The 144,179-nt window shown below is 38.3% G+C and overlaps 1 long non-coding RNA gene across 1 annotated transcript; it reads right to left on the bottom strand.

The window, feature by feature from the left end:
- Window positions 1–39,527: 39,527 nt before the first annotated feature.
- On the bottom strand, window positions 39,528–143,481 carry LOC141277844 (uncharacterized). Its single transcript, XR_012329704.1, has 3 exons — window positions 143,373–143,481; window positions 131,155–131,262; window positions 39,528–39,587 (listed from the first exon to the last, which is right to left on the bottom strand). It is a non-coding gene; the product is annotated as an uncharacterized lncRNA (long non-coding RNA).
- Between the last annotated feature and the right edge of the window lie 698 nt (window positions 143,482–144,179).

Below are 144,179 nucleotides of genomic sequence, written 5' to 3'. Positions count from 1 at the left end.
CAGAGACCTGGCAATGTTGCTGATACTTGTCAGGCACTCAATCACATTAATCTGATCCTTAATCATAATAAAAATAAACATTTATGTATGTGTACTTTTTATGTAAGGCATGGGGCATAGCCTTTAAGATAAGTTATCTCATTTAATTCTCATGCCAATCCTATGAGGTTATTATCATCCCATTTCAAATAGGTGGAATTTGAGACATGGAGACGGGCAGTAATCTGCCAAGTGACAGAGCCAGGATCTGAACTGAGCATGTCTTTCTACAGAGCCTGTTCTCTTAATTGCTACCCTCTATAGTTGTAATGCTGCCTTCATCGTAGATTAGAAACCTAACATTTTAAAAATAGTCCTTTTTGTTCTCATGTACAAAGCTAACACTACCTAACCCCAGTCATTTACCAACTAAAAACCATCACAGCTACTAAGTACACACGCATCGCGTTGACGGCCATTTTTAAATGACTTGAGGATCCAATTAATAGTCATAACAACAAACATCTCAGGTGGGGGTCAAATCTTACATTTTCTTTGAAGAGCACACTCTGAGCTCCAGCTATGCACTATTTAAATTCTGTGTTGTTGGTGGCATTTCGTTCTATTTCTTGAAATGCAAAGCATAACCTATTCCACCCACTCAGAATCTCAGCAAACTTTAAGAGATAAGTCCCTTTGCAAAGATGCCTTAGAGGAATTTTCTCCTCCAGGCTTATCAGAGAGAACAATGTGTATTTGGCTCTGGATCAGGTGGTCATATTAGAAAATGAATTAAAATGCAGGCTGGGGGCTCCCCTGGTGGCACAGTGGTTGAGAGTCCGCCTGCCGATGCAGGGGACGCGGGTTCGTGACCCGGTCCGGGAGGATCCCACATGCCGCGGAGCGGCTGGGCCCCGTGAGCCATGGCTGCTGAGCCTGCGCGTCCGGAGCCTGTGCTCCGCAACAGGAGAGGCCACAACAGTGACAGGCCCGCGTACCGCAAAAAAATAAAATAAAATGCAGGCTGACAAACAAGACCAAATGCAAAGTTACCATTCTGTTCTGCTCCTGACAGCACTGTGGAAGTGGGATTTCTCTGTATTCGTGCCATCGGGGCCTTACATGGTATGGTCTAATTGGGGGTCAACATGTGGTTGAACTGGAGGCTGTAAGCTGTGTTCCGAAATTAAAACTGACCAGACTTGCATGTTGTTTCCCACCTGCATAGTCCCTGTAGTACACAGGCTAAATTTTCCACATGAAAATTCCTGCACCTTCCCAGCACCCCGTCTCTGGTCACACTTCCTCTGCAGCTCCTAATTTAGTAAGAAACCGAGCAGTCACATTCATCTAAGAATCCCTGTGCGGGGGGGGGGGGGGGCTGATGAAACGCCTCCCCTATGTGAATAAATTGGGTGTGCCCAGAGTAAGAAAATCTGCTGTGTATTCTTAAAAGGAATGCGATCAGAGCGTGTGTGATTTACGAACTATCCAGTATTTTTATCGCGACATGAAAATAAATGGATTTGGTCCCCACTGCAACTCAGGTCTTTCTCCCAGGGCTGGAGGGGTCGCCTGTTTGGCCCTGTGGCATGCCCTTGTGAGAGCGGTGAGAAAGCAGCTGCTTACATTACCTGGGAGGACTCTTTCAAAAGCCTCTTTTGCTCTAAAGAGCTTTGCTGCTTAATTTAGTTTTTCCTGAAAATGTTATATGTCGCCCGTTGGTGCTGCCTCTTGCCGCCTCATCGTTCACTGCTGGGTTGTACGACGTTTCCACGCTTGGGAAAGGTGCTGTACAAATTGCACACGGGATATCTCCTTGTGTGGGAGTCAGGGCCAGGCCAGGAAGATCTCACAGCATTAGCAACTGGCGCTCCTCCAGCCTGGGAGGTAGGGATAGGAGTTGGGAGTGGTACTGTCCTCATGCCATGCACAAATAACTGAAATGATTAGCCTGAATCCACCTAGGAAGGAAAGGCGTGCACAGAGAGAAGTCGAACAGAAATCATATGTGCGCTTTCCACCTTGCACCACAGCAGTTTTACTCCTTTGTTAAAGTGGCAAAATGGCTTTATGTTGTTCATGACAGGAAGGAGATTTTCCTTGCTTCCCCCTTTCTGATCCCATGGTTAATATATGCTTCCACGGTGGTTTTTTAACTTGCCCCTCTGAAACACCACTGGGGGAAAAGGAAAAATGAAGTTTGTCCCCTCTGGGCAAGGCCAAAATGTAGCAATGGAGACAGAGAAGTTAACTGTCTGCCTGGTGTTTGCAAGTAGTAAATGCTGCCATGCACCTTCAAAGAACGTGTTCAGCTTTGAACTGTCCAGTGGTCTGAATGTGAGGAAATTGTTAAAGTTTTCATAATGAAACAGAAATCCTGTTAACAGTTTTCAGAATCCTGCAGCAGCCAATCCAGACATTTTAGACATATTCACTGCTTAACCCAAGACACGCAATTTACATTTCTGTAGTAGCCTCACGTCAGATGCTCCATAAGACTCAATCTGGAGATGATCTATGGCACAGTGGACTATTTCTGAGCTTTCTCTATTCTTAAACCCAAAGGCTCCGTACAATTGCTCTAGGGCTGGCTCTTTCACTTAATTAATATTTATTAATCACTTACCAGCAATAAAACTCTATGCTGGGTGCTTAGGGGAAGATGAACAGTATCTGATTCTACTTTCAATCAGTTTATAAACTCATAGAGGTTTTAAGCCTCCCAAACTGGCTACAATATCGATAGAAAAAGGTCTGAATTACAGACCATGGAAGACTGGGGTCATTTTTAATGGCAGTGACTAGAGGAAGATTCTTATAGGAGGTGCCTTTGAGTCAAGTCTTAATAAAAGGGTAGAAGTTTTTGAAGGGCAGAGATGAGGAAAAGAATTATAGGTGGATGGAAAAAAAAAAAGAAAACACGGCATCTAGGCTAGAATGTAGGCTATACGATCAGGAGTAGGGGAAGGGGGATACCAATGCTGGCTTGTATTTCATTTGATTGTTAATAGGAATAGAGGATGCTGGAGGCTGTTGCTCAGGAGACTGCCATAAGCAAAGCAATGTTTTTAGGAAGGTACATTTGGAACTAGAAGCAGGGGGACCAGTAAAAATAATAAGGGCTCAAATGAGAGTGGGAGTATTGGAGAAGAGAAAGAGGAGACGAACACGAGAAGCATGGAAGGCTTGCTGGACTCTGTGCCAGGACACAGCCCACAGAGCCCTGAGCTGGAGTGGTTGGCCATGCCTAACAGAAAGCAGAAGGAGGATGAACCAAAAGAGGAAGGCAGAGAAAGGGCAGAAAGAGAGGATTCACATAAGTATTGAGTACGTTAAGGGACTAAAAGAAGGGAGTTGGTTTGTTTTTTTTTTCCAAATAGGAGATTGAGGTCAATAATATCAAATGCTGTAAGGTCAATGATAAGAATGATAAATAACTATTGGAATTCAAAATCGGGAAGTCACTGCCAAGAGAAGAATTTCAGATTACAAACATTAAGCGGCGAGAGATGGCAGAGGAGTCTACTCACAGCTCTGTCTTTAAAATATTTTGGCCTGTAACTTGGAGAAGATGTGAGGAAAATAAGCATTAATATGTGGATAATGGCAGTGGAAAGGGGCACAATCTTTCTGGGGAGCATTTTGGCAGTAAGAACTTTGGCAGTAAGAACTTGAAATGAGAATCCCCTTTGATTACAAAAGCAATTACATTTTATTTGAATTTATTTTAAGGAAACATATATTGTTGATTTAAAAAATGATCTACAGGAATGCTTATTACAAGTCTTTATATAATGGTGAAAAATTTGAAGTAACCTAAATGAATTCCAATACGTCTGCCATAGAACATAGAACTATACAGCCCTATGAAGATGTTGTTAAAAAAAAACAACTTATGACACAGAAAAGAGTTTATAATTTTTGTCAGTTATTAAGTGAGTTAAACAGGTTATAAAACCTGTTATATAAAGTTATAATCAAGGTCTTATTTCATTTTTGAATGTAATTCTACATACCGCAAACATACCATATATATAAAAATGTATATACATTTACGTGTAATACACATACACACACCCGTATACAAATATATATATATATATATATATATATATATATGATATAGCCAGATATTTTTGTGTGCCTCATCAAACCCACTTTATACACATCTCTACCTTATTTTCTGCCTACTACTCTGATATATTTGGATAGCCTTGGTAGGCTCCCTTGTGCTACGGTAGGGTTAGGACAATGGGAGACTAAGGCAGGAGACTGGAGGTGGGAGGGAAAGGAGTGAAGGTTTGCATATGTAATTCACCAACTCCATCTCAGTGTTGTTACCTTGGTCTCTTTGCATTCCTCGAAGTACTCAGCTCCTATCCATGTTGGGTTCTTCTCTCCAAGGTTCTCTGCTCCTGAGTTCTAGTATTACTGTTTTCCCTCACTCCTTCAGGCTCAGGGCTGATAAAAGATAGGTAATAGACATGATGCACTATCCCTTATGGTTCCCCTACATCCTGTCCACACTTTAAAATTATCTCTTTATTGAACTCTTTGATTTAGTCCAACTTGAGTTTGCCTAATTTGAGTGGGACCCTGAATGATCTGTGACATCAATCTTTATACAAACTATTTCTTCTACTTGGAAAATTCCAGGTTTGCCTGGACAAGTTTAATTCATTTAGTCTGGTTTGTGCTGTTAGAAGTCTATATGATGTTAGGGGCCTTCTTTAAGAAAAATAATACAAATTTATAAATATAAACCTAGGTATAAAAGTAATAGTTATTTAGAATGAGAAAATAAATGATAACATCCTATACATTTTAAAAACTACATTACAAAGTTTCCTAAATCGGAAAAAATAGGATAATATTTTTACTAATCAGCCTTCTGACACAGCTCTGTAATATGATTTTTCCAACATTTGTTGCCCACATATTCTTTGTTTCTTTATATGACAACAATTTTGTAATCTTGCTTTCAGTAGAGAAAATACAAAGATAAGTTGATCTTTCCGCCAGTATGGATGACAAATATTGTGATAGTTTAGAAAAGTTCATTAAGCTTCACAACATGCTAAGATCATGCCATTTTTTAAGAATGCTAAATTTGGGAAAACCTCTCTCTAATATCATTCGTATACATATACGTGTGTGTGTGCGCGTGCACGTACGTGTGTGTTTTCTAAGATTTTAAGGCATTATTGAGGGCATTCCTGGCAGGAGAGAACTTTCATTTTGACCCCTCATCAATGAGATCAAATCCTCTTTTATTTATAATTTTATATATCAAATGACTGGAAGGACTCTCCACAGGTTAAGTTCTGGTTCTGCACATTTTAAATCTCTTCCTCCATCCACATTCTTATAGTGTCAGATGCTGTAGGAAATATTCATATAAAGATATGAACTCTGACCGTGCACCTCTGTGTTCCAACACTGACTGAGTTGAAACAGTGTATCAGAGGAGTATCCTGAAAGGTGCAGTCTACCTCCAGATGGCTAGCAATAACTTATCTATACATGGAATGACTGCAAACCACAGCAGTGCATCCCACTAACCCAAACTGTTTCCAAGTCTCCCAATCATATTCTATAAAACCCTGTGGCTTCTCCAAGGCCACCTGAGCCAAGAGGAAGTATGTTGGAGAGGATGTTGGGGTAAAGAAAGAAAGAAAAATGATCTTAAATATCAATGGTTGAAATATATTGTACAAAACACAAGACCATAAGAACACAGTGGAAGGGACCCACGCAAGTGCAAGGCCCTGGAGTGTAAATCCACTTTGGGTTTATTCAAATCACCTCAGCTTAGAAGCTCTCCTGTGTCTCCTGTCCCCCAGACCTAACAGCATTAGTCCCCCATCTCTTCTTCTGTATTCTCATAGATTCTTGAAGATTCTTCTTTATAAATACTTTCTTATTATGGTACAATTTATGGTTTAAAAACCATTTGTCTGTAAGCTCTTGATTTTGTCTCAGTTAATAAAGATGTAGAACCTGGCAACTGATGAAACTTACACCTTTGTGTAGATGTTCAAAAAATGTTTTCTCTTGAATTAATAAACTAATTAAAAATATGTGATGAGATAAATAATAGTCAAAAAAAAACCCCACAAAGCAGATACAAGAATCTGAAGCATGGTTATAGAATGGAAGGAGTCAACTAAAAGAGGATAAAACAAATCTTAAAGAAACAGAGCAATGACGCAGTGGAGAAGAGAAAATTGGGTAAGCTCCCAAAAGATGCCTTGATCCATCTCTTAAAGAGAAGGTGGGTAAATCATAGCTGAAACGAGGGGATATAACTGAGATTTAAAGTGCAAGAGACCAACCAGTTTGAAAAAACACTGATAGAAGTATATGATGAAATCAAAGAGGAGTAAACAATAGATGGTGACAGAGGACCCAAAGTTGTGTTATAACTAGCTCAGAATCTGTAATTTTTAAAATAATTCTGCCCTCTTCAAAAATCCATTTCAACAATCCAGCCACTCTTGTTAGAGAGAGATTATAAAAATGTTTCAATGGAGAATTCATCCTCCTGAGCCATTACCAGTAGAACCAAAGTTCTCCATCAAATGTCTTGTCTTATGTGGACCAAACAAAATATATCTGCAGACTCAGTCCTGCCCACAGGCAACCAGCATGTAACCTTTATTTCAGTGCCACTCAACATCTATAAAAATTATGAAAAAGGACTGTTCCCTCCCCAACACCTCAAATGAACTGCATTACAAACCCACAGGTGGAGCCACGGAAAGCTGGGGAATTGTGTTATTGTGAGAAGTTTATTAAACATGTTAATTTGTTTATGTCAGAGTGATATATTCATTATTCTAAAACTAACATGATTAGCCCTCAGTAATGGTGACATGTGTCAATAGAGGGGAAGCCAAATTAAGATTTGATGGGTTAAAAGAAAAACAATTAAGAATGTAGTCAATTGATCTGATTTGCACAGGGCCTCTGACCAATAAAGATGGAAAGCAAAGGGTTTTCAAGATAAGGCACGTTCCCATTTCACCACTTTGTAGCCTGCCACTAATATAGAGGTCTATCACACTGGATTCTCTCTCCAATTACAAATCCCTTGACTGATAGACACCACCATTCTGCTAGCGGAATGCATCATGCCTCAGCCTGCAGGGAAAAGAGATTTGATTTCATTGTTACACTTATTAGAGAACTAACTCCATTTAACAGCATTATGAACAGAAACTAAGTGCTAAGTGTGTATAGATGACTCCACTAGGCCTTATAAAACAGTCATAGACTAAGAGCTTCAAACAAATTCTTCAAAACAAGTGTGTAATCCAGGATTCAAAACAGATATGGAGTTTCATTGTTAGTGATAAATTTGGTTCTTAAACCTTGTTTCCCCAGAGTCACAAGAAGATGCTTAAGGAGACTAGAAGGGGAGATTTTACATAAGATGTGCCATGAAATGCTTCTTTTTCATAGGGTATTAAATCTCATGCCCAACTAATATGGACTCCTCTCATCTTTTCATGAAGGTGGGAAAACAATGGAATTGCCCACTATGAGGTGGGGACTCTTATTGAGATTCAGTCTAACTATGCTAAAAAACTTAGGATGAAGATATTCCTAAATTCTCAAGGGAAACTGGTTCTTTGTCTAAGTGACCTTTTCTCGACATGTCTCTCTTAGTGTTTAACCTAAACCTCCTACTGTTTCAGTTTAATCCCATTTATCCTGGTTCACTCCCCAGTGGCCACACTGACTAAAGGTAATGCTACCTCTGGGAGTGAAGCTGCAGTCCTCGATAGGAAGGTTTATCAAGGTTGCTAGTGAAGGACTGAAGAAAAGAAAATGCCTCGGGTGGTCACAAATGGTTCAAAATCCAATGACACATTCAGTATTTATGATAAATGATCTAAACAAATAAAAACTCTAAATGTTTCAGTGCATGTGAATAGGGGAATGAGGGAATAGAAGTGAGAGACTATTTACTATATATCAGAACACTTTACAATGATTCTCTGAAAATTTCCTATAATTGCTTCTTTTTTTTTTTTTTTTTTTTTTTTTTGCGGTATGCGGGCCTCTCACTGTTGTGTCCTCTCCCATTGCGGAGCACAGGCTCCAGACGCGCAGGCTCAGTGGCCATGGCTCACGGGCCCAGCCGCTCCGCGGCATGTGGGATCTTCCCGGACCGGGGCACGAACCCGTGTCCCCTGCATCGGCAGGCGGACTCTCAACCACTGCGCCACCAGGGAAGCCCCTATAATTGCTTCTTAAATTTTATTTATTTATATTTGGCTGTGTTGGGTCTTTGTTGCTGCACTCGGGCTTTCTCTAGTTACAGCGAGCGGGGGTCTGTTCTTTGTTGCGGTGCACGGTCTTCTCATTGTGGTGCCTTCTCTTGTTGTGGAGCACAGGCTCTAGGCCCGTGGGCTTTAGTAGTTATGGCTCACAGACTCAGTAGTTGTGGCTCGTGAGCTCTAGAGCGCAGGCTCAGTAGTTGCGGCGCACGGGCTTAGTTGCTCCGCAGCACGTGGGATCTTCCTGGACCAGGGCTCGAATCCATGTCCCCTGCATTGGCAGGCGGATTCTTAACCACTGCGCCACCAGGGAAGTTTAATAATTGCTTCTTAAATTGATAGTTTTTAAGTTCATGGAAAGGACCTTTGAGATGTAAGAGCTTATGAGTTCACAGAGAATAATTTAAGCATGATGAATTAATTTCTTTATGCATAGAGTTGCTAGACCAATGGACTAGAGAGATTAAGGATTATTCCCAGGTCTCTGGGCTCCCTACTACTTGGTGGATAATTGTGGGCTGGTGAAGACTGAAGGAAGAAGAGGTTAGGAGGAAAGAGAATAAATTAAATTTGAGATATCATGAGATAGCCACGTAGAGCTATTAGGTAGGCAATCGGATACCAAAATGTGGAGATCTGGAGACAACGAGCTTGGGCTGGAGAAATATATTTGGAAAAAGATGGATGGACATGCAGGAGGAAAAAGTAAATGGAGAGGTAGGAGGAAAACTTGGATCAGGTGGTATCTTAGCAGTCAGAAGAGAAATGTTTCAAGAAGGTGATGGTAGTGACTATACTGAGTGCTGCCAAAGAGTTGAGTAAGATGAGGAAACAAATGTTTCCATTAGGTTTGATGATGTGCTATTATTCTACTGACATGCCATGGAAAAATACCTTAACCGTAATTTTTCTTTTTCTTATTTGTAACTTCAGTTTCTCAGCTGTTACAGGCAATGACTACGGATGTAGTTTTGTTAAAATGAATACTTGGCTCTTTTCTGTTGCAAAATATCCCCTGCTGGCCAGAGGAAAATTCACACCTTTGTTATTTGGGGACTCTCTAAGGATGCTGACATTATCTATATTTCTTTATGACTCTTTGTAATACTTCCCTTCTGCCTCTCCCTGACACCCTAATCCCAGGCAACCACTCATCTATTTTCTGTCAGTATAGATTAATTTGCATCTTCTAGGATTTTATATAAATGATTACTTATAGCGTGGACTTTTTTCTCTCAATTTTTTTCACTCAGCATAATTATTTTGAGGTTCATTCAGAGCATTCTGTGCACTATAGTTTATTTTTATATATTGCTGAATAGTATTCCATTTCATGGATATGCCAAATTTTACTTATTCATTCACCAGCTGATGGATGTTTGAATTGTTTCCAGTTTGGGGTCATCACAAATAAAGCCACTCTGAATATTCATGTGCAATGTGCAGTCTTTGTATGAAGATATGCTTTCATTTCTCTTGGGCAATACTGTGAGTGCATGTTTAATTTTTTTTAAGAAACATCAAAACTCTTTTTCAAAGTGGTTTCTACAATCTTCCATTCAGTTGAGTGTATGAGAATTCCAGTTCCTCCACATCCGCACCAAGACTTGATATAATCAGTACCTTAATTTTAACTATTTTAATAGTTTTGTTGAGGTATCTCATTATGGTTTTAATCTGTGTTTCCCTAGTGACTACTGATGGTGAGCATCTTTTTCTGTGTTTACTTGCTATCGGTGTATCTTTGCAGAAGTGTCAGTTCTTTTGTCCACTTTTTGTTGGGATGTTTCTTTTATTATTATTAGATTTTGTATTCTGAATACAATTTCTTTTAATCAGATATTTAATTTACAGACATTTTCCAGTCTGTGCCTTCATTTTTTAAACGGTGTCTTTTTTTTTTTTTTTTTTTTTGCGGTACGCTGGCCTCTCACCGCTGTGGCCTCTCCAGTTGCAGAGCACAGGCTCCGGACGCGCAGGCTCAGCGGCCATGGCTCACGGGCCCAGCCGCTACGCAGCATGCGGGATCCTCCTGGACCGGGGCACGAACCCGCGCCCCCTGCATCGGCAGGCAGACTCCCAACCACTGCACCACCAGGGAAGCCCTAAATGGTGTCTTTTAAATATTTTCATTTCCTAACAATGTCTTTCAAAGAATAAGAATTGTTAATTTTGATGAAGTCCTATTTATAGATGTTTTGTTTCATGGATATTTTTTGTCTAACCAATGAAATTAGCCTAACTCAAGGTCACAAAAATTTTCTGCCATGTGTTCTTCTAGAGGTTTTACAGTTTTAGGTTTTACATTTAGGTATATGAGCCATTTGGAATAATTTTTGTTTCTAGTTTAAGGTATGGATTGATGCTCATTTGTTTTGCTTATGAGTATTTAGTTCCAGCACAGTTTGTTAAAAGATTATCCCTACTCCATTGAATTTGCCTTTAGTGTTGTCTGTATCTATCTATGTATCTATCTATATCTATCTATCTATCTAATCTATTATCTATCATCTATCTATCTATCTATCTATCTATCTATCTATCTATGTCTATACTGGACCTTTTATTCTGTTCCTTTGGTCTATTTGCCTATATTTAAGCCAATTCTACACTGTCTGGATGATTAGCTTTTTATTAAGTTTTGAATTCAGGTATTGTTAGCCTTTCGATTTTGTTTTTTATTCTAAGTCGTTTGGGCTAATCAACGTCTTTTGCATTTCCATAGGACTTTATAGAATCAGTTCATCACTTTCCTCAAAAAAAGAAACCTGTTGGGATTTTGATTGTGATGCTGTTGAATCTATAGATCAATTTAAGGAGAACTGACATCTCAACAATATTGAGCCTTCCAACCCTAAAGGCGGTTATCTTTACATGTAAGTTCATTTTAATTTCACTAAGTAATGTTTTATAGTTTTTAGTTTAGAGGTTTTTACATGTCTTTTGTCAAATTTATCCTTAAGTTTCTAATATTTTTGGATGTTATTATAAATGGTATTTTTAATTATAATTTCCTTTTGTTTGTTGTTAGCATATAGAAAATACAACTGGTATCCTTGATCTTATATCCTGCAACCTTGCCAAGATCACTTATTAGTTCTAGTGTCTTTTTAGATAGTCTGTACGTTTTCTACAAAGATGACAATGTTGTCTGTGAACAGAGTTTCACTTCTTCCTTTTCAATTAGATGCCTACTATGTCTTTTTCTTGCTTTCTTGCATCAGCTGATCTTGTACTCCTACTCCTTCATTTATTCATTCAACAAATTTTTTTGCTTGCCTATTATATATCAGCCATGGTTATAAGTGAGATGAATTCAGTGTGAATGAGACAACGAGGGTGGGTACATGTTGTCATGGAGTTTACAACAATCATTCAGTTGTTTATAAAAACAGATGTATTTAAACATGAGTGCTAATATTGGTAAGGAATAGCTAATGAAAATAGGAATATTTAGCCTAAAAAATAACAGACAAAGGGAAAATAATTATGCTGTCAAATATTCAAGGGATTATTCAGCAGGAAGAGATTTTTTTTTCCTGTATAATTCCAGAGGACTTAACTAGGATTAGTGGTGGAAAGTTGAGGAGAGAAATATAAGGATTTGTTGCCACAAAAAAAATTTGATATTGAAACAAACTGCCTCATAATAATCTTGCTATGAAAAGTTTATCAAGAGGCTGAATAATCTTTCATTAGGTGTACTATAAAGAGGCATCATACTCAGGTAGAAGACATAGTTAAAGGATTACCAGAGGGGTTACCAATTTGGATGATCTGAAATTCTTTATCTACAAAGATGAATGGGACAAGGTCTTTGCTTGTATTCTGCTTACAATCTCCTCAGAAAGAAAAATAGATTTATGATACAGATAAATAATGCAATTCTAATTATAGTTCAAGATACCAAATGAAGATACTTATACAAAGTGGGACACAATTAATGGCTATATAAATGGGACAAATCATATATTCAACAAGAATTGTTCAGACATTTTTTGTCAATCAAATTAACATATATAAATGTAATTTTATTATTTTTTCCACACATTCCAGCTTCTCTTCAAAATTCCTATCTGCCTTGTCTTGAGTGCCCCTTCCTCTCCTTTATATAGTTTCCAATTCCTAATTCCTCCTTCAGTGCTGGTCTTAAATCCCAAGAACATCCTTCTGAAGATCCCCTCAAAATTCTAGTCTTCTGTGGTCATTCCCTTTCCTCATTGATTGTTTACACTTCAGTTAGATCATCAAGAAAGATAGTAAGTCTTACATCTCTAAGTATGTCTGATCCCTAGAATAATATTCACAACATGCACTCAATAAATGGGAGCTAATATTATTATAACGACAATAATGCATAAAAGAGAGCAGGGAGAAAAGACTGTCATGATAACTTCAGGTGGCACAGTTAGAAAATGTTCTTTAGAGGAGGTGGAATTTTACCTCCTACTTCTCTCCTGATTCACTGATACATTTAGTCACTTAATAAATATTCACTGATGACTTCTAAGTCACATCCTGTCAAAGACTGAGGATACAAAAGAGAACAAGGCAGACATGGCTCCCCGACTCAGGAACTTACGTTCTTATTATAGAAATAAGTAAAAAGACAAATACACAGATAAATAAAGGATTTACAAATGATTAAGGAAACAAACTAGAGACTAATTTTATGTAGCATGGTTAGGAACAGATTTTCTGAGGCACTGACAGGCTGGAACATGATAAAACGGACATGCAGACAGTGTTAGGAGCAGGGCAATTGGGGTACATTAGGCAGAGGAAAGAGCTTCTGCAAAACTCGTCATGTGAGAAAGACCTTAGCTTTTACCAGGAATGAACAGAAGGTCATGTGCCTACAGCCTGGTGGGGAAAGGGGAGATGTGGATGAGATGATCTCGGAGAGGTAGATGGGCCCGGGTCATGTGAGACTTTGAAGGCTATGGGGAGGAGTTCAGATTTCCTTTTAAGCATAAGGGAAGATGTTACAGGACTTTAAGCAGGAAAGTGACATGACCTGGTAGTTTACATTTTTTGAGAACATTGGTTGTTCTGTGGGAAATGGATTGACAAGAGTATGGAGTTAGAAGGCAGTTAGCAGTAACCCAGAGAAGAAATGATACTTTCTTGAACACGGTTGAGGTAGCAGAATTGGAGAGAAGTCAATAATCTTCCATTTTGCAACCTGATGTGGCCGATTTAAGCAGCCCTTTGAGCTTTAAGAATATCAGAATTCTGCTCTTCTAGACTCACATCCAGGCTGGAAGGAATGCTTTTTTTGCCTAGGAAATACATTGTTCTCTGTTTGGTTGCTGTTTTATTTATGGTGGCTTGGAAGAGGGCTGCTGATGAATGAGGTTTATGGATGCCTCAGGTCTCCATCAGCCAAGCACTGACGACACCTCAGATGACCCTCCCCAGTACAGCTATCTGCTGCACTGGCAGCAATGCGACCTGCTCCTCTGCAATGTCGAGGAGCTCTGTTACAGCAGGGGTCCACAACCCCCGGGCCACAGACCGCTACCGGTCTGTGGCCTGTTAGGAACGGGGCTGCACAGCAGGAGGTGAGTGGCAGGTGAGCAAGGGAAGCTTCATCTGTATTTACAGCTGCTTCCCCATCGCCTGCATTACTGCCTGAGCTCCGCCTCCTATCAGATCAGCAGCAGCATTAGATTCTCACAGGAGCGCGAACCCTACTGTGAACCGCGCATGCGAGGGATCTAGGTTGCGCGCTCCTTATGAGAATCTAATGCCTGATGGTCTGAGGTGGAGCTGAGGCAGTGATGCTAGCTCTGGGGAGCGGCTGCAAATATAGATTATCATTAGCAGAGAGGTTTGACTGCACAGAGACCATAAGACATCAGTTGCTTGCAGACTCATATCAAAACCCTATCAGTGAGTGGCAAGTGACAATTAAGTTGCATCTGGTGGCAGACTTTAGAGTAGCAAGTGAGTTGATGTACTTCAATTGTACATCTGCATCTGGTGGCAGGCTTTAAGTCAGAATCCGACACTTATTTTCGTCTGCGCGTGGCCCACCCATTATTTTGTTTACCATTTCCGTCTGTGCCTCTTTCCTGCACTGCACACTTGTCTCAGTCACAGTTTTGGTAAGCCTACAAGCTAACCCTAGCCAAAATGAGTAAAAAACAAACGTGGCTGGAGAGCTTCTTTGAAAATGGAGAAAGACCCAATGATGAGACAGCAGAAGACTCTAAGACTGCCAACAAGAAGAAAGCTACAATTAAAAGAAAATACCAAGAGTCCTACTTAAATTACGGATTCATTGCAACAGGTGATTCACATTCTCCAAGCCCACTTTGTATATGTGGTGACCAGCTATCCAGTGAAGCCATGAAACCTTCCAAACTGCTTTGCCACACGGAGACCAAGCACCCTGCATTAAAATACAAGCCTTTGGAGTTTTTCAAAAGAAAAAAATGTGAACGCAAAGAAGAGAAGCAATTATTGAAGGCTACCACTTCATCAAATGTGTCTGCACTGAGAGCATCATGCTTATGGCTAACCGCATTGCTAAAGCTAAGAAGCCCTTTACTATTGGTGAAGAGTTGATCCTGCCTGCTGCTACGGACATCTGTTGTGAACCTTTAGTAGAGGCTGCAGTTCAAAAGGTGGCATGTGTTCCTCTTTCGGCTGCACCATAACTAGATGAACTGATGAAATAGCAGAGGGTATTGAGGCACGATTGTTAGAAAGGATTACTGAGTCACCATGGTACGCAATCCAGGTTGACGAGTCTACCAATGTTGACAACAAGGCACCAATGCTTGTTTTTGTGCAATATATTTTTCAGGAGGATGTGCAGGAGGATATGTTATGTGCACTTTTGTTGCCAACCAACATCACAGCTGCAGAACTATTCGAGTCTTTGAATGATTACATATCAGGAAAACTGAATCGGTCATTTTGTGTCGGTATATGCACAGATGGAGCGGCTGCCATGATTGGACGGCTTTCTGGTCTCACTACTTGGGTCAAAGAGGTCGCTTCTGAATGTGAGTCTATGCACTGTGTCACCCATAGAGAAATGCTGGCTAGCTGAAAAATGTCACCTGAACTTAACAACGTTTTGCAGGATGTGATTAAAATTATCAAACACATTAAAGTACATGCCCTTAACTCATGTCTGTTCACGCAGCTCTGTGAGGGGATGGACACAGAACATACACGTCTTCTGTTGTACACAGAAGTGAGATGGCTTTCTAAAGGTAGGTCACTGGCCAGAGTTTTTGAGTTACGAGAGCCGCTCCAGAGATTTCTTTTAGAAAAACAGTCACCACTGGCAGCACATTTCAGCGACACAGAATGGGTCACAAAACTTGCTTACTTATGTGACATATTCAACCCGCTCAACGAACTCAATCTGTCACTTCAGGGGAGGACGACAGCTGTGTTCAAGTCAGCAGATAAAGTGGCTGCATTCAAAGCCAAACTGGAATTATGGGGGCGACGAGTGAACACTGGGATTTTTGACACGTTTTAAACATTAGCAGAGATTTTGAAAGAGACTGAGGCAGGGCCTTCTTTCTCCCAGCTGGTGCGTGATCGCCTGTCTCAGCTTTCAAAGGAGTTTGAGCATTATTTCCCAACCACACAAGACCCCTGAAACGGGAAGGAATGGATCCATGACCCATTTGTGAATAAGCCAGGTGAATCGACTTTGTGCTAGAAGAGGATCAACTGCTTGAGATCGCAAATGACGGGGCCCTTAAAAGTATGTTTGAGACAACTTCAAATCTCCATACGTTCTGGATTGAAGTCAAGGTGGAATATCCTGAGATTGCCGCAAAAGCAGTGAAAAGCCTGCTTCCGTTTCCAGCATCCTATCTTTGTGAAGCAGGGTTTTCTGCAGGGACAGCAGCCAAAACAAGATTATGGAGTAGATTGAACATAAGCAACACACTTCAGGTGTCACTGTCTCCCATCACCCCCAGATGGGACCACCTAGTTGCAGGAAAACAAGCTCAGGGCTCCCAGTGATTCTGCATTATGGTGAGTTGTATAATTATTTCATTATATATTACAATGTAATAATAATAGAAATAAGATGTACAATAAATGAAATGCACTTGAATCATCCCGAAACCATACCCCCGTCCCCCGGTCCATGGAAAAATTGTCTTCTATGAAACCCATCCCTGGTACCGAAAACATTGGGGACCACTGTGCTACAGGATCTAGTTTGGCATAATGCTTACTTAAGAAAAACCCTTTGGATCCCTTCGTTATCAAAGGCAAGAAATCTGGTCAAGACGGTGACTCACCATGTATAGCTGGAGGGCAAGCTGAATACCTAGGCACACCCAGATGGATACATTTCATAGTTTGGGGAACACTGCCCCCTCCCCTGACACGATATTGTCATTTCAGCAGTAACAATTCTAAAAGGACAGGAAGGCCATATGTCTTGGCATGAGGCTGCCCCTACAGCTGGGAAATACCTTGGCCTACTGATAAAGGGTGTTCCTTCATGTCCAATTCCACCCTTCCGCTTTCTTGAAGCCCATCCTTTCATTGCCTTCAAGCCCAATCTTAGTCCAAAGTGTTCATCAGCTGCCTTGGAACCACAAGCAGCAGGGCTGGGCCAGAAACCTTCTGTTAAACCCAACTAACTGTGTGCAGATGTTTTTAGAATAAGAGGCTCATTGTTTCAGTAGCATCTTGTGGCAGAGGTTTGTTGACCCTATCCTTACTACCACCTGCTGTACCCGGTATAGCATAGGAGAGAAACTGCCTACTAAGCTTTTAACACAATGACTATAGCCACATGGGTTCAGAGAATAGAACCCTTGCCCTCTTGTTTTTCTCTAAAATGATGGGCATATTTCTGTTTAGTCAATTGCTTCAAAAATTGGGCCTCCAAGAGGTATATAACATAGCTCACGTCCAAAAGGAAGGCAAGTGGAGACTGCCGTTTCACAAAACCCAATTCATTCAATTCAAAGACTGTCCCCTGTGGACATGAGAGGTAGCTGCCAGGGTCTTTCAGGAAAGGTTTCTTCATTCTTAAAGTTGTAAGAAAGAGGTGGACCCACATCTATGCCTCTGGACATCCTGCCTGAACATGGTGATTGGGATGCTTATAGCAGCTTCGGTGCTGAGAAGAAAGTTGAAGCTCATTAGAAAGGCACACGGACTAGGGTTCTGGGTGTCTTCAAGGATATCTAGGAGCTACTGGACTCCTTTTCTGGCGGCGGGGTTGGAGCTACTCCTTTTATGTGAGATAATCTTATAGTTAAATCCAGTTGTTACCTTGGCTTCAGGTTTTCTACCTGCTTGAGTGGGTGAGAGAAGATTCCCTGGGTGTTCTGGAAGGGCTTTGGGCTCCTGGGAGTCAACTAAAAGAGTAACCTCGAAGTTTTAAAACGTAGAGGGACCAAGGCCCTGAGGGATGCTCCCAGTGAAACTAACGTGTCCCCATGGCAGATGGTACCTCATTCCTCGGCTGATTTGCAGGAGGCCTCGACCCTTCTCAGGTGAGTTCCGGGGCTGCTGCTCTCTGATGGTTCTCGAAGTACCTTCTGACCTTGGAGTGTGTCCTGTCACAGGCACTCTCTCTTTCTTGGTGTTTTATGTTTTCTCCTTGCACAAATTCTACCTGTTAATGGGAGAAAGATGCAAACATTTTAAAGAATTACTTGCAATCCTAGCATTCAGACAATGTTTAATATTATCGTGGCATATATACTCTATATGTGTACGTGTTGCTGATTCATATTTACCCCTTCAAAAATTTGATCATCATACTGTATATAAAGTTTTATATCCTCTTATTTGAGCTCATAACTATATTATAAGCATCTCTACCTATTACTAAATACATTTTGAAAGCTTAAAAAAATGCCCTTTGGTCTGCCAATGCCTCCAGGGTATTCTGGTACTCGTGAAGGCATTTGGGAATGAGGCAGATAATGTCCTATCTTAATTAATTAAAAAAAATTATTTCTCAGGACCATTTCTAGATTTAATCTAGAAAAGTGGACTGATGATTCTGGAGGCCTAGTTGCTAGGCCACATTCTCTCTACTTAAGAATAGGACATTTTTGTAGCCAAAGTGATGACAGTCCATAGGTACTGAACACATAACTCTGTGACGATACACATCGTGTAGTATTTGAGAGCAAAGCCACAGGCTTTCTGGATTCCCCCTTGCTTTGCTGATTGCCTTCGAGATGAACTTAAGCATGCTAGTTAGCATCTCTAATTCCCCTTTTCCTCCTTTGTAAAATGAAAATAAAAATAAAATCTATTTCATAAGGTTGCTGTAAGAACTAGCATAATTCTGAATACAGAGCACTGAAATGTTAGCTATGTTTATTATTATCATCAAAGTCTTAGGAACATTACCATGAGTTGATACTTGCCTTCTTTAATCTAACTATCCTCCAAAAAAAGTAGGAATTAAGGAAGGATTAAACAGGCAGTTTTTTCCCCTGTGCCTCACTCAATTGACTCTCCTCTAGGATGTCTACGTGCCTCAGATTCTTACCATGTATAAATCCTCACTATTCCCAGAGCAAAACAGACCTTTCCATAAGTGATTTCATAATCACTTGTCTACTCGTGATTTCTTCTGCTAGAATGCTCACCCCCTCCTTCACCCACCTGCCAAATGCTTGCTCATCCTTTAATATCTCCTCCTCTATGGAGCCCTTTCCCACATCCCCAAAGAGTTGTTGTTCACTCTTTACACTCCCACAACACCATTTTTAAACCAATATCTTTAACATAGCACTTACCATGGTATATTTGTAACTGATCTGTTTACATGATGATTCTTCCACTGGAGCGTTATTTTTTTGAGGGGGGAGGGGGGCGCGGATCCGGGAACATGTCTTTGTCGTCTCCAAAGAGTGCAATAAACGCTTAATGTGTGAAAAAAAAAATGAAACAAAACTATAAGCTATACATTTCCCCAGGGGAAAAAAACACATGAACTCTCAGCGGTCTGAAGGGCAGATCAGCTCCCCTGCTTTGTTCTCCATGTGTTCAGAACTAGAAAAAGCCCCCAATGGAGTCAGAAGGAAGGGTTCTATTCACACACACCTAATTACAGTCCTCACTCGATTCTCTCTCATAAATGACAACCATCAGATAGATGCCAAGTCGTGGCAGAATGACATCTGGCTCTTTGGCAGACACCCCTGGTAACAGCGTTAATGACTTCGGAGATGGCTCTGGATGTGTAATGCTGTTAAGTTTGTTGTGTGGATTACATTACCCTCTTCAACATCTTTTTACATTGTCCTCTAACTCACTTCTGATTCCGATTCTGTGAAACCTGGACACATTTATCCAAATTTGCCCAATGCCCTTCATGGCCTTGACATGTCAGTCCCTTAATATATTTTCATCAGCTCCTGTACATTTTTCACAGAGAGTTGTGAGTATACTTCACAGCCAGTTTGTGTTCTCATAGGCAACTCAAAGGGGAAGGTTTTTGTCATCTGGGAAAAAGTTCTTTAGTACTTGACCAAATTACATTTTGTAAGATGACCACATCTGGGGACTCCTTTTGAAATCACGCTATATAAAGAAAAAAAATGCCTCAGTGACTACATATGCTTTGAATTTGAAACCAATATGCAATGCTTCATTAGCTCCCAGGATGAACTATAAAAAGGCAGGGGTTGCAACCGTAACAGTCTTGCCTCTGACTGAGAAAAATATATACATTTTAATTTTTTCCTAGGCATTAAAAACAAAGCCTATATCTGAAATTTCATCCAGTTTTCAGAAATGATGCATTTAATTTCAGTCCTGAGTTCTTATACTTTTTCCTTTTTTTTTTTTTTTCACTCTTTACCATGTAGAAATAGGAGGCCAAACTAGGAGAACAGAATTGTATGAGAAACAAAATCCCCCAAAAGTTTCTCTTCCATACCAGTTGATTATTGTGATTTTGGAAGAGGTCAAAATTAATCAAATTGGATATATATGAAAATGTATAAAATATTAAGAGAAATGTTAGAATCCAAATGGTAAATCACTATAGCAAGTCCTTATAATGGAAATCAACCCTTGGAACCAATAGACTGAAGCGTTAGCTTCATTCTATGGGTATTTTAACTATTTTTAAAAATTTTGCTTATAAAATAACTGCAATCCTCACAACTGAAAAAAGATTATATTATCTAGTGTTTTGACTTATTGGGGAAACACTTATGTGTAGAACTAATACATTTATCATGCTTAATTGGAAATTAATGAGACAGTATTTATATTGCCTATGTTTTTACTTTATTTTTCATTTAGGCATGCCATCTTAAAATGTATTACACCTATTTAAAATGCTGATGGAAATCAAAGATATAGGATTATGAAATGTCAAATGTAAAATTAAAAAGAGAAGGATAAGTTTTACAATTCTATACAGTGGTTCTCAATGATACCATGGTATCCTCTAATTCTTCAAAATTCTGGAGTGATTTGTAGGAAATAGAAATGTCCATGGTTCAAATCCTGTGACTTCCAAATATCACATATTTTGTTTGTCTTCATGGAAGAGACAAAACAATAGACACTGGAACATAATGTTCTGGAAGTAGCAAAATGGTTTTTGTTTATTAACTAGTTTGATGAGGAATAAATAATGGGATCTTCCCCAAACTTGTCAGTCTTTGGCCCAAGTTTCCTGTGCCTAGGTCAACAAAACTTCAATTTCCATAAATATATTGATGCCTCCAGAAACGTGTGAACAAATGCTTTATCTCTATATTGTGTACATAAATATACGTCCTGAGATGTAAATTGATCAAACTGTAGAAACAAATCATTTAAGATTTGTGCAGTGATTAATAACAGAAGCCAGTAATCAAATCTCCCTGCCACCAACACATCTGTTACAGAGAGTTTCTAGTTTGCCCTATTATGCAAATGTACAATAAAACAAATACTTTACTTAATTTAGCAGCTGGTTCAAAAACATTACTTTAGGTGATTTCTTTATGTTTTGTGTGCTTTTGCTATTGATAGTGGTTAATGTGAACTAATTCAATTGTTTATGAGATGAGGGCTTCTACATGAAAAGTAGCCGCTGGGGAAAGCCAGCCTTTAGAAAGTCATTTTGACCCTTGTCTCTGAGAACCAAACACTGCAGCAAACACAGGATAAGTCATGATTCTCAAGGCCTCCACTCAAATAGCATGGGATTCTCGAAGGGTTTAAATGGAAACTCCCTTGATTTCCCTGTTCTTGTGGATGGAGGAAAATCCTATGACCAGTGCTAAAACTTGCTGGATTTGGGATTTAATTTTTTTTTAAGCTGAAGTTGTTTTTATATTAAACGTTAAAAAATCTGGACACAAAAAAGAAATTTAACAGGTGCACCATACTGCATATTCTGATGTTTTCCTGGTGAAAGGTAGGAGGATCTCATGGAATCAGTTGGAACTAGTTCAATATCTGGTATATTAAAAAGTAGGAAATGTGTCTCTCATGAGCTCGAAAATTATATGAAAACCCACAAGCAGGTGGGCTGGACTCTTAAGAAATGCTCAGAGGGGCACCTTTTGTGTAGAGTAGGCAGTGACCAAACTTGTATTTGTGACACCAGTCGAGGGAGGAGATGAGAAAAGGGAACAATGATATCAGGCACAGTCACCCACAGAGTCTTCGGTAGCTGGACAGCAGGCAAGAAAAGAAGAGCCTTGATTTTTCAGCAGTGGAGCTAAGTGAGATGGTAGCTGGAGAACAAGGAGTAATATGTTACTGTAGAGTTCTAAGTTGTTTGGAGACCACCACCATACTTAGGACAGGGGATAGTCTGTCCTAAAGCCATATCTATGCCCAGTTCATATTCAGGGTCTCTCAGTTAATATGCAGGCTCTCAAATCCCTTCCACTATGGGCCCACAGGAAAACTTCAAAAGGACCTTTGAATTAGTTGTTTTTAAATCCATCTTCACCAATGGGCAAAAACTACAGCTAAAAGGTGAGGAATGACATACATGCTTACATGCTTAATAATATAATACCTAGAATAATCCAAGTAACCAGCGTTTATCGAACACTTGCATTAGCACACCCTTGTGAAACAACCTTACAAACAATATCTCTTTTGAGCTTCATATTTTACCAATGTGGGTAGTGGGGCTCAAAGTGACTTGCCCAAGGTCACAGGACATTGGGACTGAAATGAAGCACTGATTCCAAAGCCCGTGTTCACAATTATGTTACCTTGTTTCTTAAACCAAAGTTAAATTTCAGTAGGAGACCTGAGGAAAAAGACAAATTGTGGAGCGTGTCCTCAGCACCACAGAAGTAAGAGGGAGAAACACCATTTTTTTCAGTAAATACTCAATTGCATGTTCTGCAAAGTGAGACAGTACTGCGCTGAGAATTCAAACATTAACATTTAAAAAGAAAATACAGGGCTTCCCTGGTGGTGCAGTGGTTAGGAGTCCGCCTGCCAATGCAGGGGACGCGGGTTCATGCCCCGGTCCAGGAGGATCCCACATGCTGCGGAGCAGCTGGGCCCGTGAGCCATGGCCACTGAGCCTGCGCGTCCAGAGCCTGTGCTCCGCAATGGGAGAGGCCACGACAGTGAGAGGCCCGCGTACCGCAAAAAAGAAAATACAGATTTAAGACACTTGACTGAGGGCAGGCCTTTGGAAATGTGGATTACCCAGCAGACAGACTGTATTATTCAGGATTCTCCAGAAAAACAGAACCAGTAGGATGTATATATATATATAAAAAGAGGTTTATTATAAAGGAATCAGCTCACGTGATTATGGAGGCTGGCAAGTCCAACTGCAGTGTGGGCCTACAGGCTGGAGACATAGGAGCTGCAGATGCAGATGAAATCTGAAGGCAGTCTGATGGAGAATTCCTTCCTGAACAGGGAGGACAATCTTTTTTGTTCTATTCAGGCCTTCAGTGATTGGATAAGGCTCACCTACATTATGGAGGGTAGTCTGCTGTACTCACAGTTTCCCAATTAAATGTTCATGTTCATTTCCTCCAAAAATGCTCAGCAAGTTGACACATAAAATTAACCATCACACAGACCAAGTTTATACCTAAGACACCAGCAAAATTAGGTAATTTAATAGAAAAAAAATTTTTTTTGAAATAATCTCATATGTGTCATTTCAGAAAAAACAATCACCATGGACAAAAATAGGACTCTGGCTATCTTACCCTTAATTTTACAGTTTAGCATTTTTAACATTTTGATTAGATGCAGGGTGGAGAGGGACAAAAAAATCTCCATAATTACCGTAATATTTTAGTGCTTGGGACCTCTAAAGGCCCTGCCTCTGGCCATCACTAGAAATTTCAAACCATCATTATGTGAATTTTTTTCTGTCCAATGCTTTAGAAGTTATAATGAAAGTGAATTGAATTCATTTGGCAAATATTAGGCCTGCCAACAATATTCTTACTTTCTGTAGAGATTGTGAGGTCAACATAGCATAATGGGCCAGGGCAAGGCACTGAAGTCAGAAAGGCTCATTTCCGAACTCTTTTCAACACTTTCTATCAGTGTGATTTTTGGCAAGTTTCATAACTCTCTAAGCCGCAATTTCCATATCTATAAACTAAAGATAACTGAGCCTCTTTCCTACTGCTATCATGAGGATTAAAGGAGTTAAAGCATTTGGAACTCTGGGCACAGTGTCTGACGTATGATAACTCAATAAACATTATTCTTGTGATGGCCATAGGGAAGAAGAAAAGGAGCTAGGGTAAAAAGCATAGTTGTCGGACCAAATCCATCCATACTCTGTACGTGTTGCACAATGAATATTCCCGGTGAGGAGGCCACTGAAGAACCATCATAGACCCTGTGTTCTCTGTTTTTGGAGACCATATTCTACATCATATCAAGCATATTAAAATATAATCAAATCCCACATTAAAGAAAAATTCAGAAGGTAAACAGTTTTGATAGTTTTTTTTAAAATAATTTTGCTTTTAAAACTACTTGGCCCCATAGTAATTTGTTATTTATTGAATTGGAATTTTAGGAATTCCTTAAAAGTAAAAAAAAAAATCTAAACTTTTTCTTAGGAAGTAAAATTTTTATGGAATTTAAATTTAATGTTTAATGAGGTTGCCAATATTTTGTATAGTAGTTTAATAAACATTTAAAAATTTGACTGCAGTTTAAAAAAAATTATTTTGGAGACAGTAAAGTTTGTATACAGGTTGCAAATATTCTTGAAAATTCTTGAAAGTTCACAGATCCCAGATATTCTTCCTATACTACATAATGGTTAAACTGTCTTGCATAAGTTTTAAGTTCTGCAGAAAAGTAGAAAGAGAGAAAGCAAAAAAGGGAAAGAGGGAAAGGGGACGGGGGGAGTCAGAAAGTCATGCTTTCATTACTAGTTAAAAAGGTCTTTATAATTTCTTTTTTTTTTTTTTTGCGGTATGTGGGCCTCTCACTGTTGTGGCCTCTCCCGTTGCGGAGCACAGGCTCCGGACGCGCAGGCTCAACGGCAATGGCTCACGGGCCCAGCCGGTCCACGACATGTGGGATCTTCCCAGACCGGGGCACAAACCCGCGTCCCCTACACCGGCAGGTGGACTCTCAACCACTGCGCCATCAGGGAAGCCCAATTTCTTATTTTTAATCATATTTCAAACATACAGAAAAGTATAAAAAATACTAAAATACATTCCACTGCTTATTGCATCTCCCATTTTACTTCTAAGTTAATTTTCTTTCTTCCAGAAATATATTAACTAATTTTAGTATGGCCTCATGGTTGAAGGCTAGGTTAACGAAATATAAATTTCTAGTCTCAAAGGTAATTTTACTTAGCAATTTGAGGATATCATTCCATGGTCATCTGACCTCTGTTATTGCAGTTTAACAATTTGTTGTCAGTCAAATGGCTTTTTGACTATGATTTGCCTATTAGCTTCTCAGGTTTACTCTGTCTTTGATATTCTGTATTTGGTTTATAGTGTGCCTAGGTGTGGTATATAAATAAATATATGTATGTGTGTGTATATATATATATATATATGTATGTGTGTGTGTATATATATATATATATATATATATATATTTGCTTGTTTGTTGTTTTCAAAATTTATTACCTGCCTGTTTATATTTTATTTCTGGAATCCTATTAGTGGAACGTTGGACAACCTTATTTTATCTGTTTATTAAGCTCCTTTGCATGTTTTCTGTGTTTTTACTTCTCTTGCTTCTTTCTGGTAATTTCCTCAGATTTATTTTACACAGCACAAACATCTCCACATATCCTGATTTTTTTTTCTTGTCCACGCTTTCAAGTTCTTAGACTTATGCATACGTTGTAGTGCCAACACTTCGCTTTGTATGGGTCCAGAGCCTCATGTTCTCTCTCTGATGGGGAACTAAAACCCAATCTATTATGTTACTTGGACAATAACCCACTCTAGTCAACCTAAGTGTAAGTTTACCTTCTCTGTTTAAAGTTCTTTGTTTTTAGCATCTGAAGATTTCCTTTTCTTTTTTGCTAATTCAACTGACATTTACACTTTTTTAAAAAATAGATTTTATTTATTTATTTATTTATTGGCTGTGTTGGGTCTTCATTGCTGCATGCAGGCTTTCTCTAGTTGCGGCGAGTGGGGGCTACTCTTCGTTGCGGTGCACAGGCTCTAGGTGTGCAGGCTTCAGCAGTTGTGGCTCATGGGCTCTAGAGCACAGGCTCAGTAGTTGTAGCACACGGGCTTAGTTGCTCTGCAGCATGTGGGATTTTCCTGGATCAGGGCTCGAACCCATGTCCCCTGCATTGGCAGGCGGATTCTTAACCACTGAGCCACCAGGGAAGCCCTACACTTTTTTTGATCTATCAAAATTAGCAGTATTAAATGTTTTCTGCTGGAGGATATTTACTTATTTTAGCCAGTGTTATTGGCTAAATTATGTACCCCCGAAATTCATGTGTGGATGCCTTAGCCCCCAATATGATGGCATTTGGAGATGGGGCCTTTGAGAGGCAAATAAGTCATGAGGATGGTACCCTCAAGATGGGATTAGTGCTCTTATAAGAAGAGACACCACAGAGCTTGCTCTCTGTCTCTCCTTGCCATGTGAGAACACAGTGAGAACGCAGCTGTCTGCAAGCCAGAAAGAAAGTTCTTACCAGAACCAGAACATGCTGGCAACATGATCTGGACTTTTAGCCTCCAGAACTGTGAGAGAATACATTTCTTTTACTTAAGCCAACCAGTCTATCATATTTTGGCAGCCTGAGCAGATTATCAGCCATCTTTCTGAAATACTGAGTCTCTAATGCCTTATTTGTTCAATTAATATTGACGAGTTTTAAGGGAAAAAAAGCCTTGCTGCGTTTACCTTTAATATATCAACCGAGGCTCCCTAAGATGAATCTGTAGAATAGTTTGACTTTCCCTGGATTCAAATAAACCACAGTATCTGAGCAAGTAACGGACAATAATTTTAGAAACCTACTAATTCATGTGGAGTGAATAGTTCAACTCATGTTCATTCCAAATGGACCACAAGGTAAAGAATCACATTTGGAAGAATAGCCAAGAACAGAATGATTTTACTTTGTTGGGCTGAAAACACAGAAGCAAAGATAGCTTCTGAACAGCTTCTAGATGAATCCAGAAGGCAATCTATGGAAGTCTAATAAAGTGAAAACTTCCATCAAGATTGCAAATAAAATATCTTGAGGGAGTCTGTATAATTAATAAAAAAATCATTACTGTGGTAGATATAAATTATTACTAAGTGCCCTCCAGCTAATTGGAAGGACCTTTGGCTTTTATGTGGCTATAGTGAGAAATGAGAAATTTACTATAGTAAGATATGTAGCATCTATTGCAATCTTAAAACAAAGAAATCTGTTGGTTGGCAGCAGTATAACCCTGAAGCATCCTGATGAACTGTAAATAATCCAGGCTCTACTGTGTGTGCAGAAAAAAAAAAAGAAACTTAGCTGATAATTCATATAGGATTGTATTCCTGCCATGTGACCAAAAGGCTTTAAAAGCACCTTTCTCTTGTGTTTCAGAGACTGGTATTAATAAAATCACTCGGCAATTTGGCAGTCATAAATTGAGACCTCTTGTCATTGTCTGGGTCACAGATGTCTCCCTCCTTTCCTTTTTAAACACTGATGTGTCAACAAAGTAAACACTGACTCCATAAATAAGCAGAGAGTCAGAGAACTAGGTTCTAGTCACTCCCATAATGGGAGGTAGGCAGAGGAATTTCCCAGGGGATGTGAGAGGGGAAGGAGGGGGCGCTAGGATTGCTGTCAAGCAGATGATGGAATGAATACCCTATTTAAGTATGCCATACATCGTCATGTAAAAGAAGCAGTGGGTCACCAGAAACTACAGGAATGGCATACTGGGTTGATCCTATAATTAAGGGAGAAGACATAAGTCAGAAGCCTATCGGACCGAATGAGTTTCTCTACCATACACTATAATTATTACTTTTATGATTCTCACTTCAATAGGCACTTTACACTGATGATATGGAATGCCTTCTCCTTTCAGTATCAAAACTTAAAGAGTAAAGTATATGACAGATTGGAGAGTCAGCTAAAGCTCCCGCTCTTGCAAAGACAGACTGTGGCCATTACTCTATCTTGGCAAAGTTAGAAAAGCAGGGATTTCCACAGGGCAGCATCAAAATTGGCTGATTCTAAGAGAATCCATCACTTTAAAGACATCACCAGATGAATTTCTGCCAGTCCTTTCCCAAACTAGGCAGTTAGCAATCAAGGAAGAAAAACGTTAAAACTCCCACCATCACTATCACGACACACACACCAACACACACACCAACACACACACACACACACACACACACACACACACACACACACACACACACACACACACACACACACACACACACACACACACACTCCCCCAGTGCAAGCACTGGCATATTGTTTTTCTCTCCTAAAATCTTGTTCTTCATAACATCTCCGGATATGTATGTGGAAGACATGGTTGGATGTCTTCCCAAGAACCTCTCATAGCATTTTTTCTGGCTTACAGTGTCCTAATTTTGTTTGGAACAGAGTTTGCCCAACCCTAGGTAATAAAACATGATTGGCTAAAGCCATTCATGACAGTCCCTTCTGTTACTTTAAAAACTCCTAGGAGTAGTCATTAAAAAGTTCTGTCCAATGAAATCTTAAAGTCTGCTAGGGAAGTTTCTAGGGAAATGTTAACTTTCTGGATAAAAGAGAACACACTACTGGCGTCACTTTTCCTACCTGCCTTTTTCTAGAACACAGTAGGGCAGCTGGTGCTGCTGCTGTCATTTGTGATCATAAAAGGTGAAAGAAGTTGAGGAGACACGGACCCTTACATCACTGGGCTGCTGACCAACACCGGCATTGGCTAACCTCTGGTCTTTAGATTATATAGGAAAAATAAACTGCTCTTTGTTGAAATGTTTCTGTTACTTTCAGTCAAAACCATTTCTAACTGATACGAAATATATGGCACTACCATTTAACAAGCTCATTACCTAGTTACGATTAATAAGCAGGCAGTATTTTATTTTCATAATAACACCAAGGTTAAGGTAGCTATTCACTTCAAATCCCAGGTTTATGTACAGGGAAGCTGTCACGGTGAAAATTATTGACTCACCTTGGGCTTTCCAGTTAGTATGTGGCAGAGCCAGAGTTGAAGCTGTCCTTGATGTCATTCTTACTTTGTTCATTCATTCATTCAGCTAACAAACTTCTGAGGATGTATATAAGGCAAAAATACCTGTGCACCAGGAATATGAATATTAATAATTAGACAGTTTGTGCTCTCAAGGACCTCAACTCTATGAGGTCTGAACTCTAGTGAGTTCATAGTCTTTGAACTCTTAGTTCAGTGGTATTTAATTGCATCCATCTACTGTCTTGATGATAGCTACAGTCATGTGAGCAAGGCTTTCTTTTTTTTTAATCCAAATTCAGGTGATTTCTAGGGCATTTGTCTAATCTGAAGATATATCTTTCATCTGTTACTAGGTCATGGATGGAAATTTCCAGCAGAATTTCAAAGTCAGAATTTTCTAAACAGTTTACCCTTCCTTCTACTAATTTTTCTCTCTAATGCTTCATCTGGATGACAGTTGCAGTGAGAGTGTGAGGCAGTCACATGTCTGGAGCTGGGAAACCAAATGCATAGTGACACATCACAGGGTACAGCTCAAGAGAAGGACTGAACATGTAGGTAGAGGAATTTAGGCCAAGAAGATGCTGCAAACTATGGAAAGATGCTGGGCTCAAATAATAACTTAAACAAAGGTAAAAATATTGTACCATGGAGAATGATAAGAATATGCTAATAAAAGTACCCATACTATGAAGAAGAGACTCAGAAAATAAATCATGCCAAGAGCCAAAGGACTGATAATGGCAAAGAGATATTTCCAGTCAATCAGTTGGGGAAAAGAGAAAAGACTAACACACACGTAAAAAAGTAAATAATATTCGAATGGCATAGGAGGCAATCCCAAGAGATAAGATACAAAAAGCTGTTTCAAAACTGCAAAGGTGTGGTGTATGGTAGAAAGAGTCTAGGACTGGAATCAGAGACCTTGACTCCAGTTGCAACTCTATGACCCATATGACCGAAAGGTCATGGTAACCTCTGCTTTTCAGGGAAGAGCTAATTTAGGAAGACAAAATAAGAAAATATGGAAGACCTTTGGAACTGTTAAATATTAGACACACATTATATGCTATCATTTCCATGATGTCGGAGCAGTGGGAGAATATTTTATGGGGAAAAAGGGAGAAAGAATGAAAAATTAGAAAGGATTTACATAGTCCAGGATATAAGAGTGATGTTTCCTAACAGGGAGATAATACAAGCAAAAGTGAAGGACACAGGCAGAAATCTTGGGCACTAATTATAACTCTGCCACTTCCTAGTTCACTGAAACTCCATTTCTTCATCCACAAAATAGGAAAGACCAAATATCCCTTCAGTGACTTCAGTGAGGATGAAATTAAATCACAAACATTCAATTGTTTCACAAAACCCTGTTCTCCTGGCTGCAAGAATACTGGACTGGCTGGAGCAGAGGGACGAGCTGGAGGTTAAATGAGGTATGGGATGGTATAAAACCAGGTGACTATTTCCAGGCAAAGAAATGCCAGTATTGTCTGCCATAAAGTGATATCAATATGGGAGCCTGAGCTGCCCAGCACCACCAGTGCTATTTTGCCACCATCCAATGGAACACAACCAGTAAAAGCAGAAAAAGAATCCCCTAACTACCAAGGTGAGATACACAGTTCAACGCCTTAAATTATGCAAACTACTAGCATCTATCAAAGGAGAGACAAACACAGATGTGGAACTTTCCCCACTCCCAATCACAGCTGTGCAATGGGATCTACCACCCCAGGTGCAGACAAAAAGAAGGTGCACTGTTTGCAAAGAATTTTAAAATTTATTTACTATAAATTTATTACTATAAAACCTACCAAAAAACTGTCCACTTTTCATTACCACCGTGCACCAGCAATTCTAAACAATGTCGAATAATGAAATATTCCACTGAAAAAAATTTCTTGTTGATCTAATTTCTAAACAGTCACTGAGGTTACAGTTGAGTTCTAATAATATATATGTGACCTCCAAATTAGCACATTTTATTATTTATTCCTTAATCAACACTATATTCTACATAAAATGTACTTTAGAGAACTCCCAGTCATATACTAGCCCCTGATACATGTGGACCCACCTACACAAGTTGAGTTCAAAAGTAGTTCGAAATGGTTTGACATCCTTCAAGTTTGTCTTCAAATGCCACGGTTCCACATATTCCTGGGTTTAAATAGGAGATGAACAATGATTGTACATGATTGTAAAATGAAGAAAGAAAACATGAATTAGTTCTGTTATTCTAGGTGACTACTTGAAGTTTGTACGTGTGTTTAAAATTTGCAAGAGTGAAACAAGTGAACTGCATATTGCTGGCAAGTGCAAATTTTAGATTATACATGAAATAATATAACAAATTTGAATAACTTAAAGTTGAAATATATTCTTTTTAAGTTGTTACTGTTTTGCTTTAAAAATAAGAGATGAATCAAGATATTAATGATTATCACTGATTATTACATGATCATTACTGAAAATAATTTAATTGGTCCATTCGGAGGGTTAAATACTCTAGGTATGCTAGAGGGAGAGATTCAAAAGTTCCCTAAGCACTGTTTTTTGAAAGAGGGTTAGTGCTTTGTGTGTGCTATTAACAGACCACACTATTGAACACTCTGCAGATTTTAATTCACAGCCAATTCTACAGCAGGACATGCCCTAAGAGTTGAAACACGTTCTCTGATACATTGTACCATATCTTCCTTCCAGCCCCTTAAAACAAAATCTATGGCTTTGGAAAGTTCTTCAATAGTGTTATTTACACTATGGACAGAAAACAGTGCAATATTGAGAGATTGCTTTTGAGAGGTGATACAGAACTTATTCATTTTGTTTGGAAGCTATAATTGTGAGGTTTCACCTAGAAACATGGGTCCAGCTATGCTTTCTGAGGCCTGAATCTAACTGTTCTCATGTACTCGTGTGGATACGAACTGTCTGGGATGTTCCCAGCTGGACAGACACCTGGAAATGCAGGACTCCGGAAGGCCATCCCCAAGGCTTCCAATTTAGAAGATTTGGAGTAGAGCCTAGAATTTGTTTTTTAAATAATCAGCAATCCCATTTAAGTTATTCTTGGACTAAACTTTAATAAATATTAAGAAATTATAGATCTCAGAACAGTGGAGCCCCTTTTGTAATTTTTTTCCTATTGACTATTAAGACTTTGATTTCACCAAGTCAGCACTTTTGTTTAAAGGATAAACAAACTTGTAAAAAGGAAATAAGTACATAAACAAATATTACGCCCCCCCCCCAATAATAAGAGGACAAAACAAGCATGGTAGACAAGAAGATGAATTGCTGTTGAGAGAGATATTTCAGGGGAAAGCACCTGTAATAGTGAAATGGTCTGAGAGTAAAATGCCTGGCCAGATTCAAAGGGAAGAGAAGACATCTTATTTGGAGTTTGCTGTGGTCTGAGTGTCTGTGTACCCCCAAAAGCTGAGCCTTCATGAATGAGGTTAGCGCCCTTATAAAAGAGATGCCATAGGGCTTCCTAGCCCCTTCTGCTACGTGAGGACACAGTAAAAAAGCCTCTATCTGTGAACCAGGAAGTGGGCTCTCACCAGACAGAGTCTGCCAACACCTTGATCTTAGACTTCCCAGCCTCCAGAACTGTGAGAAATAAATTTCTGTTGTTTCTAAGCTACGCAGTCTCCGGTGTTTTGGTATAGAAGGCTGAAGGGCATAAGACAGAGTTTAATAAATATAATGAAATTTTGGCCTTGAATTCCACTTCAAAGAGATTTTAGAAAGGCAAAAATTACATAATTTAAGAAGCTATAAACAAGACATTTAATTTTTTTCTTAAAATCTGCTTACATTTTACTTTTAGTAGTAATGATTTTTATATTCGATTGAGAGTTTAATTCAGAAGTATCTCTGTAGCATCCATTAGGTGCCAGACATGGAGACAGAAATGTCATCACTCTGAAGGAGCTTTTAGTCTAGCTGAAGAAATGGACGCATCAAGGTGTAGAGACCTGGCCGGCACCTTGCTATGCAGACACCAAGCCACCCAGAAAATCCTCACTTGCCTTTTGCTAGTTCAGGCCTCTCTGTGGTTTAGTGTGACATGGAGGGGCCACGTGTGGCATCAGCGTGCACGTGTGCGATCACACATGCTGGTAAGGTAGACTGGCATACGTTTCCCAAGGGGTACATCTCTCAAATCAAATAACATTGTCACTTGGACTGTGCCCCTTGAAGGAAGCAGTCACACGCCAGACTGAATATAGAGAGGCATGTGACAGAAGAAGGATGAGTGTGGAGAGGAAGTTTACTTCTTGTATAGATGTAAGTCCCAATAAACCCTTAGAGTTGCTTCTCAATACTCCCTACCTGGGACTGGGGGAACGTAACTGCCAGCCTCAACCACTGGATAGATTTGTGGGCAGTTTCTACTAGATATCCTTTTCCTTCCTGTCACTTCTCATCATTTTGCCACAGCAGCCGGACGATGCTGTTACTGCCACGGGCCTCTCCCCAGCTCTAGTCAGGCACAAGGGAAGCAGGGAGACCATCTTGTTCTGATAATAAACACGAGCCTCAGGGGTGATGTACATGGCACATTGTGTTCTTCAGACTTGTTTCAAATGAAAAAAGTAATGTCTGTGTGTGTTGGGTGGTGCTTTTCAGACACTTCATTTCTGAAAACATAGAGATAATAACAAGTGACAAAAAGAGAGTTTCCCCCAAAGCAAATATTCCTCTCCCTGCCCCCTTTAAGGAAATAGAGCTAGTTCTCCCCAGAGGGAAGAGAGGCTTTCCTGCTCAACCCTCACTGAGCCCTCGGGAGAGTGTCCCTCCTGGTAATTTCACACAGCCTGAGTCCGGTTCCCGCTCTGTGTGTTTTTCCTGGGAGCTAATGTTTTCCTCCCTTCCAGGCTTCTGCCTCTTCCCGTTTGTTCCTTCCAACTCCAGAAAATCAGATTTGCTGGGAACACCAGGGTTTACACAGAGAGCTGACCTGGGGGGAATCGAAGGCCTTTGTGATCTCACCAGAACCGTCCTCTATCGATTGAGCCCCGGGTCACCCTGTGTTACTGCATTTGCTGTCTCTCAGATAGAAATTTCATACCAATTCTGCAGTGGCCATCCCTAGGAGTAACCAAATATGACAGAATTTCAATACCAAATTAAAGAATCCACTACTCCCAAACTCTGGTTTCTTCAGCGATTCTGAAATTGGTATTTCACTTTTACAAATTACGTTAAGACAAAACATTTAAGTTTGAAAGATACAAACATCCCCAAAGGGCATAGAGACGAAACGCCCCTTCTTTGTGCCTTCCTGCCTTGGCCCCCTGCCCCCTCTTCAGACACAGAGGTGTGTAGCAGAGAGCTAGAAATTGCCCATAATCACGCTCTGCCTTTCTGCTGTACGTCCAATATGTGCTGTCATTATTTCAGTGTTTGAAGCTCTCATGGCAGCATTGCCAGGGAAGATAATGGGGCCTATTATTTTCAATGAGCTCCATCAGAGGTTTCAATGGGCCTGCTATCACTTGAACAAAGACACATTGGTAAGCAACACTGCTTTCTTGTCATCAAAATGGCTGTGAGTTTGTGTGAAGCTAAAGAACACCCTTTTTCCTTTTCAGCCCTGTTGGATTTGAAAGGGCCAAGAAAGGCAGTTCAGAAAGAAACAAGCCTGACTCCTCGCAGAGTGCCCTTTGCCCTGGCCAGATGTATATATGTGCTGCTTTCATTTTACAGAATCGATAAGTTCAGCAAAGTGAAACCTGCTTTACCATGATTTCCTATTTATAGCCAGAAATATGTTCCCATGGAAAATATCTTCCAATAAAATTAGAAACAAAAACAAAACAAAAGCAAAAAATAACCTGCCAACATGGAAGTCGTTTAGAGGGTGGTTGAGTTTAAGGCGAATTACGAGATCCTGGCTCAGCTTTGAAATCTCTTTTCCATCCTGTTCCTGACTCTTCTTCCCTAAACTTGAGAAGTTCTCCTTTGTCTTTACATCCACTGCAACTCGAGCTCAGTCCCAAAGCTCCTTTTGTCTGCATATTTACAGAACCTTAGTAGTTACCCTTTATGAGGCCATAATAACAAGATTACTAGTCTAACCCTTCCTAACAGGTGGGTGATTTTAGGATTGGTAAAATGTATTTTCTGAGGTTGATAAATATGAGAGTCTATAAGACAAGTTCACTTGTAATAAGAGTTCTAACAGTTTGCTGAAGCATTTCAATTTTTGAATATTTATTACGTGCATGCTCCTATTCGTTTAATCCTCATAACAACCCATGAGAAACAGTGCTTTTGTTATCCTCATCTGCACATGAGGACATCCTTGAGGCCTAGAGAGATCAAATCACTTGTTGAAATTGACTTGGTGAGCAAGTGCCTGAACAGGAATCGAATCCCTGCAACTTCAGTCCAGGGTCCACGAACCGTGGGAGGCCTCTATGCATAATTGAGCTGCTGTAGAGTTATTTGAAATACTAATCAATTTTTTTTCTTCTAGCTTATAGTCTTCAGCCCTCTCAACCTGCCCCTTCTTTCCCCTAAATACCTCTATTCAAGCCGTTAGTAGGTTCCTGGTGCGTGTCCTCAAGTTTACCAGAGTAGGAAGCAGAAATAGCTTGCCCGTCTGCCTTTAGTGTTTTCAAATGTTTAAATTCTATTAGATGCATTATTTTAGATGCCTCTGTGTCAAAGGCATAAAAATGGAGGTAATGCATTTGAGAGGGAAAAGGATAGAAAATAAGGATTTTTAGAAACATGGCGAATCTGTAGGATTCGTACAGGAATGAGAGATGGCTCGGCCAAGTTACTTCCAGCAGGGCAATCTGCGATGTGTTCAAAAGCTCTGTAGACACTATATCATAATTTGCAGAACATCCAGCCTTCACTCCAGTGAGGCCCGTCCAAAGCCTGAAGCCAAGTTTTCAACTGGGCTGCCTTCCCATCTGTTGCAGGGGAGCCCTGGCGTTCCTGGGACGCCCCCAGTGCACTCAGTAAAGTCCCAAAGGATGTGGTGCCCTTCTCTGCTTGCAGATCTAGTTTGGTCCTGTTCAGTGTATCACTGTAATTTCATCCTGCGATATTCCAGAACACCTGTCATCCCAAGAGAAGGAGGAATGATGGAGGAAAGGGAGTGGTAATGAATTGAAATAGTTTAAGTTTCTCTGAGCTGGGAGAGTGATTGGATACAGCCTTATTATGCCAGCTTCATCTTCTGCTATGTTTGAAAAAAGTAAATTAGACTTTGGATATAGGCAGGAAAGAATGCTATACAGCTAGCCTGACCATTTCAGTTGTCAGTTTAGTAAGTATAGGTTACTGCAAGGTGAATTGACTTATAATAGTATTGTCAGTGAAGAATGTTTGGAAATGTTTAAAATGACCACAGTAGGGTAGTGAAAGATCAATGTTTTCACAATGCTATTTGACCTCTGGTTTATGTGTGGGGTGCTGGAAGGCATACATAGGAAAAGGTATTTTATTGATCTATGTGTCAAATATGCACAGTTAAATGTGGCTAAGGTTAGATATTTATTTATTATCTCATTGCAAAAAAGGCTTGAGATGACAATGTCTGAAACAGTCTAGCAAAGATAACTTCCATGATGCATAAATACGCCCATAATTACTTACCAACATTAATTTGGCTTTATCCCTATTGTATTCTAGTCACCTCTGCCCCAGAGAATTCTCATCTGTTTCTAAGTGATCAACAGTGCCTACATTTTTAAGGATTTATTTTTAGGATGAAACACAGTCCCCAGCTTCCTATCACATGCAACAGTCATACATCTAGTAACTATTTTTACAAGAAAATATGTAAATGGATATAGATGCTCAAATACTTAAAATAACTTCACAGGTTGGAAGTCACTGATTTGTCCATATAGTCTATGCTATAATTGATGGTTTAAGCATTTTTAAAAACTACTGGATTCTAAATCTTTTAAGTAAAGATCATGCTTTCTTAACCTTGTATAAGCACAAGGTAAATACAGTGTCTGGAATATAGTAGGTGCTTAATAGATGTTTCTTGATGAATGATCAAATATTTTCATTCCAATGAGTGTAAGCTAAAGAACATAGAATATGAAAGGAGTGGGGGAAGGTTGGCTGCATGTCTGCGGTAGTGATGGGAGAGAATGACACTTTCTTAGTTAACAAACTTTTATACTGTGCTTACTATATAGCTTTTTATAAGACTGGAAGAATTCTAATTATCTCATAAATATGATTAAACCTTATAATGACCCCCATGAATTATTGCTATTATTTTTATTGTTGTCTTCCCTACTTTACAGATGAGTAAACTAAGGCACATCTAAGAAGATGATATGCTGAAGGCCACGTGATGAGTTTATCAACAAAAATCTTCAGTTTTTTTCACATGAACTATCATTATACCTTATTGTATTTATACAGATGATTTAGGTTTATGGGAAATGATGGGTGAACTTGTTGATGATCTATAAATCAAATGAAGTCTAAATGTACTTTTTTAAGACAGACTGCTCATTTCCCCCCCATATTCCTCTGCTGTACAACAGCTGGGGGATGGGGTATTTCAGTTAGGTGTCTTGGACTCCAGATTTAAGATAAATACTTTGAACCACGGCTTACTCTATAGAATTCCACACAAACAGCTTACCAAACAGCTTAACAGATATGGTTATTCATAAATCATTCTCACTTATATAGCAACATAGGCTCTTTTAAAAGGTAACTGTCTAGGGGTTTTCCCAGACAATTCAGCCTGTCAAATGATCAGATTATGTGGCCAAATGGAAACCTTGCAAATCAAATGCTAAAAGGTGGCATAACAACTATTAAGGCAAAAAAGATCTGGGGGTATTAGTTGACCACAAATTCAAAAGATTATGACAAGACTAAAAAAAAAAAGACAATGCCATTTTATAATAATTTACTAGATGTACATTGTCTGGTTTGCAAGGGATGATGAGTCTACATTTGAAGTATGGGTTTCAATTTAGGCTCTCATTTCAAAGGAGGAAAATGACAGATTTAGATCACTCACAAAAAAGGATGCTAGGGAAGACAAAGCAGCTCTAAACTGAAACAATTAAAGGGCTGGGAAATGTTTGCTTTGACAACGGAAGATCTAGAAAACTCACAACAGACCACAGTTGTCTTAGAAGAGTTAAAAGAGACTCTGTAGTAAGGCATAAATATTTTCACTTTAGGGTCCTGCCTTTCTGTCTCTGAAATACACCTTCATCTATTTCCACTGCCTCTGACCTAAAATGCCTCCTTATTGCGAAAATTTTCTAATTAGTGTCCCTGCATCTCATCTCATATTTCTCCCACATAAACCCTTCACAACATACCAGAATTATCTTTCCAAAACACAAATCTTTCTGTGACATTTCCTGGCTTCAAAACCTCCCTGTGGCACTGCGGTGCACACAGCGTAAGCGTGAACTTGTCAGCCTTACAAGGTTTCCGACTATAATTCACATTCATATCCTGCCATTCCTTTCCTATCCCAACCTCACAAGCATCTCCCTTTCCTTAAACCTAAGTTCTGGTTTCTTAGGACTACTCATGTGAAAGGACTTTGTACTTCTAAACCTGTTTTCCTCTACACACACTGTTCTTTCTCTCCATCTGGAATTCTCCACCCCCATATCCCAACCCCCAGCTAATGAACTTCTATTCATCCTTTAGAACCTGCAAAAATATGTCACTTCTTCTACGAAGCTTACCCCATTCCCCACAGTCAGGATTCAGGGCCTTCTCCTCAGCACACCCCTAGTACTTTGTACATAATTACCAGATTATTGTTAGAAATTCATGTGCAAATCTTCAACTTCTTGGTGTCTTCATGACCTGAAGTCCTGAACAAGGCCTGAGTCAAGGCAGACTCAATTATTTTTTGTTGAGTCAATGAATGAGGATAATACGTTGAGGGGCAACACATGGGAGCAGATATTGTTTCAATACGATGATAACATTGATGATGACATTAGTGATATTAGCTACCATTTCTAAGCATCTAGAAGGTGCCAAGCAATGTCTTAGGAAGTCTGTACGTACCATCGCGATCCATCTTGATGCACAAAACCCTAGGCAGTAGGTTACTTACAAATAAAGAATGTGAAAGTCAGAGGGGTAAAGTGGCTTGCCCAAGGTCAAACAACAAATAAACAGTGGAACTGGGATTTGAAAACAAGTCTCTGACTCTAAAATCCATGCCCGAGGCCATACATCAAACTGTCTCCTCTAAACCTCTAAAAAAATCAGAGGTGTCTAATTGAGTCCCTGGCTTCCTCTGAAAGTTTGTTTCTAACCATTGCCAAGTGAGAGTTTCTTTCTCAGAAATATTTTAGAATGCTAACCTCACTGTTTGGAAGATTGGATTGTACATAGATACAGCATCAAGGCAGGTGTGGCTTGGAGGGGTGCTAGTCAGCTCCCCCCTCCTCAAATAATTCCCATCAGCTCTCCTCTAGATACCCTGAACACTTACATTAATATGTACATACTTACATCTAAATTAAACCAGAGTACTTGTAAATGAACATCGTCTCCAGACTTCTGCTCTAGCTGCATTTGTCCTTTCGCCAGACTGATGGCCCAAGCCCCTCCCGTAGAGAAATTTGGGAGTTGCTGCTGATTGTACAGGCTCTAAGGATGCCTTCACGTCCAGTTCTGGCTGAAAAATCAAATTCTATAGAAAAAGCACAGAGATATAAAACACTAACGTTTAGAGCTTCTGCCTGATGTTGATTATATACATTTGATTTCACTCTCCTCTCACCCTCCACAGATAACATTCTGTCTGAATCTACCATGGACGTATTCAAGTTATTAGGACTGTAGGCTCTCGTTTACATTCTTGACTATTTGAAAACCTAAGAAACATTCTGAAGTTGTTTACTGAAAAACTGCTTACCATTTGCTTATCTCCCTACCATGGGATATATGCAAGGAGAAGTTTAACTCATTTATCTTCTCCCTCTGATTGCATCTTACCATCTGTGGTGCATCCAGGAGGACCAGAGAGGCCTGCATCTGTAATGACTGTACTTTAATATTCTGGATGCTCTATAGATACCAAAAGATTTGAGAGGAAACTGAAGCCTAGGGAGATATATGGGTAAATTCAGCTCGGTTACCTTCCTTTAGGTGACTTTACTGAAGTAGAACATCCTAAAGTTTGCAGGTTTATACGTGATATCTTTTAAAATAGCTCTAGACGTATGGCTGGCTCTGTTCAAAAAATGGAACGTCAAAGGTGACTCAGCCCAGCTGAAGCAAGGAAAGTTTAATTCAGAACATAATTTGCTTTCCTTTATTTGCACACCGCAGTTCTGGGGAATAAAAGCCATTATGGAATCAAAGGACAATTTGCTTTTTTGCTGTGGTGGTTGTTCTGCACTGAATCTTTAAAGGCTTTTTTAAAAGAACATAAAGAGATGAATGATACTAGATTCAGTGCAGCTTAAAACTAAGTACCTTGAGCTCTTTTCCATGATAAACAGAAACCAATCTTGGCTCTCTGCCCCCAAGCACAGTTCTGTGTGTACTCAGTGAGACAGATCTTTTCCTTGCCTGGGGGGAAGGGAGTCCAGGCAGGCGCGGGTAGTGATTCTCAGAGAAATGGGAATTTTAAAAGATATTTAATTATAAATGTTTCCCTCTCCCCACAAAGTGAAGTCTCTCATTGCCTCTTCGGTCTCTCTGTTTCCAAACACTGAAGGGAAATTTTGAGCCTGTCAGAGAAGCCTCTGGGCCTTTCTATGCATCTTGTGGGGTAGGGGAAATATTGGGGTGGAGAGATCAGGAGAAACTACACTTCTACCAAAAAATAATAATAAAAGAGAAGATCTGATAGAGTGAGGGAGACCATGGAGATTCCAAGAGCCAAATAAAATGTGCTCTATAAGAGTTTTTGTAGGATGTGGATTATAAAATGTGGACACCGAGATTGTGGGGGCAGCGACAGAGTATGAGGATTTGATATGAATTATGCATTAAATCTCTTGGACCTTCTTGAAGAAATATCAGTAAAAGGTGGGATTGCTTTTAATTACTTTTTGATGGCTGAGCTATTTCTCTGAATGTGACACTGCACAAAGAATAGACAATGTCAGGCCCCAGCTTATAATAGGAATTAAAGAAGAAACTAAATCTAAATCCAGGAGGGCAAAAGTGAGTTCTGTCTCTATAGCCCTTCTTGAATCAGGGCTGCTGCATGTGGTCTTAGGTCCTCCGTGAAGCCTTGGCCATGGAGTCCCCAGGAAGAACATTGACCTGGAGCATGGTAAGAACCTTCACAAAATTATCTGTGCAAACATTTACCTCTGCAGTATAGGGCAGGACTTCACTGCTGGCCACTGGATAGCAGGATTGTGACTACCATTACGAGACTACCTGCTATAGTTAAGGACAAAGGACAAGGACAATTAATGATGTGCTGAGGATCTACCAAGGGCTCAGCACTGGAGTGAAACTAAGAATAGTGTAAAGCACAGGTACAACCACCCAAGAGGCTTACCATCGGGCTAGGGAATTATGATCACATACAGAGCACAACTGGAGACTAAACAGAACTGGAAGAGTCGAGAAAGCTACATTCAGTGGCAGCTCAGTAGAGGTTTCTCATCCACTCCAGATCCAGGTATGAAGTGTGTCCTGGCACAGAGGCTGCAATCCCTTGGGGGGGTTCACCCATTGCCATGGGTTGGCATGATGGTCACATCAGAATGGGAGACTGACTTTTCAACCATTGGTCAGGGCGCCACATTTTCATTCTGCCCAGGACACCAAAAATTATGTAGTTGATCCTGAAGATGAGTAATGCTTATATCATAGACATGGAAGAAGGGAATGGATTGCAGGCAGGGAGAATGGGACTGGAATGGTGGAGATGCCTCTTCCTTCTATATTTATGAAGACTCATAAGTGCTTTCTCAGCTCCAGACAGGAGACAGCCCCCCCAAAAAATGTTTTCCACATAATTACACCCTTTATTGAGTCCAGAACCCACTTATGATTCTATTCACCCTTGCATTATTCTACTATAAAGGCTAGAAAGTTAAAATAGCTTCCCACTCTACCTTGCTGCCAGAGGCAGGCTTGTGACACAGTTCTGGCCAATGAGATATCATCATATTTTCCTCCTCAAATCAAAAGGCAAAACCTCATCAGGCTTAGCTCTCCCCCTTCTGCTGGCCAGGAATGCCAATATAAAGTGAAAATTCCATTCTTCAATCCTGAGATAGGTAATATAAGGGTTAATAAATGCACAATAAGGATGGAGGAGCTGAGGATGGAAAGAGCTTTAGCTCCTAATGGCATCACTGAACCGTCATGGCAGTCCTGAATTTCCCACCTTTAACCTCCTGCTTCATGAGAAAAAAAAAAAAAAACCTGTTTAAGCCATGGTAGTAGAATTATCTATTATTTACTGTTAAATGGATTAATAACTAATATACCTTTCAATTCAACAGGAATGCCATTTTTCATTCCCTTGCTCATGTCACTGACCTCTTTCCATAGGGGCAAAATATAGCTTATGTTTCCTTCTGAAACCCACAGTGTCTTCCTAAATATGGAGCAAAACCTCCATTTTTCAGAGGTGATGCATTAATACCCGAAGTCTCATATTGATTGCCAGATGCTTCCAAAGGTATGTCCCATTGCCTCTAAAATTATAAAACCGTATTTAGCTCCAAATTAGTACTAGACCCTTTCAAAGTCAAGCTTGTATGCTAAGTAAATAGTAAAATAATTACTACATATTTTTGTATTTTCACATTAAAGTGGTGATAAACCATGGGTAGAATGTTTCAATTTATGACTGAATCTATGTGATTTTAAAACAGCTGGTTGACAGATAAAAAAATACTCAAACTACTTCTTTGAGTCAATGTAAGCAAAAATCAAGTTAATTATTTTCTAAAGTTTTTCCCCATTCTAGCATTTTGACCATACCAAATATACTGGCAATATGCCAAAATTATTCTTTTAATTTGTATTCTACTTATTTCAGATGTTTTTGAAACATATTATTGTTTTATGAGATATTATAAGATATTATAATATTTGTTTATAGATTAACAAATCTGTCTGATCTGTCTCAGTTAGGAGGCATTTAGCTGCCAGAACAAGATACCCAAATTACAGTGTTTTGAACCACTGCTTAAGTGCATGCATTGTTTACTTACTAAGAATTTTGTAGGCTGGCAATTTCAGGGTTGTTTTGGCAGTTCAACAATGTGGTAAAGGACACTGGCTTTTTCCACTGCTCTAATTTTTCATTCTCCATGTGTTTTTTCTTATCCTCATGTTTGTCACCTCATGGTCACATAATGGCTACCATAACTCCAGGCATGTCATCTTCACCCAGTAGCATCCAAGATGGAAGATAAGGAGAGGAGGGCTAAAAAAGACATTCTCACTATAACACCCTCTTTGATTAGGGAGGAAATTAATTCCCTCAGCAAACTTCCTCTTTAGGAAATCATCCCAGAACAAACTCTGTAAGGGCTAAGAGAAGAAAAGTAGTGCCATTATTGGCCTAGACCAATCATGACACATTCCTTTGGGTGAGGCCCATTGCTATATGGATTCTGGTAACAAAGGAAACATTCTCAAGGGCAAGTAGCCAGTGACAAAGCTACAGAACCAGCTATGAACCCTCATCTCCTGACCACTGGAAAGTCATTCATTATCCTCCACCATACTCTTATATCCTCACTAGAAGTTAAATATCAACAATAAATTACCAGATAAGCCTATAATCTTGTTTTTTTAATAACAGACATAGCATTCACCTTAGCCATGGCAACTCTAAAAGATTTTGGATGATTATGAGATGCAAAACCATATAAAAAAACTGTATTTTCTCTCATTCATTCATTCATTCAATAAAATTTTACTAACTAGCTACTATGTGCCAAACTCTGTACTAGGTAGTTAATATTCATCAGGGAAAAAACAAACAAACACGACAGACAAAGAGCCCTGCCCTTATGGACATATATACACTACCAAACGTAAGGTAGATAGCTAGTGGGAAGCAGCCGCATAGCACAGGGATATCAGCTCGGTGCTTTGTGACCGCCTGGAGGGGTGGGATAGGGAGGGTGGGAAGGAGGGAGACGCAAGAGGGAAGAGATATGGGGACATATGTATATGTATAACTGATTCACTTTGTTATAAAGCAGAAACTAACACACCATTGTAAAGCAATTATACTCCAATAATTAAAAAAAAAAAGTTTAGATCAAAAAAAAAAAAAGAGCCCTGCCCTTGAGTTACTAGGGGGAGGAACATGCAATAAATCATAAACATTAACTAGTATTAAGCCCCTTTCTGTGGAGGATTTTACTTCCTACATTGCTGACCTCAGGTTTGGCCATATTACTTGTTTTAGCTAATGAAATGCCAGAAGCTTCTGCTGTCTCTCTTTTCTCTCTACCAGGAGAAAGGCAATTCAGCATGGAATATTCAGAATGGAGAAGACACTGAAGCACGGCCTCTATCAATCCATGCAAATAAAAGTTGGAATTGTAAGTCACCGCGGTCTTTTGTTACCATAGTGTATGATAGAAGTATGGTACGCTAAGTTGACCAGTACTGTAATTAATACAGTATACAGACCCTGATAAGTACTGTGGGAAAAAGGGAAAATGTAGAACAGAGTGCAGAGGGTCAATAGTAAGATAGGGGTGTGTTCGGATAGCAGTGTTAAATAGGATAGTCAGGTAAACTCTACCGAGGAGATGAGATTTGAATTTGCATTCTGGAATAAAGTGACTGAATTTTGCCAAGAGGATATCTGGAGGAGCACCAGCTAGAGGAAAGACCCTCAGGTGAGAAGATGCTAAGAATATTTGGGGACCTCCATGGCTGGAGCAAGTAAAAAAGGCAGGGAATATCAGGAGATGAGTTCAGAGGGGTAGTGGGGCCAGATGGAGTGGGGTTTAGGAGATTGAATAAGGATTTTGGCTATTACTCTGAGCTAACTAGGGAGCCATTGCAGGGTTTCTAATAGAGGAAGGAAGGGTGCTAACTTAAAGTTTAAAAATATCAGTTGGCTGCTGTATTGAACATACACTGCTGCGGGACAAAGGTAGAGCATGGAGACCAGTTAAGAGGCTATTTGAGGAATCCAGGTTAGATATGATGGTTACTTGAAGCAGAGAGGTAGCCAACGAAGCTGTAGATATGTTAAGGTTCTCAATAAATTTTGATTCTCAATAAATTTTGAAGGTAGAAAAAACAGGATGTAGTAATGGACTGGGTGTTGGGTGAAGAGAAGAGAAGACTCCTTTGACAAAATGAAGTGTGCTCCCTTACAAACTCTCAGGCTTTCTAGTGGATAGACCATTCAGCACTGTCATTCCTGCTGACCATTCGGTGTACTCACCAGTTGTGCCTGCTGGGCCTGTGAGATACACAATCCCACCAGATCATCAGTCATCAGTGTTGATGGTCACAATGGCTTGTGAAATATAAAGGGAAATCAGAAATGGACTACTCCTATCTAGAAAAGATTCTGAGCATTCTTGCTACTGTGGTTTTATCACATATTATTATACGTCATGTAGTGTATGGCATAAATCTGAAACAGTTTATTATCTTATAACAATTTCATAATAGTTTTCAACAAAGTTTTTTGGTTTGGCTAAACTATAAAAAACAGTAAATTCATGTTTAATGATAACAAAAAGTACTGAGTTTTCATGTCTCAAGAAAGTTGTTGATAAATATGCAAACTTTACGAACTCTCCTTGATATTTACCATCTTCCATTGTGGTATTAATGATACCATAGGTCACATGAAAAGCAAAACACAAAAACCTAATGATGAAGCATCAGTGAGGTTTTTTTTAAGAAGACGGTCCCCCCAAATTATTTTATAGTTGCACCTGCCAAATGTAGGTTAATAGATTACTAAATGAAGAAGGACTTTTCATTTGGATCAATGCTCATTGTTTTAAATTACTTTTGCTCATCTTCCATTTCAAGTTTTCTTGTGATCCAATAGTTGAAGAGCTTTGTGAATAATTAAGTGATTCTGGTGCTATATGAGTTCCATCAGATTCTTCAAATAGAAAATCAGTTAATTTTCTAATGGTTTGATTACTTTATTCATCTAGTTCAAATTAAAGCTTTTAAAATTTCACTCCTTTGTCGGTGAAATTTCAAATATTATTTCAAATGACACTTGGTTAGGTGCAACAATAAAGGTAAAATTGCTTGTTTTGTAGTGAAAATTTGAATGCAAATTTTGGGGAATACAGTATCATAATTATAATAAAAAGAACAATGTTCTTACTAATTAAGATCTTTGTGTAGTAGAAATATATTGGAATTGATTGTGGAACATAAATAACTCAGAATTAAGTCCAAATTTGTGGTGATATATTACAAATGAAAATGGAAGTTGTCAAAATTTACAAATAGTATATACGCACACACACACACACACACACACAACCACACAACATATATACACACACACAGGAAAATAAAGCTACAAAGCTGATGTTTCATTAAAAATAAAAAACAACAAATAAACTTTAGCAAGACAGTGTTGAGTTACTATTGTGCTCTACATGGCAATGAAATTTTTCAGAGTGAGTTTTCTAAATGTTGATTGACTTTCATTCAAATCAGTTGGAAATCTTTACTTGAAGTATTCAGCAATGAGAAAACCTAAAACAAAACAAAACTCAAGCTACTAAAGACTGTAATAAATTATAGCTAATTATTAAAACTAAAGTCTGAAAACAGAAAGACTTCCAAATTTATTTCTATAAAAACAGAGATAACAGAAAAATATAAGTGATAACAGGTCAAATGATGTACATGATTTCATTCTGAAATTTAACAACTGCACTTTGCAATATCCCAAGTGTGGAAAAGTCCTTTTCATAGATCTCCTATTTTTAATTGGATATACGTATATTCTGACCAATGGAATAAAGTTGCAAAGTCCGATGGTTTTGCAGCATCTAAATTTGATGAAACAGTCACAGGAATCATATGTAGAGAAAATTATTTGACAAAATTTTTAAAGTAAAAATACTTATTAAAGAAAGGTTCTCTTGATGGAGGCAAAAAGGAAGAACTTGTGGCATATTTGAAATGAACTATGTATGTACTTTAATTAAAAAAATTAGAATTGAGGTGTCCTCCTTTTAGCAGAATTTTCTCTGAGCTTCCTAGATACCTCAGCACTAATAGTATTTTTCTCATTTAAAAATATTATAGTGTACAGAGAAGAATCCATTGAATGTATCAGCAATTCAAAAATTACTATTTTGTATTTTTTAAAATATAAGAATGTATGTAAATTTTATTTTAGAAAAATATTATTTTTGAAAGTAGTTTTGAATGTTTTCTAGATCCATAATAAGATCAAATTGTTGAAAAAGACCTAGTTCAAAAATTACATAATTTCAATTATTTTTCAATTTTGTTTTCTCTCCCAAATGTATTCCAGTTTGGATGATAGATTTTTAAAGCCACTCTAGACAAAGGCAACATGAAGGATTTTGCCAGAGCAGCTAGAGGGATGGATTTGCCATTAATTGGGATGGTGAAGGAGGTGGGTAAAGCAGTTTTCCAGAGTAGAAAAGATGAGGGGTTCAATTTTGGACATGTTCATTTTAGACATCCACGTAGATGTTAGGTTGACAGTCAGATATATGTCTAATCCTGATAAAGATGTGTGGGCAGAAGATAAAATTTTGAGAGTCATTAGCATATAAATTATTATGTTTCCCTGTGAATAGACACAGATTCATCCTGTCCCAGTTTGCCTGTACCTTTGTAATATGACTTTGTTCTCCTTCCATCAAGGAGTGAAATCTATTTTCCCATCTTTTATTTGTGCATAGATTTTGTGACTTGCTTTGACTGACAGATTGTGGCAGAAGGGATAATATGACTTCAGAGGTTAAGTCTATATGGGTCTTTGAGCTTTCCCTTTCATTCTCTTAGAACACTGCCGTGAAACTGCCATGTAAGGAAGCCCATCTGACCTGTGGGACGATATGAGGCAATAAGGAGGAGAACCAAGGCACCCCAGCTGAACATCCCAGAACCAACTGCCAAACCTACATACAAGGTAATCATGGACCTTTCAGCCTACTTTCCAGCTGAACACAGCTACATGAGTGAGCCAAGTGTCACCAGGAGAATAACCATTCAGTCAACCCACAGAACCATGAAAGATAATAAATTGTTGTTTTTTACAGCACCAACTTTGGGAGTGATTGGTTACAGAGCAGTAGGTAACTGACAGAATATTTAAACAACCTGATTCATTAAAATTATCAAAAGAATGATGGATAAGAAAGGGATAAGGATCAAGAACTAAGTCCTGGGAACTCTAATATTAATTACTATAGCCAGTATCTATATTGTACTAACACATATTAATATTACATGCATATTATATTGAAATTTGGCTATATCATTGGAAAAATATATTTGCAGTTAAAGATAGGTATGGAAATGATTCTCTAGAATTCCAAAAAATGATAAGCAATGTGATGATTTACAGTGACAATGTAACCCTGTGTTTGTATCTGTTGCAAACCCTAATGTGTTTGCAAGTGGGAAAACATGGCAGGTTTATTGTTGAAATTAGTATGTATATCTCAAATATCACAATGACTGATGCCACAGTATGTAAACTAAAGCTCTATAGTAGGCAACCAAGGATATATTGACAAAAGAGGAGATGTGGCTCATGCCATAATGAAATTTGCAATCTAGTGGTGGATAAAGACAATTAAATGAGCAATTACAATGTGAAGGGAAGTACAACTTGCTATGTGACAACATACACAGACCACCTCAGCCTCAGACCTGGGGAAGACGAAGGTCAGAAACATTTTCTGAATAAAATAAGGTCTCAAGTGTGACTTGGAGAATATACGAATGCTAACCAATCAAAGTCACAAGATGTGAAATCTCAAAGGTTAGAGAAGGAAAGAGATCCCTATATGTTCTAAGACTTAAGATGTGGTGCATAGTGTCGGGGGAGGGGGAAAGGTTGGGCATGGGAACACTGAGGAAGGTGTGACTAGAGGTGGAAATCAAAAGGCAGCCTTCTGCATTTTATTAATGATGCTACAAATTAAGACTTCATCCTAGATTTAGAGTTACAGACTCAGTGTATTGGTAGGGACAAAAGCTAGAATACAGTAGATGCAGGAATGAGTGGGAAGAAAAGAATAACCACATAAATGGTCAACACTTGCAAAGTCTGTATCTATGAAAGAAGGACGATAAAGTAGGTGGTGGCTAGAGAATAATGTGATATCAAGAAGAGGTTTTTTAAACTTAGGCGAGCATGTTTGGTACTGATGGAAAAGGAAGCCAAAAATGATGGTAGAGTTGAAGATACGGAGAAAGAATCCTCCCTGATTCGTAGAGTGAGAATGCTGAAAGGTGAGAAAGAAGGCGATCAAGAGCACAGGTGGAGAAATTAGCATTAGACAGTTAATTCATACACTGAAAGGACAGAGTCGAGGAGAGGGTAAGTGTGGGTGCAAATAAGCTGCTTTGGTTGCATAAATTTGAGAAACTTGTTAGTAGGCTTCTATTTTCTCCTTGAAGTAGGAGGCTAGGACATATGCTGAGGGGTGAGAAGCAAACTGGCAGGAACAGAGGTTTAAGGAGAATGGAGAAGGTTGGAAATAGCTGTTGCAAAGAAATAGGGGTGAGGACTAATTAGGAAATCAGTGGCAGCCCAGCTGAATTTGGATATCATGAATTTAGAGTAGCATCAATCTGCTGAGTTTATCCCCATTAGTGCTCAGCAATAGGGGTATAAACTCAAAGAAGATAGGTAGTTAAATTCAGTCAGATTAGCTTTTCACAGGTTGTTGTTCTGGAAGGACAATGGAGCCATATGACACACATATTTCAATTATAAGGCAGGTTAGGATAAATGTTATTACATGAATGATATAAACAATCATGTCTGTAAGTATAGGGAGAAGAGGCAAGTCAGTACTGGCTACATTTGTTAAAGAGAACTGTGAGCATTTCCTAAGATAGAGGGGAAACGTCAGGGTATTCAAGGGGAGGGAAATTCATAGGTGATGGCTTGGGTGTAAAGAGAACACAGTGCTCTCAGAGACAAAAGAGTTGCAGAAATGGTAGGTCCTTAGTGAGAAGTGTTGTGAACTGTATTAGACAGGTAGGTATGTCTAAGTCTGGAAAGTGTGTGTGTGTGTGTGTAAATTTGGAGCCATTAGGAACCTTGAAACAAAGTAATGATGCATTATGGGCAGGAGTGGTGAATGAAGAACACACACGCATGCACATGCACATAAACTCATATGCCTTTATCAACATCACTACTGAAGTAGACCCTGATACTTTAATTTGGTTAACAATAAATGGATACCTAGGAGTATGATAAAAAGTATGATATTCATGTAGCTTATAATATTTTAATTATAAAGGTAATTAAAAAAAATATTTATCTATTTATTTGGTTGTGCCGGGCCTTAGTTGCGGCAGGTGGGCTCCTTAGTTGTGGCACATGGGCTCCTTAGTTGTGGCATGCAAACTCTTAATTGTGGCATGCATGTGGGATCCAGTTCCCTGACCAGGGATCGGACCCGGGCTCCCTGCATTGGGAGCGTGGAGTCCTATCCACTGTACCACCAGGGAAGTCCCTATAAAGGTATTTTTGAAAATTCAATATATTGTTCAGATTCTATAAAAACCCTATTTCTTTCATTCTTTCAACAAACGTTAAGTACCAAGTACTGTTCTAGATGCTAAGATTACAACATGGAACAAAACAGAACGAGGAAAAAGCCCTGTTCTCAGTGAGTTCATTTTTTATTGGGAAAGTCAGACAATAAAAACTAATTAGATAAAATATATGGTATGCAATGGTGTGGTTGGTAAGTTCTTCAGAAAAATAAATAAATAAAGATTGAAGGGAAATGGGAAGTTCTAGGGCTTGGGGGATGTTCTACAATTTTAAATTGAGTGGTCAGCAAAAGCCTCACTGTGGAGCTGACATTTGAAAGAAGCTGAAAGGTGTATGAAAAAAGCCATGAAGCAATCTGAGGTGATTGTAAGGACATTGGCTTTTATTCTGAGTGAAAGGGCAGGTCATTAGTGGGTTTTGAGCAGAGGAGGGAACATGATCTGACCTAAGTTTTAAAAGAATCACTTTAGCAGCTGTACAGAGCATAGAGTAGGAGGGCCAGAGTAGAACTGGTGACATAAGTAATTAAGACTATTACAGACATTGAAGAGAGCACTGATGATGCCATATACCCTCAGTAGTGCCCCACTGTTGTGGTGGCAACCTGTTGGAATATGGACATATTCTGAAGGTAAGGCCAACAAGATTTGCTGAGGGAATGGATATAAGGTATGTAGCAAAGAGTGAAATCGAATATAACTCCCAAAATTTTACCTGAGCCAAGGGATGGATTTACCATTTACTAAGATGCGGAAGACTGTAGATTGGAGATGAAGATCAGAAGTTTAGTTTTGGGCCCATAAAATCTGAGAAGCTTATTAGACATCCAAGTGGTGGTATTTAAAGAACAGCCGGATATATAAACCTGGAGTTAAAGCACAAGTCCAGGGTGGAAATACAATTTTGGAAGTGTCTGTCTTACAGATGAGTATAGATAGATCACAAAAAACCCTGAGGACTGGGCTCCAGAGCCCTGAAAAGTTTCGTGGGAGACTGAAGAATATGTTGGTGAGGTAAGAAGTTCCAAAGAAGACAGTGGCATTTTAAAGCCATGTTACAAAAGTCTTTCAAAGAAAAAGGAATGATCAACTCTGTCAAATGCTACTGAGAGGTGATATTAGATGGGGTCCAAGAGTTAACCATTGGATTTAGCAACATGGGGGTTAACTGGTAAATATGACCAGAGCATATCAGGTGGAGAGGAAGACTTATTGGTATGGATTCAACAGAAGATAAAGGAAGAATAATGGGAGACAACCCATGTAGATACTTCTTTTGAGGAGTCTTGCTATATAGGATAAAACTGAAGCATTAGCTTGAGGGGGACTTAAGATTAGGAGATATTTTTAAATTACAGATAAATTTCAGCACTTTTGAATGCTGATGGAAAGTGATCTGGTAAAGGGAGAAAAAGTGATGACTCAAAAGGCAAGTATGGAGTTGCTGTTGTGACGTCTTTCAGTAAGGAAGAGGGAATGGGACCTAGTGGACAAGGGTAGGAGTTGCACTCAGACAAAAGCATGGATACTTCATCCATAATACGAGGCAAGCAGGAAGAGCATAGAGATAAAGATGTGGGTATGTGATAAAGGTGGTAGTAGGAAATTGTGGAAATTTCTCCTTGATTGTCTCAATTTTTTCAGTGAAATAAGAAGTGATTTATAAATTTTAAAATCATAGTGGTAGATTGAATATAATCATATATCTGGAAAGTACCAAGGTTCCATTTGAAGTTAGTCATCATGAATTAAAAAAAGTTAGATCAACTAATAAATCATGTATATTTTTGTACACATTACCTTGTATTAATTTAAGAATAGAAATGTCTGGGATTTAGGTTCAAGAAAGGTTGGGGTTGTTTCAGGTGAATGTGATGAAGCCAGAGGTGCCAAAGGGAGTTGAAGGTGCCTGCTGGAAAGTGAAGACATTTGCCTTAGGTCTTAAGAGAGATAGGGAAAAAACAAGGTAGGTGAGGGACAACAAAAAGGTTGTAGGATTATTGAACTGTAGGTCCTGGTGGGACAGGAAAATTTTATTATTGGATTTAGAGTTACTGAGCTTTTCCTGAACTATCAACAAGTTAGCCAATCAGTCAAAGACTGTAATTTTTGAATTCAAGTGTATAAAAGTGAATTGTATTGATCTAATCACAAGAGAATCTTAAGTTGAGTCAACTTCTAGTCATCCAGAATTCCTTCCTCCTACAAACAGGAATATGGAAAGAATGCCCCAATTTTGTTATGAACTGGAAAATACTACCTCCTAAATATAGGTAATATCACATAAATTGAAGAGGGCATGGTTTGCCACAAATATTCTCAAAGTTCAGCAATTTCTGTTTCTTAAATATTTGTAAATACTATCTATTAAACACAAATTACTGTTTTCATCTTTTGTTTAATTTGATCCCTTATCAACACTTCTAACTTTCCACCCTTTATAGATAGTACACATATGCATTTTATATGTTTTCAGAATGCAGGAACCCCATCTATCCTTGACAAGATAAGAGCAAAAGTTAAACATAAACTTTTGGATGATTACATCATAATGAGGGAGCCTAGGAAATGTACAAGGGTGATACTTTTTATTCTATACTCACAATGGTACAAACGTATGTCCTCCTGGAACTGACATACAGAATCAAGCAATTCTGAGGCACAGTAGTCTTTTCTTTGGGATGAACATATGGTAAAAATTCTGTGAAAAAAATACAGGAATTGCAAGGCTGTTTTCCAGCAATTTTGCAGAAAAATAGATATGAAAACAAGAGACATTCTCTTTGGTACTGAACATTGGCTTTCTCTTGCTATGATTGGCATACCAAGATAAAACATTTCTACCATTCCCTCTGTATCATTTAACACCTACTTGAGGACCCATGAATAAAAATAAGAAATAAATATAAATGCTGAATCCATAATTGATTGTGAGACCCCTATCCTGGTGATAAAGCCTCTAGTGTTTATATATATTGTCACGGATTCTCAAATCGAAGACAGCAGAGGATGCCAAGTTGAAGAGCTAAAGGATGGAATTATGCTATTATAACTTCTCATCTATCAAACTAAAGCACCTGGTACTTGTAGAAGTCCCTAGAAGTGAAGCTGTTAGAGGTAGTTTCTCACACCTCATTTTCCTATTCATATTTCTATTTCACCCTGTTTTTATGCAGACATACTCACGTTCTCAGTCATAAATCTTGGGCATAACTTCAGAAGGGATTATGTCCAAAAGGTAACATTTTTCACAAAAGTTGCAAATAAGCTGAATTCAGATATAGGGTAAGCTTCATATATAGGGTAAGCTGTAGGCACACATGTCAGCAGGCATAGTTTATTTTCAGTGACCACTCCCCAAAGAAACTTTGTACTTTAAATGACTAAAATATTCAGACATAATATATGTAACAGTTTTCAGCAATTGGAAAATAGGCAGGCAGTATGTGATCCCTGAAGGAAGGGAAATAAGTGAGGTGCATTCTATCATTGTTTCAGCTTATTGCATAAAAGCAGGTTTTAGGTCACAGATTGGGGGTAGGAAAAAGGGACCTGGTCTTACTGGGTAGAAGGGATAGAGTTCAGAGTTCAAGGAGGCCAAGCAGCTGGAATTCACAAAGCAGAATACCAGAGAGAAGAGAGCTATGTAGAGAGAGAGACCAAACTCTAGAGATCTGTAGAGGATTCCCTTGTACCCTCAGCTGAATATTCATCAACACATCCACAGGAGGAAACTAGTAAGGCTGGAGAAAAAACTACCAAAAAGGAGCAGGTCGAGCAAATCGCAGAGACCCCAGAGAACTGGAAACAGTTTGATTTTCAAACAGTAGTGTGGAAAGACCTCTCAATATACAGAGAATTGAACAGAGTCCTCAAAATGGTAATGTCTCAGTAAAAGCCCAAATTAGTCTTATTACTAAGTCTTAAATTACTAAGGGCTCTCTGGATCTGCCTAACAAAGACCGAAAGCAAACCTTGAAAGGATCAAATTGTTTCCAAACAACTTAACAACATCCTAGCACAAAGCCCCAACAGATTTAAAAGAATAAAAGAAACCCATCATTCCAAAAACCAAAATTCATAATATCTGACATCTAATCAAAATAAGGAGCAAACCAATCAATAGTGACAGACCTAGAAATGACATGAATAATTTAATCCGTAGGGAAGTATATGACAGTACATTTAGAAATATACTTCATATGTTCAAGAGAGTAGAGGAAAATGAACAGGGCAAAGAGAGATATCGCACACACATACATATATACTATACTATAGATACATACATGCATATAGAGATATACAAATCACACTTCTTGAGATGAAAATACACTAAATGAGATTGACAGAAGATTAAACACCACAGAAGAACCAAATGATGATCTTGAAGACATAAATAGAAACTATCTAAAATGAAACAAAGAAAGGAAAATAAATGCATCGAGCATCAGTGAGTCAGAAGACAGTATTAAGCAACCTAACATACATGTGATTAGAATCTCAGAAGGAGAGAGTAGGAAGGTAGAATCAGGAAAATATACTTAAATAAATAATTGTGAGCAATTTTCAGAGCTTATAAAAATTATAAACACACAGATCCCAGAAGCTCAACAAAGCCCAAGTAGAAGAAACATGAATAAAACTACAGTGAGATGCATCTTAATCAAACTGCTTAAAACAGTGACAGGCATAATTCTAAATGCAGAGAACAGAGGAACAGAGATAAGGATGCCAGCAAATTTCTCTTCAGAAATAATGCAATCTAGAGAACAGTGGAATATTACCTTTAAAATACAGGGGAAACTATCTACCCAAGGAAAAAATAAAGCTGAAATGAAGACTTTTAAAGAGATAACAAAAGTTGAAAGAATGCATCACCAGAAGCACCTACACTATAAAAAATATTAAAATAACTCTTTCAAGCATAAGGAAAATACTAGATGAAAACCAGATCTAAAAACAGGAATGAAGAGTAATGGAAAGGGCAAATATACAGATAAACATGAAAGACATATTTTTCTTATGTTTAAACCTCTTTGGAAAATAAATGACTATTTAAAGCAAAAACAATAACAATGTTTTGTAGTTTATAACACATATAGATACAAAATGTATGACAACAATAATAAGAAAGCCAAGAGGGAGGAAATGGAAGGATACTACTGTAAAATTCTTATACTACATGAAAAGAAGAAGAATGTTTGAAGGTGCTCATGACTCTGTGAAAACATATACTATAAACACTAAAGTAACCACCATAAATAAACAAAGAAACAAGCAGAAAAAAAGAGGGATAGCTAATAAATCAATAAAGAAGATAAAATAGAACTATGAAAACTACCAAATTAATTCAGAAGACGGCAAAAATAGAGAGAAAGAACAAGTGGAACAAATAAAAACCAATAAACAAATCAAACAAAATGATAGATTTAAACCTAATCATATCAATAATCCTATTAAGTATAAATGGTCTAAATACCCCAATTAATGGCAATGATGATCATATTGGATAAAAAGGAAAAACTCAACTACATGCTGTCTACAAGAAATTCACTTTAAATATAAAGAAATAGATAGGTTAAAAATAAAAGGATAGTAAAACTTTCCATGCTAAACACTAATCAAAATAAAGCTAGAGTATCTATTTTAATATCAGACAAAGTAGAATTCAGAGCAATGAATATTACTAGGGATTGGTTAGGAGGATTATTTCATAATGATAAAGGGGTCAATTCTTTAATAAGATGTAAAAATTCTAAACATTTATGCATCTAATAATAAGCTTCAAAATAAAAACAAAAACTGAAAAAACAGCAAGGAAAAATAGAGAAGGCCACAATTATAGTTGGCATGTCAACATTCCATTCTCAATAATATGTAGGAGAATTAAATCAAAAGTCAGTAAGCATACAGAAGGCACAAATATTATTATCAAGAAAGTTGACCTAGTAGATATTTGTAAAACATTCCACCTAACATTTTTTTCAAATACACATAAAGCTAAGACAAACTATGTTCTGAAAGTTCATAAACAGCTCTTAATAATTTTAAAATGATCAAATCTTACAAAGAATGTTCTTAACCAAATTGGAACTAAATTAGAAATAAATAACAAAAAGTTCTCTGGAAACTCCCAAACATAAATTTGAAAACAAATTTATAAATGACTTGTGGTTCAAATAAGAAATCACAAGAGAAATTAGAATATATGTTGAATTGAATAAAAATGATAATATGGCAAAATTTGTGGTATGCATCTTATTCAGTGCTTAAAAAAATTTTATAGCATCAAACATTTATATTCATAAAGTAGAAAGGTCCGCAATCAATTGCCTGCATTTTCACCATAAAGAACTAGAAAAAGATTAACAAATTAAACCCAAAGTAAGATGAAGAAGTAAGGAATATAGATAAGAGCAGAAATCAAATAAATAAAACTAAAAAGAAAGAGAATCAATAAAAACAAAAACTCATTGTTTTAAAAAATTAACAAAAATAAGAAACCTCTATCCAGACTTAACAGAAAAAAGAAGACATAAATTGCTAACATCTGAATGAAAGAGAAACTATCATTACAGATATTATAGACATTTAATAGGTAGACAATAAAGGAATATTTTGAACAACACTATATTAATACATGTGATAACTTAGATGAAATGGAGAAATGCCTTGAAAAAGACAAACCACCAAATCTCACTCAAGAAGAAATAGAAAACCTGGATATTTGTATATCTATTGGAAAAACTGAATTTCTAGTTAGATATCTTTCAACAAAGAAAAGTGCAAACCCAGATGACTTCACTGATGAATGCTACCAAACATTTAAAGCAGTAGTGATACCACTTTTATACAAGCTCTTCTCAAAAATAGAAGCGGGAGCATTTTACAAATCATTCTGCAAAGCTAGCATTACCATGATATGAAAACAAGACAAAGTCATTACAATAAAACAAACCCACACACCAATATTCTTCATAACTATAGACGTAAAATTAGCAACAAAATTTTAGCTGAATCTAAAAATATATAAAAATGGAAAGACATCAAGAGCACACTGGTCATGTGGTCTTGGTCACAACTATTTAACAATGTACTACAAAGGCAGGCACAGACAATGCATAAATGAATGTATATGGCTATGTTCCAATAAAACTTTATTAATGGGCACTAAAATCCAAATTTTACACAATTCTTACATTTTACAAAGTGTTATCAGTTTTTGAGTTTTTTCCCAACCACTTGAAAATGTAAAACCCATTCCTAGCTCATGGGCCATACAGAGACAGATGGCAGGCCAGATTTGGTCAATGGGACATAGTTTGCTGATCTCTGGTATGGAGCAACTAAGAACTCTCACACATTGCTGGTGGGAACTGAAAATAGTACAACCACTTTGAAAACAATTTGACAGTTTCTTTAAAAGTTAAAGAATTCAGCCATTTCACTCTTAGTTATTTATCCAAGAGGAAAGGAAGCATATAACCTCATAAAGATTTGTGCATGAACATTTGTAGCAGCTTTATTTGTAGTAGCCCCAAACTGGAAACAACTTAAATCTCCATCAACTGATGAATGCATAAACAAATTGTGGTATATCCATGCAGCGGAATCTCAGCCATAACAAGGAATAAACTATCAATACACACAACAACATAGATTGCATCTTAAAATAATCATGCTGAGTGAAAGAAGCCAGTTAAGAAAGAGTACATGCAGTATGATTTCATTTACATTAAATTCTATGTAATGTAAACTTATCTATAGCGACAGAAAGCAGAACAAAAGTTTCCTGGGGGATAGGTGGACAGGTGAAAGAAGCTTGGATTACAAACGGCTATAAGGGAACTCTTAGGAGTGTTAGAAATGTTTAGTGTGTTGACTGTGGTGATGGTATCACAAGTATAAACATGTATTAAACTCAACAACCTGTATACTTTAAATATGTAAATTGCATTTTATGTCAACTATACCTCAATTACATTGTAAAATATAAACCTGTGCTCACAAATAATTTTATAAACTTTACATTCTACTCTAAATTTAAATTAATGGTTGCCCCTTTAGGGTAACTGCTTTTTAAAACTTCCTTCTAATTATAACAGTGGCCTTTAATTTCTTTAACATGGCACCAGGGTTTAGTAAGCAAATGGGAAATATACTTGGAGACTCAAGCATATAGTGGGCGATCATAATGATTTTTGAATTGAGGAAGGAATGTATTATGAGAGAAATATACATACAGTTTAAGCATTTACATTTTGGACTATTTCTAAAACCAGTCATCTAAGGAAGTAAGAAACTAGGATGCATCCTCTTTCTTTCCAGTTTGATTTCCTTTCCTTTTCAATTTTGATTTCTCAAGTCTTAAGATTTCCAATGAGAAAAGGTAAGTTTGTTGTAAATTATGCCAATTGGTGGATTGAGAGTGAACAGACTAAGTTGTACCACTAAAAATTCTATGTGCCAAGTTGGAATTTAGATATAATCTATCCCAACTCCTTCATTTTGCAGATCAGAAAACTGAGGTACAGAAAGGTAAAGTGACATTGTTAACACTTTTTAATGTTTTCTGTTACACATCAATCAGGTTTCAGCCAAGGTACCACTGGCAAGTAGTAGTAGACAAACTTATTTATTTATATTAACAAGAAAAAATATGCAGTCATATCAAAGTTCTTAATGATCAGTGAATCATTGCCCTAGCCATTTTTCCTTCCTTTATGTATTAAAATTGCTAATACATGTACATATGAAATGTTGTACGTACAGTGATTTTGGTATACTAGATTGTTATATATTTCCTAATATGTTTCATTTTAAATGTTTGATATATGCACAAATTAAAAAATGTTGGATACATATAAATTAACACATTGGCCTTAAAATCAGTAACAATGGTTTCAGGTTTAGGTATGACCTCATCCTGAGAGATAAGGTCAGCTTGAGGAGAGAACACAGTGTTTTCTATTACATGTATGATCCTATTTAAATTCAGTACTGATGAAAAGGTTGAAATAAATTTAATATCATTGCTTTCATTTATGTGGGTGAGCCCCAAATGGAAACTCTGAAGCCCAAATTGATTTAGAAAACCCTATTATCCTCATGTATTTTTTTCTTGTAAAACTTATAACCCAGCATGGTATTATTTCACAAACAAAAGCTTTGCAGGGTTATCTTTTTTGTCTGATTTGTATGGTAGTTCCATTGTCTCCTAGGCCTGCATTACACATTTTGAATAGGACCCTGTGAATGTAATTAAGGGTCACACATATAGTATAAAGAATAGGGGATGAAGAACTAATTTCTGTTTTCCTTCCCTGGGCTACAGATTGGTTTTCAAGTTACTATTCAATTCAGCAACACAGAGCTCAGAGGAAAAGACCAAACTGCTACAGCTGCTCTACATTATAAAGAGAGAGAGAGAGAGAGAGAGAGAGAGAGAGAGAGAGAGAGAGAGAGAAAGATTAGATTTTATTTGCACACAGAATGAACATCCATGGTCTGTACACTCTGGGAACAGCTCCACATTTTAGGTTAGGCAGGTTTTTTAATGTTCTTTATCTTTTCTTCCCAAGTTCTACTCAGTTCATGAACATCATTAAAACTTGGACAGAGTACCCTTCTGAGTCTCATTTGTGCAAACTGTGGACCACTCAAAGGAAGAACATAAAGGTGATATGGCCAGAAAACTGCACTCTGAGGGTGGTTACTAATGACATGAAGGAATTTGGGGAACAGGATTAAACCATGTCTACATTTAGCCACTCTCACAAATATTTTGACACCAAAATGTGGTCTTACTGTGATGTACACCTGACATTCACTGAGAAGATAAAGATTAAATGCTTTTATAGACAAGAAAACATTAAAATGGGTGGGCCTATCTACTAATTGGAATATCACAGGCATTGATACTGGGGAAATTTGCTAACATATTTAAAAAGATATTAATTATTTCATCATACAGAAAAGGGGACCTTAGTGGAATCTATCATAGTTGTCATCTTGTTCTTATCCATAGTCAATTGGTTAGGTCTCCAGGAAATCAAATAAAACTAGATTGGCCATTTCTGCACGACTGAAGTCATAGGTTGGTGCAAAAATGTTTGCAATATCTCAATAACAAATCAATGGTACCACCTTAACTTATAAAACTCCTTACTTAGTTTTTGGATCTACTAGCTACACAACTTTAGTTGAAATTTTATAGATTCTGTTTTAGGAAAGGTTTTGCATTTCTGCCCTCTTCCCCAAATTGTCAAGAGGTCCAAGTTTGATTTTGTTCCCTCCTGCCTATAGTGTACTCAGTTCCTCCCATGTTGTCCCAAATGAGGTTCCACAGGAATGCAAGCAACATCTTTTCCTTTTTCCTATACTCCCATCAACTTTTACGCTGTCCTCATCCTTATCTACCTGCTCAAGATAACAGACTGAGGACATACATCTATTTTCTTCCTTCTCAAGAAGAAAAAGACAAAAAGAATATTTGCAAATAAAAAGAAACCATAACAGTTCTAGCACAGTGGGAGGTGAGGGGAGGAGTAAGAAGAAGGACTAAAAAAGAATCAGAAGTGAAGCACAAGTTTTACTGAAAGAAAGACAGTCTAGAGGAACTGGATCAATAAAGAAACAGCAGAGAGAAACCTTTGGGGAAGACAATTGACATACGAGTGGGTCATCCTTGTACTCTGAAAAGGCTCCCAAAACTGGAAGCAACAAAATGCGCAACAAAACTTCACTGTGGGTAAACAATAATTCTTTTAAATTAAAAATATGAGGACATATTTTTTTGGAAAGCCAATGAATAGACAAAATAACGAAATGGGAAGAGCAGCAAGAAGCTTCTAACTTAAAAGACAAAATTGAGGAAATGTCCCAGAATGAAGTTTAAAAGAGAATGAGTCAAAAAAAAAAAGTTAAGATTCATGAATGATATACAGAAGAGATTTAATAACATTCTATTAGGAATTATAGAAGGGCAGGGGGAAGGAAGAGGAAAAAGCAATAAAAACACATAAATACAAAATAATTTCCCTGAGCTGGAGAAGAGTAACAGCCCTCTAATAGAACATAGCCACTAAGAATCAAGCAAAATAGACCTTAAAGATCCACGTTTGTACAGATCCTGATGAAATTACAGCATTTGAAGATACAGAGGAGGCAGAGGGGGCAGGTTCCCTACTAAGGACTGAGAATTACACCACCATCAGACTCATCATCAGCACCCTGGGATGCTAGAAAACAACAGAACTAAGTCTTCAAAGTATTAAGGAAAAAAATCAATTGAAACACATTTAGGTTTCAAAATTTTTTTTTAATTAAAATGGGGAGAAAAAGGAAAACCTCTTGTTTTCCTTTTAGAGCAAAGGTAGGCAAATATGGCCTGTGGGCCAAATTCAGCCTGCTTCCTGTTTTTGTATGGTCTGAAAGTTAAGAAGAGTTTTAACATTTTTAAATAATTTTTTAAAATCGGGGGCTTCCCTGGTGGCACAGTGGTTGAGAATCTGCCTGCTAATGCAGGGGACACGAATTCGAGCCCTGGTCTGGGAGGATCTCACATGCCACAGAACAACTAGGCCCGTGAGCCACAACTACTGAGCCTGCACGTCTGGAGCCTGTGCTCTGTAACAAGAGAGGCCGCAATAGTGAGAGGCCCGCGCACCGCGATGAAGAGTGGCCCCCGCTTGCCACAACTACAGAAAGCCCTCGCACAGAGATGAAGATGCAACACAGCAAAAATAAATTAAAATAATAATAAATTGCATGTTCTTTAAAAAAAATCGCTTTCATGACACATGAAAACCACATGAAATTCAAATTTCAGTGTACACTACTAAAGTTTTATTGGAACAAGGCCTTGCTCATTTATTTATGTATCATCTATGGCTGCTTTTGCACTACAATAGTGGAATTGTGACAGAGACTCTATGGCCTGCAAAATCTAAAATATTTACTCTCTGGCCCTTTACAGTGGCTACTCTTATTTTATTTTATTTTTATTTTTTGAATTTTATTTATTTTTTTATACAGCAGGTTCTTATTAGTCATCAATTTTATACACATCAGTGTATACATGTCAATCCCGATCTCCCAATTCATCACACCACCATCCCCCCACCCCCCTGCTTTCCCCCACTGGTGTCCATACGTTTGTTCTCTACATATGCGTCTCAATTTCTGCCCTGCAAACCAGGTCATCTGTACCATTTTTCTAGGTTCCACATGTATTTGTTAATATAAAATATTTGTTTTCCTCTTTCTGACTTACTTCACTCTGTATGACAGTCTCTAGATCCATCCATGTCTCAACAAATGACCCAACTTCATTCCTTTATATGGCTGAGTAATATTCCACTGTATATATGTACCACATCTTCTTTATCCATTCGTCTGTCGACGGTCATTTAGGTTGCTTCCATGACCTCGCTATTGTAAATAGTACTGCAATGAACATTGGGGTACATGTGTCTTTTTAAATTATGGTTTTCTCTGGGTATACGCCCAGTAGTGGGATTGCTGGATCATATGGAAATTTTATTCTTAGTTTTTTAAGGAATCTCCACACTGTTCTCCATAGTGGGTGTATCAGTTTACATTCCCACCAACAGTGCAAGAGGGTTCCCTTTTCTCCACACCCTCTCCAGCATTTGTTGTTTGTAGATTTTCTGATGACGCCCATTCTAACTGGTGTGAAGTGGTATCTCATTGTAGTTTTGATTTGCATTTCTCTAATAATTAGTGATGTTGAGCATCCTTTCATGTGCTTCTTGGCCACCTGTATATCTTCTTTGGAGAAATGTCTATTTAGGTCTTCTGCCCATTTTTGGATTGGGTTGTCTGTTTTTTTAATATTGAGCTGCATGAGCTGTTTATATATTTTGGAGATTAATCCTTTGTCCATTGATTTGTTTGCAAATATTTTCTCCCATTCTGAGGGTTATCTTTTTATTTAATGGTTTCCTTTGCTGTGCAAAAGCTTTGAAGTTTCATTAGGTCCCATTTGTTTATTTTTGTTTTTACTTCCACTACTCTAGGAGGTGGATCAAAAAAGATCTTGTTGTGATTTATGTCAAAGAGGGTTCTTCCTATGTTTTCCTCTAAGAGTTTTATAGTGTCCGGTCTTACATTTAGGTCTCGAATCCATTTTGAGTTTATTTTTCTGTATGGTGTTAGGGAGTGTTCTAATTTCATTCTTTTACATGAAGCTGTCCAGTTTTCCCAGCACTACTTATTGAAGAGACTGTCTTTTCTCCATTGTATATCCTTGCCTACTTTGTCATAGATTAGTTGACCATAGGTGCGTGGGTTTATCTCTGGGCTTTCTATCTTGTTCCATTGATCTATGTTTCTGGTTTTGTGCCAATACCATATTGTCTTGATTACTGTAGCTTTGTAGTATAGTCTGAAGTCAGGGAGTCTGATTCCTCCAGCTCCATTTTTTTCCCACAAGTGTGCTTTGTCTATTCAGGGTCTTTTGTGTCCCCATACAAATTTTAAGATTTTTTCTTCTAGTTCCACAAAAAATGCCATTGGTAATTTGATAGGGATTGCATTGAGTCTGTAGATAGCTATGGGCAGTATAGTCATTTTCACAATGTTGTTTCTTCCAATCCAAGAACATGGTATATCTCTCCATCTGTTGGTATCATCTTTAATTTCTTTCATCAGTGTCTTATAATTTTCTGCATAGAGGTCTTTTGTCTCCCTAGGTAAGTTTATTCCCATGTATTTTATTCTTTTTGTTGCAATGGTAAAGGGGGATGTTTCCTTAATTTCTCTTTCATATTTTTCATCATTAGTGTACAGGAATGCAAGAGATTTCAGTGCATTAATTTTGTATCCTGCAACATTACCAAATTCATTGATAGCTCTAGTAGTTTTCTGGTGGCATCTTTAGGATTCTCTATGTATAGTATCATGTCATCTGCAAACAGTGACAGTTTTACTTCTTCTTTTCTAATTTGTATTCCTTATTTCTTTTTCTTCTCTGGTCACCGTGGCTAGGACTTCCAAAACTATGTTGAATAATAGTGGTGAGAGTGGACATCCTTGTCTTGTTCCTGATCTTAGAGGAAATGCTTTCAGTTTTTCACCATTGAGAATGATGTTTGCTGTGGGTTTGTCATATATTGCCTTATTATGTTGAGGTAGGTTCCCTCTATGCTCACTTTCTGATGAGTTTTTATCATAAATGGGTGTTGAATTTTGTCAAAAGCTTTTTCTGCATCTATGGAGATGATCATATGGTTTTATTCTTCAATTTGTTAATACGGTGTATCATATTGACTGATTTGCATATATTGAAGGATCCTTGCATCCCTGGGATAAACCCCACTTGATCATGGTGTATGATCCTTTTAATGTGTTATTGAATTCTGCTTCCTAGCATTTTGTTGAGGATTTTTGCATCTATATTCATCAGTGATATTGGTCTGTAATTTTCTTTTTTTTTTGTAATATCTTTGTCTGGTTTTGATATCAGGGTGATGGTGGCCTCATAGAATGAGTTTGGGAGTGTTCCTTCCTCCGCAATTTTTTGGAAGAGTGTCAGAAGGATGGGAGTTAGCTCTTCTCTAAATGTTTGATAGAATTCACCTGTGAAGCCATCTGGTCCTGGACTTTTGTTTGTTGGAAGATTTTTAAAAACAGTTTCAATTTCATTACTTGTGATTGGTCTGTTCATATTTTCTCATACTTTCTATTTCTTCCTGGTTCAGTCTTGGATGGTTATACCTTTCTAAGAATTTGTCCATTTCTTCCAGATTGTCCACTTTATTGGCATAGAGTTGCTTGTAGTAGTCTCTTAGGATGCCTTGTATTTCTGGGCTGTCTGTTGTAACTTCTCCATTTTCATTTCTAATTTTATTGATTTGAGTCCTCTCCCTCTTTTTCTTGATGAGTCTGGCTAATGGTTTATCAATTTTGCTTATTTTCTCAAAGAACCAGCTTTTGTTTTACTGATCTTTGCTAGTGTTGTCTTTGTTTCTATTTCATTTATTTCTGCTCTGATGTTTATGATTTCTTTCCTTCTCCTAACGGTCGGTTTTGTTTGTTCTTCTTTCTCTAGTTCCTTTAGGTGTAAGGTTAGATTGTTTGAGATTTTTCTTGTTTCTTGAGGTAGGCTTGTACAGCTATAAACTTCCCTCTTAAAACTGCATTCGCTGCATCCCATAGGTTTTGGATTGTCGTGTATTCATTGTCATTTGTCTCTAGGTATTTTTTGTTTTCCTCTTTGATTTCTTCAGTGATCTCTTGGTTATTTAGTAACGTATTGTTTACCCTCCATATGTTTGTGTTTTTTACGTTTTTTTTCCCTGTAATTCATTTCTAATCTCATAGCGTGGTGGTCAGAAAAGATGCTTGATATGATTTCAATTTTCTTAAATTTACTGAGGCTTGATTTGTGACCCAAGATGTGATCTATCCTGGAGAATTTTCCATGCCCACTTGAGAAGAAATTGTAATCTGTTGTTTTTGGATGGAATGTCCTATAAATATCAATTAAATTTATCTGATCTATTGTGTCATTTAAAGCTTTTGTTTCCTTATTTATTTTCATTTTTGATGATCTGTCCTTTGGTGTGAGTGAAGTGTTAAAATCCCTATTATTGTGTGTATAATGTCAATTTCCTCTTTTAGAGCTTTAGCTATTGTCTTATGTATTGAGTTGCTCCTATGTTGGGTGCATATGTATTTATAATTGTTATATCTTCTTCTTGGATTGATCCCTTGATCATTATATAGTGTCCTTCCTTGTTTCTTATAACATTCTTTATTTTAAAGTCTATTTTATCTGATATGAGTATTGCTACTCCAGCTTTCTTTTGATTTCCATTTGCATGGAATATCTTTTTTCATCCTCTCACTTTCAGTCTGTATGTGTCCCTAGGTATGAAGTGGGTCTCTTGTAGACAGCATATATAGGGGTCTTGTTTTTGTATCCATTCAGCAAGCCTGTATCTTTTGGTTGGAGTATTTAATCTATTCACGTTTAAGGTAATTGTCCATATGTATGTTCTTACGACCATTTTCTTAATTGTTTTGGGTTTGTTTTTGTAGGTCCTTTTCTTCTCTTGTGTTTCCCACTTAGGGAAGTTCCTTTAGCATTTGTTGTAGAGCTGGTTTGGTGGTGCTGAATTCTCTTAGCTTTTGCTTGTCTGTAAAGCTTTTGATTTCTCCATTGAATCTGAATGAGATCCTTGCCCGGCAGAGTAACCTTGGTTGTAGGTTCTTCCCTTTCATCACTTTAAGTATATCATGCCACTCCCTTCTGGCTTGCAGAGTTTCTGCTGAGAAATCAGCTGTTAACCTTATGGGAGTTCCCTTGTATGTTATTTGTCATTTTTCCCTTGCTGCTTTCAGTAATTTTTCTTTGTCTTTAATTTTTGCCAATTTGATTACTATGTGTCTCGGCGTGTTTCTCCTTGGGTTTATCTTGTATGGGACTCTCTGCGCTTCCTGGACTTGGGTGGCTATTTCCTTTCCCATGTTAGGGAAGTTTTCAGCTATAATCTCTTCAAATATTTTCTCTGGTCCTTTCTCTCTCTCTTATCCTTCTGGGACCACTATAATGCGAATGTTTTTGTGTTTAATGTTGTCCCAGAGGTCTCTTAGGCTGTGTTCATTTCTTTTCTTTCTTTTTTCTTTATTCTGTTCCACATCAGTGAATTCCACCATTCTGTCTTCCAGGTCACTTATCCGTTATTCTGCCTCAGTTATTCTGCTATTGATTCCTTCTAGTGTAGTTTTCATTTCAGTTATTTTATTTTTCATCTCTGTTTCTTTGTTCTTTAATTCTTCTAGGTCTTTGTTAAACATTTCTTGCATCTTCTCTATCTTTGCTTCCATTCTTTTTCTGAGGTCCTCATCATCTTCACTATCATTATTCTGAATTCTTTTTCTGGAAGGTTGCCTATGTCCACTTCATTTAGTTGTTTTTCTGGGGTTTTATCTTGTTCCTTCATCTGGTCCATAGCCCTCTGCCTTTTCATCTTGTCTATCTTTCTGAGCCACACTTATTTTAGATCCTTTGTTTTTCAAACTACATTCAGGTTAATCTACTTCCCCCCAGCCCCCCACCAAATTTATACAATCCCATGTCCTGTTTCCTCAGGGCTGCCTAAATCTTGTTAGGTAACATGAATAACAATAAATACCTTAGTAGGAATCAAATAAACAAGCTAAAAGGTAAAAGAATTCTCGCTAAAATGAACTCAACAACCAATATGAAGGCAAATTAAAGACATTTTGGAGCATGCATGGACTTCTAAATTATACAACCTCTCAAGACAACATTCCAAAGCAGCAAAAGAGTAATACAAGAAAAAGGATAATGTGATACAGAAGAAACAGTGGAAGCAAAATATGATCTCGTTAGATAAAAAGAGAGCAGAAAGGAAATTAAAAAGAAATGCCTTGAATCTCTGCACACAAATCATTCTCATTTGAGCAGAGATTTAATGACAGAATCATATTCCTTTCTCTATCAGTTCAGTCATACAACATAGATCTAGAGTGAATTACACATATATAACAAGAAACTGAAAATAATGCTTTTATTCTGTTTAAGCTATTAGACAACCTATGAATAAAGAAAATGAGAATTATTTATATTTATGTCAGAATACAAATTTTACATAACTTGACAGTGAAACAATAATAATATAGTTAACTAAAATCAGAGGTAAGTAGGGTTATGATGTTCAAATCTTCATATTTCTAGAACTGTCTGAAGTTTGTCAAGAAATAAAAGTTGAAATAATCGCTACCAGAAATATTAACTGTGGTTACCTACGGAGAATGTGAGAAAAACGTTTACTGTTTATTTTAATTTTAGACACTTTATTGTTTCACTATGTGCAGCGTACCCAGGATGACAAGTACCAAATCTTGTTTCCCATTCTCTCAGAGCTGCTTAACATTTTGATGGGTCACAAGGGTAGCAACAAACACATTAGTACACATTAGCATGGATCAAATAAACAAGTTAAAAGACAATATAATTTCAACTAAACTGAACTAGTTTCCATATGTCCCTCATAGGCTGGAGCTGGGAATAGAATTTCACTTCCTGTGAGGGCGAAGTGGGAGAAAGAGACACCCTGGTCTGTGTAGCATTTTGCTAGCCTTTCAGTGGTATCCTGTAGGTAGGAACAGATTTCTTTGAGCCAAGGCTATTCTGGGGTCAAACAATTACAGAAAATGATCAGTGGGAAGCAGAGAACGCTTGAGTAAAATGATGGTTATTCCTGGGTTAAGCCTATAGATTAAATTTGGGTCTGACAGCTCAGGTGGGCATGTAGATAAATGGATGACCATTCTTAGGGTGGAAGTGAATCAGGGTCAGTTCTAGGAGACTGATGTGGATTTTGGCCACTCAGTAATGATGTCTGGAACTGTATTTATTCCAAATATTCTGGAACCAGCCAAGGATGTCGTAAGTTGACCTACCTCATGAAAATGGCCACTGAAGGAGTCCTAGCTTTTTTTTTTTTTTTTTTTTTTAGAATTTTCTTTTCAAATTTTATTTATTTGGGGCTGCGTTGGGTCTTCATCGCTGTGCACGGGCTTCCTCTAGTTTCAGCAAGTGGGGGCTATTCTTTGTTGCAGTGTGCGGGCTTCTCATTGCAGTGACTTCTCTTGTTGCGGAGCACAGTCTCTAGGCACACGGGCTTCAGTAGTTGCAGCATGTGGGCTCAGTAGCTGTGGCGCATGGGCTTAGTTGCTCCGCGGCATGTGGGATCTTCCGGACTAGGGATCGAACCCGTGTCCCTTGCGCTGGCAGGTGGATTCTTATCCACTGTGCCACCAGGGAAGTCCCAGAGTCCTGGCTCTCGAAGTCAAGATCTCTCCTTAAGGTTGCACATCAGGCTAGAGTCAAACTAGCTCCTACTGAGCCCAGGGAAATGGCTCACTCAGCATGAAAAAAGTACAACCCAGCAGGTTTCCTGCCTTCAAGTGTTTTTCTCTGACCAAAGCAACGTGAAATGGAAAGAGAATATCAACCAAAAACAAATAGTTTAAGCAAATGTCCTTTGCAGATAAATTACCTGGAGAGCCAGGCTGATTTTCATGGCTACTCTCCTCTCAGCCCTGTCATTTCTTCTCTTCACCCAAACCTATGAGATAGGGATCTATCTTGCAGGGTTCATGCTTTGTTTATTGTCCATTCGTCTGAATAATTCCATGAGAAAATCTAAATACTTGAGGGGATTTTTCCCTGCTTGTTTTTATGGACTTTGGCCTTGCAGTATTTTAGAAGTCATTTTTGTTTCCAATTATCACTGCCACTGACTTACTGAATTCTACTTCCTTTGGCTTTTTCCCACTTCCTCTCCCCTTGAGCAGTTGTTTTTTGTGTGTGTGTGTGTGTGTGCTTGAGGAATAAAGTTCTGACTCTCTCTCTCACCTCCTTACTCCAGTTAGCTTCCCCCTGCTGGTCCCAACTGCTAATCGGACCATTTCTCTGCATTAAATTACAGAATTATCCTGAGGCAACAAAACTTCAACATGAATGTTTCTTTCCAGTTCAAAGTATTTTAGGCACTAGGTGAATGCCTAGTGAGAGTTCATCCCAAAATGTACACAGAAGTATTCTTTAGGGTTTAATTTAAGCTATGAAAGCAAAAGATAAAGAAGTATTATTTCACCAACATGTGTTCTCCTCCTTTGCTTGGTGTTTATCAGTACTTCAAGGGCATCCTCAGATACTGGCAGCATCAGACACATTCTACAACTTCTGTTAACGAACAGCCCTTATGAGTCCCTCTCCTTAGCTTTGCAGGATCCCTCTTTAACCTTCTGTGAGTGAAAAATACTAGACAGCCTTGCTTCTCCTTTCCACTGTCTTTCAGATTTGCTCCTGAATCTCTGCTGAATTCTATTTGAATAATTCATCCAACTCAATTTTTACTGAGTGACTAATGTGCTAATTAAAAGAGAAGTCATTTTAAGGTTGGATTGGGTGCTCATTACTAAACATCACTATAAAATATTCATATTATATTTGAGATTTGGGGGGAAATGTGGAAAGGACAGACATGTATAAGCATGTTAATACCTTTTCAGAAACCATGAGCCGAATCACCATTTTTCTGATTCTGGGAGTGTTGTTATAAATCCTGGGCTCTGCCATTTCTTGCTGGGTAAAAATGCATTTAGGTAATGGATGATACAAGTTAAAACAAAAGGATCCAAAAATTGCGTCTCTGCCTAAATCACTCAAGTGTCTAAAGAGCAATTGGATCCAGTAAACAAGGCTATCTTTGATTCCAGGAAGGTCTCTTCATTTTTTAAGCCATGCCTTGAATATATCAACACATTTCTGCATTTTATTGTACCTTTATATGTATCTGGACACACAATCGTAGAAATAAGGCCACCTCTGTTTGACAAGGAAATGAGATTTTAGTGACAATTGTTTAAAGTACTATGTGATATTATGCAGGCAAATGGTCTTTTGACCAAAGAACTTTCCCTAAAAGTCATGGTCTAAAAACTCTGAAAAGCATATTTGAAATCTTTAGTAAGTGACATTCCAATACACTGACTTCTCAGATAGTCTTGATTAGACTTCCTATCTAAAAGTAGAGTAAAACCTTGATTAATGGAAATGCTTGAAAAATGGGATGTTCTGGCTAATTTAATTCTGTGATGAAACAGACACCTCTTTCTATTTCCATTTTTATTACCAAAAATCTTTCTCAAATACATGATTTCTCTTTCCTTAATACCATAGGGATCAGAAATGCATTTTTCTTTGATCACTGAAAATTATGGAATTATCATTGTGAACAGCTAGGATCATCATAAATTCCAATACACAAAATTAAGACGATTATAATATATATGTTGCAAGTTATGGATTTCATAATGTCTCTACAAGTTTATTAATCTGGCTTTTCACACTTTTTTCCTTAGAGAGTATTTAATATAAATAATTGGATTGCATTATCTAGTTGATCAAGATTTACTGTGTAATATTCTCAGATATTAGTAACAGACTCATTCTCGCCTGATAAGCCAGTCCCTGGGAGCTGAGTAACACTTAAGGAGGCACACAGGATGCCTTGAACATTGTAGCTATTTGACATTAAATGGAGACACAATCTAAGTGTTTTAAAGTTATGGGAATAAAAGTATTAATATGAAGGTAGAGCCTCTGCAAAGTGGATACAAAGTGGATTTAATCAAATATCTCATGGCTGTAACTGAGAGTAAGGGGAAGAATGACTGTTGTTTTATAATACTACAGTACTTCATGGGAAGTATCAGAACATCTAGGACTTTTGAGAAGGCTTCTTTTTGAAGATCAGCATTAACCTGGAAGCTGCTTTCTCTCTGCCACAAACCCAGAGGGCTCTATAACTCCTCCCACCAAGACTGGAGATTAGAGAGATACCCTCACACAGTGCTGAACTAAATTAGACAGATAATAGTCAAATCAAGATGTTTAGATTTGAAGGAAGGGATTTTACAGGGAAGGCAAACTTCCTTGGAAATAAAAAGAAGAACAAAATAAATAATTCTGAACATAGTATAAACTTGGAGGAATTCCAAACAGAGAAACTAAGAGCTTTAATGTGAATATTATTAAAAAGTCCTGCCAATTATAAGAAAGCAAGAATTATAAAAAGTAGAATAGCGAAAAGTAGAATAGAATATTAAATGATACAGAGCAGGGAAATATAGCACTGCAAAGCTGTGATAGTGAGAATAAAGTGAAACTCCGGATGAGGGCAGAGTCATCACCCTTAGTCACAACTGCTTAAGTAGAGTCTACTAATTAAGTAGAGTCTACCAAAGTGATGCTTTGAAAGGTCATATGGTGGGGTGAGAGGACTAAGGCTTGGGTTCCGGTCTAAGTTTAGACCCTTTCTGAACTTACATTGGTAGATCTTCAGCAAGTTATCTGACCCTAGTTTCCCATAATGACCTTAATAAAGTCACCTATTTTTTTTTTTTTTTATTAAATGGAAGATTCTTTAAATTGTATAGTGCTTTACAAGGTTACGTGTTTCTTGATATTGTTGTTTCAGGATGAAATAGACATGTACAATGCAATCTCGTATGAAGTGCCCAAAGCCTATTACCTATGGGACTGCCGCTGCTTCTGCTGTAACTATGACTAAAGATGTAAACAAAGTGCAAAATGACTGTGGAGGAGAACACTGCTTTCTCTGCCTGGAAGAGATAGGAATGCTTCACGTAAGAGATAACCTTTGAGCTGGGTCTTGAGAGATGAATAGGAGTCTACCAGATTGAAAAAAGATAGAGATTCTTTCAAGGAGTGGGAGAGATGTGGGAATATGTGTAACAAACAAACAAAAACACAAACACATGCACACGGAAGTTTAAAAAGAATGAGGAGCAGTGTCAGAGAAGTTATTATTTTAGGTATTTGCACACAGGGATGCACAAGATATTTTACAAAGAAACTTCATAGAAATTATTTCATTTGATTTTCATAGCAGATTTGATAAAGTAGGTAAGTAGTTTTTACAAATGGCAGAGCTACGTCTCAGAGAAAAATTTTCCCTAGGACAAAATATTTAATAAATAATTATCTGATACACGATCCCAACCATACAAAGGTCAGTGAGAGTCAGGGACTAGTTTGTTTGAATTTGTAGAAATTGTGTTGTTTAGGTCTACAGCTGGCTGAGCGCTCCCTCCTGAGTAGTAAGTTAAGATTAGAGTCAAAGATGTGACCTAGTTCAGTTGAGAACACTGAGGCCATATGCAACAGAGACCTCAACACCAAGAGTTCAAAGCTAAGTGAAACTAGTGTATAAACAAAATCACTGGGGGATTAGGCAAACAGGAACCCTGGGTATTAACTTCAAACATAGGCTGGTATCCAGGAGTTGCTTTTGAGGGCTGGCACATACGTGGTGTATGAAACAGTCAGGCTCATTTAGAGTTCCAAGAAAGAGACTGAAGAACTTAATGGGAACCTAATAATTCTAATACATAAATAAACCTCCTAGTGAATGACATAATAAACTCCAAATTTTAAGAATCATATAGAACACTTAGAAGGAATGTTAACTATCATCCAATTCAACTCCCACATTTTACAACTGAGAAGGTTCATTTGCCAAGAAGTCATAAAACAGGAAACCTACAATGAAACCTCAGGCCTCCTGTTTCCTAATCCAATGCTCTGTAGTATCGCGGCAGGAATCATGGATTACAGTACTTTTTTTTTCTGCCTAGATTCTGCCAGCATGCTCTACTTGCAAATACATCGTCTCCCTTTCCCACCCCTATCCCCATGTTTCTAAGACATACAGGGAGGTGAGGATCAAAATGGAGATGCAGAAACTCTAGCAGACAGAAAGAGCAAGAGACTTGGTTAAAAGTATTTAGGAATGTTCATGATGTAGAACCAGGTCTTCCATATCCTGGTCCACGCTATTTACCTCTACCCTACACATTCTTTCCTCAGATGCACACAAGTTTAGCAACTGAAATTCTATACCTTGGCTTTGCTATGTGCCCTGGCCAAGGGCATTGTTAAATAATGTTCTGTATCAGCCTAACAGATAAAACTATTATGAATATCTTCACTAATTAAGGATGAAGAAATTTATTGTATAAAGTAATGCATTTATAAGATGTGGAATTGTCTCAATTTTCTTTCTGCCAGTACTTCTTCTATTGATATTTTAAGAAGACTAGAGCAGATTTAAAATGTATTTTTAGAATGAGGTGTGCAAATATGAAGTGTAAATATAAATGTATTTTAACATCTCATATTAAAGTCAATGAAGAGGGACTTCCCTGGTGGCACAGTGGTCAAGAATCTGACTGCCAATGCAAGGGACATGGGTTTGATCCCTAGTTCAGGAAGATCCCACATGCCGTGGAGCAACTAAGCCCGTGCACCACAACTATTGAGCTTGCACTCTAGAGCCCGCGAGCCACAATTACTGAGCCTGTTCAGTGTCACAACTACTGAAGCCCGTGCGCCTAGAGTCCGTGCTCCACAACAAGAGAAGCCACTGCAAAGAGAAGCCCGTGCACTGCAACGAAGACCCAATGCAGCTAAAAATAAATAGATAGATAGAAGCAATGGGATAATATATTAAAATGTGAAAAAAATAAAGTCAATGAAGAAAAAAATTACAATTTGGAATAAAAAGATATATCAATTAAACACAGGAAAGATACCAGTTGCATAAAGACAACTTAATAAAGCTTGTAAAGGGGACTCAAAGAAAACAAGAGCATTTTACAAATACTGCAGTGAGAAAAGAAGCACCAAAGAGAAAACAGGTCCACTAATAAACGAGGAGCACGAAATTAATGATGAGTCTAAAATGGTAGAGATAATGAACTCATTTGTAAAATTGGTCCTTAACATGAAAAATGAAGATAGGAAGTTTGAACAATTAAGAAGTAATGAAAACCTTGCAAAAATAGCTGCTGACAAAGAAACAGGAAAGAAAAGGCCAATCCTATTTTGGGCTGGATCAAAAGAATTATCTCATGGCAGTGAGGGAAAAGGGTTTTTATTATGTCAGTGATAATGTACCTAAAATCCTATTATAAGTTTGTGGTCACATTGATCGTCTCATTCTCATATAGAAGACAAGAGTTAAAGAGACAAGAACTTATGGAGTTACCACTTGTCAGGTTTGCACTCTAGTAGAAGAAACTAGATATACCATATCTAAAAGGATCAGAAGTGAAAGGTTGTTTTTGTGCTGTTTCCACCCTCCAAGCAGTATTGGTAGACATGGTGCACTTGTGAACAGCTGAAAATATGTTTTGCATATACAAAATGTGCTTTAGTTTTTGCTTGAGTTAAAGTGGTGGAAGTTGAAGAAATGTTGATCAACAACCTTACACAGGGCAGCAGAAAGCAAAATACGATGATATCATGATAGATTACCTTGTCTGTCCAGTGAATATCTGCTTTCTACTTGTTGATGGGTAGTGTAGAAGCTATATGTCTGTGAAAAATACACAAATACTTTGATATCAAGAAATACTCGATACTTGCATATCAAAGTTTAACTGTCTCTTCCTGATGCTCTTCACTGATTCCATCAGGTGTTAGTTATGTTTTAAAAAAAGATGATGCCACTTTATGCGTCTCTTTATCAATCTTTAATACTATACATGAGGCCGAAGCCTCCCAATAAAAGAACAACAGAGGGAGTGCAAGATCTGATGGAGCCCGGGCACAATAATATAGAATGGCCTTTCTCCTTCCTCCCACCAAAAACTTTTGGACCCGTGCTTTCAATGGAAACACACATCAGATGACATCATCAAGGTCAACAGATACAAAATTATGCTATATAGAAATTAAATGCATTGGCAACTTTTAATTGATTGATTCAACAAGTATTTATTGAGCATATAATATATGCTAGGGAAGACCTGCAAAGGGGTGGATGAGACTTGAACTAAGATATGATTGACAAGAAGTCAGCCTTTCTGAAATCTGGGAAAACAACCCTCTAGGCAGAGGAAACAGCAAATGGCAAAAGCAAAGGCTTTAAGGCAGGAGTGAACGTGGTGAGTCTGAGAACTTTTAAGGACAGCGTGGTTGGAGCATGTTCAATGAGAGAGGAGAAAGCTCCTAGATGATGTGAGAAGTAGGCAGGGTCCTGCTGTTCTTGATTTCTGCTTTACAAGAAACATTCCAAGTACAGTGCCTGTTTCTGCAGACCGCGTTAAAAGGCTGTTACCACGTGTATTCAAAAGGGTCTAACTATAAAGCCACCACACTCTGAAACGAAAGTATTTAGTGCTCTCATAGATTTTGCTCTTTAAGGAAACATTAATCACTCTGTGTATGTAATTTGGAGAGCAGTGTAAATTTGGACAGGGCTTGTTTATAATTGGGTACTAATGTGGGAGTATTGTGCTAATGAAAGAGTCAAGAGGGAGGCAGAGGCTGCTCTTTAATAGATAGTTTGTAATAGTAGTAATTGTAGACCCAGCAATTTTGCTTAACAATTGCTCTGTTGGTTGGTTTGTGAAGGCCTGTTACATTTTTCTATGGCATCTCTTCAATCATGGTGCACGGTAGTGAATTGGCCTAGGTTTTAGTTGGGGGATGGATTCCTGGAGTAGTTATTTCCTTTTATGGGTAGGATGTCTCAGGAAACAGGTGCCCTAGGTGATGCCAAATGTCACTACACAGCACAGTAACAGTAGAGGGTAATTGCCTCTGTAAATGAGAGGCAGTGGGGAGGTGGTAACCCTGGGGGCTGCATTACCAAGGCAGCTTCTGCACACCTGGGGGTCACTGTTTCTTGCTCTATGCCTTACCCTGGGCCAGGAGCTCGGAGCCTTGATCTTGAAGAGAAATGAATGAGATGAAAGTTGGAATTCGGTAAAGGTAGTCAGTGCAGTGTAAAAGAGAAAAAGTACAGAACTGGGGTTATAAATATTCGTGTTGGAATTCCAGCTCTGCTATTGACTAGCTGTTACCTTGTGTGAATAATTTAAACTTTCTGCACTTCAGCAATACGGATAATAAAATCTAGTATTGTAAAGATTAAATAAATTAATATGTAAAGTGCTCAGTTACAGGGCCTAGCTCATTGAATCAAGTTATTATTTTTACTATCCACTTTTCAGAAAAATATTTTAAATGTTTTCACTTAAAAATCTAGAGGTATACTTACAAACGTATATGAATCTAAAAACATAAATTTGAATGAAAAAAACCAGTTGCCTATGACTGTATAAAGCATGACAGAATGTATACAGAGATTTTAAAAACCAAAAATACTACTATATACAGTTGACCCTAACATGGGTTTGAACTGCATGGGTCTACTTCCACATGCATTTTTTTCAATAGTAAATACCACAGTACTTACTACACAGTCCACGGTGGATTGAACCCGTGGATGCAGACCACCAAATGTAAAGTTATAGGAAGATTTTTGACTGCCAGGAAGGGGGGATGAAGGGGGGTCCTCCCTAACTCACATGTTGTTCAAGGGTCAACTGTATAGGTTTCTCCCACTATTTGAAAGTACAGTGTTCCTATGAAAACTTTTGTTAAGGTGAAATGGCATAAAGCAAAGAAACAATTACCTTAGGACTCATCTTGCTAACGGACGCACAGAATAAATCGAGACAAAGATAGATGCGCACAGACACAGTTCAAAGCTACATCAGTTGGATGCTGAGATGCTGAGTGTCATTCCCAGAGAAGGAGCTTGGCCGTACCATTCTCACTGCTCAGGGTGCACTGCCTCTATAAGGGCTCACTGCAAAACCATCGCTGAATGCTATTTTCACTTTTTACCTTTTTTCCTAAAAGCAAAAGTCCTCTTCAATGTCTTCTGGTTAGCGAAAACAGGTACTAATGTAGGTCTTTCGTAAAAGTGAAGTGGTGTAAAGCAAACTTTCGAGAAGTAGGGGATACCTCTGTTAGTTACGGATTAGAGAAATAAATGAGAATGATCAATTCCACATTCAGGATAGTGGTTTTCTCTTCAGGAAGATAAAAGAAAGGGTGGGAAGTAATGTAAATGATAGGGGAGAAGTATAGAGGATGGGGCACAGCTTTAACTGTCCTGAAATGTTTCACTTCTTAGGTTGAGTTGTGGGGATACGGGTATATATTACTTATTGTATCTCTTCATAGGCCTGTTAAGTTTTAAATGATTTAATCGTTCACTTCTGTTTATTCTATGTTATAGGAAATATAAAGTCATTAAACACATAGGAAAACTATCCCTGAGCATTAATACACAGTTTGCTAACATAATACTTTACAGATACTTTTGTGTACATTATCTTACAGGACCTACAAACGTCAACATATTTAGGCAAAGCAGTGTGGTAGAAAAACATGCAGCTTTAAGTTAGAGCAGGCTCAAAACTTCGCTCTGGTGACTTGAGCCCAGCCCTGTGATTTTAGACAATGTCCTTGGCCTCTATGATTTAGTTTCTTAATCTATAAAACTAGAATAACAATACTTACTTCATAGGGGTTGTGATGATTCAATAAAATAGCACATTGACCCTGTATATAGAAGGCTCTCAACTAATATAAGCTTAACTAATACCTTCCTAGAGAAACCCACAGGGACACTATGAAACTCTGCTGTCGTCCCTCCTGGGTAAATGTGAATTTTGAGTTGTTTAAATATAATTCGAGGCAGCAATACAGTATTTTTTTAAATCACCAGAGCAGAGGTCCAATGCCACCTAAAAGTCTGGAGGGGGAGTTGGACATGAGGATTGGAGAATGAGTCAGAGGACTAACATCATTTAGGGAGAATTAAGTTGGTTATTACTTTGCTTATGTGATATCCACGTTCTATCACCAACAGAGTCAGGAGAAGAGATAAACTGAATCTAAGTAAATATAACAGATAAAATGAAGTCACATGAAAAAATATAGCATCAACTCAGCCTGGAACACAGGATTCATTTCTTTTTCTCTGAGAAAGCTTCCTACCTCAGCAGGATGCTAGCACCAGAGAATCTAACAAAATAGAGACCTAAGCTTTCTTCTCCTTAAACCATTTCCCACTTCACCTTTGTAATCCCTCTTTCTCTCTTCCCTCTCTCTTCCCTCTCCCTCCCTCCTTTTGTCTTCCCCACCACCCCCCACCCCAGCTTGTAAGAATGTACCATTAATTCTGGATGAGGAAGCACATTGGATAAGGAATTATTTAAACCTGAAATACTACAATTATTAGACAATCTATATGCTAATCAAAGTATAACCTACGAATAAAGCAAAAGAAAAGTAAGGGTAAAACCATGAGTCATAAACCGGTTCATTAAAATAGGTGACCTTTAACTATGCCTCACTGGCATTTTCTCCTCACAAAATACGACCACTTATATAAGACACCATGAAATTACATACCTGTAAGGTTAGTTTTGCTCTTTGCAGATGGGGCTGCTCACACTAGAAATTAGAATGTTTTGTATCCAAGTGCATGCTTTTTAAAGAAACCTCAAAGTATGTTTGAATTTGGGGTTTGAAGTATGAGGGTAAGAACAGAGAATTTACACACACACACACACACACACACACACACACACACCCTTTTTCTTTAAACTACTTTCATCGAGAGTTAAAGGGAACTGATACATTCTTGTTGCTTTGATTTTCATACCAAACAATAAAGTAAATAAGCTATATCCTGATGGTATTTGTAGCAACAACGAGAAAGTCTAATCTTCTTTATAAAAAGCAAAATTGTTAAGATCAAAATATTTGATATTATGCAATATTAGTAAAGATACAGAGAAACAGGCATTCTCAAATGTTATTGGTAGGAGAATGCCCTTTGGAAAGCAATCTGACAATAATTATAAGTATCAAATTTTAATTGCACTTACCCTTTCATACAGCATATTCACTTCTAGGAATATAGTCTACAAATGTACTCACTCACACAAAGGGTATTATTAGTGAAGCAACGTTTTAGTAACAAAAGAATGGACACAACCTATATGTCAATAGATAAGGTACTGGCCAAATACATTAGTACAGCTGTAACATGGAATACATTTCTGCCATTAAAAAGAATGAAATAGCCCTCAAATGTACTGTCTTGAATGATCACCAAGATACATATTTAAGTGAAACAAGCAAGATTAAGAAACAATTTAGGGTTTCCTTGGTGGCACAGTGGTTAAGAATCCGTCTGCCAATGCAGGAGACACGGGTTTGAGCCCTGGTCCGGGAAGATCCCACGTGCTGCGGAGCAGCTAAGCCCGTGTGCCACAACTACTGAGTCTGCGCTCTAGAACCTGCAAGCCACAACTACTGAGCCTGCATGCCACAACTACTGAAGCCCATGCGCCTAGAGCCCATGCTCTGCAACAAGAGAAGCCACCGCAATGAGAAGCCCACACACTGCAACGAAGAGTAGCCTCTGCTCACCACAACTAGAGAAAAGCCAGCATGCAGCAACAAAGACCCAATGCACCCCAAAATAAATAAATAAATAAATTTTAAAAATAAAATTAAAAAAAGAAACAATTTATATAGAATAATCACATACACATGTGCGTGATTATACATAGACTATTTCTTTAAAACAAAAAACAAAAAACCTAGTTTTTGACTCTGGGAAGGCTGATTAGAACCAGGAGTGGGAAGTGTAATAACTGTTCAGTACATAACCTTTTATATTATATCATCTTTTATTATACCATGTATTATTTTTTTCCAGTTAAAATTACTACTATTGGTGTTGGGAAGGGCAATATACGGTATTGATTCTATTTGCCTACCTGAGTTTGAGACAAAATAAGACAGACAAATGGAAAATTTGGCTTTAGGGTTATAGATAAACCGTCTTGCTGTCATCCCACCCCTGAAATAGATACACTAAACCATTCAATCACAGGCAACACTGGACAAGCATAGGTCTCCCTTGCAGGAGCCTGAGAATAAAGGTCTGTGCTGTATGGATAGGACATCTTTGAAATAGAGAAAGACCCCAATGGAAACTGAGCCAAATGTGTTTCGTTCTTTATCCTACATGCTTATCAGAGAAGTCACTCTTCCTCCCTACGGTAAGTTTCTTCCCATAGGAAGTCTTATTCATTTTTGTTGGGAATGCAAAATGGTACAATCACTTTGGAACACAGTTCGGCGATTTCTTACAAAATGAAACATATTCTTACTATACAATCCAGCAGTTGCATTCCTTCATTTTTACCCAAAAGAATTGAAAACCTAGGATTACACAAAAATCTGCACATGGTTGCTTATCCCAGCTTTGTTCATAATTACTCAAACTTGGAAGCAACCAAGATGTCCTTTAGTAGGTGGGTAGATAAGTAAACTGTGGTACATCCAAACAATGGAATATTATTCAGCCCTAAAAAAGAAATGAACTAGCAAGCGATGTAAAGACATGGAGGAATCTTAAATGCATATTACTAAAAGTTAAGGAAGCCAGTCTGAAAAAGTAATATACTGTAAGATTCCAACTCTGTGATGTTTTCAAAAAGGCAAAACTATGGAGACAGTAAAAAGATTAGTGGTTGCCAGGGATTAAAATAGAGTGAGAGATGAATAGGTAGAGTGTAGAGGATTTTTAGGGCAGGGAAACTATTCTCTATGATACTACAGTGGTGGATACATATTACAATATCATATATTTGTCAAAACCCATAGACTGTACAACACCAAGAGTGAATCCTAATGTAAACTATGGACTTTGAGTGATAATCGTTTATCAATGTAAGCTCATCCATCGTAATAAAGGTACCATTCTGGTGGGGGATGTTGATGGTGGGGAAAGCTGTGCATGTGTGGTGGCAGGGAAATAGGGGAACTCTCTGTACTTTCCATTCAATTTGGCTGTGACTCTAAAACTGTTCTAAAACATAAAAAGTTTATTAACAATAAAAAAACAATGTTTTCTCCATTATTATCTACCTAGCTATAGACAATATTTTAGAGGTAAAATTAGGACAGTAATTCTTTACACAATGATATTTATGACTATTTATGTTTCTTTTAAATCGAGTATTAAGGTAAACTTCTTAATGACCATTGAATCACTACCCTATAAAGAACCACTTATGGTAATTCAGTAAAGAAATTGTAGACAAAGTTGAGGGAAAGTGGCACAAGGACAATACAGTTTTGCAGTGACTATTACACTTTCATATCATTGCTTCACCCTCAAGACTGCCTGAAAACTGATTGAAATCCTTCAGCAGTGAAACAGTTTCAGATTATTCATTTCTTTTTTCTTGATTCAATATTAAGGCTTCCTGCATGCCATCAACTTTCAAGTAATAGGAAAAAACTGCAGTCATGATATCAAAAACTATTCAGATTGCCTTGGGTTAATTTTTGAACAAAATAAACATTTTTTTAAAACATCACCCAATATAACTACAGAAGTTAAATTATCTCGGGCTTTGTTTTGGTGAAGGATAGTATAGGGAAAGCGTTACCCTTTAGATCTTTGCATGAGATTGGTTCAACTTGACTAATACTGAAAAATAAACTTTTGTGTTTATTGTTTATTTCAAGGTTTTCTGACCCTGAAATAGCAGAGAATACTACTGACTTGGAAACATTACTGTTTACAACTCACCACCCTGAAAACCAGAGGGATTTACAAGGTTAGGATGACAGGCGTGTCATGTATTTGCAACATGTTTGAAATGTTAGTAGCATATCACACACATGGCTGGCATATTCGTTTTGCAATATTCATCTCAGTTCTTCCTGTCAAGCATGGGAAGTACAGGCAATATGACTTGCAGATATAGATGGTAAAAGAGCTTTCCTTTTCCAGCTCCTCTGCTCAGTGACCATGAAGCCACACCTCTAGAATGCAGTAAAACTCTAAAACCTTCAGTGATTCAGTGTTATAGCTCAGCATACGTTTTGCTTCCCCGTTTATTAAAACCAGTGGCCACATTCAGGGATGAACACAGCATTGGCCCATTTTTTGGCCACCTATGTGGTAAGACTTGAAGGGTTCCATACCTTCAGCTTTTTATTAGCTCCTAAATCTCTTCACCCCTACACATCAGTTAAGAGGAATACATTACACTTTTATAAGCTAGCACCTAAATTCTTTAGGTTAGCTAGCTTGGATAATATGACTTAAGAGGGCCCTAAGAACATGAACATAGGGTACAGGTCAGGTAGATTTTTGATTGGAGAGAAAGGGAACATTCTGGAATATAAAGTACCATTCTGCAGTATATCTGCAGTCTCAATGACAGCAAGCACAAAAATTGTTCTCTTCCTTGTCCTAGTTAAGGAGAACGAAGAGAAGATGCTAAAAGTGGGTAGAGAAATCATGAAAAAAACCCCACACTCTCCTGTTACAGTTTTGCTAATTTTTGCAAGGGCCACTCAATACAATGTCATTGCAATAATTCTTCAGGTTACTGATTTTCAAAAGCATTGTCTGAGTCCTGAGCTGTTGGAATTGAATGAGAAGAGTGTTATGTTCCCTCAGAGTAGTGGTACTGTATGGAAGGTCTTAAAAAACAATGAGAGGTTAATTATTTATAAATGCCAATATTTAGCTGCTATTTCTCCTGATGAAAAGGCTGCCAGAGGCTCCCTTTTTTCTATGTTAATCAGCCTGAACCCCTTTCTTGGCTTCCAGATACTCATAATTTGGTCCCAAATTTGTTTTCTACTGTTATTCACCCCAAATCTTTCCTCCACATATGCCTGCATGATCATCCCGCTGTGTTCAGAGTGTCCCTATTTCAGAACACCTTCTTTTTTTCTATTTAATCTAAAAACTTCAAGAACTAGTTCAAGACCCACCTCTATGAAGCCTTTCTTATCTATTAATTTAATTTTTAAATAACTTCCTCTAGCATTTAATCTGATCAAATAATTCAGCTACATAATTATAGTGGTAGGCAGTGGCTCTATAAATGTAGAAAATGTTACAATTGGTGAATCTAGATGATAGTATATGGGTGTTTATTGGGTTATTCTTAGCACTTCCCTGCAAATTTAAAATTTTTTCAAACGTTTGGGGAAGAAATTTCTTATGTCACACAGTCTGTTTTCAAATGCTAGTGCTCAAATATACTGGCTGTGTGTCCTTGCACAAGGCCTGCCTTTGACTCGGTTTCCTTTGTAAAACAACAATAAATAATGGTGCTTACCCCATGGGGTTGTTGTGATAATTACACAAGATAATGGCTATTAAAAGTTTAGCCGAATAATTGCAAAATAAGTTTGTTGTTTAAATTAATAGCTATAATTGTCACTGTGTGCAACGCAGCACAACACAGTGATTAAGAATATGTTCTCTCCAATCAGATCCGAGTTCACAGTCCTGGCTCCACCACTCACTGCCTATGTGAATGCACAAATGTTGAACTTTTCTGAGTCTTGGTTCCTCTTCTAAAAAAATTTTTTTGGATGAGGATTAAAAAGGTAATATAGAAAGAACTTAACACAATATTTGGCAGATAAGTAATCAAAATATTTGTCTCTTTGATTTTATATAGTTCTTGATAGTAATATGTGAACAATTTTTTAAACAAATTCTACATTTCTTAAAGTCAAAGATCCTTTCTTTTACTTCTAAATTTGCCATATCATCAAGCAAAAGACTGAGCATATAACAGTTATCTGACAGGTGTTAGTTACCTGACAACCTAGCCGAATTCATTTCTCTCATCATAGAGAGGAGATCTAAAAAGCATCCAATAATCACACTGAAGAAAGACAGAGACAGGTGAGGGAGGAAAAACTTACTCATATTCTTAATCAACACGATGAGTAACTTGCTCATAGATTATGTTCTTAAATATTTATTACAGCAAATTAAATATTTTTTAAGGAAATAAACTTATTAAAATTGGGGGAAAACAATAGGAAGAGAAGGTCAGAACAACACCCAGGCTGGGGGAAGAAAGATGTCAATAATGTCCCTGTAGCAAGAATGGAAAGTAGTTCTGTTCCATGTGCCAACTCTGATGGGAGGCAGTTGCCTGGCTTTTAGGGCTGAAAGAGACTTGGGACTCATTATGAAATGAAACAAATACTCATAAGTATTCATTAAGGTACTGTTATCTACTCTAACAGATACACTTCGAATTTTCAGTGGCTTGGCACACTTAAGTTTGTTTACTGCCATTGTAAAGTCTTAACATGGGTGTTCCTGATTGAGGGGTTGAAGAGGATGGGGCACGCTCTGCTCCGTGAAGCCACTGAAGGGCCCAGATTAATGGAGGTTCATCCACCTTCAAAATGCTTCTTCCATGGCTCCCCTTGGTATTACCTTCATTCTACCTCATCAAAAGGGCAAGAAGCATGGAGGCTCACACACAGGTAAGTCTTACTATGGTAAGAATGGAAGTAAAGTACATCACCCCCCTGTGCATTCCATTAGCTCTAGACTTTAGTCACATAGTCATAGCTAAGCATAGCTAAGTGCAAAGAAATCTGGAAAATTTGATCTAGCTGATCCAAGAAAGGGACTTTGTGGTCAGCCAGCCATACTTGCCACAACATGGCCAATCAATGATGCCTGCGTGGAGCAGAGAGTTCAGTTGTGATTGGCATAGCGTACGTATTGGCTGATGCTGAGCCACGCAAAAGGACACATAGTCCTTATGTGGAGACATCACTTGGATCTTTTCTGCTTTAGGTGTGAGGATTATAGGCTTGAAAATCTGGAGAACCTGAGGGCATCTAGCCTTGGAGGTTTAGAGTGAAGCAGAGGGAATTTGAAAAGATTAGTGGCAGTGAGTATCTTTTGCAGGGAGAGTATCTTTAGCTCTGTAAGTAGAGTTCCAGGATGAAGCATGAATAGCAGCAAAGCAAAAAACAAACAAACAAACAAAAAACTTCTTAGGAGGACTGGCTTCAGGCCCAAGAGATGTAGGAAAGTAAAAAGTTCAGGTTTTCTTCTAGGTTAGGAAGCTCAATGGAAAGTAAAAAGAATAAGATTGTGTACTGGTCTAGGATACCATTTTTTGTTTGTTTGTTTCTCTTAAGTAATTTTATTGTGGTGGTCAGTACAGAAAACTCTTTACTGTTGGCTGAAGGCTCATAAATCAGCCTCAAATAAAGTCTAAAACATCATCTACTCTGTAATATTTCTAGCCCCTCCATAAAGTTCATATATCTTCATAGAGGCTTATTGTTAAAAGAACCAGTTTCGTCCTTTCTTGGAATGCCCAACCAGGTCAATGAAACAGATATTTCCTGTTCTTGGAAATATTGGGAAAACAGTTCTCATGCTTCTGTACATTCAGTTCACTTACTCCTCACATTACTTTTCTGACTAGTAAGATTAGAAAAAGGGTCTGCAAACGCATGGCCTTGGGCTTCAGCCTCTGGTTTGGGTGAATCTGTTCTTAGAATTCCCAACGTTAGGGGGATAATATAAAGGTAGGGATAGGAAAGCCTGTGGTTCTGAATGTGACTTGGTGCGCTATTTAATTCTGAGATAAATGTATAAAGAAGCCCTATATGGTCATATTTTCAATCTACCTTTGCTAATTCAATTCTACCATCTATAAAGATTGTATTTTTCTATTTATTTGTCTGAATCTTGTGCATTGTCCTCAAATAATTCTTAAACACACAGGGAGAGTATGCCATTTATTGGCTACCAACCCCAACAATTACTAAGATTGCTATTTCTTCTCCAAGTTATGTATAGCTTGTTCTATTGCTACCAAGGCTCCCAATAATAATAAGAGTAAAATAATAATAATAATCCAAACATCTTCCACAATTTTAAAACTCGCCTCACATGTTCTCAGAGAAATGTATAAGGAATATGGAAAAAAGCAGAGTATTGAATATTTCATTTCTGTGAGATACAGAAGCTTGATTTCCCTGTAGACCTAATTTCTTTCAAACACAGAATATTAGTGCTAGCAGAGTTGAGGTGGCAGGGAGATATATTCAAGTTCAGAAAGCCATGGTCTATTCAGGGAACATTCCTGGGCAGTTTACCTCTTACCTCCTCTGCATACCAAACAAAAGAGGGCTTTGATAAACTATATATTTCAACTTGAATGTTCAGTCCCTAGAACACAACTTGACTCTTTGGCCTACTTTATCAGGGCTATCATCATGGTTGGAATGCAAGAAATGCTAATACAGCCATAAGGATGAATAAGATGTCTGCTCCAAATACTTCAACTTGTTTATGGCTAAAGACAAATAGCAATTTCATCGATAAAACTAATCAGATGGAGAAATTTGCTGTTCAGATTAATTCTACTTATTCAATCTTTTAGACATCTGGGAAACATTGATCCTAGTTTGCAATACGAGGCTTAACTGACCTTCCTTAAAGTAATCTATGGAGGAAAAGAAAATCCTTCCCACACCTATTGTGTGAACTAGCATTTCCATCAACCAAGAACTCCTTTAATATCCTTGCTTTGCTTCTCCTCATTCAGCTGTAAATGATCTCACAGGCTCCTCTTCACAGACAGCACAAATGGCACTATCTAAGAGTTTCCAGGTTGCACTGAGAACAAACGAAGTAAGCATTAATAAATCAGATATTGAAATTCTAATTGGATGCAAAATTCAGAGCCTGTCTATTTCATCTACAATTTCCCTCAAGGTGGTCACTGTATTCCAGTTTGACCTAAAAGAGAAATGTGTGTGCGTATGTGTGTACGTGTGTGTGTGTGTATGTGTGTGTGTGTGTGTCGGAGTCTCCTGTTTTATGTGAGTATCCACACCGGTTGCAAAGATTATATTCTAAAGAAAGCTTTTTATGCTTCTTTAGCTATTGCTTTCCCCAATCCTCCAGGATTTATTTTAAAAATTATTAAACCTAATTAAAACTATCTACTTTACTGACAGAGTGGCCCTTCAATGCCCTAGAAAGACAGAGATTGCTCAGAGAGGGGCTGGGAAGCAGGAAGAAACATGGAGCTCTGCAGCTCTTCATATGTGAGAAAATAAGCAGGAAGAGAGGTTAATGTTACTGAAAAAACCTAGAGAGTGAAGACAGGTGTTGGGACCCGAGGCAAGATTCAAGAGTGTGGGAGATGATGTGCCTGGAATGAGGGTGTACGCTGGTCTCGGAAGATCCAGCCAGCAGCCCTGACCTATCTGCTCCACGGGAGTGACCGCATTATTACTTGCAGTTTAGTGTGTCAGCCTCCATGCTTACTGGACCCTGAATGCTGAAGGGTACGGGCTACGTGGCAAACCTGGCTCACTTAGATTGGTGGTTTAATTTTCCTGCTGCTCTCTAGAGAGTTTATTTCTATACTATAGCATATTTACTACGAATATTAAGTGATAAAACTAGCTGTATTTGATAAAAGAGCCATGCCCACTGAAGACTTCATGTTAATTAGCTGCAGATAAAGTCCAAATATCTCTAGAAAACCTAATGCCTTACATTCTATCATCTGTTAGGTTTCTGTTTCCCCATCACCACAGAGCCACAGGGTGAAGACATTTCTCTCTTAATGTATGTAGTAATATTTTCAAAGAGGTTCCTCATTTTAAAAACATTTAGAAATGTTCTAGCTCTAACTAGGAAACAGAAGACACAGAGGCACATGTATCATGAAATGGTATAGGGGCACCAAACTTCATTTTAATCAATAATTCTGATATTTCACCTCCCAACCAAAGCCTTGATGACAGCTCATTAATAAAATCTTTTCTGTGATTACAGCTCAATTACGAGAGCCCCAAAGACCATATGGAAAATAGCAAAAGGATGTGATGTGAGCACGTGTGTGTTGTTGGGAAGATTGGAAGGGCAGAGAAAGAAGTGTGTAGGGAAATACAGCCCTAAGAAATATTGCCTTTGAGTAAAAGAATTTCACTAACAAGATTTCCCCCTTTAGCGCATTTGTCTCCAGAATGTAATACCCTTAAATTTGAGAAGGTAAGAGTATTATAAGAGACTGAACAAATCAGAATATGGCCATCCTACTTCTAGGTGATTCCACACAGAAGATGGAGGGGGTGGGAGGCTGGGGACACAGGAGAAGTCGCTTCTTTATACCCCTTGCTTCCAAATTACTAAGAAAAATTGATAGCCCCTTTAGTTTTTAAAATTTTGCAATTCTGGGCTTTCAGTCTTGAGCATATCACATACAGGCATGTTTTATGTTCCTTTAGCGAAAACCATTCCTGAGTATCTTTTCCAAAGTCTCAGGGTCTCAGAGCCTGACTGCCTCCAAGAAGCTACTCAATACGAGACTCAAGACATAGTTCCACAAGGACAAACAGCAGTTTATAGGCACCTGAATCCATACTTAGAAACTTTTCCTTTTTTAGATGAAGCAGCTTGCAGAAATGCTATTCTGTTTACCACATGGATGACCTTTTCCAGGATCACCCAGAACAGTTTAGCTCCTTACATCTACAGCTTCTCAAACACCTCGTTTTCTAATTATGACCTGTGATTTAGATTTGCATAATTGAAAGGCCCATGTGATGATTCTCCTCAAAATAAATAGTCTACATCAACACTGTGTTCAAGTCCCAACTTCTAGCAAAACAGAAAAGCTGCTTGCAGTTTTGAAATGACTCTTTCCCCAAGTTCTGTCACTTCCATCAATGTTTCCAACAGTTGGGGGCCAACTGTCCACCAAGTTCAAGTTCAAAGTACCATACCATGTGCTTTTCTATACTCCCTTCAGCAGTCTCTGCAAGAAGCTATCCCAAGAATGGGAACTCAGCCCGCAGGTGATGGCCATGGAGTCATTCTCATATCTTCTTTTAGAAATTGCTTTCTTTTCTCTATATAGTCAGCAAGCGACCTTTCTAGAAAGCACTCAATCTGATGTCAGTTGAATAATAATAACAGTAAACACCTAATAACAATTACTGTGTACCAAGTATGCCACATACATGACTTAGTCTTCAAAACAACTCTGTTGAATATGTACCACACACTTATACGCACACAAAGACACGCACACACGCACACACACAGACCCTGAGTGACTGCCCATTTTATAGGCCAGAGGGGTTAATTTGGCTCCAGATTTGATCTCTTAATCACTCCGCTCCACTGCCTCATGAGACTGGATATCATGCTACTTTTCATAAGTTCCCAATTTAAAAAGTTGGCCAAATATTTCAGCCAATATCCTGCTTCATTTATTTTCTGCATATGGTTTTAGAGTCATGCTAACACAAGTTTGCAGCACACCATGGTAGGAGGGACATGGATACTTCTGTGCCCTCCTTAACGGGTATTATTATAGCCAGTCGCCTGCATAGCAACTATTGTTTGTGGAGCTCTTACTGTGTCCCAGGCATTGAGCTGACTGCATACGATGAACGCTATCATTTAATATTCAGAAGCCCATGGAATAGGTGCTATTATTGTTCTCTATTTTGCAGAATAGGAAACTGAGTCTCTCAAAGGTTAAGTAACTTGCTGAGTGGCTACTGAGTTTGAGAACCAAAAATCTGAACTAAGTAGTTATATCTCAGACTCAATGCTTTTGACCACTATACTATACTACCTCCTCAGTGTAACTGCTATTCCAAGAAGATGTGATGTGATGTGAATCATCATGGTATAATGAGGCCATTCAAATTATTTTAAAAAATGAAAATTCACCTTCAAGATGGCCTCGGATTTTTCCCTTGTGATTTATTTTCATACTCCTTAATACATCATGTCTAAACTTAAGCAGCTAGTTTTATGGAGAAGAAGAAGAAAGATACTTTGAGTTAGGTTATCTAAGGTATAGAGCTCTGTTATTAGTTTTTCCATTTGTTTATTCATCGCATGAAACCTGAGATTGTATTCATTACCTCCTGGCGCAAGCCCCAATTTACATGCATGCAGGCAGTCTGGTATGAAAACTGTTGTTCTTTGTTGTATAATTACTTTGACCTAGGATTCAATAAATAGAAACATGTTTATAAGGCTGTGATGCTAATTTACATGAGACTGGAAAACTTCCAGTGTTAAAAAATTAACAAAGGAAGTGTGATATCAAGAATAGTTGGAGGAGTCAAAATAATCTCAATATTGCTATTATGTTTATATATTTTATTTTCTCTAGGTTTTCTTATCTAAAGAATTCAAAAGAATTTTTAGGTACAAGTGCATTACAGTCTGAGGGACTCTAACGTAAGGTAATAGAGTTGTGCCGTAGAAAATGCTGTGTACAGTGAAATAGCCCAGGATAGTGAGAAGAGCATTGGCTTCAGAGGCAAGACATTTCGGTGACATTTACAGAAAGCAAGCATATCAAAATCTTAGTTATTTTTGTCACAACAGGATTGCAGTGCTTGGTTTTGCTTGTCTAAATTGGCTGCAAGAAGGCAGTGAGAACAAACCAACAGTTTCAAAGAACTACTTCTTCCAAACGGTTTATTGACATACGCATTTTCTACACCTGATGCTGCTTCCCTGGGATCCGTAAGGTCAGCACAATTACTGATTAGGACATCTTTTAGTCACCTAATGACTGGTATGGGTGTGAAACTATGCCTACCTATGATCTTTCTCCTTCCTAACTAGCTTGGTGCTCAATATGCTGATTTTAAGCTTGGGAAATACACACACACACACACACACACACACACACACAAAATACCTGGACTGGTGTAAGGATCATACACTGCTGGTGGGGTGTAAATTGATACAACCACTTTGGGAATCTGTTCACCAATATCAGCTGAGGCTGGACATTTGTATGTCCTACATCCAGCAATTCCACTCCTAGGAATATGCCCCCAAAATGTGTACATATTTTCACAACATTACACATATAAAAATTTCAGATCACTATTTTTAATAATAAAAAACTGAAAAATATTCAAGTGATTTTGAATAGTTGAATGAATAAATGAAGGGAACACTATACAACAAGAAATCACAAACTGCTGCTACGCACCGACACAGAAGAATCATAGAAATGTAAAGTTGAATAAAAGAAGGCAGACACAGAAAGCACATACTCTATGATTCAATTTCCATAAAATCTGAAAACAGGAAATCTATCCTGTGGTATTAGAATTCACAACAGTGGCTGTCTATAGTGAGAAAGGGTAATTGGACTAGGTCATGAGAGAGGTTCTTCGGTATCAGTGATGCTCTATTTCCTGAGCTGGCTACTGTGTTACACAGATGTGCTAACTTTGCGAAAATTTATTGAGATGTACACTTAGGACTTTTGTACTTTTCTGCTTGTACATTATACTTCAAAATAAATTTATATTAAAATTATTCTCTTTATATTTATAAAAATTCTATATTTTATCAGATTATCTTATAGTAGGATTTCTTAATTAGGGTACTATTGAAATCTGGGGGCTGGATAATTCTTTGTTGTAGGAGGCTTTCCTGTGGACTGTAGGATGTTTAGTAGCATCCCTGGCCAGTAGCACCTCCCTGCAACCTCCCAAAATCATAATAACCAAAAGTGTCTCCAGACTTTGCTAAACGTTCCCTGGAAAGTAAAACTGTCCCCAGTTGAAAACCACTGCCTTAAAGTAACTGAACAAAACGGTCACATTTTATCAAGGTTACTGATTAGTTATGCCATCCACACTGTTTTCCTGACCATTAGTTAAATGCCAAGAAGAACTGTCAAATGGGATCAGCCTGAAAATTAAGAGACAGAGTCATTCGCAACCCAGAAACAGAATTATTCATGTTACATATTGTGCAAATGGAACTGGAACAAGGTAGATTTTAAAAACTGCCTCAATATGCTTCTCTGAAAAAAACTACATGATAATTAGAAAATAATAGACCATATTTGGACATGAATCAGATTCCTTAATTTGAAAAGAGGCATATTGGAGGGGAAGGTGGACAGTAGAGCACATGGGGAACACTCCTTAGGGTCTCTTGGTCACTACAGTGTATGAAGAGGCACAAAGGTCCAATGGACCACAGCAAACAAAAAGTTATGTCAGGGATTCTTCCTAACACAGTGGATCATCTCTTATATGACAAAAGGTCGGAAACCAAAACTAGTCCCATCATTCCAGCTTTAAGAAGCAATAATACAAGGACATGGTCTCCATGCCAGGGCTGCTCTTGGCTCCAAATCTCTCACCTCCTCAGTAAACTGCTCTATCACTGACGAGATCTTTAACTTAACATGCCAGAGAACAGTCTATAACAGCATTATCCAAGAGAAATACAATGCAACTGCAAATCACATACATGATTTTATATATTCTAGTTGTCACAGTTCTAAAAATGTAAAAAATAATAGGTGAAATTAATTTTGATAATACAGATATTATATTTAATCCAACAAATCCAAACTATCATTTCAATATATAATTAATAGAAAAATCATTGAGATTTTTTCCATTTTTTTCGTAGTCTTCAGAACCTAATATATGGTATGTAATAAATAACATCACAGCTCAATTCAAATTTGCCACATTGCAAGTATTCAAAAGCCACATTTGGTTAGTGGCTACCATACTGGACAGCGCAGGTTTAGAATCAACAGCAACAAGGTGGAGAGTGAGGATATCTGGGGAGAATATATATATATTTTTTAAGGCATATAAAGGTCATAAGTAGTTTCTCATAGGAAAAGAATCAATAAATGGAAAATAAGGTTGATATGCACTCTTCTTATTGTAGTTTTCAGTTCTAACTTTTTTTGTGTTTCCCCTTATAATTTCTTCTTTGATCTGTAAATTATTTAGAAGGGAATTTTTGAATTTCCAAACTCATTTGGAAAGAGATGGAGAGAGGATGTTCTGATTTTGTGACTTTTTGTCACTTTTATTTAATTGTGGTCTATATTATATAAATCTTTGCTGTTTGTTGAGCCTTCCTTCTTGGCCTCAGACATGGTAAATCTAGCACATGGGTTGTTACTATAATTACTACATGTATGCTTGGAAAGAAAGACCAAGACTATTAATTTTATTGTTCAGTTCTATAATATACTTATTAAATTTTGCTCAATATAAAGAAGTTTGTTAAAATCTTGTATTATAATTATAGATTTACCTACTTTTGGTAACAGTTTTTTCTTCATATGTGGACTAAGCTATATGAAATTTCCAGTATTTCATTATTTTTTAATCTGAAAAATTTTCAGTTTTATATGGTTCAATCTAATATCTTTAATTGTTACATGTATTTAAGTATAGAGTACTTAGAGCTTTCTGGTTATTTGCTCATTTTATAATAATGTATATTTGACCCTTTTTATAGTAATAAAATATATAATAAAATGTATAGTAATAAAATATCATGTATATTGATTTTATAGTAATTATTTTGCATTAAAATATTTTTGATAATATTGTAGATGATAATTTTTTATTATTATTTGTTTAGAAAACATTTTACATATCTTAATTTTATCAAAGTTCTACATTTTTATCATTATGTTTTAGGCATATTTCTAATAAGCAAGATATTGCTAAATAATTTTAATCTGAATGCCATTTAACTAAGACATTTTAAAATTATAGTTGGTGAGATTATATATACTTTTGGATTCATTTTTGCAATACTCTATTGTTCTTTTCTAGTCATCACAGGGTTTTTTTAGTTTGCTATCCTCTTTTTTGTCTTCTGTAGGACTTTTTTTCTTCATTTGCTTCTTTCTACTGATTGAAAAATTACAATTATTTCTATACATGTGGTGATTATTTTTAAACTAGTACCATGGGCTCTTGATATCAAATGTAAAGTTAATTAATAATTCTGGCTTCCTCTTGTAAAATAAACATCCACAAAACACTTGATCTCTAATTATAGCCCTCCAATCTTGTCTTATTTCTGTCTATTATTTTATTTTCTACCTAGTTTTTTTTTATACCTCCCAAACTAATTATTATTATAGTGGTGACTCTCTTAAATATTAAGTGTTTTGCTGGTTTACTGACTGAAACAATTTACTGATTCTTTGCTCACAGAGCTTACCGTATTCCACTATTTCCACCGAGATCAATTTTCTTGTTTCTTGAGATCAGTCTTCTGCAGTTCATTCTGTGAGACATTACCATCTTCAATACTGTTATTTCACCTTTCCTTCACTGTGGTACTTTATTCCAGCATATAATTCTAGATTGATTGCTATTTTTGGTTGTACTTTAAAGACAAAATGTCTGTCATTTTTCGTCCTCTATTGTATAGTCTGTCAATTTAATTCTGGTTCTTTGGTAAAACATCTGTCTTTTCTCTCTAGTTGCTTTGAATTTTTTTCTGCCTTTAGTGTTCTGCAGTTTCACCACAATGGGTCTGGGTATTGACTTTTTTGTATTAATTCTGTTTATTTTTCAAATATCAATTCTGGGAAACGTGTAGCTAGATTCTTCTCTTGGAATATTACCTTGCAACTGCCTTGTGATGAAACTCCTCTACATATGTTGAGCCTCCTTTTATCTTCCATGTTCACATAACCTCTCTTTCCATTCTCTTATTCTCTTGTTGCTTCATTCTGAGTAATCTATACAGCAGGTTCTTATTAGTTATCTATTTTATACATATTAGTGTATATATGTCAATCTCAATCTCCCAATTCATCCCACCACCATCACCACGACCACCCCTCCACCACGCCCCTGCTTTCCCCCCTTGGTCTCCATACATTTGTTCTCTATATCTGTGTCTCCATTTCTGCCTTGCAACCAGTTCATCTGTACCATTTTTCTAGATTCCCCATATATGTGTTAATATATGATATTTGTTTTTCTCTTTCTGACCCACTTCACTCTGTATGACAGTCTCTAGGTCCATCCATGTCTCTACAAATGCCCCAATCTCATTCCTTTCCATGGCTGAGTAATATTCTATTGTATATATGTACCACATCTTCTTTATCCAGTCATCTGTCAATGGGCATTTAGGTTGCTTCCATGACCTGGCTATTGTAAACAGTGCTCCAATGAACACTGGGGTGCATGTGTCTTTCTGAATTATGGTTTTCTCTGGGTATATACCCAGTAGTGGGATTGCTGGGTCATATGGTAATTCTATTTTTAGTTTTGTAAGGAACCTCCATACTGTTCTCCATAGTGGCTGTACCAATTTACATTCCCACCAACAGTGCAAGAGGGTTCCCTTTTCTCCACACCCTCTCCAGCATTTGTTGTTTGTAGATTTTCTGATGATGCCCATTCTAACCGGTGTGAGGTGATACCTCATTGTAGTTTTGATTTGCATTTCTCTAATAATTAGTGATGTTGAGCATCTTTTCATGTGCTTCTTGGCCATCTGTATGTCTTCTTTGGAGATATGTCTATTTAGGTCTTCTGCTCATTTTTGGATTGGGTTGTTTTTTTAATATTGAGCTGCATTAGCTGTTTATATATTTTGGAGATTAATCCTTTGTCCATTGATTCATTTGAAAATATTTTCTCCCATTCTGAGGGTTGTCTTTTTGTCTTGTTTATAGTTTCCTTTGTTGTGCAAAGGCTTTTAAGTTTCATTAGGTCCCATTTGTTTATTTTTGTTTTTATTTCCATTACTCTAAAAAAGAGGTGGGTCAAAAAAGATCTTGCTGTGATTTATGTCAGAGTGCTCTTCTAAGGAGGCATCTCCCCACCAATTGCCTGCCTATTTCAAGTCACTGTTTACAGCAAAATATTTGTAGTTATATTTAGTGTTGATGAACTGATCAGACCACCAAAATACTACATATTTATTTAATAACACATAGTTTTATTCCTCAAGTTTTTGATGGTGTTTTCTTGTTACTTTTTATTTTAAAAGTGTCACTTCTAACTCAGCAACACTGACTACTTCACTTACCTGTGGTATGCCTCGGTTTTCCAAAATTTGGGGGCTTAAGTAAATCCTTGATATTAGGAACAATATCTACATTTTCTACATCCCCAATATTGCCTACATAAAGAGGACCATATAGAAGGCACTAATACATAACTGCGCATTACGAAAAATGAGATAATGTACATTATCCAGAGAGGGACTCACTGCCCTTGGCTTTCTTCTATAGTTTTATGAAAAGAGAATTGCTTACCACCATAAGACTGCTGCCTGTCCATTACCAATGCTAGGCACTTTAAAAATGAGGCACATTCTGGAGAGAAGAGACTGTGGGGAGTGAGTCTGCTCTCCTTAAGGACTGTCTGTCTTAAATTTCTCAAGGTGAACACCATTGCCTAGAGGGAAGCATAATAAATTGCTTCCCCAGCTGTGATGTTGTTTAAGGACACAGTTTCTGAGTCTAGTGGCTTCATTACTCTCTAATCTGGTGGGGAAAGAGACCTCAAAAGGGATTTTTTTGGAGCTTTCTTTGTCCTTTTATATACCCTAATGTATATTACTGGCTGTCCCTACCAGAAGACAAAAAGGAAGAAATAGGTTTGGAATACACAGCTGGTTCTGGACACCCAAGAATCATGTTGTTGTTCATCCTCAAAGCAGTATTTGAACTTTTTCTTTAGCTCTTTCATCACTTCATCACTGAGCTCAATTTATAGTGATTGAATACTTTTAAAATTGTGTATGTATGTGTGTATATACTCTTTATATATATATATATAGAAACAAACACACACACACACACACACACACAAGCCCACAAAACTCCCTAGAAGAGCCAACACTTTGTGCTGCATGCTACAGGAAGAACCTGGGGTGGAGTATAACTAACAAAGTAAGCAGACATCAGAAAACCTGGAACTGAGCTCTCAGACTGTCAGTGACCATAGGTGGGTCTCAGACATCCAGGGGGAATTCTCTAGGCTGCACATTTTACATCCAGTATTTCCCCATACTGTGCTTCACTACTCCTTGTCTAATTTAAATGATATCCTAAAGCAGCTGTGATAAGAATAGGCCAGCTTATTCTTATAGGCCCTGCTTCCCCAGGAGGCAGTCTGGTTGGAATTCACTCACCACAGAGGTGCTCTGGGCTCTGTGGACATGTGTTTCAGTAGGGCAGAATGCACCTAAAGGTGTCTACTCTTTAACCTATCCACGAATCTGTTACAGCACAGAGTTGGTTCTTTTCTCTTATTCCAGTCAATATTTCAACCATTTTTCTTACTGTTTCCCCCGACCACTGATGATCTATAACTGACGCTTCTCAAAAATGAGACAGAAAAGCAGAAGAAACTTCAATTAGTGCACTATTTCTCAAATAGACGTGTCCTGGCTAAAATTAACAAAGAATATTGGTTCCTTTGACCTAAGGATTAACCTATTGACTTTTATGACTTTATTTTCACAGACATCCAATTCTATGTCCCAGAAGAAAAGAAGAAAATAGAGCATTGCCATATGGACCGTTCTCAAAACCCACTGTAGTCAATAATTCCTACCAAAGCCTTTAACAGAAGAAAGCCAAGGTGACTGACAGAATGTAATCTCCTCTCCTGTTCCACCATATGGCGGAAGATCTTAGGAGAGGAGAACTTCTCAGAGGTAGGCAGTCCCAAGAATAAGAGAATGTGTACAGAGAACAATTAGCTGCTATGTTATCCAGAACAGACTGAACTCTGTATATTGCGATACCTGATGTCCTGGGATCATTCAGCCTACAAGGAGACCCACTCTGTAGATTTTCTTCACAGAGAACATCCCACTGGAAAATCTCACTCAATTGTGGGCTTCAGAGGGCGGGGATGTGTCTGTTTTTATTTTACCCCACTACCTAGCACATTGTCTGACACATGATAGGTACTCAAAAGACTCTGAACATAGTATTACAGAAGGAAAGAAAGGAGGGGAAACAATGAGATATATTTATCCGGTTATATGTTAGATTTTTTTTTTAAGGTTTTCTTGCATGGATTTTTGTTTTTAACATCTTTATTAGAGTATAATTGCTTTACAATGGTGTGTTAGTGTCTGCTTTATAACAAAGTGAATCAACTATACATATACATATATCCCCATATCTCTTCCCTCTTGCGTCTCCCTTCCACCCTCCCTATCCCACCCCTCTAGGTGGTCACAAAGCACCGAGCTGATCTCCCTGTGCTATGCGGCTACTTCCCACTAGCTATCTATTTTACATTTGATAGTGTATATATGTCCATGCCACTCTCTCACTTCGTCCCAGCTTACCCTTCCCCCTCCCCATGTCCTCAAGTCCATTCTCTACGTCTGCACCTTTATTCCTGTCCTGCACCTAGGTTCCTCATACCTTTTTTTTTTTTGATTCCATATATATGTGTTAGCATATGGTACTTGTTTTTCTCTTTCTGACTTACTTCACTCTGTATGACAGACTCTAGGTCCATCCACCTCACTACAAACAACTCAGTTTCATTTCTTTCTATGGCTGAGTAATATTCCACTGTATATATGTGCCACATCTTCTTTAACCATGCATCTGTCCATGGACACTTAGGTTGCGTCTATGTCCTGGCTATTGTAAATAGAGCTGCAATGAACATTGTGGTACATGACTCTTTTAGAATTATGGTTTTCTCAGAGTATATGCCCAGTAGTGTGATTGCTGGGTCGTATGGTAGTTCTATTTTTAGTTTTTAAGGAACCTCCATACTGTTCTCCATAGTGACTGTATCAATTTACATTCTCACCAACAGTGCAAGAGGGTTCCCTTTTCTCCACACCCTCTCCAGCATTTATTGTTTGTATATTTTTTGATTATGGCCATTCTGACTGTTGTGAGGTGATACCTCACTGTAGTTTTGATGTGCGTTTCTCTAATGATTAGTGATGTTAAGCATCCTTTCATGTGTTTGTTGGCAATCTGTGTATCTTCTTTGGAGAAATGTCTATTTAGGTCTTCTGCCCATTTTTGGATTGGGTTGTTTGTTTTTTTGATATTGAGCTGCATGAGCTGCTTGTAAATTTTGGAGATTAATCCTTTGTCAGTTGCTTCATTTGCAAATATTTTCTCCCATTCTGAAGGTTGCCTTTTCTCACCACTATTATTCAACAAAGTTTTGGAAGTTTTAGCCACAGCAATCAGAGAAGAAAAAGAAATAAAAGGCATCCAAATCAGAAAAGAAGTAAAGCTATCACTGTTTGCAGATGACATGATACTATACACAGAGAATCCTAAAGATGTTACCAGAAAACTACTAGAGCTAATCAATGAATTTGTTAAAGTAGCAGGATACAAAATTAATGCACAGAAATCTCTTGCATTCCTATACACTAATGATGAAAAATCTGAAAGAGAAGTTAAGGAAACACTCCCATTTACCACTGCAACAAAAAGAATAAAATACCTAGGAATAAACCTACCTAAGGAGACAAAAGAACTCTATGCAGAAAACTATAAGACACTGATGAAAGAAATTAAAGATGATACCAACAGATGGAGAGATATACCATGTTCTTGGATTGGAAGAATCAACATTGTGAAAATGACTATACTACCCAAAGTATGATTGACTGATTGTGAAAATGACTATACTACCCTACAGATTCAATGCAATCCCTATCAAACTACCACTGGCATTTTTCACAGAACTAGAACAAAAAAATTCACAATTTGTATGGAAACCCAGAAGACTCGAATAGCCAAAGCAATCTTGAGAAAGAAAAACGGAGCTGGAGGAATCAGACTCCCTGACTTCAGACTATACTACAAAGCTACAGTAATCAAGAGAATATGATACTGGCACAAAAACAGAAATATAGATCAGTGGAACAGGATAGAAAGCCCAGAGATTAACCCACGCACATATGGTCACCTTATTTTTGATAAAGGAGGCAAGAATATACAATGGAGAAAAGACAGCCTCTTCAATAAGTGGTACTGGGAAAACTGGGCAGTTACATGTAAAAGAATGAGATTAGAACACTCCCTAACACCATACACAAAAATAAACTCAAAATGGATTAAAGACCCAAATGTAAGGCTGGACACTATAAAACTTTTAGAGGAAATAGAACAGTGTATGACATATATCACAGCAAGATTCTTTTTGACTCACCTGCTAGAGAAATGGAAATAAAAACAAAAATAAACAAATGGGACCTAATGAAACTTAAAAGCTTTTGCACAGCAAAGGAAAACATATATATTAGATTTTGTTGCTTCTTATTGATGGAGCAGCACAGTGACCTCTATTTTTAATTTCACAAAGCTGCTGGCATTTGTTGAGCATTACAGTGTACTCTTGACTGATCCTTTATCACCATATGCCCCAGTCACCCACTGAGGTCTCAATTGGCAGTTACTCAGTATGCCCCAAGTATAACTTTGTGACCACAGGAGTTGGTGTTTTCTGTAATTATGCTCCTGGGCTGTGAAATCTGTCCCCTGTTGTGATTAAGAGAGGAGCGTCTGTTATAGAAATTAGGTTAAAGTAAAGGAGGTACATGTATTTGCTGATATCTTTAATCTTTGCTATTTTTTAAATTCTATTTTTATTTGATTTTTTTAATTCACTGCATCACCACTTGATAAATTGGTAATAATTATAACAACCAACACATATAATTTTACCAAGTGCCCAACATTGTTTAATTCTCATATAAGCTTTATTGGAGGTACTGTAATTGGCTTTATTTTACAGATAAAAAAACTGAGGGACAGAGAGTTTAAGTAACTTAAGCAACACAACCAGGATTCAATCCAAACAGTCTGTCTCTAATACTATGATAAATATATGTTAAATATATTTTAACTATATATAAATGTGTTGTACATATGTGCGTATGAACGTATAATGTGTATAACTTTAAAGTAGAGAGCATTTTAAGTTTGAAAAATGGCTGATATTCTTGGAAATTGTATATTACAGCAACATATGAGGAATTATACAGCAACAACCATCTCCATGTTCTGGCCACTACACTCTCTGCTTTACACATCAGATCTTAATACACACAAGTGAGATCCTATTTTACAGAGTACATCATTGGTTTCTATGATACTCTCTCGAGGTATTTTCTAGTAAATGGCATTGTAATAAATTAAACCCAGGATAAGTCCAAAGCCACACTCTTAGAAAACAGGGATATGGAACAGAGTATGGTCATATAATATTTAAAATCTAAGACCAATTCATTAGGAATATGAGTTAAATGTTGACAAATTGGGACATATTTTGGCAAACATGTAAAAGACTTGGGATCTAGTTTCAGATTCCTGTTTTTCCTTCTCCATCTCCATGCCCCCAGTCTGCAACCATCTTCATGTATGGTCACAATACCACACACACACACACACACACACACACACACACACACAGAGAATCAAGTGAAATGAATCCCAGAGACCTATATGATATAAGCCCCTAAAAGGAACAGGAGATAAGACAGTCTTTGGAAAAAAGAGCATTGGGTGTGTCAGCTAATAATGAGTCTTTTCTTTTCTTTTTTCAAAAATTGTCTTGACTAAGGAAGTAGTCCTTGATAGTGTGAAGAAAGGAGCTCCTGAATGCGATACACCCTGGCCAGTAATTCAAGAACTTAATGTAACATACCAGAGGATGTGTGTGTGTGTGTGTGTGTGTGTGTGTGTGTGTGTGTGTGTGTGTGTGTGTGTGTGTGTAGAGTTCCATCAGGCAAAAGAAATAAAAAATTTAAAGACTTTGAGGAGCGGGAATATTTATCTAGTTTGATAAGTAGGTGGTTTTGTGGCTGGGTTTACATGAGCAAATAGGACAATGCGGATGATGAGATTAGACAGGTTAAAACTAAACAAGAAGGCCACAAAGATAGACCAGCATTGCTCAGTTTGTGGAGTTGAAGCTAACTTCTCTACTTTTCTGAGAAAGCAGAAATGGGTTCCATGATGCCCCTTCCCATCAAGAGGAGTCCCAGGTACGTCACAGGGCACACTGGCCTCATTAATGGGTCTCCTCCTGTGTTCTAGTTAGAACAGAGAGAAAGAACACTAGCTGGATTTTTCACCTGTGCTATCAGAAAGGTCAGAGTTATATCTCAGTGGAGACACAAAAACAGTGGTTGAAAAGGAGTCCTGAGGGCTTGATTCTATGTGGGGTCCGGGGGATACCAAGATGAATCTAAGGTGGTTCTTGCTTTCCCGGAGTTCCCAGACTTGCGAGGGAGACTGGCAGGGGGCCAGAGTTCCAATTCCCAGAAATGAGAGGAATGACAGAGAGGGGTCAGAGGAGGGAGCCAGAGAACCTCTTCTAGGTCAGGGAGGGCTTCTGGGTAAAGTTGATCATTTGAGTTGCCCCTTTGTTTTTGTTTTTTAATCTGTATAGTATCTACTATGACCAGGGCATAGCAACTAGTGCAGAGAGGACTGGTCTGGACCTGAAACCTGTAAAATTTTAAGGGATTTGGTTTGTTTTGTTTGTTTCGATTGCTTTATTGAGATAAAACTGACATATGATAAACTGAACATGTTTAAAGTGTACAAGTTGACAAATTAGACATATGTGTATACTCATAAAACCATCAGCACAATCAAGATAACAGACATATTTATCACCCACAAAAATCTCGTGTCCCCTTGGAAATCCCTCTCTCTCACCCTTCCAGAACATCCTCTCATCCCCCACCTCCAGTAAATCACAGATCAGCTTTCTATCACTAGAAATCAGTTTGCATTTTCTAACTACTATGATTTGTTATGATTTTCTATGATTTATGGAATCACACAGTATGTACCCTTTTTTCATTCAGCGTAATTGTTTTGAGTCATCTATTTTGTAACACATATTGATAGTTTACTCTTTTTTAATGCTGTGCAGTAATCCATTGACTGGATATACCACAATTTACTTATCCATTTATCTGTTGATAGACATTTGGGTGGCATTCAAACTGTTGCTATTACTTCCACACATACTCTCCTGGCTTCTGCTGGTATGTTAGCTAGGTTCTGTAGATTTTCCCTCCTATGGCAGGCCCAGCAATTCCTCAGATAGCTTACATTGTGACTTTACCCTTGTCTGAAACCAAGAAGGTAGGTGGAATATATCCTGAGATAGTGTGTGCTACCTTGCAAGTCACATAACTTTCCATCACCTCCAAGCAAGGGAGGAGTGGGTCGCTTTTGCAAGTTCAGAGGCTAAGGGGTTTTAAGGTTTTTGAGTGCATTAATCATAACATCCTATCTTATATCTTAGGATTCCACTCCTAACCAGGGCCCTGACCCGGACAGAGCAGATCTGCTGAGATGGCAAATCAACGCTCTTTGGAATTCCACCGCTAAAACTGAATCCTGAGCTTACTCCTCAGCTTTTTCACCCCTCAGGCTGCAGGAGATAAGAAGTTATACACTTCCAAAGCAGCTCTTTGACTTTCACATTTTGCCTTGAATTGGTGATTAATCATCCTTACCCTTTCATTGTCTTTCTTCCATGCTTTGATAGTATTAAGCAACATTCATTGGTTCCTAGTATTCTTACAATTACTACTACCCTAAAACCTCTCAAATGCTTGAGATACTGCACCTGTCAATGGATTCCCAACACCAGTATCCCATTCCAATTCACCACTGGTGTAAGTTTTAACAGTTCCAACACTATGGTATGCTGTTATGGACTGGATGTCTGTATTTCCCCAAAATTCGTATGTTGAAACCTTACCCTCCAATGTGCTAGTATTAGGAGGTGGATCCTTTGAGGGTAATTAGGATTAGATGAGGTCATGAGGGTGGGGCCCTTATAAATGGGATTGATGTTTTTTAAGAGTTACAAGAGAACTTGCCTTCTCTCTCTGATCTCTGCCATTTGAGGATACAATGAGAAGTTGGCCGTTTGCAACCCAGAAGACAGTCCTCATCAGGACTGTCTTGACCATGCTGGCATCCTGAGCTCAGACTTCCAGCTTACAGAACTGTACGCAAGCCATTTCTAGCCACTAGTCTATGGTTCTATGTTATAGCAGTCTGAGCTGACTGTGACTCATGTCAAGGGCCATAACAGTTCCACCTACCACCAATAATGGGTAGCCCATTGCCAAACTGTGGCTGATCCACTCTCCAAATCCCTTTTTAATCTATTCCTGGGACCACTCTTGTCATGAATTGCCTTTGGTCAAGTTCTCCAGGAAACAGATTCTGAGATGGAGATGCATACGCAGGACATTTACTAAATGATATGTGGAACAATGCTGTGAGGGAGTGAGGGAAGCATGCCTGGGCAGAGGGGGACATTGAACTGAGACATATTTACAAGTTAAGATCTAAACTATTCATAATGGAGGTCTGGAGCTAGGATTGCTCTTTATAATTCTCCTGAATTGAGCCCTGGAGGATGGGTGTTGGTACTCCATATATAACAGTCACTGAACGCAGGCTGCTCCTGGAAAGGAGAAGCATAACCTTGGGCAAGGCAGCTCCCTCTTGCTGAAGTCAATCCCCAGGAAATTACTCAATTATGAATTTCCAACGACTAACATTTCTGCCAGTTGAGAAAATAGGATCCTGCAGAGGGCATCTGGGTGGCACATCACAGCATGTACTGTCGTCATTTATCAGGCAGGTGGTGGATATAGATTTTGAACTAATCTCATTTTTTGTTCTTACTCACTGCCTCTTACGTCTCTGATGCATCTTCTCCTTCCATTCTCCCCTGTCATAGATTGGACCTTCATTATCTGTTTACTAAAATACTGTGATATTCTGCTCTTCCCTACTCATCTCTGTCCTCTTCAGTCTGGCTTTCACACTGCCACCATGATGATCCTTCTGAAGTGCAAATCCTCTGTATGCTACTCACATTTGTTCAGTGACACCCCACTGCCTATAAGATAAACTTCAATAACTCAACATGACGCGAAAGCCTTCATCTAGTTTCTAAATCCTTGCACAATTTCATCTCTGTAGACTCTACCAACTGCACCTACATTCCAGCCAAATTTTAAACCACTTAACAGTTCCATGTTCTTTTACAATTCTTGAGACTTTTCACATGCACAACCTTCTACCAGAAAACTCCTTCCTCCCATCATCAATTTTGTGAACTCCTAATGGGTCTTCAGAACCCAGCTCAAACTCAGGATACCCTCAAGCAGCTGAGATGACTTTATACATTGTTTTACCAATTTGTCTGGTGCATATCTATATTAATGATATATTCTTCATATTTATTTGTCTATATCCAAAGCTCAAACATGAATTCCTTGAAAGCAGGTACCATAACTTATTCATCAGTCACTCTCCAGTGCATGGCATTTATCTGGTGCTCATGAATGTTTGCTGAATAAATTTAAAAAATTAGTGAGTGAACTAGTGAATTAATGTGACTTTCTTCCTCTTATCTTTACCTAAATGTACTCCATATGTCTCATGAAATCTTTATGTAAATATTTAGAATAAGTTTCATAGGCAGTCAAATACACTGTCCATCCAAATATCTTTCTAAGGGTTTGATTGTATACAATGATAACTTAACCTTTTCTGCTTCTTCATTTTTCTTTTCCTTCCAACTCCTACTGGCCTTTATGATACATATATAAGTTAATAGAGCAAGTGAAATAGTTAACAGGTAAATTAGTTGGTAAGAATGAGGTCAAGAAGAGAAAAACTCTTACTGCTAATGCCTGCTATATCACTGCAAGTCTTAAATATCACCACACTTCTAAAATCAGTAAAGCCGACAAAAATGCATTTTCTAAATGCATTTCATCAATCAGAGATAATTACAATTTTTCTCTTAATATAATTTCTTCTGGTCTTTGCATGTATGCAGGTGTACTTATTTTTCACAGTGTGTGGATCATATTATGCACAAAGTTCTATATCCTGCAAATTTACTTACCATTTTATTGTGACCATTTTCCTATATCTTTCCAAACATGAATTTTTTTTTTTTTGCGGTACGCGGGCCTCTCACTGCTGTGGCCTCTCCCGTGGCGGAGCACAGGCTCCGGACGCGCAGGCCCAGCGGCCATGGCTCACGGGCCCAGCTGCTCCGCAGCATGTGGGATCCTCCCAGACCGGGGCACGAACCTGCGTCCCCCGCATCGGCAGGCAGACTCTCAACCACTGTGCCACCAGGGAAGCCCCCCAAACATGAATTTTAATGAATACATAATTTCCCTTTGTGGAATTTGCATAATCAACTCTTGATTTTCTAAGCTTAGAGAGACAAGTTCTACTGAAAATGAGATGGCTATCTAATATCTTCTAGGATAACTAGTTTGTCAAGTGACATCTGCAATATAGAGAAGTTAAAGGGAAAGAGAAGTGTTGAATCTAAACACACAGTTGTTGGGTTTTTTCTCCCCATGGAAGAAATTTATTGGTTAGCGTTTCTTTGATATTAAATAGTGAAGAAGATTTCAGCAAGTTACTGAAAGGTCTTAAATTAAGGATTGATTGATTACTATTTCTATATAACTTCCCCCATTTCATTTCATCAATATAGCACTTTAGGCCTTTTCTCTCTTGCATCATTATGCACTGACCTTTCCATTGTTAATGCTTCTATTCTATGCCTGAGTAGAGAGAATTTTTTCCCTCTTTTCAGAGATTAGCTGTGAAGAAAATTTATGTGACATTCGAAAGAATTATTTCCACCCTACCCTTTCAAATGCCTTTCTGACATCTAATGATGTAATTGAACTACATTAATTTTAGGGAGCATCTATATTTGCATAATAAATTTTTTATTTTAATGTACTTCAAAATATGCATTGCTTCAAAAGTAATGCAGTATTTTTTGCAAAAGATATTACACTGCATTTAGTTACTTTGTTACAGTATACTTTGCATTTCATGACTGTTATAAACCTTGAGTCAATGTCAATATTATAAGGTTTTTTCACTTTATCCTGTCACCAATATGCAAATTTTCTCACTATGAGCCATATGTTGATGTCCAAAAACACCAAAAATATTTGTAATACAGATTATTACACAATAACATTTTCTAAGCCCAAGATTTTCAGTATCTGTCCTATGTAGCTCTACTTCTTTAGGATGATAAAGGGAACCATATGAAATAGGGACTTTTGACTACATATGTTAGCATAAAATTAGATTTAACAAATGACTTGCTTCTTTACCAATAGTACAATACTTCTTGGAGCCACTAAAGGAATAACAGAATAAGAACAAATAAGAATAGAATAAGATTCACTCTGAATCTCAAAAAGGATTCAGGGGCTTCCCTGGTGGCACAGTGGTTGAGAGTCCGCCTGCCGATGCGGGGGACACGGGTTCGTGCCCCGGTCCGGGAAGATCCCACATGCCACAGAGCGGCTGGGCCCGTGAGCCATGGCCGCTGAACATGCGCCATTGCGGAGCCTGTGCTCCGCAACGGGAGAGGCCACAGCAGTGAGAGGCCCGCGTGCCGGAAAAAAAAAAAAAAAAAAAAAGGTTGCAGTACTTCCTCTTCTCCGGCCATTTACCAGAATACTCTATACTTCCACTATAGAAATGATTATTCTGGAATATACTGGTCTAAATACGTCTTTGCTATTTCAAACATTTCTGTTTTCCAATTTTCTTACCAATTGACATAGTAAGAATACTATGAGTTGTAGGAGAGAAAAATGGACTGAAGAACATTAAAAGGGAATGTTTTAGATGTTCATCAGGAAAGAGCATTTGGCCAAGTGTCCAAAGATGACTGAGTCTCCATGCCTCATTCAACAGGTTTCTGCCCAGTTTGAGACATTTCCCAGTTTAGAGCAGCTTAAAATTTGTTTTTCTCTTCTCTCTTAGAAGGATTGGCCTTCAATATGTATCCTGAATCTGATTATTTCTTGCTACCTCCATCACTACAGTTCTAAGTCAAGCAATGATCATTTTTCTAAATACAACAATAGTCTCTTCATAGATCTGTGAACTTGCATTGTTGCTCCCTAACATCTATTCTTGACACAGCAGCCAGAGGTATTCCTTTAAAATGTAAGTCAAGCATATAGTCTGACACTCTAATGGCTTAGGGTTAAAACCAAAACCTTTGCCACAAGCTACAAATATATGTATGACCCAGTCCTTGCCCTCCCCCCAACTTTATTTCCACAAACATTCCTTCCCAAACCTACCACCTTACCTTTCCTCAAATATACCGAGCACACACCCATCTCTGTGTCTTTGTACTTGTAGTTCCCTCTGCCTAAAAGGTTCTCCCCCTAACTATCTGTGTAGTTTGTTAATTAATTTCTTTCAGAGAGTAAATGAATAACTTAAAACTTGGATAGCTGTTATCTTCCATGAAGGAAGCTGACCTGCATGATAGAATACGCAGCATCAGCTTGTTTGACCTTAATTCTGTATGATTATATAAATGTAAGAGTTAAAAAAAAAAAAAGATCCTAATGTGAATATAAAAAATATTTAGGAAAATAAAATTTGAGAGAAAAAAAGCCTGAATTTCGTATTCCCCGTTTAGGATTATATATATCATGATAGACTAAGAGACAAATGTAAATGTCCTTCTGTTTTTCTTTTTTCTTCTGATTCACAGAATCCACTATGGTAGAGCTAGAAGTGACTCTGAAGATCTTCTACAATAACCTCTCCATTTTCAAAGTAAAATGAGACACAGAAAATTAAGTGATTTCCCCCAAATCTCATAGCTAGTATTAGAAGAATCACTAGTAGGATATGCATTTTCTACCTCCCAATCCAGTGTGTTTTGCACTATCCCAGATGTTTAACATTTTGTGCTATATAGTAAGATATCCAGAGGCACATGCATTGGCCGCAGGGCCATAATTATAGCTTCATGGTAGACATGGGATGAGAATTTGGCTGGATTTCTTTGTTTAGAGCTGAGAAGAAAAAAATCTGCTATGCTGGGTATTGTCTCTTCTTTGTAACTTAAGGAACATCTTCCAAAATGGTCCTGGCTTTGCCTCACTTTCTGCAAAATATTTAAGTTCAAGTAGAAAAGCATACAAAACCGCTGAAGGGGCTTATAGTTGTATGCTTTTCCATATCAATATTCTATATGAAACTTGAACAGTTTTAGTAGAAAGTCTACACATCCCTCTGGCAGAAAATACCCAAACCTTGAAGCCTCCTTTCATGAATAACTTCTGAACATAAAGCAGAATATTTTCATGTATGAGATACCCCTTAAAGCAACACTCAGTTTGAAAGACCAGAAAGAAAAACATTTTGCTTCTCAGCAAATATGCAGTTATTTTTGTGCTCTTCCTCCCTATGCTCATCAACTTTCAGCGATTTGATACTTCAGAGAACACTCTGATGCAAAGTTACAAATGTTCTTCATTTTTTTAATAAAAGGCATAGCATACTCAATCATATACCATAGAAACCAATTGTAAGACTCCTTTCTCCTCTTAGAATGTTTTCAATTCTTAGAATGTTTTCAAGCCCCACTGTCGAGTACATGGGCCACCTATTAAGCCTCCAGCTAATGTAGGAGAAAAAAACATCAGAAATGGACTTGAATAACTGTTTGTCAGAGGCGTTTGTAAATAAAAGCAAACTTGAGGGAATAATATATTTTTATGTAAGAAATCTTAGTGAATTCTAAAAAGAGCCCAAGAATAATTGTTTCATTTGTGGGAGATCAGTTTTCCTTTCAATGGTGTCATTCTCTTTCCATTTTCTCTCTTTCAATCTACTCTGCAGGATTATGACAAGGAGGAATAAATTTTAAAGTAATTTCAGAAGAAGGTACATGCTCTCCACAGGTCTTTTTACCAATCAGCTTGTACATGGGCAAGTTAATTTCTATTTTCAGAGAACTTTATTGATATTGGTTTTTCCTTAAAACTTTCATGGGAGTGGAGACTTGTTCAGCATTAGCAGGATTTCCATCCCCATATCAAGTAAGCTAAAGCAGTTGTTTACATGGAAAACCAGTTGCAGTTTGAATGAGGTATGTGTCCATATCCCTCAGTGCCATGCTGAGCTATTCCCTTTCTTAATATTTCAGTACCAACCTACGGAGCACCTGACAATTTCCTTTGCTCTCTTAAGCAGATCTGTTATACTGCTATTCTTTTCTGCCATGCTGTTAAATCCACTTAGTTCCATGAAAACACAATTGCTTTTTAAAGTAATTATTTGCAATAAATGTAAATAAAATAGCTGCCTTATACCCAATAAACACACACAATTTTATTACCAGAGGACCTAAATAAATCAAGATGATTTTTTGCCTAACTCTACCTAATACTCTGTGTGTGTGTGTGTGTGTGTGTGTGTGTGTGTGTGTGTGTGTGTATTACTATCTGGCCAAACCAACTGGAAATTTTAAAGACAGTAGGAGTGATGACATCCTTCCTAGAGGACAGAAACTTGGAAAGAAGCACATACCACCTACTAGGAGGGATTTTGTTTGTGACTAATTACAGCTTCTGTAGATTTTAGTATTCACAATCTCAGTTAGGGAGGTACTACTAAAATGAAATATTGAGAGGGGTCAAATCCTTTCATTTTCTTTCCCAATAGTTATTAATTTTGGCAAAAGATACTGCTTAGTTTTAAAATTTAATAGTAAAAAAAAAAAACGGATCAGCACTTGGGAAAGGGCCCTATGAGGTGGGATGAAATCTCCAGGGGTTTTCCACAGAGAGCTCACAAAATGAAATTTTGAGTACAGACGTGGTCTTTGTGGTTTATACTCCCGTTTTCTCTCCCCTCTGTTCTTCCTTCTTCCTCATTTTCTTGGTGTGTTAATGAAAGTTTTCCACTTCTCCTGAATAAGAAAAAATGTGCTTGTCTCCTCAATTTAGCCAGAAATGTCACTAAGACATTTTAAAATAATACTTCTTGGCAATATTTTAGGACTATTAAAATCTCTTAATTCTCAGAGGTTCCACCAGAATCGCCACACTTTATAGTTGATGACTATCCACAAGAAGAAATACCATTTTCTTTTTTTTCACCCCTTTTTACACAAGGGAAAAAAGTGTCAGGGGAAGAAATGGGTTCTAAATGGTCTAGGTTAGGATTCTGCCTAGACTACATCACTGACACATGAAATGCATTTCAGTTATCAGATCAAATTCAGAACGGGGTCACACAGTTCAAAATAGCCTTTAAAATTAAATCAGAAGGTTGTCCCCATTTCAACACTTTCTGAGAAGAATTATACTGTATCCTAGATGCACATTGATCCATCCTGTCTGTCAGAGCTGCTTCGTTTTTCTCTCTGGAGGTTCCTCCATTCTGGGGAAATGACTGCAGAGGTCCGTCATGTTCCCTGAACTTTCTCTCTCACCCTTGAAATCCATTCTTTGGCTTCTGATCTGTGGATGGGCACACTTAATAGGGTAAGGTTAATTGGAGTGAAGCTTTTGAACATCTTCCCCAAAGATCTTTAAATCCTCAAACTCTAGTACAAATAGGTGATTAATTTCTGTTTTCTCAAGCTCACCATCTGGGTGCCTCACAACTTACAACTTTTTGCTCCAGTGTGAGTTGAAAAGAGAAAGTATCCAGGTGTCATCTCTTTTTTCTGTTTTTGCTTGCTTCCTCAGTAAAAATTTATAATTGTCTTTATTTTGTGCTATTGCACCCACCAATATCCCTTTTTAGTGATACGAATGATGAAAACTGTTGATGGCATGATGCAGTCGGGATCACGACTGCACCACCTCCTGCATCTCTGAACAGAACTTGGTGTTGGACATTGGTTACACACAGCACTCTGGGGGCAGAGGTTGTGGAAGCAAGGGGGAAAGGAAGGTCTATCTGTTAAGTTCCTACTATGCTAGGTAGTGTGATCTCTGTTTTATATCTGGTATTATATTTGGTCTTTTAAAAATATGCTTAAAGTTAGATTATACTCATAGTATAGATGATGAAATTCAAGATCAGGCAGGTCTGTGTGATATTAAATCCTACAGCATGAAGCTATCAGTTTAGGCTCAGAAAGGGGATATTATGGACTGAATGTTTGTGTCCCCTCAATATTCATATGCTGAAGTCCTAATGGCATTTGAAGATGGGGCCACTGGGGGCAATTAGGGTTAGATGAGGTCATGATGGGGTTAGTACCCTTATAAGGAAGCCCTCTCTCCCTCGCTCTCTCCCCAGTTGCCACCCCCTCCAACTCATGCTCCCACAGAGAAGAGATCACGTGGGCACACAGTGAGAAGGCACCATCTACATCTCAACGGGATAGGCCTCGCCCAAAACCAACCATATTGCTATCTTGATCTCAGACTTCCAGCCTCTAGGACTGTGAGGAGACAAATTTCTGTTGTTTGAGCCATTCAGTCTATGGTATTTTGTTACGTCAGACTGAGTGGACAGGGGATTTCCTTGGCATTATATTTAGAAAGAGTTAGAAATAATCTGTAGGGCTGGAATTCTATTCCCCAAAATATAAAAGATGGTAGAGAGTAGCTAAAAAATGTGGAAGAAAATATTTTTTTAATTCATTGATTTGATACCAAGAAATTAAAAGAAATCCTTAGATATCAGAAATCTTAAAGGGAGAATCCAGAGAGATGTGAAAACACTGAAGCAGGATTTTGCCCTCTGGCATCTGCCAATTGTTGATGGCCTACAGAATTTTAACTGACTGAAGAAGGTGAGTGTAGACAAGGGCCCATCCAAGGAGGAAGGTCAGATCAGAGACTCAAAAATAAATCCAAGGCCCTAGAAAGGAAATAGCTACAGAGAGTAAACTTAAAACACACACACACACACACACACACAAAGTGGAGACTATGGTGATAATTACCTTGGCTCCAGGAAAAATGTGTAAAACTCTTTTGTCTCTCCTGAAATCTCCTGAACACCTTTGTGCAGCTGGAGGCCAGAAATCATATTACCTGTGTATTCTTTACCTCCTCCACCCAAAAAAAGCGCAAACTAGAAACTGACTTCAAAGTGGTTCTGACTCAAGCCTTAGACAACTTGTGTAGCTGTCACCATGGTTCTGCTTGTCAACCCTCGGCAAGCTGAGAAAAGGGCAAAGAACCATGCTGGGCACTTGATGGAATGAGAGCAAAGAAAAGGTGGAATGGAAGTAAAAATTAATGATCTCAATAATGTGCCAGATGCTCTATGCTCACCATTCTATTTAATTCTCACACATACCTGTGAGATAAGCAGTGCCTTCTGCATTTAAAGATTAGGTCACTGACATTCAGAGACAGTAGGTAACTTGCTAAGGTACACACAGCAACAGCATGGTGGAGCCACAGTAGTAGTCCAGTTCTGTGGCCTTCAAAGACTTTTATTTATTTACAGCAAAAACCGTGTCCCACGATAACAGCTATAATGTGTACACTAAATCTTGATGAATGAAGAGCATGTATTTCACACAGATATCATTAAAATCTAAGTGGGCTTTTGTTTGTTTGCTTTTCTGCCATATTGTCCTCAGGCAACACTGGAAAAGTCTTTAAAAATTCCAGGTCCTCAGGAGGTCATTTTAGGGATCCTGGAACTTGTAAAACAAATTGCGGTGAACAGGTTTTTTAAATTGTTTCTTGGCAGGAACTGAATAATCAAGTGCAATGAATTTAATTGATGATGGAGGAATTCCTCCATGGAGGAATGATGGAGGAATCAGCTCCTTTGAGCTGATGCAGTAACTGCTTTTGGTCTGTTTGTGGCTTGAAATGTGAATTGCTGTAATGATGACCCGTGCTAGGGTTTTTCTGTTGGAAAAGTCTTCAGTGGGAAAAATTGGAAATATTTAAAGTGAAGTAAATTGTTTCTTAAGGGATGCCTTCTGAGTATGTAAAAGTGACTGCCTCTCCACAGCCTCTCTACTTAACTCTTACCTTGATTCTTTTTTCTCAGTCTTAAGAATTGGATCCTCTGAGTAGAGACTTAAGACCATACAAATGCTCATGATTCTTAGCTCTGCCACTAACTACAGCTGACCCTTGAACAACACAGCGGGGTAGGGGCGCTGAACCCCAAGCAGTGGAAAATCCGCATCTAATTTATCTGGCGCTCCAAATCCATGGTTCTTCTCTGTCAGATTCCACATCTGCAGAACCAACTGCGGATCAGGTGTAGTATTTACTATTGAAAAAAAATACCCATATAAGTGGACCCTTGCAGTTCAAACCCAGGTCGTTCAAGGGTTCATTGTAGTTGCACGGGCTTGGTCAAGTTGTTGAACCTCCTGCTTCAGTCTTCTCCTTTCTAAAATGAAGGAAATAATAATACCTACTACCTTATATAATGTTGTAATGACTGAAGAAGTTGATATCTCAATATATTACCTGGAACATGGCAGGCGGTCAATAAATATTAATTGATATTTTTAGTAACAGTAAAAATAGCTTTTAATATCTCTTAAATGTGATGACAACATCTGACATTACTGAAAATTTATGGATATAACCCTTGGACTGGCTGTTGATAATTCTTTGGGATTTATAGAGAATGAGGGAAATTAGAAAAACTTAAGACAAGGGAAAAAAGGGACACAGGAAACGTGCATATCTAGAAAATGTCTGGAGTGGTGACTGAGTCTTATACGCCATTTGTCTGTTCTCTGTTGCAGTCTGGCCAGGTTGGGGCCTGGCCTCCCATGTTAGTTTGCTATAGGCTGCCATAACAAACTGTGTGGCTTAGACAATAGAAACGTATTGCCTCACCATTCTGGAGGCTAGAAGTGCAAAGTCAAAATGTTGGTAGGTCCTTCTGAGGGCTGTGAGTGAAGGGTCTGCTCCAACACTCTCTCCTTGGCAACTAGATGACTGTCTTCAAGTCCACATGGTCCACATGTCCTACTGGACTACAGCCAACCCTAATAACCTCATTTTAGCTTGATTACCTCTGTAAAGACTCTATCTCCAAATAAGGTAGTATTTTGAAGTGCTGGAGAGTAGGACGTCAACATATGAATTTGAGGTAGACATAATTCAACCCATAACACTTTGCCTTTGGCCCTCAATATTCTTATCACATGCAAATATATTCATCACACCCAACACCCCCTCAAATCTTAACCCATTCCAGCATCAACTCTAAGTCTAAAATCTCATTTAATATCATCTAAATCAGGTAAGGGTGAAACTCAAGGTATGATTCATCCTGAGGCAAAATTCCTCTCCAGCTGTGAACCTGTGAGGCCAAAACCAAGTTATACAGTCAGGGGTCAGAGTACATGTACAAAAACTAATAGGTGCAAGCACTGGCCCATAGGAAGTCTTGGGGAATAGCATGACTTTATTCCCCTCAAGACATTTATTATAAACATCAAACGTAGGAGTTAAAAAGAGAGATACAGGAAACTATATACTGAAAAGCCTGATGTGTATATATAGAATAATCTTCCTGCTATGGAATGTGGAGTCTCAAAAAAAGTGAATCGCCAATCAAAGGCTGGATGACAAAATTCTGGGCCTGCAGATACAGGATATATTTCTGTGGTGAATAGAAGGAATGATCATGTAATTGTAAAGTACCTAAAACCTCAAAATCCAACTCAACAGCTTTTCTTTCTAAGCAACACAATTTCTTACAGAAAGCACCAAAACTACCTAATATACAATTTTGCCCACATAATCACCCTGAAAGCATTTATGTAATCAAAAGCAACCTCTGGGAATGGAATCTGGAAGTGAAACTCAAGAAAGATTTCATCATTGCACAAACAATTTCAAATTAAACACTAATCAGAGGGGAAAATTAGGTTTATTCACAGAGGCCACTCAAAACAACCCTCTTAATAATGTAGAAAATGGCTGTAGCTAAAGTCCCACAAGTCTAGACACAAACACATTTAAAATACAGCAAAGCCAGTCAATATAAAATGTAGCAAATACAAGAAGTCAATGTGAAATAGATTTCCCAGATATGAGGAACATGGTTCCAGGACTGCAAGCAAACTGCTCAGGGGAAAAAAAAAAAAAAATCTGTGATTTAGCAGAATTTTAGACTTACAAGAAATGTCTTTGCTTTTATTAGTGTCCTGGTCTTAAAATGTCATTTCATATTCTCCTTCTACTCATTAGGATAGATGCTGACCAAAACAAAAGGTTCACTAGGAACTGAGGACACATTTGTCAAGCTTAAAAAAAAAGAAAAGGAAAAAAAAAGGTAACCAGAAATAAAGGGGAAAAATAAGAAAAAGAAGGGCAGAAAATAGTAGTCAGTCTATCTAGGGTGTTATTAAACTCACTTGGAGTTGAATTCAGATAGACTGGAAAAGTATAAACAGAATTAACAGACTGCCCCCCCCCCCCCAAGCACAATCGCCCACGGGCTCATGCCAAATTTTGAGACACAGCATCTGTGGCTGATTCAAGTACAGGTTTTCTGGTAAGAGGGCCTGGCTTTCTAGGTGTAGATAGCCAGAGGCAGAACTGCAACTAAGATCACTGTGAGTAACAGTCTCACTCTGAACATGAATATTCTGACTCTGTCCTTTCCTTTTTTTATCTTCCTTCTCCTTCCCCACATCTCTTTTTTCACTCCTTTGCCTTCTCTTCATGCCTCCCTGGCTCAAGACTCTTGTACCAACATTGCTGATTTCTGAAGATGGCCAAAAAGGTTGCTGACCTCTACCCTCGCTCATTAAATTTTCAAACACACCTGCTCCCATGCCTTGCAAATGAGCCTTCTCTGAACCTCCAATCACACCAGGGTGCCCTGCATCCCTAGCTGGAGAATATCTGGTCTCCAGGCAACCAGAGACAAACATTCTGTCTTCGGAAAAGGTACTAAGTGCTCTCCTGCCCTGAAAGCCCTCTAAAGTTGAGGGGAAGGGTTTGGCAGAGATGCAAACAAACTTCATAAGCTGGACCAACTTTCCCTGGTGATAAGTGATTTTAAAAAAAAGAAAAGAAGAGAGTAGCTAAAGAGGGTATCAACGCTCATTCGCCAACATGTGAATAATGTCAGAGATAAATAACTGGTCTAAAGCTGCACTGGCTAATTTGATACCTATTAGCCACATGTGGCTATTCAAATTTAAATTGATTTAAATTTATTTTAACTGGAGTTCCCTTCCTCAGCCGCAATAGCCACATTTCAAGTTCTCAGCAGCCACGCGGAGCTGGTGGCTACTGCATTGGGCAGTGCACACAGAGAACATTTCCAGCACCATGGAAACTTCTATTGGACAGCACTGGAAAGGCCTGCAGATGCAGAAAAAAGAGAGAAAGAAACAGAGAGATAGAGAGGGAGAAAAAAAAGCAAAGAAATGAGACATTTGACATTACTCATGTCCTTTGGGGAAACGAGGAGATAAAGACCGAGAAGGAAAAACAAAGATAAATAAAGAGGAAAGAAAAAAAAATTGAAAGAGTAAAACTGCAGGTCTGAGATTGAGAATTTTTCCTCCAGGCTTTAGATACTCTGAGAGTCATGTGAATAATATGTTTAGAGAAGCACACTTTCTTAAGCACTTGATTTTAAGAGGCTGTCTTGGGTCTAAGTAATAGGAGTCTCGAGACTCACCTATATGGGAGGTTAGAGTTCTTGCAACCCATTAGTTGCTTTGACCTGAACCTACTAATTTTCATTTCTCTGTTGTCTTACAGCCTACCAACAAGCATCCTGTGTCACTCCCCTCTAAATTCCTCTAAATTGGGGAATGACTAGCACAATGAGGCTGGAACAGCACATGTATTAGAAGTGAAGAGCATCGCTAAGAATTTAGAGACTGTGTCTAGTTTGGAAGAACCCAAGGGAATGTCAAGAAAAGTAATCAGAGTGAGTAGGAAAGAATACATAATGCAAAGTGTTCCCTCCAGGAACTTTACTTCAGCAAGAGCAAGAGCATTTCCCCGAAGGACATGAGTAATGTCAAATGTAACTGTTCACCATGCTTCTCCAAGGCACCAAATGGGCTTTTAAGTCACACATTCCTGTGGGTTTAACAATTCAACATAGGAACTGTAAATTTGCTCTCTGCCTTTCTAAGTTTGTAATGAGAAGCAGACAATTCTGGGGTTGTTGTGTGGCCTGACTGGGATATCTGCTTATAATTCAATGAGAGGTTTGTAAAAAATGGATTGCTTGACACCTCAGAGGTCTCAGCATCTTTGACCTTCTATTATATGTGGTGAACCACAAGACCAGCCAAGAGCAAAACTTCTGGCAGCCTCTGAAAATATTTGCTGAAGTTATTTGTGGAGTGTAGGCTTATTTTATGAATAAACAGCAATAATAAAGATATAATATTCATTTATAATCCCTTAAAATTAATGAGCCTTTGTCTTAGTTATTGCCTCAGAGGGGAGAACAGGTCAAAGTACAACCACCTTCATAAAACAGAGAAAACCACCTCTATTATACCTAAACCCTAATGGAAGGAGAAGAGGCCTCCATCCTTCAAACTCTGTAGCTTCAGTTCCCAAATACCATTTTTGCATCAGTCTATCCCTTCCCTGTGGCTTTCCAAAGAGAAGCCCTGTGATTTCCCAACTGCCAACAGAAGCCTCTTGCTACAGACATTCCTATTATTCCTAGTCAAAATGATTCGGGGCTTCCCTGGTGGCACAGTGGTTGAGAGTCTGCCTGCCGATGCAGGGGACACGGGTTTGTGCCCCGGTCCAGGAGGATCCCACATGCCGCGGAGCGGCTGGGCCCGTAAGCCATGGCCGCTGAGCCTGCGCGGCCGGAGCCTGGGCTCCGCAACGGGAGAGGCCACAACAGTGAGAGGCCCGCGTACCGCAAAAAAAAAAAAAAAAAAAGATTCATCCTGCTCCCCATTAGTACTAGCCCTAATCTCTTAACATCTTTAAGGAAGATTGCCCCAGTGTTGAACGTCCAAGCCAGGATAGGCACAGCACAGTGAGCTTAGTTACAGGAGGGACCCTGCAGCCACACTTGATGTGTGAATTCTTTACTCTGTCTTTTCAGGTATGTGGCCTTGAGTAAGTTATTTATTTAATGTCTTTGAACTTCAGGTTCTTTCTCTGCAGAAGAATGCTGTTAGGAGAACTGAGTAAGTTAATATCTCTAAAGTACTTAGAACAGTGTAGATGGATAGATAGATGACAGACAGATAGATAGACAGACAGATAGTTGAGGAGTGTAGTCAAATTCTGGCATTTATCCTTCATTTATTCATCTCTTACATGAGCAGCACTAAGGATATAAAGATAGCTAAGACATAATCCATGCATTTAGGCAACTCAAAGTTTAACGGGAGACAGACATTTATAATACATTACAATGGCTGTGGTAGAGTCAGAAACTAATTGCTTTAAGAGTACAGAGGAAGAAGTAATTAATTCTCCCTGAGGGTTTAAGGAAAGATTCATGGATGAACCTGTGTTACCCTGCAATGTCACTATACATCCAGAAGCCACTGGGAGTGAAGTCAAGGGCAAGGTGAGCAAGGACCAAATACTATATATGCCCATGGATGACCCCTCTCCTAGTATAGTGCACCCAACAGGTTATCTGTTCACACATATCCTCCCCAACGGAACCAACCCTTTGCCTTGGTTTTGCCACCAACACTTGAAGAGTTAATAGTCTCCTCTCCAGGACTATTGCTTTGAAAGCAACCTTTATTCCTCTATTGAGCAGTTAGTCATTAGAGCCACAAGGGGCCACACACTCAGGTACACACACACCGCCACACACATAAATGTACATATGCATGCATGTATGTACACAGACATACATGTATATTAAGTAAATAATATACATATATATTAAGTAAATACACATATGCATATATTAAGCACCTGAGTGGGTAGCTCTTTGCTAGGGCTCAAAGGATAAAAATAAGACACTTGCCCATAAAAAGTTTATAATATAGTGAAATACATGGCATGCCACACTATGGGCACTGTTAGCACAACGGGGAAGAGGAAGGCATTTTGTAATATTGTCTAAGCTACTACTGAGAAAGTTGGGAAACATATGAGATATCCCAGTATTCTCCACTTGTGAGCACTATTAGCAACAATAACAAACAAAAAGGTAAATTTAAAAAGGAACAACTATTAGATATTGTATCTCTAATATATACATTCTAGGACCATCAGGAAGCCACATTCTCTCAGCAGTGTCTCACTGAAGATGGGTGCTGTCTCCCCAGCCACATATGCCACTCTAAGAGAGAACAGTTCTCCCTTTAGGGTCCATGATTATAGAGAGGTATCCTAGTTCAGGGATCAGGAAATCCACATTCTAAACCAAACATGGCTACAGAAATAGCTGAGTTCCTTCGGCCATTTCACACCTTTTTGTTTCCCCATCTAAACGTGAAGGGACTGTCCTAAACGATCAGTAAAATGATTTCCAATTCTGATTTCATTCTAAAGACAGAGGCAACCATTCCTGAGAGTGGCACCCAAAAGGCACCTTCTTTGCTTCTGTGTTCCTCTTTTTCCCAAACCAAAGTATCCTCATTTTATTGCATAGCCAGAGAATTCAAACTACAGATCCCCTTGGGAATGCAATGAGTCATCTCAGACTTCTATATGTTAGCTGATTCAAAATCTCTTCATCAGTTTATTTTCAAATGTATTTTCCCTGTGAGAAGGACATGAATTTCGGGGGATCCAGTGGGCAGAATATTATGGGCTGAATGATGCCCCTCCCAAATTCGTATGTTGAAGTCCTAGACCCCAACACTTCAGTATATAATCATATTTGGAGATAAGGTCTTTAAAGGGGCAATTAAGTTAAAATGAGGCTGTTAGTGTGGGGTACTAATCCAATATGACTAGTGTCCCTATAAGAAGAAGGAGAGACACCAGGAAATGCACAAGCACAGAGAAAAGGTCGTGTGAGGACATAGAGAGAAAGTGGCCATCTGCAAGACAAAGAGAGGGACCCCAAGGAAAACAAAACCTGCCAACACCTTGATCTTGGACTTCTAGCCACTACATCATGAATTTTAACAATCACTTTTAGGGGGCCAAAATATCTGAATCAATTGGCCTACACAGACATCTCCCAAATGTATGAATCCCCCTTGATGTAAGAACTGGTGACTTTGTAAGCTACCCTGAACTATAGAAAAATATTAAATCAGAAGATAATCTGATTCAGCGTGCTTTGAAATCCCCTAAGACCTCCACAGTAGGACTTCTTTTTTTTTTTCCTTCTGGCAAACTTTGTCTCAGCAAGTTTTATTCAGACCATCTGAGCTAAAGCACAGTTGTGACTTGACTGATACTTCCAAGTGGATTAATGTCTTCCACCTGCCTAAAAACCCACAATGCATTAGGGATCACCTCAGGGGGTTATATATAGGTGAGGAACATGCTTATCTCCATCTCTATTGTGCTATCTATATGTCAAAGGATCAGAGACTTATCAGGCCCTTCTCAGGCATTATTCCCATCCAGAGTAAATGACTGTTTCTGAGTAGTCTTAAATGAGCCTATCTGCAATTTAGTTTTTACACGGGATGCATTCATTTGCTTTCGTATGAATAAACATTTATATTATCCATCACCAGGTCTTGCCATAAATCTGAACAGAACTGCCTGTGGGCCCGAGCTAGAGCTCAGTCACCAGCATTAACGGGTCACCCAATATGCTCACCACTGGGTGTGAACTCAGTCAGTCTCTTATCTGGCTCCACCACGAAAGTAAATAAATAAGCAAACTGCTAAAAATAAATGGAGCCCTATCTTATTCAAAATGTTATCTGCATCGGCTGAGGAAGAATCCAAGGGAATCAGCTCTGTTGTGGAGTTGTTCTGTGGTGTTAAAAATTGTAGGGCATTCTGCCTGAGGAGACAATGTGGTACAGGACCAAGATTCCCTGGTATCTGATTAGAATTTACACAATATGGAGTAAATAATGAACTCCTGATTCTTAGCTAGACAAGGCAACAGACCCAGGTTTTATCATGGGCATGTGATTTTTAATGAATGGGAATGGATAGATGAAATCAAAATGCAGGGGAAAACATGAAGCTCAATTAAACTGCATATCCGTTCTCTGAAAGAAGTTACTGTTTCCCCCAAACTAAGACCTGCAGCTTAGTCTGTGAGTGCTACTGAGTGATCAATAATCAAAGGTAGAAATACTTTCAATGCCAAAAGCTTCTAAAATAAAAGAGAGAAGAGGACGGATAGAAGAAAATAAATAGAAGAATAGAATTTAAAAATTCTATTTTAAAATGGTTCTTAAATGCAGCCTTACCTAATGGGGCCTGACTGCCATGCCAAAAGAAAAATGAAAGAAAAATAACAATAACAACCAAAACAAACAAAAAAATTCTTTTGATTACATTTTCTAAAACATGCAGCTTTTCCAACTACCTTCTCTTTGAAATAGCTAAAATAGAGTGTTTCTGAGTATACACATGCAATCTAGTGCATGCATTTTAGTTATTCTGTGTCTTTTATTTCTGTTGGCCTTGGTGTTGTACAGATATCCCTCTAGGTTAATATCTCACTGTCAAGGATGGTGCCCCACAGGGAAGTTCAGTCGCTTCCTTCAGAAGTTCTTTCAGATCCTACCCCTCACTGTCAAAAATTCTGGCATCTTCTATTGGTTTTTCATTCCCTTTTATGTATCTTCTTTTTATTGTTTTTTTTTCTTCTCTTTATATGTTTTCCTCTCTCTCACCTCCTGCTGTTCTTATTATCTCTAGTCCCACAGGTTCTCATCTGTAGTTTTCTATGTTTGACTGATAGCTCTTTGACTCCATCTCAGTATCTCTAGGATTCTCTTTCAGCATTAGCTTTCCCTCTAATCAATGCCATTCTTGTTTAAAGCTACAGTGGTCTTCAGTTTGTCTCGTGGGCTATTTGCCTTATTGTGACAAGAAGGATGAATTGTCTTCTGCTTTTCCAGCAGACCTAAAGTGCTGCCATCCATCAATCGGGAGATTATTTAGTGTATTTAGGATGTCAGGGGTCAGTATGATACTAAATAAGCAATACTTGACGGAAAAACCCCAATGAGATTACTCTCATTCTCTGTGGGGTTCCTATCCCTGGCGAGCAGTACCTGCCAACAGAGAAATCAGGTATTGATCAACTTTATTGCCATTAACGTAAACTCTCAAGTATTCATGGAGAATGTGGATCTGCCCATGTGTTTCAAAGTATCGATAGGAAATATACGTATATATACAGTGTTTGCTGTATATATATGTACTACTTACTTTTATGTACAACTTACTAGTCATGTGTCTGTTTGTAACTGGTGTAGATGACAATTCTCTACACAGACACGTGTAACATGAACTGACTTTATTCTCGAAACTGTACAATACTGTTATGACCCCTGAACACCCAAATTGCTGAGATGAGATATTTTACTTATTTGGTCAATTCCCAAGTAAACATTCATCTAAACTGATGGTTTCTGTCATACAATTTAGTTCTGAATATCTTGATTTTTCTGAATAAGTATTCAGTCAATTTGAATTATACTCACTTTTTTAGTCAATGATTACAATCCATGTTCCTCCTTTCTGAGTTTCCCCTCGTCTCTGTCTGAGCCTAAAACCCTTAAGCAGACTTACTTGTGCTCATTCCTCCAGAAGCAAGAGCAGCAAAGGAGGAAAAATTCTACTTGCATTAATAACATTGGTGGTAAAGGGGCATCTCAGTCTTGGCCTAGATCCATTTAATGACTATCACCTCTCAAAGGTGAGCCATGCCCTATTCTCATCACTGTGTGTACATCTTATGACATGAGAAAACCTCCAGTAAGTCAGCCACGACTTTGTCCTCTTTATTGACCTCCTCTTCTATAAATTCTGAGAGCCAAGGGGTAACTGGAGGAGGCATTTCCCCCCATTCTTTTTTGGGAACAGTACCTCCTATTGAGGAGGAAGAAATTTTCCCTTACCATTCTAGGTTCTTCTGGCTGATCTAAGAATTAAATTGACATGAGACAGATTAACAGGAGAAAATCAAACAAAAGTTTAATAATATGTATACATAGGAGAGACCCAGAAAAATGAATAACTCACCAAAATGGCTGAAACCCTCACCTTAAATACTATCTTCGGCTAAAGACAAAAGAGGATGTTGGGGGTGGTAGTTTGGGACTTTAAAGGGGTGGAAGGCAATTCATATGAAGGTGGAAAAGCAAATGTTTGGTAAACAAATATATACTGGGACATGCAGAGACAATGGAACACAGAGAAATTTTAACAAACAGACTTTGCGAGTTTCTTCCCTGTCTATCCCACCTAGTTCATACTACAGTTATCTACAGTGATAGCTCCCTTCCTGGAACAGGTCCTCTAACTAAATTCTTTTAGGCGGTTAAGGGGAAGGTCAAAGTTTCTTCCTGAGTTGTCTTTTGGGCCTTGACTTTCAAAATGATACATCCCAAAGAGACCTTGGGGGTGGCAAATTTTGCTTCTAGCTGCTCCTTCATGCCCTACTCAGTGGTGTATGCTAGTGAGTCCCCAGCCTTCAGACAAGAAGCAAACACTCGTTTCTATGTTCAAGTGCTCTAAACTGTAAGAATATATGTCCAGTACCCAGAGAGTCAGTGAAAAATGAAAATGCAGGACATCTTGTTAAAAAAATTATTAAGAACATCCAGGCAGCTACCACAGAGTATTAAACAAAGTTTCTTCTGAGTGCTGGGCCCTGTGTGATTCTACAGGTAGTAAAATGATTATACTAGCCCTGTCAGTGCCTCACTTTCTGTACTAAGAGCTCCTCCAATTACTTGCTCTAGGAACAGCACTTCACATGCTCTCTTCCAACCCTTTTGCTATATCTCTCAGTGAAAAACTGGTTCCGTCTCTCCTAAACTTGAAGTTTATCTCAGAATCCCAAATTATAAACTAAGTTTTCTTTTAATTTGGATGGTGGGAATTAATGAAACTTGCGTTAAAAAATGCACGGTGTGTATCTTGGGTGTATTTGAAATACCCGATGATTAGTTGTTCTTATTTGATAAACCTGATTTACTCCACACTCCGTGGCTACCGTTATAACCTCAGGGAAAAGGGAGAGGCAGATGCCATCTCAATAAGCAGTACAATATCAGGGGAACAAGCCTGCATTCAGCAAAAGCCAAAAGGAAGGGGACAAACTACCTTTTCTAGTGCAGTGGTTCTGGGACAAAAATGGATATAGAAGACAGGACATAGTCATACGTCCTATGACATAGTCACAGTCATATGTATGTTCTGATTTTCCCTTTCCAGTTTTCCTTGGAAAGAGAGCCTCTTGCCCTGCTCCCTGTTTGGGACTTATGGGCATTACTGCTGCATATGGCAACCCTACGTGTCTCAGTATAGTAAAGAGAGAAGAGTACAGATGTAAAATGGAGAGATAGTCCAGTTTTAAATACCTGTGTCAAACATGGCTTCTAGGTGGTGTGGACTTTAAGTCAAGAGTCAGGGGACCTGTTTTGGGCCCAACTGATGAGCCTGTGGGGGAAAGTGGTGAGGTGATTCTGTGGCAGAGTCTATGAGGCAGACAGGCTAAGCCTTGTGCCCTTGTGCCAGACAGACGACATGGAAGAGCCTCAAAGGGGTTTGTGGAGGCCACAAGAGAATAGAAAAGGTTATAGAAGCACGGTGGGGTCATTAGGCCCTGACCAATACAGGTCAAGAGCTGACTATCCTCAGATGTCATCGGTGGATGGTAACTATAGGGGAGGAAAAATAATTTTCCTCTACCCTTCTGAGTTTTTGGCTGAAGCCCCTATAATAAAAGACAGATTAACAAGAGAAAAGCAAATAGAAGTTTATGAACATTTATACATCATGTACAGGTGGAGATTTCCAGGGAAAAATGAGTAACTCCCTGAGGTGGCTCAAACCATCAGCTTAAATATTTTTATCTTCAGCTAAAGACAGATAAAAGAAAGAAAGATGTTGGGACGTCATTTACCAGGGAAAGTATGGTAAACAAGAGTAATGTTTGCTATGCAGATTTAAGTTGGTGCCTTTTCCATTGATAAGATTCTCTTGTGATTTACAGCCACCCTTCTCTTCCTGGTACAAAAAGGGAGACACCTGTACAAATGGAGATTCCCTTTATAAATGTAAATATCCCCTACGAAAGGGTAACTTCTATTCTGTTCTTCTTCAGTGTCTGCTGTTTCTCAAAATAATCAGCTCAAAATAACCCCTATGCCAAAGAGGTATATTTTGAGGTGGCATATTCTGTTACCTTTCACAACACTGTCCCGTGTACTAGACAAAGTTACAGCTCCTCAGTGGGCACAGCCAATAACATATCTCATGAGCAGCACCAGGTTAGGGGGTCAACCTCTGTTACTTCTACAAGGTCATATAGCCTTCTTCCCCATGAACTCAGATACTGTTTTTGCAGAGAAGGGAGTCAAAGTCTGAGACACTCACAGCATTTTGCCTATAGAAACTGAATTATCCAAAAGAGATGTATTGAGGTAGCCATGATAGGCAGTTAAAATTTAAATAGGGTAAATGCTGAAATGAACAGAAGCTCATTTAAACCAGCACATGGGATACTGCTAATTAGCCTCAGTGAAAAGGTATGCTTGAGCAAAGAACTAAGCAAGCTGAGGACTGAGACATGAAAATAAGTATGGGAGGAGTATTCCAAAGAGAGACAAGAACAAGTACTAAGGCCCCAAGGTGGGGAAAATGACTGGAAAGGTCAAGAAATAGCAAGGAGGCCAGGGCAACTAGAGTGGGCTGAAGGGAGGGGGGAAAAAACTAAGAGACAAGGTCATAGCAATAATGGGGGAATCAGGGCTTCCCTGGTGGCGCAGTGGTTGAGAGTCCGCCTGCCTATGCAGGAGATGCGGGTTCGTGCCCTGGTCGGGAAGATACCACATGCCGCGGGAGCGGCTGGTCCCGTGAGCCATGGCCGCTGAGCCTGCGCGTCCGGAGCCTGTGCTCCGCAACGGGAGAGGCCACAACAGTGAGAGGCCCGCGTACCGCAAAAAAAAAACAAAAAAAAACGGGGGAATCAGATCTTGAAAAGCGTCTTGGGCCGTTACAAGGGCGTTGGTTTCGATTCTAAGAAGGAGAACATTAGCTGGCTGGCCCATAGGAGTGATATAATCTGACTTCTCCTTTAAGAGGATCATTTTAGACTGTAAGAATTAAGTAAGAGAAGAGGCAAAGAGATTGTTTAGGAAGATACTATGATAATCCAAATGAGAGATGGTGGTGGCTTGAATCAGGATAGTTAGGATAGAGGAGTGAGGCCTTTAATTTGGGGCATTTTTACCTTGAGGTATACTGATCATACATTCAGGTAGTGATACAAATCTGGAGAACTCTCTATCAGGGAATCAGGACTGGAAACCTTCAGCTTTTAGATGGTATGTATTTGAAGCTATCGAACTGGATGAGCTCATCAAGGCAGTGAGTGTAAAGAGAGAAAATAAAGTTAATCTAAGGATTAAGCCCTGAAGTAATTCTCTATTTAGCGGCTAGAGGGATGAAGAGGAACTAAGGAAACAAACACATACATGCTATCCAGCAAAGTGGAAAGAAAACCAGGTAAGTGCTGGTGTCTTGGAAACCAAGTAAAGAAAGACTTTCAAGAAGGAGGGAGATAATATGATGTCAAATGATACTGATAGGTCTAATAAGATGAAAAATGAGAATTGATTGGATTTGGCAACAAAGAAGCCATTGGTGACTTTACCAAGATCAGTTTTGCTGCAGTGATGGAGGTGCCTGACTGGAGGGAATTCAGGAAGAAACAGAGGAAAATTGGAAATGGCAAATATACACCACTCAAAATATTTTGCTGTAAAGAATAGAGAAATGAGGCAATAGCTAATTAGCTATGTGGAGTCAGGTGTTTTTATCTTCAAGACTGGAGAAATGGTAACAATTGTATGTTGATGAGAATGATCCAGTAGAGGGGGAAGATTTTATGATGCCAAAAAAAACGGGGAGAGAATTGCTGCACAGGGTAGGAGGAGATGGCAGATACTATGCAAGTCAATGAGTTAGCCACAAAAAGATGCTCAGTTTATCTATGTAACGGAAAGCAGGCAAGTCTGGACATGTTCACAATTTTCCAGTATCTCATGAGATATAACAGGGATTGCGAATACTATCATTTTCATAATGAAAGTGAAGAAAATTATTAGAGATTTTCAAAAGACAAGGAGGCAAAAAAGCATAGGGGCTTAGAGCACAGACTAAGACAAAAGAATGAATCCAGCTACACCATTCTAAGCTCAAGTTTCTTAATCTTCAAAAAGTTATTGTGAGGGCTTCCCTGGTGGCACAGTGGTTAAAGATCCGCCTGCCAATGCAGGGGACACTGGTTCGAGCCGTGGTCCAGGAAGATCCCACATGCCGTGGAGCAACTAAGCCCGTGCACCACAACTACTGAGCCCGCGAGCCACAGCTACTGAGCCTGCGCGCCTAGAGCCCGTGCTCTACAACAAGAGAAGCCACCGCAATGAGAAGCCAGCGCACCACAACAAAGAGTAGTCCCCGCTCTCAGCAACTAGAGAAAGCCCACGTGCAGCAACAAAGATCCAACTCAACCCAAAATTAATTAATTAATTAAAAGAAAAAGTTATTGTGAGAATTAAGTGAAATATTTAGAGAGCTAATCACAGTGTGGTGGAGTCTAGCTGCAGTTACGCAACACCACCTATGCCCTCTCTCCCTTGGCACGTGCTTCACTATATTTCCCAGCTGTGGCTGAAGACAGGTATGGCTATGTGAGTGAGTTCTGTATATATGAAAATGGGCAGAGTGATAAACACCAGTTCCAGGCCTGGCCCCCTCTAACTTCTGTAACATTCTTCCTCTCTTCTGCTTCCCTCATCATTCTGCCAGCAAGGGGTGCACTGGAGGATTTTGAAGCCCTAGAAGATGGCAGAGGCACTAACTGGAATGAGAATGGGTCCCTTCTGATTTGATGTAAGCAAGGAACAAGCCTTTATCTACATTAAGGCACTAAGATTCTTGGCTTGTTTATTAAAAGTGCAAGAATTAATTAGCTAATACAATGAGTCCTTAATAAATGTTAAATATCAGTATCAAGGTGGTTAGCCCCAGACGACAGCATTAATTGATGATAGAGGTCAGCAAACATTCAGGTTTTTCATTCCCTAATCCTCTCTACACTATGCACGAGATGATCTAATTTTTGTCCACTGTACATAAGAAGCCATTATCCCTTTCAGAGCATAAATCCTACTGTGCTAGAAAAGGAAGAACAGAGTTAGATCTTGTCAGAACTCCATCTATAAGCCATCTTATAATTACCTTAAGCAGCAAACTCTGTTGCTTTGGCTTTCTCCTTTTAAGTTGAAATGTAACCGAAAATAAATAATTGAGGTTGTATATCACTGAATAAATCAGATTATGAGTATCTGATCTATTGATGCAGAATATCTGGCACTCTATGGTTTATATCACAACTAAGTCACAAAAGAAAACACCCCCAGCTACCATCTCTAAACTTTATGTGGACAGACAGTGGCTGACATTTTTCAATTAGAAATATGATGACTGCTACGCTAGAATTTGCTTAATTCAAAATGAATCCAATTTTCTTTCTCATACCTTTCCACTTGTTTAATTGGAACATAACATTAGGAAAAACTCTTTAATATTCAAGAAGCATATCTCAAATAGCATCATGTCATGAATATTCCCCACTGTAAAGTCATACTTCTGCTTTGACCTTGTTGTCATTGTTTTGTTACATAAATTATTCAGCCTGGTATGTCTTATAGATTAAATACTCTAGAAACAAATTAAAACGCATCCCAGTAGCTTAAAAATGTCAAGGAAGTCTTCTCCGAATACCTCTTGTAAAATGGGGTAGTGAACAATAACTCCATAAAGTAGGCAAGATGCCTTGTTTAGAGATCGAATTGCCAAGTGAAATAACCATCTCTCTACAAAAATACAATCTTAGAACTCACCTCTCATTGTTGACTACAGTCAGGCATATACAGCTTGACCACTGACGTGTGGAAGAGAGAAACCAACACTCTCCCTGCCCAACACCACAGCCTTTTTATAGTCAGGGCATGCAGGCTTAAAGAGACACATTTTCCCCAGAAGGCAGCCTGCTCAAGCTTCCTTTGTCCATAGAAGAGAGGTACCAGGAAGACAAAAGAGTTCCTGAGCAGAGCTTTCCAACAATAGAATGGGCTGCTATGCCCTGAGTCCTGGTCACCGGAAGTTCTCACCGAGGAGCAAGATGACCAATCATGGCAGAAGGTACAAAAGGGTCCCTTAATTGAATCAAAGGTTCATCCAGTCATTACTTCAAGAAACCTCTATTAAGCAACTAATCTGAGAATAGGCACTGAGAATACAATAATAAAGAGACAATATCCCTTGAGAAGCTACTAGCACTCCCATAACATGTTCTCTGCACCAGGAGCTGCTCTGAGTGATTCTGAGCTTTACAGGTATTAACTCATCTAATTCTAACAACAACCCTATGAAGGTGGTCTTCTTATCATACTTATTTTATAGATGGTAAACTGGATCCAGAGAGACTCAGAAACTTACCAAAGTCACATAGAGGGCGAATGATAAGGGGCTTGAACACAGGCACCCTGACTCTGGGTTCGTGCTCCATCTCCTGCCTCCTCTTCCTTAGGCTCTGAGGCCCAGCATCTACCAGGAGTGACCGACAAGAGAGTCACAGTTACACGCCAATAAGGGCAAGAGTAAAGGCATGTACAGTAAAGGCATGTAGAGAGTACAGGGATACACCTGTCCATCAGGAATTTCCAGACTGCTTTCAAACCTTTATGTCTGATTTTAAGGTCAAACTGAGTGTAACAGAGAGAGCACAGAGTTCATTTTAGACTTGTACAATTTGTCCCAAATTTGTGAGATAGTATTGCTCTTACACAGAGTAGCCTGTACACTTGTGAAGGGTATTGAGCCTTCCCAACTCATAACACCACTCTTACACTTTGCAGAAGTGCTCTACATTGCTAAAGTCGGCTAGGAACTCTGTTGTTATGGCCAGTCAGGTCTCTTTCCCCTAAAATTAGGAGAAATAGGTCCACTAGGCCATGACTTCAGGATTTAAAAAAAATTTTTAAATAGTTAATTTAAGCTCTTGGAGCCATTTTTGCTTTAAAATGAATTGACCTCAAGACCATTATGATCAGCCATACATAAACAATCTATCAGATGCTCTAACAAACCGATTCCCCTAAAATACAATTGATTCTGGGGTTGTTGATATCCTCAGCTTACCTTCAAGAGGTAAAAATGGTAAAGCCCATCCAATAAATGGGGCTTCAGTAAATATCCCTAATATATTCACATTCCACCTTTCTTTTATACAAGCCTGTCACACTTTCTGATAAAGACTGATCTGCATTATTCAATTCTTCCCCAAAAAAGTTCGCCCCTCCTTAAAGATGGCTGCAAGCAGTTCTGATTTAGAGATACAGGCAACAAGTTTGTTGGTCTTTTTGCTTCACAAATAAACCTCTCCATTTAAGAATAATAATTACCATGGTAACCCTAACAGCTTAGGAATCGTTCAAGCATGCAGTTTCTATGGAGAGAAAAATCTCAGCCTTTCTGAAGCTTGTTTAACCCTTCAAGATTCGGTGTCCATTTTTCTATGGCAGAGTCAATTTGGTTTAAATTTTTGTCAAAATAGATAAGAAACCTTTTCACTGGAGGCGTCGGGAAGAGACGGACACAAACAGAATGAGAAATAATATTTTTAATAGTAATCTGATCACATTTAAAGAAATAAAAGCCAAACATGGCATTTGAAATAGCATTTGGCTCAGACACACGGAGCACTCTTGCACATCTCGGCTCTGAGATGAGGGTCTAAGGAATAAATAGCACTGTCAGTATGCAGTCAATGGGGAGGTTGTACCTCAAGCCATTCAGTCACCTCTCCTTCTCCTCGTGGAGCATAAAGCTCCGATCATGTAGGAAATGAACAATCCTGATAGCATAATTTGGCTGTAACTGTACCTCCTGAGCGGAGGTCAGAGGCTGGACCAGGGTCTCGTGGCTTCTCTGTCTGCCTTTTCCTCTTACCTTTGCCTAATGGCATTTTGCCTGCAGTACCAAATGTGAGAGGCAAATGAAAGCCTGAAAATTTGCGGCACGTGCAGTGTAATAGGAACAAATGCGTACCTCCCAGCAAAGTACAATTCCTATTGAACTAACACTGAATTGGGTTTGCACAACCATATTAGAATAATGAACTCTCAGCTAATCTCATGCGCTATGCACAAAATCTTAAAAATATCATATATTCTTGCTAGCATTGCTTATTAGTGGTTAGCAGAAGGAATTCTCATTCTGAATCCCTCTCCAGTAAAAACTGCATTCTGTCAGTGCATTTGAAAAGCCAGTTAGAGTGATATCAGAGGAAGAAATGGAAGATTATACTGTCCACATACAAGTGCGTTCATCTTGTCTCCAAGAAAACCTAAGCTTGATTTGTGAGCTCCCCTGGTTAATATCTCAGAATATATTTTTTCTCATTTAATTTACTCCACTGTTTGCAATTTCATTATATAATTTAAATTGCATTGTCTGGGAACTGTATAGTTCATCTGGTGAATTTGTTCTGTCGGTAAGCTTACTTCTTTTACGTGTCTATTAAAATTTTAATAGAAGTTTCACTGGTGGGCAAGCCAGGAGTACTTCCAGAGAATTATCAGTATTTCGTACATGTTCTTTATGTCAGTGAAGATGGAGAACGGGAAGGTAAAGGGTGGAGGGATCTGATTTGAGCACAGTTTTCTAACAAAGATTTGATGATGATGATTCATGTTATTATTATTATTACTATTATTATTTTATGAGTATTTCCTTCTACAAGATATCCTCTCCAAAAGAAAAAGAAAAAGAAAATCTATTAAGAGGAACAGCCAATTTTTCGCTCACAACCCCTTTATCTTTCTGTCAAATTCTGATGCACATACAGGGCAATGAGCCTCTGAAAATAATGGTTTGTGGCCTTGGTAACTGAAGGCAAGAAGCAATATAACCATTGCCAAATCTCATGATGGGAATGAAATAAACTTCTGTCACTACATTTTATCTTTTTCCAAATCCTTTCACACCTTCAAATCGTTCTTCATTTCCCACTCTTTAGCATTGCACTTCATTATTTCTTGTTTCCAAAACTGTTATGCCTAGGTCTACAGCTAAAGGAAGAGCTTGTAGTGGACTAAGTGAGATTCTTCTCAAAATTGCTTTAGGTGAGTTTTTGCGTTACACTGGTTTGGATCTTGGAAGCTTAAATGGCACTGGATTCATGACACCAACACAGACAGTTTTAATTTTCATGTTGAGATAAAGATAGTGTAATAATAGCACCTTTTCCAAATGACCTGACAGTCCCTTCGGTTGGCACCCAATCCTTTTTGTCATTTCCTAGTCCTCTCCTACCCTCTCATAGCATGTTTTTCTTTATTCATAAATAGTATTACCTCTGCTATCTTGAATGTAGTGAATTGAAGAGGTTTCAAACTATCAGGAAAAGTTGGATACTTTTTCAGTGTCTCCAGCAGCCCTCAGTTGGAGAAGGACCAAGAAAGGTTATGCTTTCAGATCTCTTTTCCTTCTCCCTGCCACAGTGCCTAAACTTCCAACGTTACAGGCCATTCTTGGGTATGACAGTATTTTTTATTCTAACTGTGAGGCTTCTTCTCTTAACATGTAACTGACCCAGGGAGGAAAAAGGCATTAAGTTAGTTACTTATAATGGTCTAGGTGAATTCCTACATTTGAACTCATTTTCTTCCCCTGACATGTAGCTTAAACAGAGTATCAAGGGAAGAGTACTTGCTATTGGTGAAAATTAGCAAGGCTATTGTGGCTAGTTCAGAGCATTGAACGTTCTCAGGGGGAAACATTTTTAGGTGAAAAACCTCCATGAGAACTGTAGAAGGATTATGGAGATAATGTTTGCAAGCAAAGACAAAAGAGACCCAGGAAGGAGATGAGATGGGAGATGAAACTAAAGAAGCTCAGTTCCTCCTTCTATTACCCAGGGCCTTGAGGGTACATCAGGATACTACATAAAGTCCTTGTGGATATACCCTTAAACTAAACCTTCTGTCCTGGGCCTTTTAAACCTTATAATCTAACCATCACATCTTTGAAAGGATTTACCAATTATTAGAACCACCAGACATATTGTTAGATGTTAGGACACATATATAAATATATATAATATACATCTATAAATATATATGCAAATACATATAATAACTGCACCATCAGACTGGCAACTTTTTCTTTTGCTTCCACCTGACTGTCTTCCCCCCAAGTTATAGGCTAGATTATTCCAAAGTTTTCTGCATCCAACAAGAAAGTCAATAATCATACTCAGCCCCAGATAATTTAACGTTGTTCTACTCTAGGGTAATCATTTAACGTTCATCAATTGTGTAATGAAGGGATGAAAAAGGTACAAGTGAAGTGAGTAATACTACATTATACTAGAGAACAATCTATTTTTAAGATAGCTGAGAACACGCATTCAAATAAACCAACTGAAGAAAAATGAATTTAAAAAAGAAAAAAAGGAAACTAGGTGAGGGTTATGCAGGAACTCTTGGTACTATCTTCGCAACTTTTCTGTAAATCTATAATTATATCAAAATAAAATTGTCTTAAAAGAACAGGAAAAAAAAAAGAAAAACAAGATGGAGAAGGAGAAGTAAGAAAAGGAGAAAGATACCTCAATACTAAGACTGGGTGAAAAATAAGGATAAATGGGTAATTTTTAATGAGTTCCCACTCCCTCCAGGCACTGAGCTAGGTGCCTTTTTGTTGTTGTTCATTAATTCTGACATCATTCTTATGAGGTAGATATTATTAGTCTCATTTTAAGATGAAGTTCATTATGATTCTAGAGGATAAAACTGTATCAAGATCACACAGACAGGAAACAACCAAGCTAGAATTTGACTCAATGTGTCTTAGATTTAGAATTCTCTTCTAATATAATGTTGTATGTCAATTATACCTCAATAAAAATTAAAAATTAAAAAAAAGAACTCTGAATTTTTCCTCAGGTCCACTTTCACCTCTTACTGTTCCCTGTGGTCTTTGCCTTTGCCAGACAACTACTTGATAGACAGGTATCCAATCAAACTTTCACCCTATTCGGTTGATGTGATTTTTTGCTTTGGCATAAGATACGCTGTCCTTGTGAAACACCCAGGTCTGTGTTTAACTTTGTAAGGGAAGGAGTTCAAGGAAAACCCAGCTGAGGTACCCAACCCTCAGTGCTGTGATAGTTGCATTTTATATCAAACAGTCTTCTAATATTCTCTTTGACAAGTAGAATCCACACTCCCTCATGTTAAATTGTTAATGGCTTCCCTAGTGGTTGGCTCTGGTTCTGATTTCATCATAATTTAGACTCCTTATTTTATGTCAGTAAAAATGTCTAGAATAACATCACAGCCCTTGGCTAGAAGCCCTTGATGTGCCCAGGAAACAAGGTGTATGCTCATGTAAGCCTACTGCTGGCTCTCTTGCCCTCTCTTTTTTTTTTTTCTCCCTCTCCCTGGCTTTTTTTTCTCTCTCTCTCTCTTTTTTTCCATTCTGCTTGTAATGTTTCTATTGTTTCTTAAAACACTCTAAGAGAATCCATAACATATCCATGTTATTGGTTGGCAGATATTCCAAAGGATGTATCTGACCTCAAAATCTTTAGTTGTGATTCAGTGATGTATTTCATTACAGATTGGTGCACTGTTGTTCTATAAATGTTAGCTATCTCAACCTTTGGGAAAGAGGGAAAATACTCAACACAATACCTTTTGCTTCTGGTGCTTTAGGCAGGTGTTTTGTTTTTTTGTTTTTTTTTAATGCCTGAAGGATTCTGTTCGGGCAATGAGCTTATTTCAATTTGAGTATGTAAATGTCTCCAGTTTTCATAGCAAGCATCCATACTTGGGAGGGACCTGCTATAAAATGCAGCACAGGAATCATTCATTCCTCCTAACATTCTCTCAAAGGCTGAAGTTGCTTCAAAGGAAAGATTTCATCCTTCAGATGTCCAGGCAACTACTAGAGTTGGTACAGGATACTCTAAAAATCTGTTCCTCTAAAATACAGATTAACAGTGCTCTTCTCAGACTCAAGATGTCTAAACCCATAATGCCATACTCTGAGATAAAACAAAACAACAAACATAAAGTTTGCCCTTGCTTCTTTCCACCAGTCTGTTTGTGATAGGCATATTTGCTCCCACAAGGTCCCTCATATATAGTTCCCCACCAAAGTTCACGTTCTGGAGCTCTCTTTGATAGCAAGCTTAGGAGGGTGTAAGGCAAGGCCATCATTAATTAGTCCCATAGGTAGGGTGACCATACAGCTGATCCTCCAAACCAGGATATTTTGACAATGAAACTAAAAGCTATTAATAATATATACTAGGAAAATATATATAAACTAAGATTGTCCTAGGTATGCTGGGATGTAATGTCACTTTGTTCTCTGGTATAATTATTAAGAGTAGCTCAAAAAAAAAAAAAGTATCTCCTTTCACTCTCAAGATGTCCCCCTTTTGAGCAAGAGATTAAATTAGTGGTTCTCAAGCTTTTTGGTCTCAACTACTTAACCCTATTAAAAATTAATTAGGACCCACCCAAAATAGCTTTTGTTTATGTGGATTTTCTCTCTCAGCATCTACATGTTTATATTAAGACTGAGACATTTAAAAAATACGTATTTATTAATTCACTTAGAAATAAAACTAAATGCATTATATGCTTACATAAATAACATATTTTTACAAACTCTATTTTCTAAAACCAATTAGGCAGAAGGTGACATTGTTTTACATTTTTGGAAATCTCTTTAATGGCTGGCCTAATAGAAGACAGCCGGATTCTCAGGTTTGCTTCGAGATTCAATCTGTTGTGATACCACATGTTATGTAGCTTACGGAACACTCTCATGAGAAAATGAGAGTGGGAAAAAAAACAAATAAACCCTGGTATTATTATGAAAATAATTTTGTCCTTGCAGACTCTCTGCCTACACTTTGAAAACTGCTGGATTATATCATCTCCTTACTTTTAGGTAGGAGAAAGCTACTTCACAGAGCCTCCTAAAACTGGCAAAATCACATTTGCCTTTTCTTGTTTTCTCAGCCTGGGACACAATTCCACTTAATCTCCAGTTGGCCACTTCCTTTATATCGTTTATGCTTTCACTTTAATGTAGTCTCTCCTGACTTCCAGGAGACTAAGTCAGAATCTTTGTTAAATAGTTTTGAAGGAACGCTCGCTGTGCTTTCTTCCTCCTAGTACTTACTGTCATTTCATGTCATTGCTGATGGAAATACCTGTCTACTTCACAGACTGTAAGTCTCAAGATGGTGAGGGCTGGGTCTCTATCCTTCTCAACACAGTGCCTTAGACTGCTTGGCCATCCTGACTTCTCTATCCTTCTCAATGTTGTCCTCCTTCCACCCAAATAGTGTTTGACACAGAATTACTGCTTACTGAATATTTCATGTTCAAATTACTTGTTGAATGAACCAATTAAGGGCATGCCTAACCTTCATATACTAAAAGCCAGAGCGTCCGTTTGTGGTTGGGCAGAGATGAGGTTACTGTCTGTGACAGAATAAAACTAAATGTCTGTACTTCAATCATTAATTAATTTTAAAACCCTAATTATCTGACAAAAATCTCATAATTTTAGTATAAGTTTTACTAAACACTGAGATACAGACCTAATTATAATAAGTACAAAGTAAAGGCAGACCAAAGATTGGAGAAGTGATAGGACTTGGCTACTCCAAAAGCTTTTAGAATATAAAGCAGCTTGGTGACAGCATGCATTTCTTACTTATCTTACTTATATTAGATGGTCCTTCACTACTTCATCCTCAGGGAACTCTTTTTCTTCGGAATTTCTGTACTACCGAGTGTTTTATATCCCTACGATCCTTTTCATATAATGCCCATACGTTGTCATTGTTTTTTATGAGCTCTGTCATATCCTTTGCTAGACGATACGTTTGAGAGCTTATACTATGCGCCTTATAATTTTTTATCTGCCCATAATACCTGTATAGGACAAGGTCCTGCACACAGTAGGCACTGACAAATAGGTGTGCACGATGCAGAGGTATGCATTAGAACACTGAATTGCATCAAGTTTATCTTATTTTTAAAAAGGCAAAAACAACAAAAGAATGTTATGTGGACTACACAAAAGTTTGAAGACAAAAAAAACAAAAACCAAAAAACTATTCTTGGAATCCCGCCATGTACCTTGACTGAGACCCTTTGTGATGAATGCTTAACCTTCAGCAACTTTGATACCCATGGGTATTCATGAGGGAACAGAGCTCCAGTTCTGCAGTACATTCTCAGCCTCAGGGTTTAGCCCATCTCATCCTCTCTGAGTTATGGGTCCCTGTTCTTTTACTCAGATTTATGAATTCACACAGCATCACAGGAGGCAGGTACAGCATATAAATCAAATAATGCTGGCACGTGGGACAAGCTGCAAAATTATCATTGTCCCTTTGCACACCTCACGTCAGAGTGAGGATATGTCTAATAGTTTAGAAGCTTGAAACGGTTAACATGACTCTTTAAGTGGCTAGCTTTTTCTGTGGGTTTCATTTAGGCCCAAGAAAAAGACAGATTTCATATATTCCTGCACTCAACAAAATTTACAGCCTAACTGCAGAATATATAACATGTGATTCTGTCTGTTAGAAAATCATGTTGGACTGGTCATTCTCCAATTTTCCTTCTAGTTCTGAAGTTCTACAATTCAATAAAATAATATTTTAAATGTTTGATATTAGATACCAGTGGCTCTGGGAACATTAAAAACCAGTTTCCCCATCAAAGATAATTACATTTAGTGTTTTTCAATGGATCTCCACTGTTCAGACAATAAAAAGTGATAAGTGTCAACAAAAGAAAGCATTATCTTTACACTAACAGATTTTGAATGATCTATACCAAGATAACTCCAGGTAAGTGTGGCGCAGACCACTGGTTTTTAAATCAAAGACTCATTTTCCCATCTACAGTTTTAAAGGTGTTGCTGGGAACTAATCGTCCAGACAGAAGGCATATACAAGTCCAAGTCCCCCTTACATTTATGTGGCCAACAGAATAAAGCCATTCAACTGCAGCCAATGGAATTTGAGCACAAAGGATATACAGTGTATCACTTCCAGGATTAGCCCATACAAAACTCCCATATAATTCTTCATGCCCTCTTTCTTGACACTCAGAGCAATCTCAGAAACCACATGATGTAGATAACAGAGCCTCCATCTGCCTGGAGCTACAGCGGGCAGAGCTTCCTTCCCACTCCCTAAACAAACTACCCCACCCCCAACCACTAATGCCTGAACTTTATATGAGTAGAAACATGCGTCTATTTTGTAAGCTGCTGATATTTTGGAGTTTTTTTTAGTTATACAGCAGCTACTACTACTCTAGCCAGTGTAACTGAGCTTGCACTATTTCTTCCAAAACGAACCACAACAAAAATTATTTTCTTTCGAACTTTTAAGAATGTTTTCTTTTGCTTTCCCTGAACCTTGACAATAGGCGCACATTTGTGAAAAGCAAAAGGATGTTTTTTGGTTGACGTGTTAAACTTTGCTTGTTATTAGAGCCTAGATACTTAAATATTAAATTCTAAAAAGAATTCAATATTGACAGAGAATGAGGTCATGCAGAAAGGAGATTTCTACTACATCCACAGTAATTAAAAAAAAAAAAATTCCCTAGAAGGGTTAGACACAGTGTAGTTCTCAAGCACTTTGAAGTAACTACATTTTCCACCAGCATCTTTCTGTCACTTCAATCGAACTGATTGTTCCATGTTGGCAAAAATGGAATTTGGGGTAACAAGTTCCCCTTGTCATTTCTATTATTCTGAAAGGTGAAAAATAACTTTTTGAATGCTCTATTTTTGACTAAAATATTTTCACAGCTGTCCAGAAAGATGAGGTCCCCTCAGCTCTGTAGCAGCGTGAGTGAGTGCCTGCACCAGCACCCACCCCCTTTCCCTCACTGACTGGGTAGTCTTAACACACTTACACAGCCATATCAGTAGTTTTGTTTTCATCCTCTATTGTCACTCATAATTTGCCCAGATAGGATTCAGCTTCGGTTTGTACCTTTCCCTGCAGGAAATTTTCTAAACTCATACTGCTTCTCTGCCTTTCTTTCTAACATGCCTGAATCTTCGGGATTAGTACCTCTTCTGCTTGAGCTATTTCTGTTACAGAATGTTACCAAGACTCAATTTTACTTATGCTGTCATATTCTTTATTACTTTACAATCTCAAGTTCACTTTCTTTATTGGCTATACTTTGTGCTATAATTTACAGACATTAGAGTCACTAAATATTGTTTTCCTTCCTTGTGCCAATTATCTTCTCTTGTAATCACTTTATTATTATACCCTTATCATATGATAGTACTGAATTATACAGTTTCTTCAGAGAATTCATGGCAGATTTTGTCAAATGTTTGAAGACATTAATTATTCTACAACACGTTTTCCTGAAATATCAATCTACTAATTATCTCTTGAAGAGAAACTCTAGTTGTTCTACCTCAAACTACCAAGTTTGAGATCCTTCTATATTATGTCTTAGCCTCAGATTACATGTGTTTACTACTAATTATCATCAGATGCCTTTCTGAAAGCTGTTTGCTCCCCAATTGATATTAAATTTATGTGCTTGAGTTTCTAATTTTTGCTTTTTTGAGGACTTGGATATTTTTCCATTTCCAGTCATGAGACACCAATCCAATTTTTCATCTGTCTCCATGCTTAATTGTACTGGCTGTGAAATAATATGCAAATTCCTGGCATAAATTCATCCGAGTTTAGTACTTTCTTCCTATATCCTAACACTATCTGGTCAAAAATTTGAAGGTCTTTTTCCTAGATGACAATAAAAGGAGTTGAGTGAGTTGTCTCTCCCTCTCTGTTTATGTCCCTTTAAAGGTTCAGTTCATGTGAAAGCATTTTATTATCATTATATTGATTTAACGAAGAAATTTTTTGAATCCTAGAAGTTAAATGACAAAAGAATGAAACAAGCAAAGACATATGTTTATAATGCCAAAGAGGGAGAATCTTTTAAAACCCATTCTCATGACCCTTGCCTAGGTTTTACTTGTAGCTCTCCCAAGGCAATCTCACTAACGAAGTATTCTGTATAGTTATGCCCACAGCTGTGCATCCTTGGGACTTTCAGCAGTAAAGGTCAGTGAACTTCAATTACATTTGTTCTCAATTAGCACCTACGTACCTGCATTTTATTTTGCCTGCTTTTTTCAGTTTCAGTGAAATTTCTTTCTCAAGAGGTTTAACTGATTTCAGATCAAAACTTTGAAAAAGGTTGATGTTGTAAAGCTTCTGAGGAGAGCTTAGGGTCTTTAAATTTGATATCTTTCAAAGATTTTCCTGGGATCTAGAATTTCTCTTCAATGTGAAAGATATGTTCCATAAACAGAGGAGTTTTCACCTTTACGGCTTGCAGTTCCTTTAAAACTACGTTATCTTCAAAAGCACGTTTTGATTTTGGTTTTGGTTTTACATTTCAACCAGGATGCTCTGTTAGGCCCCATACTCTGTGCAAGCTACTTCAAAGTGTCCATGGATAGGGAGAAAGCATTTCATACTCTTTTTAAGAAATTAATTCATAAGGGAAAATGAATACTGAAGCCTACAGATACAAGGACTACAAGAGAAGCTTTCCAGTTGCTGCTCCAGGCCATCATAAAATAACACTGGCCTTTGTGATCTCAGTGATCTTGTTTTTCATTACTTCCTACTGCTGTTTATACACCTGTTTTCACTTGTTTTGTCATCCTGTTCAGAACAACAAAAATACATATTGCTTGTCTCATTTTGCCCAGTACGTTAAATAGAGGCTCTGTTTCAGCAATTCATAGGAAAACAAGAATTACTTTCTACATTCCTTCCCAAACAGGGTCCTAAAGATGCTTTAAGCATGGCAATGATTTACTCAGTGATTACATATTAACTGTGGAAGCAATGTTAAAAATTTCATTTCTCAAAAACTGACTGCTCTAATTTATTTTAATTGAATGCTGAGAGACTCGCTGGCTGTAAAACAGAGGAAAGCAGTTCATTTGAGTCTAAAAAATGGATGCAAACCCAAATGCTCACAGGGGTCAGGCATGGAATAGAAACGAGTGAAGCAGACCGGATGGATTCAGCAGTAAACTGAGCAGTGAAGCTTAGGCCTTATCTAAGGAGGTGCTCCGGCTGCGGAGGGCTGGCTAGCCCGTGGTTGCCTTAAGGGATTTAGGTTTGTTTCCAGATCTTCCAGTTTTTCAAAAGATGCCAGGAACTTGGATTTTTCTGTGAAACATTCTGCTTCTCAAATGCTGGCAAACCAACTTAAAATATTTTAAAAACATCTTTTTTTCCATTCTCTTCCCTGATGTGTCACTACTGAAAGAGTTCAAGATAACCTGAAACTAGGAAATTCTCTATATACACAATTACACGTACATATGCATATATGGTTTCAGGGTCCAGAGAGGAGAGGAAAACAAGGGTTTACTTTTTCAGAAATTCTGAGGTAGGAAAATTGCCTGAACTTCTAGATAGTGACATTCAGAAGACTGGCGAGCATAAAGTTCAGCACCCTCCACTGAGATACGCAGGAAGCTGGAGTCACCTGCCAGAACAACTGCCCCTGGACAATGCCCCCGAAACAAACAGCAAACTGACTCACCACAGACAACCAGGCGGCGAAAGTTCTTCACTTAAGAAGAAGACAACTTGCCGCCAGAGACTGTTCCGCTTTCGCGCATGCTCAGAAAGGACCACTTTGACCGCTGTACGACCTTCCTGGAAGGGCGGGACTGAGCTTATCCACCGTCTTTGAAGTGTCTGGAGCGGAGGCGGGGTGGGGGTGGGGCGGGCGCATGATCTCTGCACAGGGCCTCGCCACCCCCGTAAATGGCAGGCCCTTGCAGGTGGCACCCCTGACAATGGAGTCTGCGCAGGACATACCTCAGGCGCAGCAGTCTTTCAGATTGCAAAGCAACTGGTCAATCGGGTCAACTGATTCCATGAAATAATCTTTGGGAAAAAATAATTATCCATGTCAGTTTTATTTGGTACCTATTAATTAATTATTATATCCTGCTCCCAGTTGATAAGTAAAACATACCTATCAACCAGTTTCTTTGTCTAAGTTACGTTAAAAAAACTGTTTTAAAAGAAATTATTTACTTAATAAACATAATATAGGCTTAATATTGTTACCTCTAATTTTAAATATAAAACTTGGCCCAGGGGCTTCCCTGGTGGCGCAGTGGTTGAGAGTCCGCCTGCCGATGCAGGGGACACGGGTTCGTGCCCTGGTCCGGGAAGATCCCACATGCCGCGGAGCGGCTGGGCCCGTGAGTCATGGCCGCTGAGCCTGCGCGTCCGGAGCCTGTGCTCCGCAACGGGAGAGGCCACAGCAGTGAGAGGCCCGCGTACCACAAAAAAAAAAAACTTGGCCCAACGTATAGAAGTAATTATCCTCCAACAT

The sequence above is a fragment of the Tursiops truncatus genome, chromosome 2, assembly GCF_011762595.2.
Source record: "Tursiops truncatus isolate mTurTru1 chromosome 2, mTurTru1.mat.Y, whole genome shotgun sequence".
Classification (NCBI taxonomy): Eukaryota; Metazoa; Chordata; class Mammalia; order Artiodactyla; family Delphinidae; genus Tursiops; species Tursiops truncatus.
The sequence above is the reverse complement of the archived record's forward strand: the minus strand, read 5'-3'. Positions and strand labels throughout refer to the sequence as shown.